At 41.7% G+C, this 120,009-nt stretch overlaps 6 protein-coding genes and 9 long non-coding RNA genes across 18 annotated transcripts; 11 read left to right on the forward strand and 4 right to left on the reverse strand.

Moving 5' to 3' along the window:
- Positions 1–4,770: 4,770 nt before the first annotated feature.
- Positions 4,771–6,562, forward strand: LOC117191131 (guanylate kinase-associated protein mars-like). The gene is made up of 2 exons (XM_033396092.1): positions 4,771–5,432; positions 5,485–6,562. Exons 1-2 carry the CDS (start codon positions 5,075–5,077, stop codon positions 6,129–6,131), a joined length of 1,005 nt encoding a protein of 334 aa, XP_033251983.1. The 5' UTR covers positions 4,771–5,074; the 3' UTR covers positions 6,132–6,562.
- A 3,129-nt stretch (positions 6,563–9,691) lies between these two features.
- Positions 9,692–11,160, forward strand: LOC117191146 (guanylate kinase-associated protein mars-like). The gene is made up of 2 exons (XM_033396111.1): positions 9,692–9,868; positions 9,921–11,160. The coding sequence occupies exons 1-2, from the start codon at positions 9,709–9,711 to the stop codon at positions 10,580–10,582; spliced, it is 822 nt and encodes a 273-aa protein (XP_033252002.1). The 5' UTR covers positions 9,692–9,708; the 3' UTR covers positions 10,583–11,160.
- A 2,731-nt stretch (positions 11,161–13,891) lies between these two features.
- LOC117191135 (guanylate kinase-associated protein mars-like) lies at positions 13,892–36,713 on the forward strand. Its single transcript, XM_033396096.1, has 3 exons — positions 13,892–14,329; positions 14,382–14,587; positions 35,598–36,713. Exons 1-3 carry the CDS (start codon positions 13,972–13,974, stop codon positions 36,603–36,605), a joined length of 1,572 nt encoding a protein of 523 aa, XP_033251987.1. The 5' UTR covers positions 13,892–13,971; the 3' UTR covers positions 36,606–36,713.
- On the forward strand, positions 15,104–15,701 carry LOC117191161 (guanylate kinase-associated protein mars-like). Its single transcript, XM_033396127.1, has 2 exons — positions 15,104–15,471; positions 15,553–15,701. The coding sequence occupies exons 1-2, from the start codon at positions 15,108–15,110 to the stop codon at positions 15,591–15,593; spliced, it is 405 nt and encodes a 134-aa protein (XP_033252018.1). The 5' UTR covers positions 15,104–15,107; the 3' UTR covers positions 15,594–15,701.
- On the reverse strand, positions 18,418–22,820 carry LOC117191175. 2 transcript variants are annotated; one of them, XR_004473958.1, is made up of 2 exons: positions 21,965–22,820; positions 18,418–18,590 (listed from the first exon to the last, which is right to left on the reverse strand). It is a non-coding gene; the product is annotated as an uncharacterized LOC117191175 (long non-coding RNA). The 2 variants fall into 2 exon arrangements; XR_004473959.1 differs by having other exon boundaries at positions 21,871–22,820.
- Positions 36,714–39,713: 3,000 nt separating the features above from the next.
- LOC117191650 (guanylate kinase-associated protein mars-like) lies at positions 39,714–41,697 on the forward strand. Its single transcript, XM_033396456.1, has 3 exons — positions 39,714–39,850; positions 39,908–41,598; positions 41,654–41,697. Exons 2-3 carry the CDS (start codon positions 40,098–40,100, stop codon positions 41,695–41,697), a joined length of 1,545 nt encoding a protein of 514 aa, XP_033252347.1. The 5' UTR covers positions 39,714–39,850; positions 39,908–40,097.
- A 30-nt stretch (positions 41,698–41,727) lies between these two features.
- LOC117191171 lies at positions 41,728–44,213 on the reverse strand. Of its 2 annotated transcripts, none has more exons than XR_004473953.1 (2): positions 43,975–44,213; positions 41,728–41,833 (listed from the first exon to the last, which is right to left on the reverse strand). It is a non-coding gene; the product is annotated as an uncharacterized LOC117191171 (long non-coding RNA). The 2 variants fall into 2 exon arrangements; XR_004473952.1 differs by having other exon boundaries at positions 44,069–44,212.
- A 7,754-nt stretch (positions 44,214–51,967) lies between these two features.
- LOC117191169 lies at positions 51,968–58,710 on the forward strand. Its single transcript, XR_004473950.1, has 3 exons — positions 51,968–52,101; positions 57,623–58,545; positions 58,603–58,710. It is a non-coding gene; the product is annotated as an uncharacterized LOC117191169 (long non-coding RNA).
- Positions 58,711–58,720: 10 nt separating this feature from the next.
- LOC117191117 (guanylate kinase-associated protein mars-like) lies at positions 58,721–61,448 on the forward strand. The gene is made up of 2 exons (XM_033396077.1): positions 58,721–60,074; positions 60,127–61,448. Exons 1-2 carry the CDS (start codon positions 58,733–58,735, stop codon positions 61,338–61,340), a joined length of 2,556 nt encoding a protein of 851 aa, XP_033251968.1. The 5' UTR covers positions 58,721–58,732; the 3' UTR covers positions 61,341–61,448.
- A 2,214-nt stretch (positions 61,449–63,662) lies between these two features.
- LOC117191164 lies at positions 63,663–63,945 on the forward strand. The gene is made up of 2 exons (XR_004473945.1): positions 63,663–63,789; positions 63,844–63,945. It is a non-coding gene; the product is annotated as an uncharacterized LOC117191164 (long non-coding RNA).
- Positions 63,946–65,596: 1,651 nt separating this feature from the next.
- LOC117191174 lies at positions 65,597–68,195 on the reverse strand. Of its 2 annotated transcripts, none has more exons than XR_004473956.1 (2): positions 67,989–68,195; positions 65,597–65,769 (listed from the first exon to the last, which is right to left on the reverse strand). It is a non-coding gene; the product is annotated as an uncharacterized LOC117191174 (long non-coding RNA). The 2 variants fall into 2 exon arrangements; XR_004473957.1 differs by having other exon boundaries at positions 67,895–68,195.
- Positions 68,196–75,860: 7,665 nt separating this feature from the next.
- LOC117191184 lies at positions 75,861–81,787 on the forward strand. Its single transcript, XR_004473969.1, has 2 exons — positions 75,861–75,994; positions 81,497–81,787. It is a non-coding gene; the product is annotated as an uncharacterized LOC117191184 (long non-coding RNA).
- Positions 81,788–83,062: 1,275 nt separating this feature from the next.
- On the reverse strand, positions 83,063–83,924 carry LOC117191185. Its single transcript, XR_004473970.1, has 2 exons — positions 83,756–83,924; positions 83,063–83,250 (listed from the first exon to the last, which is right to left on the reverse strand). It is a non-coding gene; the product is annotated as an uncharacterized LOC117191185 (long non-coding RNA).
- A 4,603-nt stretch (positions 83,925–88,527) lies between these two features.
- LOC117191168 lies at positions 88,528–96,239 on the forward strand. The gene is made up of 3 exons (XR_004473949.1): positions 88,528–88,642; positions 94,144–95,022; positions 95,080–96,239. It is a non-coding gene; the product is annotated as an uncharacterized LOC117191168 (long non-coding RNA).
- Positions 96,240–112,390: 16,151 nt separating this feature from the next.
- Positions 112,391–112,604, forward strand: LOC117191178. The gene is made up of 2 exons (XR_004473963.1): positions 112,391–112,422; positions 112,514–112,604. It is a non-coding gene; the product is annotated as an uncharacterized LOC117191178 (long non-coding RNA).
- The last annotated feature ends 7,405 nt before the right edge of the window (positions 112,605–120,009 follow it).

Raw genomic sequence — 120,009 nt, forward strand, 5'->3', positions numbered from 1 at the left:
GAGGAATCCCACAGGGCTCTTGTCTGTCGCCCCTGCTTTTTAATGTATACACAAAAAGACTACATCAGATCTGTGATAGAAATACTCATATGATGCAATTTGCAGATGACTTCGTTATAATCTCTCACAACAGAGAGTTTACTGTAGCGGTTGAAAACCGTAATAAAAAACTAAATGACTTTAACCTTCTATGTGGTGATCTCGGTTTTACCTTCAATCCAAGCAAATCTGCAGCAATGAATGTAGGAAAAAGACAGGTCAGAGCGGTAAATATTTCTGTTAGAAATGTGCCTATACCAAATCGAAAAGATATCCGTTTCTTAGGCAGACTGATTAGCGCAAACATGTCAAATGTCAGTCATGTAAAAATGGTTAAAGAACAAACAAAACGAGGGGGAACGTTGTGAGTTGCTGCGGACACCGCAACTCTACGGTTATACCCGATACTAAGTCAGTATGGCTCTCCTCCGGCAGACGCCGCTAATATTAAACGACACGACAAAGAGTGCGTGCGAGAGAGACAGAAAATCAGTCTGAGCGTGACGTCGGGCCACTGCAAATTGATTTGTTCCTATTGGCTATAAAAATGATCTGATCTGATCCAGATTCAGCAATCTGATAGATATGGTCATTATCTATGATTCTGCGTTCTTAGTTTTCTCGAATGTGCAATATTGTGGATGCAACAGATTTTCGTCCTTTGTGTGGGCGGAAGGGGGTGGGGCGAAATTTTGAGATACACGTTTTATAGTAAGATCTAACAGGAGTGCGGATACCAAATTTGGTTACTCTAGCCTTAATAGTCTCTGAGATTTTTGAATATCCTCAGATTTTCGTCCTTTGCGGGGGCGGAAGGGGGTGTGGCGAAATTTTGAAACAAACTCGTCTCGGTCCGATATATTAGGAGTGTGGATACCAAATTTGGTTGCTCTAGCTTTTGTAGTCTCTGAGATCTAGGCGCTAATGTTTTACTCTAAGCAAAGCCGCCTATGCTACGTGTGTGTTAGAGAGAGACAGGGCGAGAAAAAATGAAATTGTTTTCTTGATGCTGGCTATAATAATAATACGATCCAATTCAGATTCCGCAGTCTTAAAGATATGGTCATTCTCTACAACTCTACGTTTTTGGTTTTCTCATATCTTTAAGATTGTGGATGCCACAGACTTTCGTCCTTTGTGGGGGCGGAAGTGGGCGGGGCGAAGTTTTGAAATATTTTTGAAGCAATGACATATCACAGAAGTCTGGATCCAAAACATCGTTGCTCTAGCTCTTATAGTCTTTGAGCACTAGGCGCTGAAGGGGACGGACAGACGGACAGAAGGACGGACGGACAGACAGACAGGGCTCAATCGACTCGGCTATTGATGCTGATCAAGAATATATATACTTTATGGGGACGGAAACGATTCCTTCTGGACGTTACACACATCCACTTTTACCACAAATCTAATATACCCCAATACTCATTTTGAGTATCGGGTATAAAAATGCAACAGACTCCTCCAGCTTGCGACTACTATCAAATCAGGTCTAAAACCTAAAACAAGTACCAACATCTTCAAAGCTTTTATTAGAACAAAACAAGAATATGCTATCACAAGTTTTTCAGACATGGGATCTGGAGCAAGTAAAGATATAGAAATAGCGCAAGCTAAATCACTTAGAAGGTGTGTTGGGGTGCCACCTGACACAAGCAAACACGAAATTTTTGTCCTCGCTGGTGTAATGCCACCTGTTTTCAGGGCGAAATGGCTTACAGCCAAAGAACTGCTTAAAATTAAAAGGTTCAATCCAACAATGTTTGACGAGCTAATACGCTCAAAAGCGGATACGAGTACGTGTGTAACTTTAAGAGAATTTAATTCCATCTTTGTAAACACTCAAGAATGTGATAGTGTTAACACATGTAACAAAATCCATGTATTAGATAAATTTTTAACTAAGGGTAAAGAAGAATACTCGAATGAAGAAATAAAAACTATATTTAATGAGATTCTGAACAAGTACAGAAAGAACGACTGGAACATTCTATCAACAGATAGATAACCTCAGTTACAGAAAGTACATGTGGCATAGGAATAGTAGAATGGCCTAGTGGAAATATCCACAAGTACAAAATAGAAAACAGATTATCCTCAGTAGGTGTCGAACTCGTAGGACTTAAAAAGGCCTGCGAACTATTTCTTAAATATAATTACAAAAAGGCTTTGATTTTAAGTGATTGATTAGGAGCTGTTAATTTAATTAAAAATAAGAATACAGACTCGTACCTAGTGAATGATATTCACAACATAATTAACCAATCAGACATTCAGAAACTTGACATTCTATGGGTCCCTGGTCACAAGGGTGTGGCCATCAACGAAAAGACTGACATAGCAGCAAAGGCTTCTACAAGTGAGGGGTTTACAATAAATATAAAATACAGCTACAAGGAGGCTCAAAGAGAAATTAGGAACTTTTTAGTTTACAAATGGAATGAGGACTACAGGACGAAGTGTAGGACGAAGGGATCCAGCCTCATAGACATATTTCCCTGGCATTTTTCTCTTAAATGGAATGCTAAAAGCATCAAGACCATTAACAGACTTATGACGGGACACACATACGACAAAGTCTTCCTACACAGAATCAAAGCAATTGACTCAAATATCTGCGAAACGTGCAATGTAACTGAATATGCCGAACACCTGATCTTCGATTGCCAAAGATTTGCCGGGCTCAGAAGGAAATTCAAAATCTTTAAATATTATAACAATTTACATCAATTATTAATAAAAAAAGAGCCGCTACATCTCAGAGAGCTGGCAATCTTCATCAAAACTGCTGACTTAAACTTTTGACCCCTTTTTTCTTCATCATGTTATAAAGTAATTTCAGTTTGTTTTCTAAAACAGTTAAGTAATTTTCCTCTTTTTTTTATATACCGACCTGTCAAACTCGCCAAACTACATCACCAGTATCTGATCAATGTGGCTACAGTGCTACGATCAAAATTCCGATCATCCTTGAGATGATTTAACACCAAAAAAAAAAAAAAAAAAAAAAAAAAAAAAAAATTTGCTTTCGGTTGAATACTAGCTAGCAACGACTATCAGCACTGAACACATATTTTTAACCGATAATCTAATCAATTTTATATAAAAGTGGCTAATTTTAAGTACCATCTTTATTGGCATTGTTTATAAAATAAGGTTTCAATAAAAAATGTCAACAATTTCCACTAAGTTTATTTCTTTACATGGTAACTACCCATTTGCAACATATTAAAATCATTTTTATAAAGGGGAATATGTGTACTTTTCAAAATTGTTGGCCCTTTCTTTTCCATATAAGCCCCATGGAAGCGCCAGTGTGAAAAACCCCCGTTATGCATATTTTTACATTCCTTTTTTTTATATTTTTGAAAACATTGAGATTTTGATGGCAAGTGATCAAGATTTCGATGATTTCCCGCATTAATAATCGATGTGGCTCTAAATTGCATTTTTACACGACTTCTACATTGGGGCATTGGCTAAGAGGGTGAGCATTGTAGATACCTCCTATCCCTTCTTTTACTCACAAAAAAAAAACCCCACTATATCCACGATTTTCACTATTTTCGGTGCAGTATTAAAATACCCCTTTGGCATACAATGGGCTAATCGTTCTGTGATTTGATATTATTAGCTTGCTAGGACTTTATAGCTGAACATGAAGTTTATCCGATTGATAGATTATTTTTCTAAAATAGTAGCCAACTTTTGCTAGTCATTCTTATTGGATTTGTTTAGAATTTTCACGAGTTTTCAAAGTGAAAATTTTGAAAAATATACCGCTAAAAATTATTGTGTAAAAAAAGCACTACCTTTAAAAAATCTGCATACAAAATACCAGATTAAAGAGTTAAACAAATTCCAAGTCCCCAATCTATCAAAAAAAGTTTCCTTGCCAGGTAAAAAAGAGGTAAATATTATTATTATTAGTATTATTTTCCGCGGTCTAACTCGAGTTGTTATCCAGTTTAAATAAAGGGGCTTATGTGGGCTAAGTTCGTTTTTTCATCGGTATGGCACGCTGAAAAGGCGCCATTCTTAAGAAGCGTCCCTCCATTTTTTTAAACTCCTAAATAATTACTGCTCGACGTCATAATGCAGCGCCACAGGGAATTATATAAACAGCAATCACCTGCTTTCAGCCCACGCAATTTCAATGAGCAGAACCGGGAACTCCAGAATGCGGCGCGTGCAAAACAGCGCGAGGATCGTTTTCAAAGCAACCGCATTATTAGTGTTAGTCCAACTCCCACGCCTTACCTATGTCGCTCCTCCTAAGGAGAATCGAAAACCAGAGCTGCCTCAGCAGCAGAGGAACCCCACCCGGGACCTTTACATAAAGCGCTTCGTGGATTGGAAGGCTGCCAGGAAGGAACAAACAAAGAACGAGCAAATTGCTCGTCGTGGTCAAAAGATGTTCACATATAAAACCGAAACACTTAAACCTGCGACAAACCCCCAGAAAGAGCAGGAGAACGCTCCGGCATTTGTGCCGCCAAAAAGGCACTCCTTATATGTTTTGGCAAAAAAAACTCAGTGTACGCAGACGGCAGCGGAGAGGAAACAGCCTTTGGCAACCCAATTGCGTACCCAGGGTCATCCATCCAGATTGCGCGCTCAGCCTGCGGCAACCATGGCAAAGCTGCAACATGCATCGTCGCGTCCTCAACCGGTCACTGTGCAGACCCAAACATCAAACATGAAACATCAAACATTAGCAAGGAATGTCCAGCCAGCCACAGTGAAGCCTGCACATTCACGTGCATTGCCCTTGAAGCCTACAGCAGGCCCAAAGCCCAAGGCAGCAGATTTGGTCGTTGGACCTTCTGCAAATGGGGTTGTTCATTTGCCAAATGTGAGGACGCAACCATTCGAAAAGCCGGCCGTGAGTAAGCCCACCTTAAAAATACCAGCAGTGAAACCAAAGCCCATTCAAGGAGGCGGCGGAGGGGGAGCTGCGGGAAAATTTAAGTCGACCGCAGTAGCAAAAGGGCCGGCAATAAAAAACAAGCTTGCCAGCCAATTGTCGACCAGAATGAAGGCCAAGAGCAACGTCAGCAAGTACGTAGGTCTTCAAAAGTATGTTCGAAATCGGCCGGATCTGATGAGAGAGTTGGTTGAGGCTGGGACCACTGAACTCCCACTGCCTCCCAATACGCCGCTGGAAGAGAAGATAAGTTTCCCTGCTCTGGCCACATTCACGCAGTGCAAGACGAACAATTGCAGTCAAGAAATGATAGAAGCCTTGGGTGAGATTTCAAATCTGAGTCCAGTGGGTCCAATGAGCAGCCACCGAGATTCGAAAGCGAAGCGGAAATTTGACTTTTCTAGGTACTCTTTTATAAAAACGGCAGCTGAAGAGAGTTTGATCTTGGATCCATATCTGGCTAAGGGTAAGTACAACAGGAATAAAATGGAGTAAAATGTAATATTATTGGTTTCCAGATCCAGATGATAAAGAACAAGAAAATTCTACTCTGAAGGCAGCTGCGGAGCAAACCCCTCCTCGCAGGATTTCCGATGAGAAGCCCAACTACTTAAGTCCATATGTGAGCGTCTCGCGCGGTAAAGTCAACTCTCGCTGTGAGCGTGAGAAGCGAAACAGCATTTATTTGCCCGGTGAGGAGTATCCTGTTGCCAATCGGCGGGCCCTCGAGTCGGTGCTCTACTTTCGCATACAGCTGGAGAATGAGATTCGACGACTGCGAGATATCTGCAGCGAGTGGGAAGCCTATAGCAAGGAGAATGAGGCGCATCTGGTTGAGACGGGCGGCATAGATATGATCAATGTGGCCATTGGACAGACAAATTTGCTCTCTACCAAGAAATTGATGCAGTTCAGCGGTCTGATTGACCGTTGCGAGGCGGGAGCTACGGGCAAGAACCATCGACCCTACGATGGCAGCGAGGAGACGAAACCCGTCCAGGCAGAGGATCTGGAAGGGTGGTGGGACATGCTGCGACTCCAGAGTGAGAATGTTGACAAGCGCTTTGATAACTTGAAGCGATGGAAACAGAACAATTGGCAGGACCCGATGCAGTTGAGGAATCGAAAATACCAGCCAAGCCCGTGGCCAAACTCCAGCGTGTGATCGTAGTACGCGACCGTCGGTCCTTCTCTCCTGCTCGCACCGTCCTGCGCATGTCTGTAGGCGAGAGCCGTTCTTCCAATGGTGGCAACACTCTGCTCAAGTCTGCTATATTGGCCGCAGCCGAACAAAACGCTCTTAATCATACCCCTCCTCCCAATAAGGGACGCCAGTCGATTCTGAAAAAAACAGGGACCAGCAAGCGTGAAAGTCGTGTTATTTTCAGTACAAAGAAAAATGTACGGCACTTCAAATTCACCTACGAAGAAGGCACTATTAGCGATGACCAGGGCCCAGCAGAAAATGAGCCGCAATCCGCGTCTTAGGCCATCCACCGAGTTTATGTAGTTTATCTATCATTTATTATTTAAAGTTACGTTTGTGTTTATATGTATAGTATTATTTAATTCTGAAAATTATGTTTCAATTTCAAAGCCTTGTTTTATATTTTTTTTTTAATTAAGTACATCAATCAATCAAATAAAGGAAAAAAACGAGGGGAACGTTGTGAGTTGCTGCGGACACCGCAACTCTACAGTTATACCCGATACTAAGTCAGTATGGCTCTCCTCCGGCAGACGCCGCTAATATTAAACGACACGACAAAGAGTGCGTGCGAGAGAGACAGAAAATCAGTCTGAGCGTGACGTCGGGCGCTGCGTAGCCACTGCAAATTGATTTGTTCCTATTGGCTATAAAAATGATCTGATCTGATCCAGATTCAGCAATCTGATAGATATGGTCATTATCTATGATTCTGCGTTTTTAGTTTTCTCGAATGTGCAATATTGTGGATGCAACAGATTTTCGTCCGTTGTGTGGGCGGAAGGGGGTGGGGTGAAATTTTGAGATACACGTTTTATAGTAAGATCTAACAGGAGTGCGGATACCAAATTTGGTTACTCTAGCCTTAATAGTCTCTGAGATTTTTGAATATCCCCAGATTTTCGTCCTTTGCGGGGGCGGAAGGGGGTGTGGCGAAATTTTGAAACAAACTCGTCTCGGTCCGATATATTAGGAGTGTGGATACCAAATTTGGTTGCTCTAGCTTTTGTAGTCTCTGAGATCTAGGCGCGAATGTTTTACTCTAAGCAAAGCCGCCTATGCTACGTGTGTGTTAGAGAGAGACAGGGCGGGAAAAAAATGAAATTGTTTTCTTGATGCTGGCTATAATAATAATACGATCCAATTCAGATTCCGCAGTCTTAAAGATATGGCCATTCTCTACAATTCTACGTTTTTGGTTTTCTCATATCTTTAAAATTGTGGATGACACAGATTTTCGTCCTTTGTGGGGGCGGAAGTGAACGGGGCGAAGTTTTGAAATATTTTTGTAGCAGTGACATATCACAGAAGTCTGGGTCCAAAACATCGTTGCTCTAGCTCTTTTAGTCTTTGAGCACTAGGCGCTGAAGGGGACGGACAGACGGACGGACGGACAGACAGACAGAATTTTCAAAATTGTTGGCCCGTTCTTTTCCATATAAGCCCCATGGAAGCGCCAGTGTGAAAAACCCCCGTTATGCATATTTTTACATTCCTTTTTTTTATATTTTTGAAAACATTGAGATTTTGATAGCAAGTGATCAAGATTTCGATGATTTCCCGCATTAATAATCGATGCATTTTTACACGACTTCTACATTGGGGCATTGGCCAAGAGGGTGAGTGCATAACCTTAATATACTGGAAAATACTATGGAAAGTATTTTTATATTTTGCAAGGTGTGTGAGCCAGACATTGTGGCAAGAAAATTAGTGTACTAAGTGACTTGGCGATAAAATATACGGTCTGAAATATGCCACATATACCCACTTAAGACCCCTCTATTTAAACAGTCATTGTAGATACCTCCTATCCCTTCTTTTACTCACAAAAAAAAAACCCACTATATCCACGATTTTCACTATTTTCGGTGCAATATTAAAATACCCCTTTGGCATACAATGGGCTAATCGTTCTGTGATTTGATATTATTAGCTTGCTAGGACTTTATAGCTGAACATGAAGTTTATCCGATTGATAGATTATTTTTCTAAAATAGTAGCCAACTTTTGCTAGTCATTCTTATTGGATTTGTTTAGAATTTTCACGAGTTTTCAAAGTGAAAATTTTGAAAAATATACCGCTAAAAATTATTGTGTAAAAAAAGCACTACCTTTAAAAAAACTGCATACAAAATACCAGATTAAATTGTTAAACAAATTCCAAGTCCCCAATCTATCAAAAAAAGTTTCCTTGCCAGGTAAAAACGAGGTAAATATTATTATTATTAGTATTATTTTCCGCGGTCTAACTCGAGTTGTTATCCAGTTTAAATAAAGGGGCTTAAGTGGGCTAAGTTCGTTTTTTCATCGGTATGGCACGCTGAAAAGGCGCCATTCTTAAGAAGCGTCCCTCCATTTTTTTAAACTCCTAAATAATTACTGCTCGACGTCATAATGCAGCGCCACAGGGAATTATATAAACAGCAATCACCTGCTTTCAGCCCACGCAATTTCAATGAGCAGAACCGGGAACTCCAGAATGCGGCGCGTGCAAAACAGCGCGAGGATCGTTTTCAAAGCAACCGCATTATTAGTGTTAGTCCAACTCCCACGCCTTACCTATGTCGCTCCTCCTAAGGAGAATCGAAAACCAGAGCTGCCTCAGCAGCAGAGGAACCCCACCCGGGACCTTTACATAAAGCGCTTCGTGGATTGGAAGGCTGCCAGGAAGGAACAAACAAAGAACGAGCAAATTGCTCGTCGTGGTCAAAAGATGTTCACATATAAAACCGAAACACTTAAACCTGCGACAAACCCCCAGAAAGAGCAGGAGAACGCTCCGGCATTTGTGCCGCCAAAAAGGCACTCCTTATATGTTTTGGCAAAAAAAACTCAGTGTACGCAGACGGCAGCGGAGAGGAAACAGCCTTTGGCAACCCAATTGCGTACCCAGGGTCATCCATCCAGATTGCGCGCTCAGCCTGCGGCAACCATGGCAAAGCTGCAACATGCATCGTCGCGTCCTCAACCGGTCACTGTGCAGACCCAAACATCAAACATGAAACATCAAACATTAGCAAGGAATGTCCAGCCAGCCACAGTGAAGCCTGCACCTTCACGTGCATTGCCCTTGAAGCCTACAGCAGGCCCAAAGCCCAAGGCAGCAGATTTGGTCGTTGGACCTTCTGCAAATGGGGTTGTTCATTTGCCAAATGTGAGGACGCAACCATTCGAAAAGCCGGCCGTGAGTAAGCCCACCTTAAAAATACCAGCAGTGAAACCAAAGCCCATTCAAGGAGGCGGCGGAGGGGGAGCTGCGGGAAAATTTAAGTCGACCGCAGTAGCAAAAGGGCCGGCAATAAAAAACAAGCTTGCCAGCCAATTGTCGACCAGAATGAAGGCCAAGAGCAACGTCAGCAAGTACGTAGGTCTTCAAAAGAATGTTCGAAATCGGCCGGATCTGATGAGAGAGTTGGTTGAGGCTGGGACCACTGAACTCCCACTGCCTCCCAATACGCCGCTGGAAGAGAAGATAAGTTTCCCTGCTCTGGCCACATTCACGCAGTGCAAGACGAACAATTGAAGTCAAGAAATGATAGAAGCCTTGGGTGAGATTTCAAATCTGAGTCCAGTGGGTCCAATGAGCAGCCACCGAGATTCGAAAGCGAAGCGGAAATTTGACTTTTCTAGGTACTCTTTTATAAAAACGGCAGCTGAAGAGAGTTTGATCTTGGATCCATATCTGGCTAAGGGTAAGTACAACAGGAATAAAATGGAGTAAAATGTAATATTATTGGTTTCCAGATCCAGATGATAAAGAACAAGAAAATTCTACTCTGAAGGCAGCTGCGGAGCAAACCCCTCCTCGCAGGATTTCCGATGAGAAGCCCAACTACTTAAGTCCATATGTGAGCGTCTCGCGCGGTAAAGTCAACTCTCGCTGTGAGCGTGAGAAGCGAAACAGCATGTATTTGCCCGGTGAGGAGTATCCTGTTGCCAATCGGCGGGCCCTCGAGTCGGTGCTCTACTTTCGCATACAGCTGGAGAATGAGATTCGACGACTGCGAGATATCTGCAGCGAGTGGGAAGCCTATAGCAAGGAGAATGAGGCGCATCTGGTTGAGACGGGCGGCATAGATATGATCAATGTGGCCATTGGACAGACAAATTTGCTCTGTACCAAGAAATTGATGCAGTTCAGCGGTCTGATTGACCGTTGCGAGGCGGGAGCTACGGGCAAGAACCATCGACCGTACGATGGCAGCGAGGAGACGAAACCCGTCCAGGCAGAGGATCTGGAAGGGTGGTGGGACATGCTGCGACTCCAGAGTGAGAATGTTGACAAGCGCTTTGATAACTTGAAGCGATGGAAACAGAACAATTGGCAGGACCCGATGCAGTTGAGGAATCGAAAATACCAGCCAAGCCTGTGGCCAAACCAAAGTCTAAGCTGGGCAACAATTTAAACGCTAAGCCCAAGGTCAAGGCCAGCAGTAACTTGATGCAATTACTCCGCAAGGCCCATGCTGAAATGAAAAAGGCTAAGGCGGATGTGGTATCAGCGGACGATGCCCCGCAAACTCCATCTCGCAGCAGCACTCAGCGTGTGATCGTAGTACGCGACCGTCGGTCCTTCTCTCCTGCTCGCACCGTCCTGCGCATGTCTGTAGGCGAGAGCCGTTCTTCCAATGGTGGCAACACTCTGCTCAAGTCTGCTATATTGGCCGCGGCCGAACAAAACGCTCTTAATCATACCCCTCCTCCCAATAAGGGACGCCAGTCGATTCTGAAAAAACCAGGGACCAGCAAGCGTGAAAGTCGTGGAGTTATTTTCTGTACAAAGAAAAATGTACGGCACTTCAAATTCACCTACGAAGAAGGCACTATTAGCGATGACCAGGGCCCAGCAGAAAATGAGCCGCAATCCGCGTCTTAGGCCATCCACCGAGTTTATGTAGTTTATCTATCATTTATTATTTAAAGTTACGTTTGTGTTTATATGTATAGTATTATTTAATTCTGAAAATTATGTTTCAATTTCAAAGCCTTGTTTTATATTTTTTTTTTAATTAAGTACATCAATCAATCAAATAAAAGAAAAAAACGAGGGGGAACGTTGTGAGTTGCTGCGGACACCGCAACTCTACAGTTATACCCGATACTAAGTCAGTATGGATCTCCTCCGGCAGACGCCGCTAATATTAAACGACACGACAAAGAGTGCGTGCGAGAGAGACAGAAAATCAGTCTGAGCGTGACGTCGGGCGCTGCGTAGCCAGTGCAAATTGATTTGTTCCTATTGGCTATAAAAATGATCTGATCTGATCCAGATTCAGCAATCTGATAGACATGGTCATTATCTATGATTCTGCGTTTTTAGTTTTCTCGAATGTGCAATATTGTGGATGCAACAGATTTTCGTCCTTTGTGTGGGCGGAAAGGGGTGGGGTGAAATTTTGAGATACACGTTTTATAGTAAGATCTAACAGGAGTGCGGATACCAAATTTGGTTACTCTAGCCTAAATAGTCTCTGAGATTTTTGAATATCCCCAGATTTTCGTCCTTTGCGGGGGCGGAAGGGGATGTGGCGAAATTTTGAAACAAACTCGTCTCGGTCCGATATATTAGGAGTGTGGATACCAAATTTGGTTGCTCTAGCTTTTGTAGTCTCTGAGATCTAGGCGCGAATGTTTTACTCTAAGCAAAGCCGCCTATGCTACGTGTGTGTTAGAGAGAGACAGGGCGGGAAAAAAATGAAATTGTTTTCTTGATGCTGGCTATAATAATAATACGATCCAATTCAGATTCCGCAGTCTTAAAGATATGGTCATTCTCTACAATTCTACGTTTTTGGTTTTCACATATCTTTAAAATTGTGGATGACACAGATTTTCGTCCTTTGTGGGGGCGGAAGTGAACGGGGCGAAGTTTTGAAATATTTTTGTAGCAGTGACATATCACAGAAGTCTGGGTCCAAAACATCGTTGCTCTAGCTCTTATAGTCTTTGAGCACTAGGCGCTGAAGGGGACGGACAGACGGACGGACGGACAGACAGACAGACTTTTCAAAATTGTTGGCCCGTTCTTTTCCATATAAGCCCCATGGAAGCGCCAGTGTGAAAAACCCCCGTTATGCATATTTTTACATTCCTTTTTTTTATATTTTTGAAAACATTGAGATTTTGATAGCAAGTGATCAAGATTTCGATGATTTCCCGCATTAATAATCGATGTGGCTCTAAATTGCATTTTTACACGACTTCTACATTGGGGCATTGGCCAAGAGGGTGAGTGCATAACCTTAATATACTGGAAAATACTATGGAAAGTATTTTTATATTTTGCAAGGTGTGTGAGCCAGACATTGTGGCAAGAAAATTAGTGTACTAAGTGACTTGGCGATAAAATATACGGTCTGAAATATGCCACATATACCCACTTAAGACCCCTCTATTTAAACAGTCATTGTAGATACCTCCTATCCCTTCTTTTACTCACAAAAAAAAACCCACTATATCCACGATTTTCACTATTTTCGGTGCAATATTAAAATACCCCTTTGGCATACAATGATTTGATATTATTAGCTTGCTAGGACTTTATAGCTGAACATGAAGTTTATCCGATTGATAGATTATTTTTCTAAAATAGTAGCCAACTTTTGCTAGTCATTCTTATTGGATTTGTTTAGAATTTTCACGAGTTTTCAAAGTGAAAATTTTGAAAAATATACCGCTAAAAATTATTGTGTAAAAAAAGCACTACCTTTAAAAAAACTGCATACAAAATACCAGATTAAATTGTTAAACAAATTCCAAGTCCCCAATCTATCAAAAAAAGTTTCCTTGCCAGGTAAAAAAGAGGTAAATATTATTATTATTAGTATTATTTTCCGCGGTCTAACTCGAGTTGTTATCCAGTTTAAATAAAGGGGCTTATGTGGGCTAAGTTCGTTTTTTCATCGGTATGGCACGCTGAAAAGGCGCCATTCTTAAGAAGCGTCCCTCCATTTTTTTAAACTCCTAAATAATTACTGCTCGACGTCATAATGCAGCGCCACAGGGAATTATATAAACAGCAATCACTTGCTTTCAGCCCACGCAATTTCAATGAGCAGAACCGGGAATTACAGAATGCGGCGCTTGCAAAACAGCGCATTATTAGTGTTAGTCCAACTCCCGTCAAGCGTGCGGCACCTATACCGCCCTCAGAGGAGGCGCAGCCACGCCTTACCTATGTCGCTCCTCCTAAGGATAATCTAAAACCAGAGCTGCCTCAGCAGCAGAGGAACCCCACCCGGGACCTTTACATAAAGCGCTTCGTGGATTGGAAGGCTGCCAGGAAGGAACAAACAAAGAACGAGCAAATTGCTCGTCGTGGTCAAAAGATGTTCACATATAAAACCGAAACACTTAAACCTGCGACAAACCCCCAGAAAGAGCAGGAGAACGCTCCGGCATTTGTGCAGTGTACGCAGACGGCAGCGGAGAGGAAACAGCCTTTGGCAACCCAATTGCGTACCCAGGGTCATCCATCCAGATTGCGCACTCAGCCTGCGGCAACCATGGCAAAGCTGCAACATGCAACGTCGCGTCCTCAACCGGTCACTGTGAAGACCCAAACATCAAACATGAAACATCAAACATCAGCAAGGAATGTCCAGCCAGCCACAGTGAAGCCTGCACCTTCATTCGAAAAGCCGGCCGTGAGTAAGCCCACCTTAAAAATACCAGCAGTGAAACCAAAGCCCATTCAAGGAGGCGGCGGAGGGGAGCTGCGGGAAAATCTAAGTCGACCGCAGTAGCAAAAGGGCCGGCAATAAAAAACAAGCTTGCCAGCCAATTGTCGACCAGAATGAAGGCCAAGAGCAACGTCAGCAAGTACGTAGGTCTTCAAAAGAATGTTCGAAATCGGCCGGAGCTGATGAGAGAGTTGGTTGAGGCTGGGACCACTAAACTCCCACTGCCTCCCAATACGCCGCTGGAAGAGAAGATAAGTTTCCCTGCTCTGGCCACATTCACGCAGTGCAAGACGAACAATTGCAGTCAAGAAATGATAGAAGCCTTGGGTGAGATTTCAAATCTGAGTCCAGTGGGTCCAATGAGCAGCCACCGAGATTCGAAAGCGAAGCGGAAATTTGACTTTTCTAGGTACTCTTTGATAAAAACGGCAGCTGAAGAGAGTTTGATCTTGGATCCATATCTGGGTAAGGGTAAGTACAACAGGAATAAAATGGAGTAAAATGTAATATTATTGGTTTCCAGATCCAGATGATAAAGAACAAGAAAATTCTACTCTAAAGGCAGCTGCGGAGCAAACCCCTCCTCGCAGGATTTCCGATGAGAAGCCCAACTACTTAAGTCCATATGTGAGCGTCTCGCGCGGTAAAGTCAACTCTCGCTGTGAGCGTGAGAAGCGAAACAGCATGTATTTGCCCGGTGAGGAGTATCCTGTTGCCAATCGGCGGGCCCTCGAGTCGGTGCTCTACTTTCGCATACAGCTGGAGAATGAGATTCGACGACTGCGAGATATCTGCAGCGAGTGGGAAGCCTATAGCAAGGAGAATGAGGCGCATCTGGTTGAGACGGGCGGCATAGATATGATCAATGTGGCCATTGGACAGACAAATTTGCTCTCTACCAAGAAATTGATGCAGTTCAGCGGTCTGATTGACCGTTGCGAGGCGGGAGCTACGGGCAAGAACCATCGACCCTACGATGGCAGCGAGGAGACGAAACCCGTCCAGGCAGAGGATCTGGAAGGGTGGTGGGACATGCTGCGACTCCAGAGTGAGAATGTTGACAAGCGCTTTGATAACTTGAAGCGATGGAAACAAAACAATTGGCAGGACCCCGAGGCAGTTGAGGAATCGAAAATACCAGCCAAGCCTGTGGCCAAACCAAAGTATAAGCTGGTCAACAATTTAAACGCTAAGCCCAAGGTCAAGGCCAGCAGTAACTATGCAATTACTCCGCAAGGCCCATGCTGAAATGAAAAAGGCTAAGGCGGATGTGGTATCAGCGGACGATGCCCCGCAAACTCCATCTCGCAGCAGCACTCAGCGTGTGATCGTAGTACGCGACCGTCGGTCCTTCTCTCCTGCTCGCACCGTCCTGCGCATGTCTGTAGGCGAGAGCCGTTCTTCCAATGGTGACAACACTCTGCTCAAGTCTGCTATATTGGCCGCAGCCGAACAAAACGCTCTTAATCATACCCCCCCTCCCAATAAGGGACGCCAGTCGATTCTGAAAAGACCAGGGACCAGCAAGCGTGAAAGTCGTGGAGTTATTTTCAGTACAAAGAAAAATGTACGGCACTTCAAATTCACCTACGAAGAAGGCACTATTAGCGATGATGAGCCCTTTGGCGGCGATAAGCTAGAGGATTGCGAGGAGGACATGTCGATCGAAGCTTCAGGGGAAACACGTTCCGTAGACCAGGGCCCAGCAGAAAATGAGCCGCAATCCGCGTCTTAGGCCATCCACCGAGTTTATGTAGTTTATCTATCATTTATTATTTAAAGTTACGTTTTTGTTTATATGTATAGTATTATTTAATTCTGAAAATTATGTTTCAATTTCAAAGCCTTGTTTTATATTTTTTTTTTAATTAAGTACATCAATCAATCAAATAAAGGAAAAAAACGAGGGGAACGTTGTGAGTTGCTGCGGACACCGCAACTCTACAGTTATACCCGATACTAAGTCAGTATGGCTCTCCTCCGGCAGACGCCGCTAATATTAAACGACACGACAAGAGTGCGTGCGAGAGAGACAGAAAATCAGTCTGAGCGTGACGTCGGGCGCTGCGTAGCCAGTGCAAATTGATTTGTTCCTATTGGCTAGAAAATGAGCCGCAATCCGCGTCTTAGGCCATCCACCGAGTTTATGTAGTTTATCTATCATTTATTATTTAAAGTTACGTTTTTGTTTATATGTATAGTATTATTTAATTCTGAAAATTATGTTTCAATTTCAAAGCCTTGTTTTATATATTTTTTTAAATTAAGTACATCAATCAATCAAATAAAGGAAAAAAACGAGGGGGAACGTTGTGAGTTGCTGCGGACACCGCAACTCTACAGTTATACCCGATACTAAGTCAGTATGGCTCTCCTCCGGCAGACGCCGCTAATATTAAACGACACGACAAAGAGTGCGTGCGAGAGAGACAGAAAATCAGTCTGAGCGTGACGTCGGGCGCTGCGTAGCCAGTGCAAATTGATTTGTTCCTATTGGCTATAAAAATGATCTGATCTGATCCAGATTCAGCAATCTGATAGATATGGTCATTATCTATGATTTTTAGTTTTCTCGTATCCTCAATATTGTGGATGCAACAGATTTTCGTCCTTTGTGTGGTCGGAAGGGGGTGGGGCGAAATTTTGAGATACACGTTTTATAGTAAGATCTAACAGGAGTGCGGATACCAAATTTGGTTACTCTAGCCTTAATAGTCTCTGAGATTTTTGAATATCCCCAGATTTTCGTCTTTTGCGGGGGCGGAAGGGGTGTGGCGAAATTTTGAAATATTTTTGTAGCAGTGACATATCACAGAAGTCTGGGTCCAAAACATCGTTGCTCTAGCTCTTATAGTCTTTGAGCACTAGGCGCTGAAGGGGACGGACAGACGGACGGACGGACAGACAGACATGGCTCAATCGACTCGGCTATTGATGCTGATCAAGAATATATATACTTTATGGGGTCGGAAACGATTCCTTCTGGACGTTACACACATCCACTTTTACCACAAATCTAATATACCCCAATACTCATTTTGAGTATCGGGTATTGTTGATGCTCCGTGCGTAATGAATAGCGCGTAGTTTTGTGTTTGTCGCCTTTTAGTTAGTCACTTGCTCTGTTTTTTTGTGTTGTTTTATCAGCCTTGAATGCACCACACTCACACACGCGCACAGCATACATACATATGTATGAGGGTTTCTTTCGTATTTTCCAGCTCTGTTGAGATTAAAATAGTGCTCTTATTACTTTGATTTCCATTTTATTATACAGTCAAGGAAAAAAGTCAACATACAGCACCGATTTTTCAATGTCCGAAGTTTTCGCAATGAAAATTAAAAAAGTTGGTATGCCATTATTTAGGACACTTAAAGTTATTATTATTTCAGAAAAAAAACTTAAACAAAAATTATGTATACTAAAGTTACAACGAAAAAACTTAAAATGTTCACGGAAAAAAGTGTACATACAGCCTCTATGCTTTTGTATTATAGTCTCAAAGTCATCTTAATATTAATACTTTTTATACTTTTAATATTTGGTTGGTCCACCATTGGCATCTATTACAGCCTGTAGTCGTCGGGGCATCGATGCCACCAAATTTTCGGTTGTTGTGGGCGGAACTTTGGCCCAAGCTCGAATGAGGGCGGTTTTGAGGCTTTCCCGACTACTGATGTTATACTTCCGTACCAATCTTTCTAAAATGTCCCAAAGATGTTCGATTGGGTTAAGGTAATTTCATCCAATATTGTGGATGCAACAGATTTTCGTCCTTTGTGTGGGCGGAAGGGGGAGGGGCGAAATTTTGAGATACACGTTTTATAGTGAGATCTAACAGGAGTGCGGATACCAAATTTGCTTACTCTAGCCTTAATAGTCTCTGAGATTTTTGAATATCCCCAGATTTTCGTCCTTTGCGGGGGCGGAAGGGGGTGTGGCGAAATTTTGAAACAAACTCGTCTCGGTCCGATATATTAGGAGTGTGGATACCAAATTTGGTTGCTCTAGCTTTTGTAGTCTCTGAGATCTAGGCGCTAATGTTTTACTCTAAGCAAAGCCGCCTATGCTACGTGTGTGTTAGAGAGAGACAGGGCGAGAAAAAAATGAAATTGTTTTCTTGATGCTGGCTATAATAATAATACGATCCAATTCAGATTCCGCAGTCTTAAAGATATGGTCATTCTCTACAATTCTACGTTTTTGGTTTTCTCATATCTTTAAAATTGTGGATGCCACAGATTTTCGTCCTTTGTGGGGCGGAAGTGGGCGGGGCGAAGTTTTGAAATATTTTTGTAGCAGTGACATATCACAGAAGTCTGGGTCCAAAACATCGTTGCTCTAGCTCTTATAGTCTTTGAGCACTAGGCGCTGAAGGGGACGGACAGACGGACGGACGGACAGACGGACAGACAGTCATGGCTCAATCGACTCGGCTATTGATGCTGATCAAGAATATATATACTTTATGGGGTCAGAAACGATTCCATCTGGACGTTACACACATCCACTTTTACCACAAATCTAATATACCCCAATACTCATTTTGAGTATCGGGTATTGTTGTTGCTCCGTGCGTAATGAATAGCGCGTAGTTTTGTGTTTGTCGCCTTTTAGTTAGTCACTTGCTCTGTTTTTTTGTGTTGTTTTATCAGCCTTGAATGCACCACACTCACACCCGCGCACAGCATACATACATATGTATGAGGGTTTCTTTCGTATTTTCCAGCTCTGTTGAGATTAAAATAGTGCTCTTATTACTTTGATTTCCATTTTATTATACAGTCAAGGAAAAAAGTCAACATACAGCACCGATTTTTCAATATTTCGGGTTTTCGCAATGAAAATTAAAAAAGTTGGTATGCCATTATTTAGGACACTTAAAGTTATTATTATTTCAGAAAAAAAACTTAAACAAAAATTATGTATACTAAAGTTACAACGAAAAAACATAAAATGTTCACGGAAAAAAGTGTACATACAGCCTCTATGCTTTTGTATTATAGTCTCAAAGTCATCTTAATATTAATACTTTTTATACTTTTAATATTTGGTTGGTCCACCATTGGCATCTATTACAGCCTGTAGTCGTCGGGGCATCGATGCCACCAAATTTTCGGTTGTTGTGGGCGGAACTTTGGCCCAAGCTCGAATGAGGGCGGTTTTGAGGCTTTCCCGACTACTGATGTTATACTTCCGTACCAATCTTTCTAAAATGTCCCAAAGATGTTCGATTGGGTTAAGGTCTGGAGATTGGGGTGGTGAACGAAGCTGTCTTGGGGCATAATACAGCAACCAATCACGCACAACATGTGCGGTGTGCTTTGGATCGGTGTCCTGTTGGAAGATCCAACTGCTTCCCAGGCTCAATGTATCCACCGATGTTTCCAAATTTTCTTCCAATATCTTCTTATACTGGAAGCGATCCATTTTCCCTTCCACAAACACCAAATTACCTACTCCAGGCGACGCCATAGCGCCCCAAACCATTACACTACCACCTCCATGTTTGACGGTGGGTATTATGTTTATAGGGTCAAGAGCGGTGTTTGCCTTTCTCCAAACTCTGGAACGGCCATCACTTCCGAAAATGTTGTATTTACTTTCATCTGTAAATAAAACGCTTTTCCAAAAGTTTGGATCCTTATTTAAGTGCGCTTTGGCGAATTCCAGGCGCAAAATCCGATTCTTTTCTGAAATCAATGGTTTCTTTCGTGGAACTCGGCTCTTGAAACCATCCTGTGCAAAAAATTGGCAATTGTTTTTGGGTGCACAATGACTCCTGAACACTTTTCGATGGATACATCGGTGGATACATTGAGCCTGGGAAGCAGTTGGATCTTCCAACAGGACAACGATCCAAAGCACACCGCACATGTTGTGCGTGATTGGTTGCTGTATTATGCCCAGACCTTAACCCAATCGAACATCTTTGGGACATTTTAGAAAGATTGGTACGGAAGTATAACATCAGCAGTCGGGAAAGCCTCAAAACCGCCCTCATTCAAGCTTGGGCCGAAGTTCCGCCCACAACAACCGAAAATTTGGTGGCATCGATGCCCCGACGACTACAGGCTGTAATAGATGCCAATGATGGACCAACCAAATATTAAAAGTATAAAAAGTATTAATATTAAGATGACTTTGAGACTATAATACAAAAGCATGAGGCTGTATGTACACTTTTTTCCGTGAACATTTTATGTTTTTTCGTTGTAACTTTAGTATACATCATTTTTGTTTAAGTTTTTTTTTCTGAAATAATAATAACTTTAAGTGTCCTAATAATGGCATACCAACTTTTTTAATTTTCATTGCGGAAACCCGAAATATTGAAAAATCGGTGCTGTATGTTGACTTTTTTCCTTGACTGTATAAACAACGAGGGGGAACGTTGTGAGTTGCTGCGGACACCGCAACTCTACGGTTATACCCGATACTAAGTCAGTATGGCTCTCCTCCGGCAGACGCCGCTAATATTAAACGACACGACAAAGAGTGCGTGCGAGAGAGACAGAAAATCAGTCTGAGCGTGACGTCGGGCGCTGCGTAGCCACTGAAAATTGATTTCTTGCTTTTGGCTACAAAAATGATCCGATCTGATCCAGATCCAGAAATCTGATAGATATGGTCATTATCTATGATTCTGAGTTTTTAGTTTTCTCGAATCTGCAATATTGTGGATGCAACAGATTTTCGTCCTTTGTGTGGGCGGAAGGGGGAGGGGCGAAATTTTGAGATACACGTTTTATAGTGAGATCTAACAGGAGTGCGGATACCAAATTTGGTTACTCTAGCCTTAATAGTCTCTGAGATTTTTGAATATCCCCAGATTTTCGTCCTTTGCGGGGGCGGAAGGGGGTGTGGCGAAATTTTGAAACAAACTCGTCTCGGTCCGATATATTAGGAGTGTGGATACCAAATTTGGTTGCTCTAGCTTTTGTAGTCTCTGAGATCTAGGCGCTAATGTTTTACTCTAAGCAAAGCCGCCTATGCTACGTGTGTGTTAGAGAGAGACAGGGCGAGAAAAAATGAAATTGTTTTCTTGATGCTGGCTATAATAATACTACGATCCAATTCAGATTCCGCAGTCTTAAAGATATGATCATTCTCTACAATTCTACGTTTTTGGTTTTCTCATATCTTTAAAATTGTGGATGCCACAGATTTTCGTCCTTTGTGGGGGCGGAAGTGGGCGGGGCGAAGTTTTGAAATATTTTTGTAGCAGTGACATATCACAGAAGTCTGGATCCAAAACATCGTTGCTCTAGCTCTTATAGTCTTTGAGCACTAGGCGCTGAAGGGGACGGACAGACGAACAGACGGACAGACGGACGGACGGACAGACGGACAGGGCTCAATCGACTCGGCTATTGATGCTGATCAAGAATATATATACTTTATGGGGTCGGAAACGATTCCTTCTGGACGTTACACACATCCACTTTTACCACAAATCTAATATACCCCAATACTCATTTTGAGTATCGGGTATAATAACTCATATATTTGATTGCGCGTTGTGTGTAGTTCTCCTCTCCTCTCCTTTCTTTAATATTCTTGGGCGAGAAAAGCGATTAAAAATACACCGACAACCGACAAGGCAGGCAGAGCGAGAATTGACAGGCGGCGGCGGCAGCGGCGAACCGACACCGACAGAGAGGGGAGTGTGTGCGTGCGTGAGCGAGCAAGCGCAGCGTTGCCAGCAGCATTTATTTAGCTAACTTAACCGATGACATCGTAAATTCACGGAAAAGCAGGTAGGACAAAACCAATTAAGCATTTGCCTTCCATGGGGCAGAATCGGGGTAAACCTTGGCGTTTCAAACCGATTGAATGTATGTGGTTTTAACAGGAATTTAATTTTACAAAGTAGGGCGTGTGTTCTTGCTGCTGGCAATGCTCTTGCCGTGACGTTGTTTGTTTTAGTTTTTTTAACCCCAATAAACACACGCACACACTTGTATTTATTCGGCGAATTTCGTGGGGTGTCTACTGCATATATTAATACATATTCCAGGCTCTGTCGCAGCTGTCTAAAAACGTATTCTCTTTCTCGACACTTGACACACACTTGATAAAGTTGAATGCTTATTTTTGCTTACTTTTATTATTCACTTTTATTTTCATACGTGCAATGGTAAACAGACACTCAGAAATATACCGAAACTACGTCACAAATTTCAAAATATGCCGAAAATATACTGACGTATTATTTGTATTCAAGCTGAATCAAATTGCTTTCGGTCACTTCCTTTTCATCAGCGAGCGAGACCGGTCGTGTTTTTTCTTAACAGTCTGAAAAGTGACTTTTTCCAAGCAACAAAGGCTTAATTAAAAGTGATTGTACAAATCATTGTTTATTTCATACAAATCTTCATCAATATATAAATTATTCCTCTTTTCATTTCCCAAAGGAGAGGTAAGTCTTTGGCAATCTGGTTAAACCAGCAAGTATGGCGGACGCCGGTCACTCGGTGTCTGCCAAATTGAAACCCCCTGATCAGGTGGCAAAAAGCGGCAAAATTCAAACCCAAAAAACAATAGCAAAAAACTTCAGTGCTTTGTGTTCAGGTGTGAAAGAGGACATATTCGACAGCTTGACTAACGACCCAGCTTGACCCAGCAAAAAAGATGCGCAAGGAACAAAAAAGCGACAACACCAATACAGTCATAAATAACAAAATGCTGATAGACGATGACAGTAACAAAATGGTGGAGGCTTCTGACGGTGTGACCGTTCACAATTCTCACACAAATGCCATAAATGGTTTTACTGGAAATATTGAAATGACTAAAACACTGAATATAAATACTAATCCGATTATAAACCCATCAAATGTAGGTATCGAAAGAGAAACAGTGTTGTATAGTGAGTGCCACATCGGTGATGCGGCTGTACTAGTATCGACTAAGAACAGTACCATCTTCGAAAACAAAAACACCAAAAATGCAAGATTTATTTTAAGGTTTTCAGCGAAGCAAATGATTTAGTTTTAAATGAGGAGTTCAAAAAAATGAATTTAGTGATATTTACACCAAAAGACTATGTGGAATCCTATGGTGTAATTAAAGGGGTGCCCCTCGGTTTTTCTGAGAATGAAATTATGAATAATATTACTTCTAACATAAAAATTAAGTCAATTGAAAGATTAGCAAGAAGGCAGAAAATTACAACCGATGACAACAACGAAACATTCAAGCTCATACCATTAGAAACAGTCAAAATTGGTTTTGAGGGTTCAGACATCCCAGAAAAGGTATCTCTTTTGTTCCCAGAGTAAGGCAATGTTATAATTGTGGCAGACTTGGTCACACTTCGACCAGATGCAAATCAGCTAGGAGGTGCTATAAATGCGGAGTCGAGGAGTGCAATGGGTCTTGCACTGGTCTCAAGTGTATCCTTTGCAATGGGAAAAATCACTCAGCTAGGGACAGACTGATGTGCCCAGTATGGGAAAAGGAGATGGACATTAACAAAATAATGACAATCAAAAAAATCGCGCGTAAGGAAGTGCTTAGCACTTACTCAATCCATCAAAATTTTTCGCTGTTAGATAATTATGAAAAAAACTATCCAAAACTAGACATAAATGAGGAAAATGTTCAAACCAAAAACGTTAAAGCAAATGAAGTTTTAAAAAAACACAGTTATGCGAGCAGGTTAGTGCAGAGACCTTGATTCCTGCACAAATCCCCACTATCACTTAGAATCATATACCAGCGATTCTAGTAATCACGTACCATTTTTTGAAAACAAAGAACTAAAAGAAAACAAATTTACCATTCAACAGATGGTTGACATGTTGTCTCGTTTAGTCGATGTGTCACATCCATCAAAAAAAGTGACCAGTACAAATGATTACAATATGGAACATAATGCAGACAGAAAAATGAACAAACAGAGAGAAACGAACCTTTTTAAAACATCTAAATAAATATGAAATTTTTACAACATAACATTCAATCTATTAAAGCCAATAAAAACGTCCTAGTATTCTACTTAAACAATGAAAACTTCGACTTTGCCATTCTGGCTGAAGTTTTCTCTCACGATCTCCGTTTTAGGAAACTAGCTAACTTCAATATGTTAGAAAAACATAGAGAGGACGGTTATGGAGGAGTGGCGATTGCCTACAAAAAAGAATTAAGAGTTAAAAGACTGATATATGAGACAGAGCAAGATATAATTATAGCAAGAACCATCAACAACAAAGATAAATTTCTTATCACCTCAGTATATTTTGAACCTTTGTTGTCTCTTGCATCCTTCAAGCAAGCGATTAAAAATCTCCTTGAATATTTAGATGCATTCGGAAAAGTCATAATTGCAGGAGATTTTAACGCAAGACATACCTTTTCTGGAGACAGAACCAACAGTGGAAAGGGAACTTTTCTCATGCAAGCTATGTCAAATGCTGGAAACAGTCTAGCAAATGACCACAGTCTCACATTCAGAAGACACATCGACTCAACATCAGGGTCTGTACTCGATTTAACTTTCACAAAGGGTATTCATATAGAGAATTGGAAATGCGAAAAGTTTTACCTAGGAGGCAGCCACCATCACCCAATAAGCTTTGAAACAGCAGGATATCAACACAAACTCAAAACTTTCCTTGCCAAAAACAGGCTACTGAAAAAGCTAAGCCAGTTTGAGGCCGACAAAGATATGGATAATTTAGCGAAGAACATCCAACAGGAAATTAAAGGTGCTACTTATGAAATCAAAAACAAATGTCCAAAATTATGGTGGGACGAGAATTTAGCCAAATTATTCAGGGAGTTTGCAGAGTCGCAGAAGAAGGCAGCTTCAGAACCCTCCTTTCAAAATTATTGTTCTGCTGTTAACCTCAAGGTTGAATGGAAAAAATCTGTTAAAATTGCCAAAAGAACTAGCTATGCCAGGAAGTTAACAGAGTTAAATTTAAAATCGAACTCAAGAGAAGCTTGGAGATTCCTCAGAAATCTAAAAAACTGTCAAGAGGACACCCCAGAAATTTTCGACCCTGATAAAGCTGGGCCATACATGGAATTCCTTAACGAACAAATAACCTCAGAAGCAAAGGATGTAGACGAAGAAATGTACTCAACCAAGAACAATGAAAATCCTTTCTTTTCCTTGGAAGAGTTAGAGGCTGTGTTAGTCAGAAACAGAAAAACGGCAGGAGGAATAGATCACATCACATACGAGATGCTGAGTGCTCTTAACACTAGTATAAAGACAGAACTTGTACATTTTTACAACCGTCGAGTGGCTATGTGCGATTTCCCAGTCGAATGGAGATCTATCAGAATTGTACCAATACCGAAAAAAAAACATGGATCTGACTGACTTAAAACATTTTCGACCCATATCCCTCATTTCGGTTCTAGCCAAGACAGTAAATGGCATGGTGAAAGCCAGGCTGGAAAAGCATATACAAGAAAACAAGATTATACCCTACAGATCTTATGCATACCAAAAAAACAAGTCTGCAGCGATGTGCATAAATGATGTCATCAATGTGGTAGCGGCAAAGAAAAAGAACAAGGAACACGTTACTCTTGTGGTTGTTGACCTCAACAATGCCTACAATTGTGTCAACCTGAAATTCTTAAAAAGACTAATGGAAAATGAGTGTTTTCCTAAAACATACATTGACTGGATCATCAGTTTTATGTCTATGAGACTACTGAAAATAGGGGAAGCTGTTCAGGTAGTTCAGGGAGGAATCCCACAGGGCTCTTGTCTGTCGCCCCTCCTTTTTAATGTATACACAAAAAGACTACATCAGATCTGTGATAGAAATACTCATATGATGCAATTTGCAGATGACTTCGTTATAATCTCTCACAACAAAGAGTTTACTGTAGCGGTTGAAAACCTTAATAAAAAACTAAATGACTTTAACCTTCTATGTGGTGATCTCGGTTTTAGCTTCAATCCAAGCAAATCTGCAGCAATAAATGTAGGAAAAAGACAGGTCAGAGCGGTAAATATTTCTGTTAGAAATGTGCCTATACCAAATCGAAAAGATATCCGTTTCTTAGGCAGACTGATTAGCGCAAACATGTCAAATGTCAGTCATGTAAAAATGGTTAAAGAACAAACAAAACGAGGGGGAACGTTGTGAGTTGCTGCGGACACCGCAACTCTACGGTTATACCCGATACTAAGTCAGTATGGCTCTCCTCCGGCAGACGCCGCTAATATTAAACGACACGACAAAGAGTGCGTGCGAGAGAGACAGAAAATCAGTCTGAGCGTGACGTCGGGCCACTGCAAATTGATTTGTTCCTATTGGCTATAAAAATGATCTGATCTGATCCAGATTCAGCAATCTGATAGATATGGTCATTATCTATGATTCTGCGTTTTTAGTTTTCTCGAATGTGCAATATTGTGGATGCAACACATATTCGTCCTTTGTGTGGGCGGAAGGGGGTGGGGCGAAATTTTGAGATACACGTTTTATAGTAAGATCTAACAGGAGTGCGGATACCAAATTTGGTTACTCTAGCCTTAATAGTCTCTGAGATTTTTGAATATCCCCAGATTTTCGTCCTTTGCGGGGGCGGAAGGGGGTGTGGCGAAATTTTGAAACAAACTCGTCTCGGTCCGATATATTAGGAGTGTGGATACCAAATTTGGTTGCTCTAGCTTTTGTAGTCTCTGAGATCTAGGCGCTAATGTTTTACTCTAAGCAAAGCCGCCTATGCTACGTGTGTGTTAGAGAGAGACAGGGCGAGAAAAAATGAAATTGTTTTCTTGATGCTGGCTATAATAATAATACGATCCAATTCAGATTCCGCAGTCTTAAAGATATGGTCATTCTCTACAACTCTACGTTTTTGGTTTTCTCATATCTTTAAAATTGTGGATGCCACAGACTTTCGTCCTTTGTGGGGGCGGAAGTGGGCGGGGCGAAGTTTTGAAATGTTTTTGTAGCAGTGACATATCACAGAAGTCTGGATCCAAAACATCGTTGCTCTAGCTCTTATAGTCTTTGAGCACTAGGCGCTGAAGGGGACGGACAGACGGACAGACGGACGGACGGACAGACAGACAGGGCTCAATCGACTCGGCTATTGATGCTGATCAAGAATATATATACTTTATGGGGTCGGAAACGATTCCTTCTGGACGTTACACACATCCACTTTTACCACAAATCTAATATACCCCAATACTCATTTTGAGTATCGGGTATAAAAATGCAACAGACTCCTCCAGCTTGCGACTACTATCAAATCAGGTCTAAAACCTAAAACAAGTACCAACATCTTCAAAGCTTTTATTAGAACAAAACAAGAATATGCTATCACAAGTTTTTCAGACATGGGATCTGGAGCAAGTAAAGATATAGAAATAGCGCAAGCTAAATCACTCAGAAGGTGTGTTGGGGTGCCACCTGACACAAGCAAACACGAAATTTTTGTCCTCGCTGGTGTAATGCCACCTGTTTTCAGGGCGAAATGGCTTACAGCCAAAGAACTGCTTAAAATTAAAAGGTTCAATCCAACAATGTTTGACGAGCTAATACGCTCAAAAGCGGATACGAGTTACACACGTACTTTAAGAGAATTTAATTCCATCTTTGTAAACACTCAAGAATGTGATAGTGTTAACACATGTAACAAAATCCATGTATTAGATAAATTTTTAACTAAGGGTAAAGAAGAATACTCGAATGAAGAAATAAAAACTATATTTAATGAGATTCTGAACAAGTACAGAAAGGACGACTGGAACATTCTATCAACAGATGCCTCAGTTACAGAAAGTACATGTGGCATAGGAATAGTAGAATGGCCTAGTGGAAATATCCACAAGTACAAAATAGAAAACAGATTATCCTCAGTAGGTGTCGAACTCGTAGGACTTAAAAAGGCCTGCGAACTATGTCTTAAATATAATTACAAAAAGGCTTTGATTTTAAGTGATGGATTAGGAGCTATTAATTTAATTAAAAATAAGAATACAGACTCGTACCTAGTGAATGATATTCACAACATAATTAACCAATCAGACATTCAGAAACTTGACATTCTATGGGTCCCTGAACACAAGGGTGTGGCCATCAGCGAAAAGACTGACATAGCAGCAAAGGCTGCTACAAGTGAGGGGTTTACAATAAATATAAAATACAGCTACAAGGAGGCTCAAAGAGAAATTAGGAACTTTTTAGTTTACAAATGGAATGAGGACTACAGGACGAAGTGTAGGACGAAGGGATCCAGCCTCATAGACATATTTCCAGACATACCCAGTAAACCCTGGCATTTTTCTCTTAAATGGAATGCTAAAAGCATCAAGACCATTAACAGACTTATGACGGGACACACATACGACAAAGTCTTCCTACACAGAATCAAAGCAATTGACTCAAATATCTGCGAAACGTGCAATGTAACTGAATATGCCGAACACCTGATCTTCGATTGTCAAAGATTTGCCGGGCTCAGAAGGAAATTCAAAATCTTTAAATATTATAACAATTTACATCAATTATTAATAAAACGAGGGGGAACTTTTTGAGTTGCTGCGGACACCGCAACTCTACGGTTATACCCGATACTAAGTCAGTATGGCTCTCCTCCGGCAGACGCCGCTAATATTAAACGACACGACAAAGAGTGCGTGCGAGAGAGACAGAAAATCAGTCTGAGCGTGACGTCGGGCGCTGCGTTGCCACTGAAAATTGATTTCTTGCTTTTGGCTACAAAAATGATCCGATCTGATCCAGATTCAGCAATCTGATAGATATGGTCATTATCTATGATTCTGCGTTTTTAGTTTTCTCGAATGTGCAATATTGTGGATGCAACAGATTTTCGTCCTTTGTGTGGGCGGAAGGGGGTGGGGCGAAATTTTGAGATACACGTTTCATAGTAAGATCTAACAGGAGTGCGGATACCAAATTTGGTTACTCTAGCCTTAATAGTCTCTGAGATTTTTGAATATCCCCAGATTTTCGTCCTTTGCGGGGGCGTAAGGGGGTGTGGCGAAATTTTGAAACAATCTCGTCTCGGTCCGATATATTAGGAGTGTGGATACCAAATTTGGTTGCTCTAGCTTTTGTAGTCTCTGAGATCTAGGCGCTAATGTTTTACTCTAAGCAAAGCCGCCTATGCTACGTGTGTGTTAGAGAGAGACAGGGCGAGAAAAAATGAAATTGTTTTCTTGATGCTGGCTATAATAATAATACGATCCAATTCAAATTCCGCAGCCTTAAATATATGGTCATTCTCTACAACTCTACGTTTTTGGTTTTCTCATATCTTTAAAATTGTGGATGCCACAGACTTTCGTCCTTTGTGGGGGCGGAAGTGGGCGGGGCGAAGTTTTGAAATATTTTTGTAGCAGTGACATATCACAGAAGTCTGGATCCAAAACATCGTTGCTCTAGCTCTTATAGTCTTTGAGCACTAGGCGCTGAAGGGGACGGACAGACGGACAGACGGACGGACGGACAGACAGACAGGGCTCAATCGACTCGGCTATTGATGCTGATCAAGAATATATATACTTTATGGGGTCGGAAACGATTCCTTCTGGACGTTACACACATCCACTTTTACCACAAATCTAATATACCCCAATACTCATTTTGAGTATCGGGTATAAAAATGCAACAGACTCCTCCAGCTTGCGACTACTATCAAATCAGGTCTAAAACCTAAAACAAGTACCAACATCTTCAAAGCTTTTATTAGAACAAAACAAGAATATGCTATCACAAGTTTTTCAGACATGGGATCTGGAGCAAGTAAAGATATAGAAATAGCGCAAGCTAAATCACTCAGAAGGTGTGTTGGGGTGCCACCTGACACAAGCAAACACGAAATTTTTGTCCTCGCTGGTGTAATGCCACCTGTTTTCAGGGCGAAATGGCTTACAGCCAAAGAACTGCTTAAAATTAAAAGGTTCAATCCAACAATGTTTGACGAGCTAATACGCTCAAAAGCGGATACGAGTTACACACGTACTTTAAGAGAATTTAATTCCATCTTTGTAAACACTCAAGAATGTGATAGTGTTAACACATGTAACAAAATCCATGTATTAGATAAATTTTTAACTAAGGGTAAAGAAGAATACTCGAATGAAGAAATAAAAACTATATTTAATGAGATTCTGAACAAGTACAGAAAGGACGACTGGAACATTCTATCAACAGATGCCTCAGTTACAGAAAGTACATGTGGCATAGGAATAGTAGAATGGCCTAGTGGAAATATCCACAAGTACAAAATAGAAAACAGATTATCCTCAGTAGGTGTCGAACTCGTAGGACTTAAAAAGGCCTGCGAACTATGTCTTAAATATAATTACAAAAAGGCTTTGATTTTAAGTGATGGATTAGGAGCTATTAATTTAATTAAAAATAAGAATACAGACTCGTACCTAGTGAATGATATTCACAACATAATTAACCAATCAGACATTCAGAAACTTGACATTCTATGGGCGAAAAGACTGACATAGCAGCAAAGGCTGCTACAAGTGAGGGGTTTACAATAAATATAAAATACAGCTACAAGGAGGCTCAAAGAGAAATTAGGAACTTTTTAGTTTACAAATGGAATGAGGACTACAGGACGAAGTGTAGGACGAAGGGATCCAGCCTCATAGACATATTTCCAGACATACCCAGTAAACCCTGGCATTTTTCTCTTAAATGGAATGCTAAAAGCATCAAGACCATTAACAGACTTATGACGGGACACACATACGACAAAGTCTTCCTACACAGAATCAAAGCAATTGACTCAAATATCTGCGAAACGTGCAATGTAACTGAATATGCCGAACACCTGATCTTCGATTGTCAAAGATTTGCCGGGCTCAGAAGGAAATTCAAAATCTTTAAATATTATAACAATTTACATCAATTATTAATAAACCGAGGGGGAACTTTGTGAGTTGCTGCGGACACCGCAACTCTACGGTTATACCCGATTCTAAGTCAGTATGGCTCTCCTCCGGCAGACGCCGCTAATATTAAACGACACGACAAAGAGTGCGGGCGAGAGAGACAGAAAATCAGTCTGAGCGTGACGTCGGGCGCTGCGTAGCCACTGAAAATTGATTTCTTGCTTTTGGCTACAAAAATGATCCGATCTGATCCAGATTCAGCAATCTGATAGATATGGTCATTATCTATGATTCTGCGTTTTTAGTTTTCTCGAATGTGCAATATTGTGGATGCAACAGATTTTCCTCCTTTGTGTGGGCGGAAGGGGGTGGGGCGAAATTTTGAGATACACGTTTTATAGTGAGATCTAACAGGAGTGCGGATACCAAATTTGGTTACTCTAGCCTTAATAGTCTCTGAGATTTTTGAATATCCCCAGATTTTCGTCCTTTGCGGGGGCGGAAGGGGGTGTGGCGAAATTTTGAAACAAACTCGTCTCGGTCCGATATATTAGGAGTGTGGGTACCAAATTTGGTTGCTCTAGCTTTTATAGTTTTTGAGATCTAGGCGCTAATGTTTTACTCTAAGCAAAGCCGCCTATGCTACGTGTGTGTTAGAGAGAGACAGGGCGAGAAAAAATGAAATTGTTTTCTTGATGCTGGCTATAATAATAATACGATCCAATTCAGATTCCGCTGTCGTAAAGATATGGTCATTCTCTACAATTCTACGTTTTTGGTGTTCTCATATCTTTAAAATTGTGGATGCCACAGATTTTCGTCCTTTGTGGGGGCGGAAGTGGGCAGGGCGAAGTTTTGAAATATTTTTGTAGCAGTGACATATCACAGAAGTCTGGATCCAAAACATCGTTGCTCTAGCTCTTATAGTCTTTGAGCACTAGGCGCTGAAGGGACGGACAGACGGACGGACGGACAGTCGGACAGACAGACAGGGCTCAATCGACTCGGCTATTGATGCTGATCAAGAATATATATACTTTATGGGGTCGGAAACGATTCCTTCTGGACGTTACACACATCCACTTTTACCACAAATCTAATATACCCCAATACTCATTTTGAGTATCGGGTATAAAAACTATATTTTATGAGATTCTGAACAAGTACAGAAAGGACGACTGGAACATTCTATCAACAGATGCCTCAGTTACAGAAAGTACATGTGGCATAGGAATAGTAGAATGGCCTAGTGGAAATATCCACAAGTACAAAATAGAAAACAGATTATCCTCAGTAGGTGCCGAACTCGTAGGCCTTAAAAAGGCCTGCGAACTATGTCTTAAATATAATTACAAAAAGGCTTTGATTTTAAGTGATGGATTAGGAGCTATTAATTTACAATAAATATAAAACACAGCTACAAGGAGGCTCAAAGAGAAATTAGGAACTTTTTAGTATACAAATGGAATGAGGACTACAGGACGAAGTGTAGGACGAAGGGATCCAGCCTCATAGACATATTTCCAGACATACCCAGTAAACCCTGTCATTGTTCTCTTAAATGGAATGCTAAAAGCATCAAGACCATTAACAGACTTATGACGGGACACACATACGACAAAGTCTTCCTACACAGAATCAAAGCAATTGACTCAAATATCTGCGAAACGTGCAATGTAACTGAATATGCCGAACACCTGATCTTCGATTTCCAAAGATTTTCCGGGCTCAGAAGGAAATTCAAAATCTTTAAATATTATAACAATTTACATCAATTATTAATAAAAAAAAAGAGCCGCTACATCTCAGACAGCTGGCAATCTTCATCAAAACTGCTGACTTAAACTTTTGACCCCTTTTTTCTTCATCATGTTATAAAGTAATTTCAGTTTATTTTCTAAAACAGTTAAGTAATTTTCCTCCTTTTTTTTATATACCGACCTGTCAAACTCGCCAAACTACATCACCAGTATCTGATCAATGTGGCTACAGTGCTACGATCAAAATTCCGATCATCCTTGAGATGATTTAAAAAAAAAAAAAAAAAATTGCTTTCGGTTGAATACTAGCTAGCAACGACTATCAGCACTGAACACATATTTTTAACCGATAATCTAATCAATTTTATATAAAAGTGGCTAATTTTAAGTACCATCTTTATTGGCATTGTTTATAAAATAAGGTTTCAATAAAAAATGTCAACAATTTCCACTAAGTTTATTTCTTTACATGGTAACTACCCATTTGCTACATATTAAAATCATTTTTATAAAGGGGAATATGTGTACTTTTCAAAATTGTTGGCCCGTTCTTTTCCATATAAGCCCCATGGAAGCGCCAGTGTGAAAAACCCCCGTTATGCATATTTTTACATTCCTTTTTTTATATTTTTGAAAACATTGAGATTTTGATGGCAAGTGATCAAGATTTCGATGATTTCCCGCATTAATAATCGATGTGGCTCTAAATTGCATTTTTACACGACTTCTACATTGGGGCATTGGCTAAGAGGGTGAGTGCATAACCTTAATATACTGGAAAATACTATGGAAAGTATTTTTATATTTTGCAAGGTGTGTGAACCAGACATTGTGGCAAGAAAATTAGTGTACTAAGTGACTTGGCGATAAAATATACGGTCTGAAATATGCCACATATACCCACTTAAGACCCCTCTATTTAAACAGTCATTGTAGATACCTCCTAACCCTTCTTTTACTCACAAAAAAAAAACCCACTATATCCACGATATTCACTATTTTCGGTGCAATATTAAAATACCCCTTTGGCATACAATGGGCTAATCGTTCTGTGATTTGATATTATTAGCTTGCTAGGACTTTATAGCTGAACATGAAGTTTATCCGATTGATAGATTATTTTTCTAAAATAGTAGCCAACTTTTGCTAGTCATTCTTATTGGATTTGTTAAGAATTTTCACGAGTTTTCAAAGTGAAAATTTTGAAAAATATACCGCTAAAAATTATTGTGTAAAAAAAGCACTACCTTTAAAAAAAACTGCATACAAAATACCAGATTAAATTGTTAAACAAATTCCAAGTCCCCAATCTATCAAAAAAAGTTTCCTTGCCAGGTAAAGAAGAGGTAAATATTATTATTATTAGTATTATTTTCCGCGGTCTAACTCGAGTTGTTATCCAGTTTAAATAAAGGGGCTTAAGTGGGCTAAGTTCGTTTTTTCATCGGTATGGCACGCTGAAAAGGCGCCATTCTTAAGAAGCGTCCCTCCATTTTTTTTAAACTAATAAAAAAATTACTGCTCGACGTCATAATGCAGCGCCACAGGGAATTATATAAACAGCAATCACTTGCTTTCAGCCCACGCAATTTCAATGAGCAGAACCGGGAACTCCAGAATGCGGCGCGTGCAAAACAGCGCGAGGATCGTTTTCAAAGCAACCGCATTATTAGTGTTAGTCCAACTCCCGTCAAGCGTGCGGCACCTATACCGCCCTCAGAGGAGGCGCAGCCACGCCTTACCTATGTCGCTCCTCCTAAGGAGAATCGAAAACCAGAGCTGCCTCAGCAGCAGAGGAACCCCACCCGGGACCTTTACATAAAGCGCTTCGTGGATTGGAAGGCTGCCAGGAAGGAACAAACAAAGAACGAGCAAATTGCTCGTCGTGGTCAAAAGATGTTCACATATAAAACCGAAACACTTAAACCTGCGACAAACCCCCAGAAAGAGCAGGAGAACGCTCCGGCATTTGTGCCGCCAAAAAGGCACTCCTTATATGTTTTGGCAAAAAAAACTCAGTGTACGCAGACGGCAGCGGAGAGGAAACAGCCTTTGGCAACCCAATTGCGTACCCAGGGTCATCCATCCAGATTGCGCGCTCAGCCTGCGGCAACCATGGCAAAGCTGCAACATGCAACGTCGCGTCCTCAACCGGTCACTGTGAAGACCCAAACATCAAACATGAAACATCAAACATCAGCAAGGAATGTCCAGCCAGCCACAGTGAAGCCTGCACCTTCACGTGCATTGCCCTTGAAGCCTACAGCAGGCCCAAAGCCCAAGGCAGCAGATTTGGTCGTTGGACCTTCTGCAAATGGGGTTGTTCATTTGCCAAATGTGAGGACGCAACCATTCCAAAAGCCGGCCGTGAGTAAGCCCACCTTAAAAATACCAGCAGTAAAACCAAAGCCCATTCAAGGAGGCGGCGGAGGGGGAGCTGCGGGAAAATTTAAGTCGACCGCAGTAGCAAAAGGGCCGGCAATAAAAAACAAGCTTGCCAGACAATTGTCGACCAGAATGAAGGCCAAGAGCAACGTCAGCAAGTACGTAGGTCTTCAAAAGAATGTTCGAAATCGGCCGGAGCTGATGAGAGAGTTGGTTGAGGCTGGGACCACTGAACTCCCACTGCCTCCCAATACGCCGCTGGAAGAGAAGATAAGTTTCCCTGCTCTGGCCACATTCACGCAGTGCAAGACGAACAATTGCAGTCAAGAAATGATAGAAGCCTTGGGTGAGATTTCAAATCTGAGTCCAGTGGGTCCAATGAGCAGCTACCGAGATTCGAAAGCGAAGCGGAAATTTGACTTTTCTAGGTACTCTTTGATAAAAACGGCAGCTGAAGAGAGTTTGATCTTGGATCCATATCTGGCTAAGGGTAAGTAAAACAGGAATAAAATGGAGTAAAATGTAATATTATTGGTTTCCAGATCCAGATGATAAAGAACAAGAAAATTCTACTCTGAAGGCAGCTACGGAGCAAACCCCTCCTCGCAGGATTTCCGATGAGAAGCCCAACTACTTAAGTCCATATGTAAGCGTCTCGCGCGGTAAAGTCAACTCTGTGAGCGTGAGAAGCGAAACAGCATGTATTTGCCCGGTGAGGAGTATCCTGTTGCCCTCGAGTCGGTGCTCTACTTTCGCATACAGCTGGAGAATGAGATTCGACGACTGCGAGATATCTGCAGCGAGTGGGAAGCCTATAGCAAGGAGAATGAGGCGCATCTGGTTGAGACGGGCGGCATAGATATGATCAATGTCGCCATTGGACAGACAAATTTGCTCTCTACCAAGAAATTGATGCAGTTCAGCGGTCTGATTGACCGTTGCGAGGCGGGAGCTACGGGCAAGAACCATCGACCCTACGATGGCAGCGAGGAGACGAAACCCGTCCAGGCAGAGGATCTGGAAGGGTGGTGGGACATGCTGCGACTCCAGAGTGAGAATGTTGACAAGCGCTTTGATAACTTGAAGCGATGGAAACAGAACAATTGGCAGGACCCCGATGCAGTTGAGGAATCGAAAATACCAGCCAAGCCCGTGGCCAAACCAAACTCTAAGCTGGGCAACAATTTAAACGCTAAGCCCAAGGTCAAGGCCAGCAGTAACTTGATGCAATTACTCCGCAAGGCCCATGCTGAAATGAAAAAGGCTAAGGCGGATGTGGTATCAGCGGACGATGCCCCGCAAACTCCATCTCGCAGCAGCACTCAGCGTGTGATCGTAGTACGCGACCGTCGGTCCTTCTCTCCTGCTCGCACCGTCCTGCGCATGTCTGTAGGCGAGAGCCGTTCTTCCAATGGTGGCAACACTCTGCTCAAGTCTGCTATATTGGCCGCAGCCGAACAAAACGCTCTTAATCATACCCCCCCTCCCAATAAGGGACGCCAGTCGATTCTGAAAAAACCAGGGACCAGCAAGCGTGAAAGTCGGGGAGTTATTTTCAGTACAAAGAAAAATGTACGGCACTTCAAATTCACCTACGAAGAAGGCACTATTAGCGATGATGAGCCCTTTGGCGGCGATAAGCTAGAGGATTGCGAGGAGGACATGTCGATCGAAGCTTCAGGGGAAACACGTTCCGTAGACCAGGGCCCAGCAGAAAATGAGCCGCAATCCGCGTCTTAGGCCATCCACCGAGTTTATGTAGTTTATCTATCATTTATTATTTAAAGTTACGTTTTTGTTTATATGTATAGTATTATTTAATTCTGAAAATTATGTTTCAATTTCAAAGCCTTGTTTTATATTTTTTTTTTTAATTAAGTACATCAATCAATCAAATAAAGAAAAAAAACGAGGGGGAACGTTGTGAGTTGCTGCGGACACCGCAACTCTACAGTTATACCCGATACTAAGTCAGTATGGCTCTCCTCCGGCAGACGCCGCTAATATTAAACGACACGACAAAGAGTGCGTGCGAGAGAGAAAGAAAATCAGTCTGAGCGTGACGTCGGGCGCTGCGTAGCCACTGCAAATTGATTTGTTCCTATTGGCTATAAAAATGATCTGATCTGATCCAGATTCAGCAATCTGATAGATATGGTCATTATCTATGATTCTGCGTTTTTAGTTTTCTCGAATGTGCAATATTGTGGATGCAACAGATTTTCGTCCTTTGTGTGGGCGGAAGGGGGTGGGGCGAAATTTTGAGATACACGTTTTATAGTAAGATCTAACAGGAGTGCGGATACCAAATTTGGTTACTCTAGCCTTAATAGTCTCTGAGATTTTTGAATATCCCCAGATTTTCGTCTTTTGCGGGGGCGGAAGGGGGTGTGGCGAAATTTTGAAACAAACTCGTCTCGGTCCGATATATTAGGAGTGTGGATACCAAATTTGGTTGCTCTAGCTTTTGTAGTCTCTGAGATCTAGGCGCTAATGTTTTACTCTAAGCAAAGCCGCCTATGCTACGTGTGTGTTAGAGAGAGACAGGAAGAGAAAAAAATGAAATTGTTTTCTTGATGCTGGCTATAATAATAATACGATCCAATTCAGATTCCGCAGTCTTAAAGATATGGTCATTCTCTACAATTCTACGTTTTTGGTTTTCTCATATCTTTAAAATTGTGTATGCCACAGATTTCCGTCCTTTATGGGGGCGGAAGTGGGCGGGGCGAAGTTTTGAAATATTTTTGTAGCAGTGACATATCACAGAAGTCTGGGTCCAAAACATCGTTGCTCTAGCTCTTATAGTCTTTGAGCACTAGGCGCTGAAGGGGACGGACAGACGGACGGACGGACAGACAGACAGGGCTCAATCGACTCGGCTATTGATGCTGATCAAGAATATATATACTTTATGGGGTCGGAAACGATTCCTTCTGGACGTTACACACATCCACTTTTACCACAAATCTAATATACCCCAATACTCATTTTGAGTATCGGGTATAAAAACTATATTTTATGAGATTCTGAACAAGTACAGAAAGGACGACTGGAACATTCTATCAACAGATGCCTCAGTTACAGAAAGTACATGTGGCATAGGAATAGTAGAATGGCCTAGTGGAAATATCCACAAGTACAAAATAGAAAACAGATTATCCTCAGTAGGTGCCGAACTCGTAGGTCTTAAAAAGACCTGCGAACTATGTCTTAAATATAATTACAAAAAGGCTTTGATTTTAAGTGATGGATTAGGAGCTATTAATTTACAATAAATATAAAACACAGCTACAAGGAGGCTCAAAGAGAAATTAGGAACTTTTTAGTATACAAATGGAATGAGGACTACAGGACGAAGTGTAGGACGAAGGGATCCAGCCTCATAGACATATTTCCAGACATACCCAGTAAACCCTGGCATTTTTCTCTTAAATGGAATGCTAAAAGCATCAAGACCATTAACAGACTTATGACGGGACACACATACGACAAAGTCTTCCTACACAGAATCAAAGCAATTGACTCAAATATCTGCGAAACGTGCAATGTAACTGAATATGCCGAACACCTGATCTTCGATTGCCAAAGATTTGCCGGGCTCAGAAGGAAATTCAAAATCTTTAAATATTATAACAATTTACATCAATTATTAATAAAAAAAGAGCCGCTACATCTCAGACAGCTGGCAATCTTCATCAAAACTGCTGACTTAAACTTTTGACCCCTTTTTTCTTCATCATGTTATAAAGTAATTTCAGTTTATTTTCTAAAACAGTTAAGTAATTTTCCTCCTTTTTTTTATATACCGACCTGTCAAACTCGCCAAACTACATCACCAGTATCTGATCAATGTGGCTACAGTGCTACGATCAAAATTCCGATCATCCTTGAGATAATTTAAAACAAAAAAAAAAAAAAAAAAAAAATTGCTTTCGGTTGAATACTAGCTAGCAACAACTATCAGCACTGAACACATATTTTTAACCGATAATCTAATCAATTTTATATAAAAGTGGCTAATTTTAAGTACCATCTTTATTGGCATTGTTTATAAAATAAGGTTTCAATAAAAAATGTCAACAATTTCCACTAAGTTAATTTCTTTACATGGTAACTACCCATTTGCTACATATTAAAATCATTTATATAAAGGGGAATATGTGTACTTTTCAAAATTGTTGGCCCATAGTTCTTTTCCATATAAGCCCCATGGAAGCGCCAGTGTGAAAAACCCCCGTTATGCATATTTTTACATTCCTTTTTTTATATTTTTGAAAACATTGAGATTTTGATGGCAAGTGATCAAGATTTCGATGATTTCCCGCATTAATAATCGATGTGGCTCTAAATTGCATTTTTACACGACTTCTACATTGGGGCATTGGCCAATGTGAGTGCATAACCTTAATATACTGGAAAATACTATGGAAAGAATTTTTATAGTTTGCAAGGTGTGTGAACCAGACATTGTGGAAAGAAAATAAGTGTACTAAGTGACTTGGCGATAAAGAATACGGTCTGAAATATGCCACATATACCCACTTAAGACCCCTCTATTTAAACAGTCATTGTAGATACCTCCTATCCCTTCTTTTACTCACAAAAAAAAACACACTATATCCACGATATTCACTATTTTCGGTGCAATATTAAAATACCCCTTTGGCATACAATGGGCTAATCGTTCTGTGATTTGATATTATTAGCTTGCTAGGACTTTATAGCTGAACATGAAGTTTATCCGATTGATGGATTATTTTTCTAAAATAGTTTCCAACTTTTGCTAGTCATTCTTATTGGATTTGTTTAGAATTTTCGCGAGTTTTCAAAGTGAAAATTTTGAAAAATATACCGCTAAAAATTATTGTGTAAAAAAAGCACTACCTTTAAAAAAACTGCATACAAAATACCAGATTAAATTGTTAAACAAATTCCAAGTCCCCAATCTATCAAAAAAAGTTTCCTTGCCAGGTAAAAAAGAGGTAAATATTATTATTATTAGTATTATTTTCCGCGGTCTAACTCGAGTTGTTATCCAGTTTAAATAAAGGGGCTTAAGTGGGCTAAGTTCGTTTTTTCATCGGTATGGCACGCTGAAAAGGCGCCATTCTTAAGAAGCGTCCCTCCATTTTTTTTAAACTCCTAAATAATTACTGCTCGACGGCATAATGCAGCGCCACAGGGAATTATATAAACAGCAATCACTTGCTTTCAGCCCACGCAATTTCAATGAGCAGAACCGGGAACTCCAGAATGCGGCGCTTTCAAAGCAACCGCATTATTAGTGTTAGTCCAACTCCCGTCAAGCGTGCGGCACCTATACCGCCCGCAGAGGAGGCGCAGCCACGCCTTACCTATGTCGCTCCTCCTAAGGAGAATCGAAAACCAGAGCTGCCTCAGCAGCAGAGGAACCCCACCCGGGACCTTTACATAAAGCGCTTCGTGGATTGGAAGGCTGCCAGGAAGGAACAAACAAAGAACGAGCAAATTGCTCGTCGTGGTCAAAAGATGTTCACATATAAAACCGAAACACTTAAACCTGCGACAAACCCCCAGAAAGAGCAGGAGAACGCTCCGGCATTTGTGCCGCCAAAAAGGCACTCCTTATATGTTTTGGCAAAAAAATCTCAGTGTACGCAGACGGCAGCGGAGAGGAAACAGCCTTTGGCAACCCAATTGCGTACCCAGGGTCATCCATCGCGTCCTCAACCGGTCACTGTGAAGACCCAAACATCAAACATGAAACATCAAACATCAGCAAGGAATGTCCAGCCAGCCACAGTGAAGCCTGCACCTTCACGTGCATTGCCCTTGAAGCCTACAGCAGGCCCAAAGCCCAAGGCAGCAGATTTGGTCGTTGGACCTTCTGCAAATGGCGTTGTTCATTTGCCAAATGTGAGGACGCAACCATTCGAAAAGCCGGCCGTGAGTAAGCCCACCTTAAAAATACCAGCAGTGAAACCAACGCCCATTCAAGGAGGCGGCGGAGGGGGAGCTGCGGGAAAATTTAAGTCGACCGCAGTAGCAAAAGGGCCGGCAATAAAAAACAAGCTTGCCAGCCAATTGTCGACCAGAATGAAGGCCAAGAGCAACGTCAGCAAGTACGTAGGTCTTCAAAAGAATGTTCGAAATCGGCCGGAGCTGATGAGAGAGTTGGTTGAGGCTGGGACCACTGAACTCCCACTGCCTCCCAATACGCCGCTGGAAGAGAAGATAAGTTTCCCTGCTCTGGCCACAAACAGCATGTATTTGCCCGGTGAGGAGTATCCTGTTGCCAATCGGCGGGCCCTCGAGTCGGTGCTCTACTTTCGCCTACAGCTGGAGAATGAGATTCGACGACTGCGAGATATCTGCAGCGAGTGGGAAGCCTATAGCAAGGAGAATGAGGCGCATCTGGTTGAGACGGGCGGCATAGATATGATCAATGTGGCAATTGGACAGACAAATTTGCTCTCTACCAAGAAATTGATGCAGTTCAGCGGTCTGATTGACCGTTGCGAGGCGGGAGCTACGGGCAAGAACCATCGACCCTACGATGGCAGCGAGGAGACGAAACCCGTCCAGGCAGAGGATCTGGAAGGGTGGTGGGACATGCTGCGACTCCAGAGTGAGAATGTTGACAAGCGCTTTGATAACTTGAAGCGATGGAAACAGAACAATTGGCAGGACCCCGATGCAGTTGAGGAATCGAAAATACCAGCCAAGCCTTTGGAAACGATTCCTTCTGGACGTTACACACATCCACTTTTACCACAAATCTAATATACCCCAATACTCATTTTGAGTATCGGGTATTGTTGTTGCTCCGTGCGTAATGAATAACGCGTAGTTTTGTGTTTGTCGCCTTTTAGTTAGTCACTTGCTCTGTTTTTTTGTGTTGTTTTATCAGCCTTGAATGCACCACACTCACACACGCGCACAGCATACATACATATGTATGAGGGTTTCTTTCGTATTTTCCAGCTCTGTTGAGATTAAAATAGTGCTCTTATTACTTTGATTTCCATTTTATTATACAGTCAAGGAAAAAAGTCAACATACAGCACCGATTTTTCAATATTTCGGGTTTTCGCAATGAAAATTAAAAAAGTTGGTATGCCATTATTTAGGACACTTAAAGTTATTATTATTTCAGAAAAAAAACTTAAACAAAAATTATGTATACTAAAGTTACAACGAAAAAACATAAAATGTTCACGGAAAAATGTGTACATACAGCCTCTATGCTTTTGTATTATAGTCTCAAAGTCATCTTAATATTAATACTTTTTATACTTTTAATATTTGGTTGGTCCACCTTTGGCATCTATTACAGCCTGTAGTCGTCGGGGCATCGATGCCACCAAATTTTCGGTTGTTGTGGGCGGAACTTTGGCCCAAGCTCGAATGAGGGCGGTTTTGAGGCTTTCCCGACTACTGATGTTATACTTCCGTACCAATCTTTCTAAAATGTCCCAAAGATGTTCGATTGGGTTAAGGTCTGGAGATTGGGGTGGTGAACGAAGCTGTCTTGGGGCATAATACAGCAACCAATCACGCACAACATGTGCGGTGTGCTTTGGATCGTTGTCCTGTTGGAAGATCCAACTGCTTCCCAGGCTCAATGTATCCACCGATGTTTCCAAATTTTCTTCCAATATCTTCTTATACTGGAAGCGATCCATATTCCCTTCCACAAACACCAAATTACCTACTCCAGGCGACGCCATAGCGCCCCAAGCCATTACAGTACCACCTCCATGTTTGACGGTGGGTATTATGTTTATAGGGTCAAGAGCGGTGTTTGCCTTTCTCCAAACTCTGGAACGGCCATCACTTCCGAAAATGTTGTATTTATTTTCATCTGTAAATAAAACGCTTTTCCAAAAGTTTGGATCCTTATTTAAGTGCGCTTTGGCGAATTCCAGGCGCAAAATCCGATTCTTTTCTGAAATCAATGGTTTCTTTCGTGGAACTCGGCTCTTGAAACCATCCTGTGCAAAAAATTGGCAATTGTTTTTGGGTGCACAATGACTCCTGAACACTTTTCGATGTGTTCCGCCAATTTTGGAGCACATCGGTGGATACATTGAGCCTGGGAAGCAGTTGGATCTTCCAACAGGACAACGATCCAAAGCACACCGCACATGTTGTGCGTGATTGGTTGCTGTATTATGCCCAGACCTTAACCCAATCGAACATCTTTGGGACATTTTAGAAAGATTGGTACGGAAGTATAACATCAGCAGTCGGGAAAGCCTCAAAACCGCCCTCATTCGAGCTTGGGCCGAAGTTCCGCCCACAACAACCGAAAATTTGGTGGCATCGATGCCCCGACGACTACAGGCTGTAAAAGATGCCAATGGTGGACCAACCAAATATTAAAAGTATAAAAAGTATTAATATTAAGATGACTTTGAGACTATAATACAAAAGCATAGAGGCTGTATGTACACTTTTTTCCGTGAACATTTTATGTTTTTTCGTTGTAACTTTAGTATACATAATTTTTGTTTAAGTTTTTTTTCTGAAATAATAATAACTTTAAGTGTCCTAAATAATGGCATACCAACTTTTTTAATTTTCATTGCGAAAACCCGAAATATTGAAAAATCGGTGCTGTATGTTGACTTTTTCCTTGACTGTATAAACAATAACTCATATATTTGATTGCGCGTTGTGTGTAGTTCTCCTCTCCTCTCCTTTCTTTAATATTCTTGGGCGAGAAAAGCGATTAAAAATACACCGACAACCGACAAGGCAGGCAGAGCGAGAATTGACAGGCGGCGGCGGCAGCGGCGAACCGACACCGACAGAGAGGGGAGTGTGTGCGTGCGTAACTTAACCGATGACATCGTAAATTCACGGAAAAGCAGGTAGGACAAAAGCAATTAAGCATTGGCCTTCCATGGGGCAGAATCGGGGTAAACCTTGGCGTTTCAAACCGATTGAATGTATGTGGTTTTAACAGGAATTTAATTTTACAAAGTAGGGCGTGTGTTCTTGCTGCTGGCAATGCTCTTGCCGTGACGTTGTTTGTTTTAGTTTTTTTAACCCCAATAAACACACGCACACACTTGTATTTATTCGGCGAATTTCGTGGGGTGTCTACTGCATATATTAATACATATTCCAGGCTCTGTCGCAGCTGTCTAAAAACGTATTCTCTTTCTCGACACTTGACACACACTTGATAAAGTTGAATGCTTATTTTTGCTTACTTTTATTATTCACTTTTATTTTCATACGTGCAATGGTAAACAGACACTCAGAAATATACCGAAACTACGTCACAAATTTCAAAATATGCCGAAAATATACTGACGTATTATTTGTATTCAAGCTGAATCAAATTGCTTTCGGTCACTTCCGTTTCATCAGCGAGCGAGACCGGTCGTGTTTTTTCTTAACAGTCTGAAAAGTGACTTTTTCCAAGCAACAAAGGCTTAATTAAAAGTGATTGTACAAATTGGATCATTGTTTATTTCATACAAATCTTCATCAATATATAAATTATTCCTCTTTTCATTTCCCAAAGGAGAGGTAAGTCTTTGGCAATCTAGTTAAACCAGCAAGTATGGCGGACGCCGGTCACTCGGTGTCTGCCAAATTGAAACCCCCTGATCAGGTGGCAAAAAGCGGCAAAATTCAAACCCAAAAAACAATAGCAAAAAACTTCAGTGCTTTGTGTTCAGGTGTGAAAGAGGACATATTCGACAGCTTGACTAACGAAAAGTACCCAGCAAAAAAGATGCGCAAGGAACAAAAAAGCGACAACACCAATACAGTCATAAATAACAAAATGCTGATAGACGATGACAGTAACAAAATGGTGGAGGCTTCTGACGGTGTGACCGTTCACAATTCTCACACAAATGCCATAAATGGTTTTACTGGAAATACTGAAATGACTAAAAAACACTGAATAAAAATACTAATCCGATTATAAACCCATCAAATGTAGGTATCGAAAGAGAAACAGTGTTGTATAGTGAGTGCCACATCGGTGATGCGGCTGTACTAGTATCGACTAAGAGCAGTACCATCTTCGAAAACAAAAACACCAAAAATGGCTTATTCTTTTTTGAAAAAATAAGACACCTTAAAATCAAAGGAATTTAAGAAATCGTAGATCTTGCGCCACTCTATACAAGATTTATTTTAAGGTTTTCAGCGAAGCAAATGATTTAGTTTTAAATGAGGAGTTAACAAAAATGAATTTAGTGGTATTTATACCAAAAGACTATGTGGAATCCTATGGAGTAATTAAAGGGGTGCCCCTCGGTTTTTCTGAGAATGAAATTATGGATAATATTACTTCTAACATAAAAATTAAGTCAATTGAAAGATTAGCAAGAAGGCAGAAAATAACAACCGATGACAACAACGAAACATTCAAGCTCATACCATTAGAAACAGTAAAAATTGGTTTTGAGGGTTCAGACATCCCAGAAAAGGTATCTCTTTTTGGGATATGTGGGATGAAAGTAAGCATATATGTTCCCAGAGTAAGGCAATGTTATAATTGTGGCAGACTTGGTCACACTTCGACCAGATGCAAATCAGCTAGGAGGTGCTATAAATGCGGAGTCGAGGAGTGCAATGGGTCGTGCACTGGTCTCAAGTGTATCCTTTGCAATGGGAAAAATCACTCAGCTAGGGACAGACTGATGTGCCCAGTATGGGAAAAGGAGATGGACATTAACAAAATAATGACAATCAAAAAAATCGCGCGTAAGGAAGTGCTTAGCACTTACTCAATCCATCAAAATTTTTCGCTGTTAGATAATTATGAAAAAAACTATCCAAAACTAGACATAAATGAGGAAAATGTTCAAACCAAAAACGTTAAAGCAAATGAAGTTTTAAAAAAATACAGTTATGCGAGCAGGTTAGTGCAGAGACCTTTGGTTCCTGCACAAAAACCCCACTATCACTTAGAATCATATACCAGCGATTCTAATAATCACGTACCATTTTTTGAAAACAAAGAACTAAAAGAAAACAAATTTACCATTCAACAGATGGTTGACATGTTGTCTTGTTTAGTCGACTCAAATGATGTGTCACATCCATCAAAAAAAGTGACCAGTACAAATGATTACAATATGGAACATAATGCAGACAGAAAAATGAACAAACAGAGAGAAACGAACCTTTTTAAAACATCTAAATAAATATGAAATTTTTACAACATAACATTCAATCTATTAAAGCCAATAAAAACGACCTAGTATTCTACTTAAACAATGAAAACTTCGACTTTGCCATTCTGGCTGAAGTTTTCTCTCACGATCTCCGTTTTAGGAAACTAGCTAACTTCAATATGTTAGAAAAACATAGAGAGGACGGTTATGGAGGAGTGGCGATTGCCTACAAAAAAGAATTAAGAGTTAAAAGACTGATATATGAGACAGAGCAAGATTTAATTATAGCAAGAACCATCAACAACAAAGATAAATTTCTTATCACCTCAGTATATTTTGAACCTTTGTTGTCTCTTGCATCCTTCAAGCAAGCGATTAACAATCTCCTTGAATATTTAGATGCATTCGGAAAAGTCATAATTGCAGGAGATTTTAACGCAAGACATACCTTTTCTGGAGACAGAACCAACAGTGGAAAGGGAACTTTTCTCATGCAAGCTATGTCAAATGCTGGCTACAGTCTAGCAAATGACCACAGTCTCACATTCAGAAGACACATCGACTCAACATCAGGGTCTGTACTCGATTTAACTTTCACAAAGGGTATTCATATAGAGAATTGGAAATGCGAAAAGTTTTACCTAGGAGGCAGCCACCATCACCCAATAACCTTTGAAACAGCAGGATATCAACACAAACTCAAAACTTTCCTTGCCAAAAACAGGCTACTGAAAAAGCTAAGCCAGTTTGAGGCCGACAAAGATATGGATAATTTAGCGAAGAACATCCAACAGGAAATAAAAGCAGCTACTTATGAAATCAAAAACAAATGTCCAAAATTATGGTGGGACGAGAATTTAGCCAAATTATTCAGGGAGTTTGCAGAGTCGCAGAAGAAGGCAGCTTCAGAACCCTCCTTTCAAAATTATTGTTCTGTTGTTAACCTCAAGGTTAAATGGAAAAAATCTGTTAAAATTGCCAAAAGAACTAGCTATGCCAGGAAGTTAACAGAGTTAAATGTAAAATCGAACTCAAGAGAAGTCTGGAGATTCCTCAGAAATCTAAAAAACTGTCAAGAGGACACCCCAGAAATTTTCAACCCTGACAAAGCTGGGCCATACCTGGAATTCCTTAACGAACAAATAACCTCAGAAGCAAAGGATGTAGACGAAGAAATGTACTCAACCAAGAACAATGAAAATCCTTTCTTTTCCTTGGAAGAGTTAGAGGCTGTGTTAGTCAGAAACAGAAAAACGGCAGGAGGAATAGATCACATCACATACGAGATGCTGAGTGGTCTTAACACTAGTATAAAGACAGAACTTGTACATTTTTACAACCGTCGAGTGGCTATGTGCGATTTCCCAGTCGAATGGAGATCTATCAGAATTGTACCAATACCGAAAAAAAACATGGATCTGACTGACTTAAAACATTTTCGACCCATATCCCTCATTTCGGTTCTAGCCAAGACAGTAAATGGCATGGTGAAAGCCAGGCTGGAAAAGCATATACAAGAAAACAAGATTATACCCTACAGATCTTATGCATACCAAAAAAACAAGTCTGCAGCGATGTGCATAAATGATGTCATCAATGTGGTAGCGGCAAAGAAAAAGAACAAGGAACACGTTACTCTTGTGGTTGTTGACCTCAACAATGCCTACAATTGTGTCAACCTGAAATTCTTAAAAAGACTAATGGAAAATGAGTGTTTTCCTAAAACATACATTGACTGGATCATCAGTTTTATGTCTATGAGACTACTAAAAATAGGGGAAGCTGTTCAGGTAGTTCAGGGAGGAATCCCACAGGGCTCTTGTCTGTCGCCCCTCCTTTTTAATGTATGCACAAAAAGACTACATCAGATCTGTGATAGAAATACTTATATGATGCAATTTGCAGATGACTTCGTTATAATCTCTCACAACAGAGAGTTTACTGTAGCGGTTGAAAACCTTAATAAAAAAACTAAATGACTTTAACCTTCTATGTGGTGATCTCGGTTTTAGCTTCAATCCAAGCAAATCTGCAGCAATGAATGTAGGAAAAAGACAGGTCAGAGCGGTAAATATTTCTGTTAGAAATGTGCCTATACCAAATCGAAAAGATATCCGTTTCTTAGGCAGAATGATTAGCGCAAACATGTCAAATGTCAGTCATGTAAAAATGGTTAAAGAACAAACAAAACGAGGGGGAACGTTGTGAGTTGCTGCGGACACCGCAACTCTACGGTTATACCCGATACTAAGTCAGTATGGCTCTCCTCCGGCAGACGCCGCTAATATTAAACGACACGACAAAGAGTGCGTGCGAGAGAGACAGAAAATCAGTCTGAGCGTGACGTCGGGCCACTGCAAATTGATTTGTTCCTATTGGCTATAAAAATGATCTGATCTGATCCAGATTCAGCAATCTGATAGATATGGTCATTATCTATGATTCTGCGTTTTTAGTTTTCTCGAATGTGCAATATTGTGGATGCAACAGATTTTCGTCCTTTGTGTGGGCGGAAGGGGGTGGGGCGAAATTTTGAGATTTACGTTTTATAGTAAAATCTAACAGGAGTGCGGATACCAAATTTGGTTACTCTAGCCTTAATAGTCTCTGAGATTTTTGAATATCCCCAGATTTTCGTCCTTTGCGGGGGCGGAAGGGGGTGTGGCGAAATTTTGAAACAAACTCGTCTCGGTCCGATATATTAGGAGTGTGAATACCAAATTTGGTTGCTCTAGCTTTTATAGTCTCTGAGATCTAGGCGCTAATGTTTTACTCTAAGCAAAGCCGCCTAAGCTACGTGTGTGTTAGAGAGAGACAGGGCGAGAAAAAATGAAATTGTTTTCTTGATGCTGGCTATAATAATAATACGATCCAATTCAGATTCCGCAGTCTTAAAGATATGGTCATTCTCTACAACTCTACGTTTTTGGTTTTCTCATATCTTTAAAATTGTGGATGCCACAGACTTTCGTCCTTTGTGGGGGCGGAAGTGGGCGGGGCGAAGTTTTGAAATATTTTTGTAGCAGTGACATATCACAGAAGTCTGGATCCAAAACATCGTTGCTCTAGCTCTTATAGTCTTTGAGCACTAGGCGCTGAAGGGGACGGACAGACGGACGGACGGACAGACGGACAGGGCTCAATCGACTCGGCTATTGATGCTGATCAAGAATATATATACTTTATGGGGTCGGAAACGATTCCTTCTGGACGTTACACACATCCACTTTTACCACAAATCTAATATACCCCAATACTCATTTTGAGTATCGGGTATAAAAATGCAACAGACTCCTCCAGCTTGCGACTACTATCAAATCAGGTCTAAAACCTAAAACAAGTACCAACATCTTCAAAGCTTTTATTAGAACAAAACAAGAATATGCTATCACAAGTTTTTCAGACATGGGATCTGGAGCAAGTAAAGATATAGAAATAGCGCAAGCTAAATCACTCAGAAGGTGTGTTGGGGTGCCACCTGACACAAGCAAACACGAAATTTTTGTCCTCGCTGGTGTAATGCCACCTGTTTTCAGGGCGAAATGGCTTACAGCCAAAGAACTGCTTAAAATTAAAAGGTTCAATCCAACAATGTTTGACGAGCTAATACGCTCAAAAGCGGATACGAGTTACACACGTACTTTAAGAGAATTTAATTCCATCTTTGTAAACACTCAAGAATGTGATAGTGTTAACACATGTAACAAAATCCATGTATTAGATAAATTTTTAACTAAGGGTAAAGAAGAATACTCGAATGAAGAAATAAAAACTATATTTAATGAGATTCTGAACAAGTACAGAAAGGACGACTGGAACATTCTATCAACAGATGCCTCAGTTACAGAAAGTACATGTGGCATAGGAATAGTAGAATGTCCTGGTGGAAATATCCACAAGTACAAAATAGAAAACAGATTATCCTCAGTTGGTGTCGAACTCGTAGGACTTAAAAAGGCCTGCGAACTATGTCTTAAATATAATTACAAAAAGGCTTTGATTTTAAGTGATGGATTAGGAGCTATTAATTTAATTAAAAATAAGAATACAGACTCGTACCTAGTGAATGATATTCACAACATAATTAACCAATCAGACATTCAGAAACTTGACATTCTATGGGTCCCTGGTCACAAGGGTGTGGCCATCAACGAAAAGACTGACATAGCAGCAAAGGCTGCTACAAGTGAGGGGTTTACAATAAATATAAAATACAGCTACAAGGAGGCTCAAAGAGAAATTAGGAACTTTTTAGTTTACAAATGGAATGAGGACTACAGGACGAAGTGTAGGACGAAGGGATCCAGCCTCATAGACATATTTCCAGACATACCCAGTAAACCCTGGCATTTTTCTCTTAAATGGAATGCTAAAAGCATCAAGACCATTAACAGACTTATGACGGGACACACATACGACAAAGTCTTCCTACACAGAATCAAAGCAAGTGACTCAAATATCTGCGAAACGTGCAATGTAACTGAATATGCCGAACACCTGATCTTCGATTGCCAAAGATTTGCCGGGCTCAGAAGGAAATTCAAAATCTTTAAATATTAATTTACATCAATTATTAATAAAAAAAAGAGCCGCTACATCTCAGAGAGCTGGCAATCTTCATCAAAACTGCTGACTTAAACTTTTGACCCCTTTTTTCTTCATCATGTTATAAAGTAATTTCAGTTTATTTTCTAAAACAGTTAAGTAATTTTCCTCTTTTTTATATACCGACCTGTCAAACTCGCCAAACTACATCACCAGTATCTGATCAATGTGGCTACAGTGCTACGATCAAAATTCCGATCATCCTTAAGATGATTTAAAACCAAATAAAAAAAAAAACGAGGGGAACGTTGTGAGTTGCAGCGGACACCGCAACTCTACAGTTATACCCGATACTAAGTCAGTATGGCTCTCCTCCGGCAGACGCCGCTAATATTGAACGACACGACAAAGAGTGCGTGCGAGAGAGACAGAAAATCAGTCTGAGCGTGACGTCGGGCGCTGCGTAGCCAGGGCAAATTGATTTGTTCCTTTTGGCTATAAAAATGATCTGATCTGGTCCAGATTCAGCAATCTGATAGATATGATCATTATCTTTGATTCTACGTTTTTAGTTTTCTCGTATCCTCAATATTGTGAATGCAACAGATTTTCGTCCTTTGTGGGGGCGGAAGGGGGTGGGGCGAAATTTTGAGATATACGTTTTAAAGTGAGATCTAACAGGAGTGCGGATACCAAGTTTGGTTACTCTAGCCTTAATAGTCTCTGAGATTTGTGAATATCCCCAGATTTTCATCCTTTGCGGGGGCGGAAGTGGGTGTGGCGAAATTTTGAAACAAACTCGTCTCGGTCCGATATATAAGGAGTGTGGATACGAAATTTGGTTGCTCTAGCTTTTATAGTCTCTGAGATCTAGGCGCTAATGTTTTACTCTAAGCAAAGCCGGCTATGCTACGTGTGTGTTAGAGAGAGACAGGGCGAGAAAAAATGAAATTGTTTTCTTGATGCTGGCTATAATAATAATACGATCTTATTCAAATTCTGCAGTAGAAAAGATATGGTCATTCTCTACGATTCTGCGTTTTTTGGTTTTCTCGTATCTTTAAAATTGTCGATGCCACAGATTTTCGTCCTTTGTGGGAGCGGAAGTGGGCGGGGCGAAGTTTTGAAATATTTTTGTAGCAGTGACATATCACAGAAGTCTGGATCCAAAACATCGTTGCTCTAGCTCTTATAGTCTTTGAGCACTAGGCGCTAATAGGGACGGACAGACGGACAGACGGACGGACGGACAGACGGACAGACAGACATGGCTCAATCGACTCGGCTATTGATGCTAATCAAGAATATATATACTTTATGGGGTCGGAAACGATTCCTTCTGGACGTTACACACATCCACTTTTACCACAAATCTAATATACCCCAATACTCAATTTGAGTATCGGGTACAAAAAAAAAAAAAAAAAATTGCTTTCGGTTGAATACTAGCTAGCAACGACTATCAGCACTGAACACATATTTTTAACCGATAATCTAATCAATTTTATATAAAAGTGGCTAATTTTAAGTACCATCTTTATTGGCATTGTTTATAAAATAAGGTTTCAATAAGGTTAGGTTAGGTTAGGTTGAGGCGGCTGCCGGGCTCGCTCGGAACCCGTCACACTTAGGCCGGTTTCGGCCCGTTGTGATACCGCATAGGATCATTTCCTTCCTGCGTTGTGAGACTTCCTGTCAGCAATTATCCCAGCCAGATGCTCTCACAAAGTTCGCTATCCTCCTGGGACATAGTTTGGACATCTCTGAGATGTCGTGTAGAAAGGCTGAGCCCAGGTGCTGTAGCCTTCTTCTGCTGAGAGCTGGGCAGGAGCAGAACAGATGTTCCACTGTCTCCTCCTCTTCCTCGTCTCTACAGCTGCGACAAAAATCGTTATGTGGGGCCCCCAGCCTGTTAGCGTGGGTGCCTATTAGCCAGTGTCCCGTGAGGGAACGTGTGACCACGCTGCACCTTTTCCTGCTTAACTTGAGGAGCTCGGAGGTGCGCTTCATGTCCATGGTCGGCCATGTTTGCCGAGTTGTGCGACATCGTGGCACTGTTTGCCACATATCGTTGTTTAGTCGCTTGTATTGCTCCCTTATAATGAGCTTACAGGTGGCCATTGGCATACAGATATCCTCCTTGTCTTGGAGAAGGGGGATTGTAGTGCCAGATCTGGCCAGCTCGTCCGCTATACAGTTGCCCTCGATGTCCCGGTGGCCCGGGACCCAAATCAGGCTAATAGCAAATTGCTGAGCCATCTCGTGCAGAGATTTGCGGCAGTCTGCCACGGTGGCCGAGTTCGAGGAAATCGCGCTCAGCGATTTGATCGCAGCCTGGCTGTCGCTATAAATGTTTAGCTTGGTTGCCGTGACGGCAGCCGCTTGTAGGCAGTCCAGAGCCTCCCTGATTGCTATGACTTCCGCTTGAAAGACACTGCAATGATCTGGGAGTCTGAAGGAATGCCTTATGCTTAGCTGTTCAGAGTAGATTCCCCCTCCGACTCTGTAGTCCAGCTTTGATCCATCTGTGAAGATGTTTATGGCCCCATCTGGGCCTGGGAGTCCCTCGAGCCATTCGTCTCTGTGAGGGATGATTGTGTCGAAGGGAGTGTCTGTGTACTCTCTTGGAACTTGGTAGTCTGTTTTTGAGGGGACGGTACTGCTATTATTTAATATGGCTGAGTGACCTATGCACTGTGTCACCCATTGATCTGAGTCTCTTAGACGTATTGCTGCTGCTTCTGCCCGTTCCTTTCCTGCGAGGTCAAGGCTCTGTAGGCATAGGATGGCATTTAGCGCATCATTTGGGGTGGTGCGAAGAGCTCCGCTGATGCATAGGGCGGCAGTCCGCTGGACTTTGCCCAGTTGCTTGGTGATCACCCTTTTTGATAGGGCCGGCCACCACACCGTAACTCCGTAGAGTAGTATTGGTCTAACTATAGCTTGATATATCCATTGGACTATGCTTGGGATCATACCCCATCTTAGCCCAATAGCTTTTTTGCATGTGTAGAGTGCAGTCATTGCCTTCTTCACTCTGTCTTTGACATTCAGGTTCCAGCTAAGCTTCTTGTCAATTACCAACCCTAAGTAACTGGCACTGTCGCTAAAGGAGAGCCTGCATCCTTGTAGTATTGGAGGGTTGAGGGGCGGGACCTTGTATTTATTTGTGAATAGTACGAGTTCCGTTTTTGAGGGATTTACTCCCAGACCGCGCGATTCTGTCCAATCCGACAGTTGCGCTAGCTTTGTGGACATTAAGTCGCACAGTGTTTGGGGGTATTTCCCCGAGAAGATAATCGCAACGTCGTCCGCATAGGCCACGACATTGCAGCCCCCCCTTCTAGGTCACATAGAATCTTGTTGACTGCTATGTTCCACAGAAGAGGAGACAGGACACCACCTTGCGGGGTGCCTCTGTTGACACACCTTGACTGGGCGGACGATCCCATCGATGATGTCACCGTCCTGCATGTGAGCAATTGATCAATGAGCATCACCAAGTGACGGTCCACCCCCAGGTCAGTCAGGGCTTCTGTAATGGCGCCCGGTACAACGTTGTTGAAAGCTCCCTCAATATCGAGAAAGGCTATGAGTGAGTACTCTTTGTGATGCAGAGATTTCTCTACCGCTGAGATCACTTCATGAAGAGCCGTTTCCGTGGATTTTCCTTTCCGGTAGGCATGCTGTGCGCCTGACAGCAACTGAGGGTGTATAGTTGTCCTCAGTTGCAGCCCGACGAGTCTCTCAAAGGTTTTGAGAAGGAAGGACGATAGGCTGATTGGTCTAAAGTCTTTTGCAGCTGAGTGCGAGGCTTTCCCAGCTTTGGGAATGAAGACTATCTTTGCGAACATGGCGTTCGCGGGATTGTACCCACAGCCAGTATCTTCCTGAAGATACCTTGTAGCCAGTTGATGGCCGTATCCCCGGCCTTCTGAAGTTGGGCCGGGATTACCTGGTCTGGGCCTGGCGATTTGAACGGGTTGAAGCTGTTTATTGCCCAGCTTATGTTACCTTTTGTGAGGATGTGATCCATCGAGGTTACCGGTCCCTCTCCTGGAAGATGTGCCGTCTCGATGGTTGTGCACCCTGGAAAATGTGTGTCTAGTAGAATCTGCAGGGACTCCTCACTGGAGTTAGTCCACGTGCCGTCATTCCTTTTAAGATACCCTACCGAGGGGTTAGTTTTTGAGAGAATCTTGCGAAGCCTTGCGGCCTCTGACGTTTCCTCAATTTCCGAGCAAAATTTTTGCCAAGAGGCCCTTTTTGCTTTCCTTGTTTCCTTTTTATATAGTGACAGACTGATTTTGTAGTCTGCCCAGTGGCTCTCCTCGTTCGCGCTTTTGGCCCTATTGAAGAGGGTCCTGCAGCTTTTACGTAGGATGTCTATTTGTTTTGACCACCAGGGGGTTTCTTTTTCCCCCTAGGTGTGCTAGAGGGGCACGCTGCCGCGAAGGCTTTGTTGCATGCCTCTGTGAACCTGTTCACTAGGCGATCTAGGTCGTCTTTTGTGTCAGGGCATGATGGTGCTTTGGAGGGGAGTAAGTCCTCCAGGGCTGAGCTATATTTTTCCCAGTTGGCTTTCCTGGGATTAATATAGTCCTTAGGTTTCGGACACTCGAGGGATAGTGTGGTCTCGATGTATCTGTGGTCAGAGAAAGAGTGGTCATCAAGGACTTGCCAACTCTTGACTATGTCTAACAGGTTGGAAGACACTAGGGTGATGTCAATAACCTCCTGTCGATTTTTAATTATAAAAGTGGGGTCGTTGCCCCGATTACAAATAAGTAGATTTGAGTTGAGGATGAAGCTGAAAAGTGACTCACCCCTTACATTTGTGTTCGAGCTCCCCCATTGAGTGTGGTGAGCGTTGGCATCGCAACCTATTAATAGGTCTATGTCCGACCTCTCGCTGTCGCTGGCTAGTTTGCGAACCAGGTCGTTGGGAGGATCGTTTCCCTCATGGGCCATGTAGGACGACATCAGCCTTAGATGTGTCCCTTTCAGCTCTAGGCTTGCCGCCGTGTTGTCGCTATCGCTATAGTTATGGAGCAGAAAGATATTAAGGTGCTTTCTGGCGAGAATGCAGATGCGGGTTTTACCTTCATGTTGAGCTACAATTATCTTGTACTCCTTAAACCCTAGTCCACAAACCTTGTCTCCCACTATCCAAGGTTCCTGGATCAGGGCTACGTCTGCTCCGCTCTCTTCGAGGCGGAGTATAAGAGCAGCGGATGCTGCCTTACAGTGGTGGAGATTGATCTGAAGGAGCCTCAAGGACATCCTTAGTGTTCTCCACCACTGTAATGTCGGCATCCGGATCGTCCTCGACTTCCTCGTGGCAACACATCGCCTCGAAGTCGCATCTCAGCGTGCCATCGGTGGAGTAGCCCTCTGGGTCTATCTCCGTGTGATCGTCGGGTGCTTCGATCTCCGAGGCAGCGTCCTGCTCAACTGGCTTGTCGACAGGACGCGCCTCGGCCGCCGCATCGGACTTGTAGACCTTTACGGTCACAGAGCTGAACCCAAAATTGAGCTCGCCTTTGGCAGCCTCAATCGGGGCCAGCGACTCTTTGTTGAGGACGACCACCGCCTGGTTTGTGGGGCCCTGTGTCGTCTCAACTTTGACCACCTTCCAATCTGCTGTTGGGAGGTGTGGGTTGCATCTTTGCAACATTTTTAGGATGCGCTCCGGCTCCTTCATGGAGGCGGGCACCCAGACTCTCGCCCTTGGTCTACTGGGCACTTCGCTCCAGTCTACAGCGACGAGCTTCACCCCTGGGTAGACTTCCCCGACTTGCGCTACCGCTGCTTTGTACAGCTGTACGGAGCGCTCGTCTTCACAGGCTACGATTTTTATGCAGCCCTGGTACCAGCCCATGTCTTTGCAGACGGGGGGGGTCCAGGCTGCTTTTCCAGCAGCTCGAAGCAGCGGTCGGCCAGTGCCGCTTCCACCCACTTCCACTGGTTTCTAGGTATCCGGGAGTCCGCGCTGCCTTTGTCCAGGACGCCAATCAGCGTCCTTTCTCTGGCAATCTGCGCGAATGATGTGTTAGGCAGCACTCTGGAGCGCTTCGGTGTCGGCCCCGGAGTCTCTTGTGAGCGCTGCCTTTTTGGCTGAGGGGCTTCCTTCTTCGGTGCTTCCTTGCCAAAGTTCGGCAGCACCTTCGAGGCCCACTCAACCTTCTTTATCCATTTGTCCGTCGGGCTGGACATCTGGCTTGCGTTCTGCCGACGGAGTATATTGCCAGCACTCCTTCTATCGGCATATGTAAAAGATTTGGCTTGGACACTAGTAGATGGTGACTCATCACCCGCCACTTTACCAGCAGGCAGAGCAGCCGCAGGATTGCATAGCCACTCTGCCAAGGTATCGATTTTGGGAGCCAATTCACCACCCACCCCGACACCGGGATGGGACCCCTTTGGGCTCTCCCTAGCCTCTTCCGCCGCGCCGGTTTTCCCTGCTGATTTGCGGGTCGGGCCAGGCCTTTGGGCCGCTGCCTTCCCCTGTTTGGGATTGCTCCCTGTTGGCATTTGGGGAGTGCCAGACTCATTTTTTTTGTTTTTAAATTCTTCCATTCTTTTCCCACGAGCTGCAGAGAAGGGGTACGGTCCGTCCGGGCAGAGATCCACGTTGCCCGGATAAGGCATACTTAGAACAGGGGGCTGCCAAGTCCCTGAGCTCTCCGTTAACGACTGGGCTAGTTTTATATACCGGGCCCCCAGCCAGGCTGACTCTCGGCACGGGTCGAATAACACTCTTAGTCCGGCCCGGTGTGAGCTGAATGTGGGGGGTTGGGATGTGGGTAGGTAGTGGGTAGGGATAGGGGAGTGTGTGAGCTACTTATACGAGGCGGCACCACAAGCGCATCGTCAGTGTTGCTACTTCGCGAACACCCGCTGGCTGTCCGGGGCTGCTTATTTTCGGTACTCTCCCTAGGGATGTCCGATTATTCGCAGCTGACCTACCTATATGACCTGTATATAGGTAGGTCGTTCGCTATCCGCAACCTGCGACCAGTCCGGTGGCCTCAGCTAGGCCCCCTTTGAGCCACCTCACGAGCTCATCAGACCAGAAAGGTTTCAATAAAAAATGTCAACAATTTCCACTAAGTTTATTTCTTTACATGGTAACTACCCATTTGCTACATATTAAAACATTTTTATAAAGGGGTATATGTGTACTTTTCAAAATTGTTGGCCCGTTCTTTTCCATATAAGCCCCATGGAAGCGCCAGTGTGAAAAACCCCCGTTATGCATATTTTTACATTCCTTTTTTTTATATTTTTGAAAACATTGAGATTTTGATGGCAAGTGATCAAGATTTCGATGATTTCCCGCATTAATAATCGATGTGGCTCTAAATTGCATTTTTACACGACTTCTACATTGGGGCATTGGCTAAGAGGGTGAGTGCATAACCTTAATATACTGGAAAATACTATGGAAAGTATTTTTATATTTTGCAAGGTGTGTGAACCAGACATTGTGGCAAGAAAATTAGTGTACTAAGTGACTTGGCGATCAAATATACGGTCTGAAATATGCCACATATACCCACTTAAGACCCCTCTATTTAAACAGTCATTGTAGATACCTCCTATCCCTTCTTTTACTCACAAAAAAAAACCCACTATATCCACGATTTTCACTATTTTCGGTGCAATATTAAAATACCCCTTTGGCATACAATAGGCTAATCGTTCTGTGATTTGATATTATTAGCTTGCTAGGACTTTATAGCTGAACATGAAGTTTATCCGATTGATAGATTATTTTTATAAAATAGTAGCCAACTTTTGCTAGTCATTCTTATTGGATTTGTTTAGAATTTTCACGAGTTTTCAAAGTGAAAATTTTGAAAAATATACCGCTAAAAATTATTGTGTAAAAAAAGCACTACCTTTAAAAAAAACTGCATACAAAATACCAGATTAAATTGTTAAACAAATTCCAAGTCCCCAATCTATCAAAAAAAGTTTCCTTGCCAGGTAAAAAAGAGGTAAATATTATTATTATTAGTATTATTTTCCGCGGTCTAACTAGAGTTGTTATGCAGTTTAAATAAAGGGGCTTAAGTGGGCTAAGTTCGTTTTTTCATCGGTATGGCACGCTGAAAAGGCGCCATTCTTAAGAAGCGTCCCTCCATTTTTTTTAAACTAATAAAAAAATTACTGCTCGACGTCATAATGCAGCGCCACAGGGAATTATATAAACAGCAATCACTTGCTTTTAGCCCACGCAATTTCAATGAGCAGAACCGGGAACTCCAGAATGCGGCGCGTGCAAAACAGCGCGAGGATCGTTTTCAAAGCAACCGCATTATTAGTGTTAGTCCAACTCCCGTCAAGCGTGCGGCACCTATACCGCCCTCAGAGGAGGCGCAGCCACGCCTTACCTATGTCGCTCCTCCTAAGGAGAATCGAAAACCAGAGCTGCCTCAGCAGCAGAGGAACCCCACCCGGGACCTTTACATAAAGCGCTTCGTGGATTGGAAGGCTGCCAGGAAGGAACAAACAAAGAACGAGCAAATTGCTCGTCGTGGTCAAAAGATGTTCACATATAAAACCGAAACACTTAAACCTGCGACAAACCCCCAGAAAGAGCAGGAGAACGCTCCGGCATTTGTGCCGCCAAAAAGGCACTCCTTATATGTTTTGGCAAAAAAAACTCAGTGTACGCAGACGGCAGCGGAGAGGAAACAGCCTTTGGCAACCCAATTGCGTACCCAGGGTCATCCATCCAGATTGCGCGCTCAGCCTGCGGCAACCATGGCAAAGCTGCAACATGCAACGTCGCGTCCTCAACCGGTCACTGTGAAGACCCAAACATCAAACATGAAACATCAAACATCAGCAAGGAATGTCCAGCCAGCCACAGTGAAGCCTGCACCTTCACGTGCATTGCCCTTGAAGCCTACAGCAGGCCCAAAGCCCAAGGCAGCAGATTTGGTCGTTGGACCTTCTGCAAATGGGGTTGTTCATTTGCCAAATGTGAGGACGCAACCATTCGAAAAGCCGGCCGTGAGTAAGCCCACCTTAAAAATACCAGCAGTGAAACCAAAGCCCATTCAACGAGGCGGCGGAGGGGGAGCTGCGGGAAAATTTAAGTCGACCTCAGTAGCAAAAGGGCCGGCAATAAAAAACAAGCTTGCCAGACAATTGTCGACCAGAATGAAGGCCAAGAGCAACGTCAGCAAGTACGTAGGTCTTCAAAAGAATGTTCGAAATCGGCCGGAGCTGATGAGAGAGTTGGTTGAGGCTGGGACCACTGAACTCCCACTGCCTCCCAATACGCCGCTGGAAGAGAAGATAAGTTTCCCTGCTCTGGTCACATTCACGCAGTGCAAGACGAACAATTGCAGTCAAGAAATGATAGAAGCCTTGGGTGAGATTTCAAATCTGAGTCCAGTGGGTCCAATGAGCAGCTACCGAGATTCGAAAGCGAAGCGGAAATTTGACTTTTCTAGGTACTCTTTGATAAAAACGGCAGCTGAAGAGAGTTTGATCTTGGATCCATATCTGGCTAAGGGTAAGTAAAACAGGAATAAAATGGAGTAAAATGTAATATTATTGGTTTCCAGATCCAGATGATAAAGAACAAGAAAATTCTACTCTGAAGGCAGCTACGGAGCAAACCCCTCCTCGCAGGATTTCCGATGAGAAGCCCAACTACTTAAGTCCATATGTAAGCGTCTCGCGCGGTAAAGTCAACTCTCGCTGTGAGCGTGAGAAGCGAAACAGCATGTATTTGCCCGGTGAGGAGTATCCTGTTGCCAATCGGCGGGCCCTCGAGTCGGTGCTCTACTTTCGCATACAGCTGGAGAATGAGATTCGACGACTGCGAGATATCTGCAGCGAGTGGGAAGCCTATAGCAAGGAGAATGAGGCGCATCTGGTTGAGACGGGCGGCATAGATATGATCAATGTCGCCATTGGACAGACAAATTTGCTCTCTACCAAGAAATTGATGCAGTTCAGCGGTCTGATTGACCGTTGCGAGGCGGGAGCTACGGGCAAGAACCATCGACCCTACGATGGCAGCGAGGAGACGAAACCCGTCCAGGCAGAGGATCTGGAAGGGTGGTGGGACATGCTGCGACTCCAGAGTGAGAATGTTGACAAGCGCTTTGATAACTTGAAGCGATGGAAACAGAACAATTGGCAGGACCCCGATGCAGTTGAGGAATCGAAAATACCAGCCAAGCCCGTGGCCAAACCAAACTCTAAGCTGGGCAACAATTTAAACGCTAAGCCCAAGGTCAAGGCCAGCAGTAACTTGATGCAATTACTCCGCAAGGCCCATGCTGAAATGAAAAAGGCTAAGGCGGATGTGGTATCAGCGGACGATGCCCCGCAAACTCCATCTCGCAGCAGCACTCAGCGTGTGATCGTAGTACGCGACCGTCGGTCCTTCTCTCCTGCTCGCACCGTCCTGCGCATGTCTGTAGGCGAGAGCCGTTCTTCCAATGGTGGCAACACTCTGCTCAAGTCTGCTATATTGGCCGCAGCCGAACAAAACGCTCTTAATCATACCCCCCCTCCCAATAAGGGACGCCAGTCGATTCTGAAAAAACCAGGGACCAGCAAGCGTGAAAGTCGGGGAGTTATTTTCAGTACAAAGAAAAATGTACGGCACTTCAAATTCACCTACGAAGAAGGCACTATTAGCGATGATGAGCCCTTTGGCGGCGATAAGCTAGAGGATTGCGAGGAGGACATGTCGATCGAAGCTTCAGGGGAAACACGTTCCGTAGACCAGGGCCCAGCAGAAAATGAGCCGCAATCCGCGTCTTAGGCCATCCACCGAGTTTATGTAGTTTATCTATCATTTATTATTTAAAGTTACGTTTTTGTTTATATGTATAGTATTATTTAATTCTGAAAATTATGTTTCAATTTCAAAGCCTTGTTTTATATTTTTTTTTTTAATTAAGTACATCAATCAATCAAATAAAGAAAAAAAACGAGGGGGAACGTTGTGAGTTGCTGCGGACACCGCAACTCTACAGTTATACCCGATACTAAGTCAGTATGGCTCTCCTCCGGCAGACGCCGCTAATATTAAACGACACGACAAAGAGTGCGTGCGAGAGAGACAGAAAATCAGTCTGAGCGTGACGTCGGGCGCTGCGTAGCCACTGCAAATTGATTTGTTCCTATTGGCTATAAAAATGATCTGATCTGATCCAGATTCAGCAATCTGATAGATATGGTCATTATCTATGATTCTGCGTTTTTAGTTTTCTCGAATGTGCAATATTGTGGATGCAACAGATTTTCGTCCTTTGTGTGGGCGGAAGGGGGTGGGGCGAAATTTTGAGATACACGTTTTATAGTAAGATCTAACAGGAGTGCGGATACCAAATTTGGTTACTCTAGCCTTAATAGTCTCTGAGATTTTTGAATATCCCCAGATTTTCGTCTTTTGCGGGGGCGGAAGGGGGTGTGGCGAAATTTTGAAACAAACTCGTCTCGGTCCGATATATTAGGAGTGTGGATACCAAATTTGGTTGCTCTAGCTTTTGTAGTCTCTGAGATCTAGGCGCTAATGTTTTACTCTAAGCAAAGCCGCCTATGCTACGTGTGTGTTAGAGAGAGACAGGAAGAGAAAAAAATGAAATTGTTTTCTTGATGCTGGCTATAATAATAATACGATCCAATTCAGATTCCGCAGTCTTAAAGATATGGTCATTCTCTACAATTCTACGTTTTTGGTTTTCTCATATCTTTAAAATTGTGTATGCCACAGATTTTCGTCCTTTATGGGGGCGGAAGTGGGCGGGGCGAAGTTTTGAAATATTTTTGTAGCAGTGACATATCACAGAAGTCTGAGTCCAAAACATCGTTGCTCTAGCTCTTATAGTCTTTGAGCACTAGGCGCTGAAGGGGACGGACAGACGGACGGACGGACAGACGGACAGACAGACAGGGCTCAATCGACTCGGCTATTGATGCTGATCAAGAATATATATACTTTATGGGGTCGGAAACGATTCCTTCTGGACGTTACACACATCCACTTTTACCACAAATCTAATATACCCCAATACTCATTTTGAGTATCGGGTATAAAAACTATATTTTATGAGATTCTGAACAAGTACAGAAAGGACGACTGGAACATTCTATCAACAGATTCCTCAGTTACAGAAAGTACATGTGGCATAGGAATAGTAGAATGGCCTAGTGGAAATATCCACAAGTACAAAATAGAAAACAGATTATCCTCAGTAGGTGCCGAACTCGTAGGCCTTAAAAAGACCTGCGAACTATGTCTTAAATATAATTACAAAAAGGCTTTGATTTTAAGTGATGGATTAGGAGCTATTAATTTACAATAAATATAAAACACAGCTACAAGGAGGCTCAAAGAGAAATTAGGAACTTTTTAGTATACAAATGGAATGAGGACTACAGGACGAAGTGTAGGACGAAGGGATCCAGCCTCATAGACATATTTCCAGACATACCCAGTAAACCCTGGCATTTTTCTCTTAAATGGAATGCTAAAAGCATCAAGACCATTAACAGACTTATGACGGGACACACATACGACAAAGTCTTCCTACACAGAATCAAAGCAATTGACTCAAATATCTGCGAAACGTGCAATGTAACTGAATATGCCGAACACCTGATCTTCGATTGCCAAAGATTTGCCGGGCTCAGAAGGAAATTCAAAATCTTTAAATATTATAACAATTTACATCAATTATTAATAAAAAAAGAGCCGCTACATCTCAGACAGCTGGCAATCTTCATCAAAACTGCTGACTTAAACTTTTGACCCCTTTTTTCTTCATCATGTTATAAAGTAATTTCAGTTTATTTTCTAAAACAGTTAAGTAATTTTCCTCCTTTTTTTTATATACCGACCTGTCAAACTCGCCAAACTACATCACCAGTATCTGATCAATGTGGCTACAGTGCTACGATCAAAATTCCGATCATCCTTGAGATGATTTAGCTTGCTAGGACTTTATAGCTGAACATGAAGTTTATCCGATTGATGGATTATTTTTCTAAAATAGTTTCCAACTTTTGCTAGTCATTCTTATTGGATTTGTTTAGAATTTTCACGAGTTTTCAAAGTGAAAATTTTGAAAAATATACCGCTAAAAATTATTGAGTAAAAAAAGCACTACCTTTAAAAAAAACTGCATACAAAATACCAGATTAAATTGTTAAACAAATTCCAAGTCCCCAATCTATCAAAAAAAGTTTCCTTGCCAGGTAAAAAAGAGGTAAATATTATTATTAGTATTATTTTCCGCGGTCTAACTCGAGTTGTTATCCAGTTTAAATAAAGGGGCTTAAGTGGGCTAAGTTCGTTTTTTCATCGGTATGGCACGCTGAAAAGGCGCCATTCTTAAGAAGCGTCCCTCCATTTTTTTTAAACTCCTAAATAATTACTGCTCGACGTCATAATGCAGCGCCACAGGGAATTATATAAACAGCAATCACTTGCTTTCAGCCCACGCAATTTCAATGAGCAGAACCGGGAACTCCAGAATGCGGCGCTTTCAAAGCAACCGCATTATTAGTGTTAGTCCAACTCCCGTCAAGCGTGCGGCACCTATACCGCCGTCAGAGGAGGCGCAGCCACGCCTTACCTATGTCGCTCCTCCTAAGGAGAATCGAAAACCAGAGCTGCCTCAGCAGCAGAGGAACCCCACCCGGGACCTTTACATAAAGCGCTTCGTGGATTGGAAGGCTGCCAGGAAGGAACAAACAAAGAACGAGCAAATTGCTCGTCGTGGTCAAAAGATGTTCACATATAAAACCGAAACACTTAAACCTGCGACAAACCCCCAGAAAGAGCAGGAGAACGCTCCGGCATTTGTGCCGCCAAAAAGGCACTCCTTATATGTTTTGGCAAAAAAAACTCAGTGTACGCAGACGGCAGCGGAGAGGAAACAGCCTTTGGCAACCCAATTGCGTACCCAGGGTCATCCATCGCGTCCTCAACCGGTCACTGTGAAGACCCAAAAATCAAACATGAAACATCAAACATCAGCAAGGAATGTCCAGCCAGCCACAGTGAAGCCTGCACCTTCACGTGCATTGCCCTTGAAGCCTACAGCAGGCCCAAAGCCCAAGGCAGCAGATTTGGTCGTTGGACCTTCTGCAAATGGCGTTGTTCATTTGCCAAATGTGAGGACGCAACCATTCGAAAAGCCGGCCGTGAGTAAGCCCACCTTAAAAATACCAGCAGTGAAACCAAAGCCCATTCAAGGAGGCGGCGGAGGGGGAGCTGCGGGAAAATTTAAGTCGACCGCAGTAGCAAAAGGGCCGGCAATAAAAAACAAGCTTGCCAGCCAATTGTCGACCAGAATGAAGGCCAAGAGCAACGTCAGCAAGTACGTAGGTCTTCAAAAGAATGTTCGAAATCGGCCGGAGCTGATGAGAGAGTTGGTTGAGGCTGGGACCACTGAACTCCCACTGCCTCCCAATACGCCGCTGGAAGAGAAGATAAGTTTCCCTGCTCTGGCCACAAACAGCATGTATTTGCCTGGTGAGGAGTATCCTGTTGCCAATCGGCGGGCCCTCGAGTCGGTGCTCTACTTTCGCATACAGCTGGAGAATGAGATTCGACGACTGCGAGATATCTGCAGCGAGTGGGAAGCCTATAGCAAGGAGAATGAGGCTCATCTGGTTGAGACGGGCGGCATAGATATGATCAATGTGGCCATTGGACAGACAAATTTGCTCTCTACCAAGAAATTGATGCAGTTCAGCGGTCTGATTGACCGTTGCGAGGCGGGAGCTACGGGCAAGAACCATCGACCCTACGATGGCAGCGAGGAGACGAAACCCGTCCAGGCAGAGGATCTGGAAGGGTGGTGGGACATGCTGCGACTCCAGAGTGAGAATGTTGACAAGCGCTTTGATAACTTGAAGCGATGGAAACAGAACAATTGGCAGGACCCCGATGCAGTTGAGGAATCGAAAATACCAGCCAAGCCTTTGGAAACAATTCCTTCTGGACGTTACACACATCCACTTTTACCACAAATCTAATATACCCCAATACTCATTTTGAGTATCGGGTATTGTTGTTGCTCCGTGCGTAATGAATAGCGCGTAGTTTTGTGTTTGTCGCCTTTTAGTTAGTCACTTGCTCTGTTTTTTTGTGTTGTTTTATCAGCCTTGAATGCACCACACTCACACACGCGCACAGCATACATACATATGTATGAGGGTTTCTTTCGTATTTTCCAGCTCTGTTGAGATTAAAATAGTGCTCTTATTACTTTGATTTCCATTTTATTATACAGTCAAGGAAAAAAGTCAACATACAGCACCGATTTTTCAATATTTCGGGTTTTCGCAATGAAAATTAAAAAAGTTGGTATGTCATTATTTAGGACACTTAAAAGTTATTATTATTTCAGAAAAAAAACTTAAACAAAAATTATGTATACTAAAGTTAAAACGAAAAAACATAAAATGTTCACGGAAAAATGTGTACATACAGCCTCTATGCTTTTGTATTATAGTCTCAAAGTCATCTTAATATTAATACTTTTTATACTTTTAATATTTGGTTGGTCCACCATTGGCATCTATTACAGCCTGTAGTCGTCGGGGCATCGATGCCACCAAATTTTCGGTTGTTGTGGGCGGAACTTTGGCCCAAGCTCGAATGAGGGCGGTTTTGAGGCTTTCCCGACTACTGATGTTATACTTCCGTACCAATCTTTCTAAAATGTCCCAAAGATGTTCGATTGGGTTAAGGTCTGGAGATTGGGGTGGTGAACGAAGCTGTCTTGGGGCATAATACAGCAACCAATCACGCACAACATGTGCGGTGTGCTTTGGATCGTTGTCCTGTTGGAAGATCCAACTGCTTCCCAGGCTCAATGTATCCACCGATGTTTCCAAATTTTCTTCCAATATCTTCTTATACTGGAAGCGATCCATATTCCCTTCCACAAACACCAAATTACCTACTCCAGGCGACGCCATAGCGCCCCAAGCCATTACAGTACCACCTCCATGTTTGACGGTGGGTATTATGTTTATAGGGTCAAGAGCGGTGTTTGCCTTTCTCCAAACTCTGGAACGGCCATCACTTCCGAAAATGTTGTATTTATTTTCATCTGTAAATAAAACGCTTTTCCAAAAGTTTGGATCCTTATTTAAGTGCGCTTTGGCGAATTCCAGGCGCAAAATCCGATTCTTTTCTGAAATCAATGGTTTCTTTCGTGGAACTCGGCTCTTGAAACCATCCTGTGCAAAAAATTGGCAATTGTTTTTGGGTGCACAATGACTCCTGAACACTTTTCGATGGATACATCGGTGGATACATTGAGCCTGGGAAGCAGTTGGATCTTCCAACAGGACAACGATCCAAAGCACACCGCACATGTTGTGCGTGATTGGTTGCTGTATTATGCCCAGACCTTAACCCAATCGAACATCTTTGGGACATTTTAGAAAGATTGGTACGGAAGTATAACATCAGCAGTCGGGAAAGCCTCAAAACCGCCCTCATTCGAGCTTGGGCCGAAGTTCCGCCCACAACAACCGAAAATTTGGTGGCATCGATGCCCCGACGACTACAGGCTGTAAAAGATGCCAATGGTGGACCAACCAAATATTAAAAGTATAAAAAGTATTAATATTAAGATGACTTTGAGACTATAATACAAAAGCATAGAGGCTGTATGTACACTTTTTTCCGTGAACATTTTATGTTTTTTCGTTGTAACTTTAGTATACATAATTTTTGTTTAAGTTTTTTTTCTGAAATAATAATAACTTTAAGTGTCCTAAATAATGGCATACCAACTTTTTTAATTTTCATTGCGAAAACCCGAAATATTGAAAAATCGGTGCTGTATGTTGACTTTTTCCTTGACTGTATAAACAATAACTCATATATTTGATTGCGCGTTGTGTGTAGTTCTCCTCTCCTCTCCTTTCTTTAATATTCTTGGGCGAGAAAAGCGATTAAAAATACACCGACAACCGACAAGGCAGGCAGAGCGAGAATTGACAGGCGGCGGCGGCAGCGGCGAACCGACACCGACAGAGAGGGGAGTGTGTGCGTGCGTAACTTAACCGATGACATCGTAAATTCACGGAAAAGCAGTTAGGACAAAAGCAATTAAGCATTGGCCTTCCATGGGGCAGAATCGGGGTAAACCTTGGCGTTTCAAACCGATTGAATGTATGTGGTTTTAACAGGAATTTAATTTTACAAAGTAGGGCGTGTGTTCTTGCTGCTGGCAATGCTCTTGCCGTGACGTTGTTTGTTTTAGTTTTTTTAACCCCAATAAACACACGCACACACTTGTATTTATTCGGCGAATTTCGTGGGGTGTCTACTGCATATATTAATACATATTCCAGGCTCTGTCGCAGCTGTCTAAAAACGTATTCTCTTTCTCGACACTTGACACACACTTGATAAAGTTGAATGCTTATTTTTGCTTACTTTTATTATTCACTTTTATTTTCATACGTGCAATGGTAAACAGACACTCAGAAATATACCGAAACTACGTCACAAATTTCAAAATATGCCGAAAATATACTGACGTATTATTTGTATTCAAGCTGAATCAAATTGCTTTCGGTCACTTCCTTTTCATCAGCGAGCGAGACCGGTCGTGTTTTTTCTTAACAGTCTGAAAAGTGATTTTTTCCAAGCAACAAAGGCTTAATTAAAAGTGATTGTACAAATTGGATCATTGTTTATTTCATAGAAATCTTCATCAATATATAAATTATTCCTCTTTTCATTTCCCAAAGGAGAGGTAAGTCTTTGGCAATCTAGTTAAACCAGCAAGTATGGCGGACGCCGGTCACTCGGTGTCTGCCAAATTGAAACCCCCTGATCAGGTGGCAAAAAGCGGCAAAATTCAAACCCAAAAAACAATAGCAAAAAACTTCAGTGCTTTGTGTTCAGGTGTGAAAGAGGACATATTCGACAGCTTGACTAACGAAAAGTACCCAGCAAAAAAGATGCGCAAGGAACAAAAAAGCGACAACACCAATACAGTCATAAATAACAAAATGCTGATAGACGATGACAGTAACAAAATGGTGGAGGCTTCTGACGGTGTGACCGTTCACAATTCTCACACAAATGCCATAAATGGTTTTACTGGAAATACTGAAATGACTAAAAAACACTGAATAAAAATACTAATCCGATTATAAACCCATCAAATGTAGGTATCGAAAGAGAAACAGTGTTGTATAGTGAGTGCCACATCGGTGATGCGGCTGTACTAGTATCGACTAAGAGCAGTACCATCTTCGAAAACAAAAACACCAAAAATGGCTTATTCTTTTTTGAAAAAATAAGACACCTTAAAATCAAAGGAATTTAAGAAATCGTAGATCTTGCGCCACTCTATACAAGATTTATTTTAAGGTTTTCAGCGAAGCAAATGATTTAGTTTTAAATGAGGAGTTAACAAAAATGAATTTAGTGGTATTTATACCAAAAGACTATGTGGAATCCTATGGAGTAATTAAAGGGGTGCCCCTCGGTTTTTCTGAGAATGAAATTATGGATAATATTACTTCTAACATAAAAATTAAGTCAATTGAAAGATTAGCAAGAAGGCAGAAAATAACAACCGATGACAACAACGAAACATTCAAGCTCATACCATTAGAAACAGTAAAAATTGGTTTTGAGGGTTCAGACATCCCAGAAAAGGTATCTCTTTTTGGGATATGTGGGATGAAAGTAAGCATATATGTTCCCAGAGTAAGGCAATGTTATAATTGTGGCAGACTTGGTCACACTTCGACCAGATGCAAATCAGCTAGGAGGTGCTATAAATGCGGAGTCGAGGAGTGCAATGGGTCGTGCACTGGTCTCAAGTGTATCCTTTGCAATGGGAAAAATCACTCAGCTAGGGACAGACTGATGTGCCCAGTATGGGAAAAGGAGATGGACATTAACAAAATAATGACAATCAAAAAAATCGCGCGTAAGGAAGTGCTTAGCACTTACTCAATCCATCAAAATTTTTCGCTGTTAGATAATTATGAAAAAAACTATCCAAAACTAGACATAAATGAGGAAAATGTTCAAACCAAAAACGTTAAAGCAAATGAAGTTTTAAAAAAATACAGTTATGCGAGCAGGTTAGTGCAGAGACCTTTGGTTCCTGCACAAAAACCCCACTATCACTTAGAATCATATACCAGCGATTCTAATAATCACGTACCATTTTTTGAAAACAAAGAACTAAAAGAAAACAAATTTACCATTCAACAGATGGTTGACATGTTGTCTTGTTTAGTCGACTCAAATGATGTGTCACATCCATCAAAAAAAGTGACCAGTACAAATGATTACAATATGGAACATAATGCAGACAGAAAAATGAACAAACAGAGAGAAACGAACCTTTTTAAAACATCTAAATAAATATGAAATTTTTACAACATAACATTCAATCTATTAAAGCCAATAAAAACGACCTAGTATTCTACTTAAACAATGAAAACTTCGACTTTGCCATTCTGGCTGAAGTTTTCTCTCACGATCTCCGTTTTAGGAAACTAACTAACTTCAATATGTTAGAAAAACATAGAGAGGACGGTTATGGAGGAGTGGCGATTGCCTACAAAAAAGAATTAAGAGTTAAAAGACTGATATATGAGACAGAGCAAGATTTAATTATAGCAAGAACCATCAACAACAAAGATAAATTTCTTATCACCTCAGTATATTTTGAACCTTTGTTGTCTCTTGCATCCTTCAAGCAAGCGATTAACAATCTCCTTGAATATTTAGATGCATTCGGAAAAGTCATAATTGCAGGAGATTTTAACGCAAGACATACCTTTTCTGGAGACAGAACCAACAGTGGAAAGGGAACTTTTCTCATGCAAGCTATGTCAAATGCTGGCTACAGTCTAGCAAATGACCACAGTCTCACATTCAGAAGACACATCGACTCAACATCAGGGTCTGTACTCGATTTAACTTTCACAAAGGGTATTCATATAGAGAATTGGAAATGCGAAAAGTTTTACCTAGGAGGCAGCCACCATCACCCAATAACCTTTGAAACAGCAGGATATCAACACAAACTCAAAACTTTCCTTGCCAAAAACAGGCTACTGAAAAAGCTAAGCCAGTTTGAGGCCGACAAAGATATGGATAATTTAGCGAAGAACATCCAACAGGAAATAAAAGCAGCTACTTATGAAATCAAAAACAAATGTCCAAAATTATGGTGGGACGAGAATTTAGCCAAATTATTCAGGGAGTTTGCAGAGTCGCAGAAGAAGGCAGCTTCAGAACCCTCCTTTCAAAATTATTGTTCTGTTGTTAACCTCAAGGTTAAATGGAAAAAATCTGTTAAAATTGCCAAAAGAACTAGCTATGCCAGGAAGTTAACAGAGTTAAATGTAAAATCGAACTCAAGAGAAGCCTGGAGATTCCTCAGAAATCTAAAAAACTGTCAAGAGGACACCCCAGAAATTTTCACCCTGACAAAGCTGGGCCATACCTGGAATTCCTTAACGAACAAATAACCTCAGAAGCAAAGGATGTAGACGAAGAAATGTACTCAACCAAGAACAATGAAAATATTTTCTTTTCCTTGGAAGAGTTAGAGGCTGTGTTAGTCAGAAACAGAAAAACGGCAGGAGGAATTGATCACATCACATACGAGATGCTGAGTGCTCTTAACACTAGTATAAAGACAGAACTTGTACATTTTTACAACCGTCGAGTGGCTATGTGCGATTTCCCAGTCGAATGGAGATCTATCAGAATTGTACCAATACCGAAAAAAAACATGGATCTGACTGACTTAAAACATTTTCGACCCATATCCCTCATTTCGGTTCTAGCCAAGACAGTAAATGGCATGGTGAAAGCCAGGCTGGAAAAGCATATACAAGAAAACAAGATTATACCCTACAGATCTTATGCATACCAAAAGAACAAGTCTGCAGCGATGTGCATAAATGATGTCATCAATGTGGTAGCGGCAAAGAAAAAGAACAAGGAACACGTTACTCTTGTGGTTGTTGACCTCAACAATGCCTACAATTGTGTCAACCTGAAATTCTTAAAAAGACTAATGGAAAATGAGTGTTTTCCTAAAACATACATTGACTGGATCATCAGTTTTATGTCTATGAGACTACTAAAAATAGGGGAAGCTGTTCAGGTAGTTCAGGGAGGAATCCCACAGGGCTCTTGTCTGTCGCCCCTCCTTTTTAATGTATGCACAAAAAGACTACATCAGATCTGTGATAGAAATACTTATATGATGCAATTTGCAGATGACTTCGTTATAATCTCTCACAACAGAGAGTTTACTGTAGCGGTTGAAAACCTTAATAAAAAAACTAAATGACTTTAACCTTCTATGTGGTGATCTCGGTTTTAGCTTCAATCCAAGCAAATCTGCAGCAATGAATGTAGGAAAAAGACAGGTCAGAGCGGTAAATATTTCTGTTAGAAATGTGCCTATACCAAATCGAAAAGATATCCGTTTCTTAGGCAGAATGATTAGCGCAAACATGTCAAATGTCAGTCATGTAAAAATGGTTAAAGAACAAACAAAACGAGGGGGAACGTTGTGAGTTGCTGCGGACACCGCAACTCTACGGTTATACCCGATACTAAGTCAGTATGGCTCTCCTCCGGCAGACGCCGCTAATATTAAACGACACGACAAAGAGTGCGTGCGAGAGAGACAGAAAATCAGTCTGAGCGTGACGTCGGGCCACTGCAAATTGATTTGTTCCTATTGGCTATAAAAATGATCTGATCTGATACAGATTCAGCAATCTGATAGATATGGTCATTATCTATGATTTTTAGTTTTCTCGAATGTGCAATATTGTGGATGCAACAGATTTTCGTCCTTTGTGTGGGCGGAAGGGGGTGGGGCGAAATTTTGAGATTTACGTTTTATAGTAAAATCTAACAGGAGTGCGGATACCAAATTTGGTTACTCTAGCCTTAATAGTCTCTGAGATTTTTGAATATCCCCAGATTTTCGTCCTTTGCGGGGGCGGAAGGGGGTGTGGCGAAACTTTGAAACAAACTCGTCTCGGTCCGATATATTAGGAGTGTGAATACCAAATTTGGTTGCTCTAGCTTTTATAGTCTCTGAGATCTAGGCGCTAATGTTTTACTCTAAGCAAAGCCGCCTAAGCTACGTGTGTGTTAGAGAGAGACAGGGCGAGAAAAAATGAAATTGTTTTCTTGATGCTGGCTATAATAATAATACGATCCAATTCAGATTCCGCAGTCTTAAAGATATGGTCATTCTCTACAACTCTACGTTTTTGGTTTTCTCATATCTTTAAAATTGTGGATGCCACAGACTTTCGTCCTTTGTGGGGGCGGAAGTGGGCGGGGCGAAGTTTTGAAATATTTTTGTAGCAGTGACATATCACAGAAGTCTGGATCCAAAACATCGTTGCTCTAGCTCTTATAGTCTTTGAGCACTAGGCGCTGAAGGGGACGGACAGACGGACAGGGCTCAATCGACTCGGCTATTGATGCTGATCAAGAATATATATACTTTATGGGGTCGGAAACGATTCCTTCTGGACGTTACACACATCCACTTTTACCACAAATCTAATATACCCCAATACTCATTTTGAGTATCGGGTATAAAAATGCAACAGACTCCTCCAGCTTGCGACTACTATCAAATCAGGTCTAAAACCTAAAACAAGTACCAACATCTTCAAAGCTTTTATTAGAACAAAACAAGAATATGCTATCACAAGTTTTTCAGACATGGGATCTGGAGCAAGTAAAGATATAGAAATAGCGCAAGCTAAATCACTCAGAAGGTGTGTTGGGGTGCCACCTGACACAAGCAAACACGAAATTTTTGTCCTCGCTGGTGTAATGCCACCTGTTTTCAGGGCGAAATGGCTTACAGCCAAAGAACTGCTTAAAATTAAAAGGTTCAATCCAACAATGTTTGACGAGCTAATACGCTCAAAAGCGGATACGAGTTACACACGTACTTTAAGAGAATTTAATTCCATCTTTGTAAACACTCAAGAATGTGATAGTGTTAACACATGTAACAAAATCCATGTATTAGATAAATTTTTAACTAAGGGTAAAGAAGAATACTCGAATGAAGAAATAAAAACTATATTTAATGAGATTCTGAACAAGTACAGAAAGGACGACTGGAACATTCTATCAACAGATGCCTCAGTTACAGAAAGTACATGTGGCATAGGAATAGTAGAATGGCCTAGTGGAAATATCCACAAGTACAAAATAGAAAACAGATTATCCTCAGTTGGTGTCGAACTCGTAGGACTTAAAAAGGCCTGCGAACTATGTCTTAAATATAATTACAAAAAGGCTTTGATTTTAAGTGATGGATTAGGAGCTATTAATTTAATTAAAAATAAGAATACAGACTCGTACCTAGTGAATGATATTCACAACATAATTAACCAATCAGACATTCAGAAACTTGACATTCTATGGGTCCCTGGTCACAAGGGTGTGGCCATCAACGAAAAGACTGACATAGCAGCAAAGGCTGCTACAAGTGAGGGGTTTACAATAAATATAAAATACAGCTACAAGGAGGCTCAAAGAGAAATTAGGAACTTTTTAGTTTACAAATGGAATGAGGACTACAGGACGAAGTGTAGGACGAAGGGATCCAGCCTCATAGACATATTTCCAGACATACCCAGTAAACCCTGGCATTTTTCTCTTAAATGGAATGCTAAAAGCATCAAGACCATTAACAGACTTATGACGGGACACACATACGACAAAGTCTTCCTACACAGAATCAAAGCAATTGACTCAAATATCTGCGAAACGTGCAATGTAACTGAATATGCCGAACACCTGATCTTCGATTGCCAAAGATTTGCCGGGCTCAGAAGGAAATTCAAAATCTTTAAATATTAATTTACATCAATTATTAATAAAAAAAAGAGCCGCTACATCTCAGAGAGCTGGCAATCTTCATCAAAACTGCTGACTTAAACTTTTGACCCCTTTTTTCTTCATCATGTTATAAAGTAATTTCAGTTTATTTTCTAAAACAGTTAAGTAATTTTCCTCTTTTTTATATACCGACCTGTCAAACTCGCCAAACTACATCACCAGTATCTGATCAATGTGGCTACAGTGCTACGATCAAAATTCCGATCATCCATAAGATGATTTAAAACCAAAAAAAAAAAAAACGAGGGGAACGTTGTGAGTTGCAGCGGACACCGCAACTCTACAGTTATACCCGATACTAAGTCAGTATGGCTCTCCTCCGGCAGACGCCGCTAATATTGAACGACACGACAAAGAGTGCGTGCGAGAGAGACAGAAAATCAGTCTGAGCGTGACGTCGGGCGCTGCGTAGCCAGGGCAAATTGATTTGTTCCTTTTGGCTATAAAAATGATCTGATCTGGTCCAGATTCAGCAATCTGATAGATATGATCATTATCTTTGATTCTACGTTTTTAGTTTTCTCGTATCCTCAATATTGTGGATGCAACAGATTTTCGTCCTTTGTGGGGGCGGAAGGGGGTGGGGCGAAATTTTGAGATATACGTTTTAAAGTGAGATCTAACAGGAGTGCGGATACCAAGTTTGGTTACTCTAGCCTTAATAGTCTCTGAGATTTGTGAATATCCCCAGATTTTCATCCTTTGCGGGGGCGGAAGGGGGTGTGGCGAAATTTTGAAACAAACTCGTCTCGGTCCGATATATAAGGAGTGTGGATACGAAATTTGGTTGCTCTAGCTTTTATAGTCTCTGAGATCTAGGCGCTAATGTTTTACTCTAAGCAAAGCCGGCTATGCTACGTGTGTGTTAGAGAGAGCCAGGGCGAGAAAAAATGAAATTGTTTTCTTGATGCTGGCTATAATAATAATACGATCTTATTCAAATTCTGCAGTCTAAAAGATATGGTCATTTTCTACGATTCTGCGTTTTTTGGTTTTCTCGTATCTTTAAAATTGTCGATGCCACAGATTTTCGTCCTTTGTGGGGCGGAAGTGGGCGGGGCGAAGTTTTGAAATATTTTTGTAGCAGTGACATATCACAGAAGTCTGGATCCAAAACATCGTTGCTCTAGCTCTTATAGTCTTTGAGCACTAGGCGCTAATAGGGACGGACAGACGGACAGACGGACGGACGGACAGACGGACAGACAGACATGGCTCAATCGACTCGGCTATTGATGCTAATCAAGAATATATATACTTTATGGGGTCGGAAACGATTCCTTCTGGACGTTACACACATCCACTTTTACCACAAATCTAATATACCCCAATACTCAATTTGAGTATCGGGTACAAAAAAAAAAAAAAAAATTGCTTTCGGTTGAATACTAGCTAGCAACGACTATCAGCACTGAACACATATTTTTAACCGATAATCTAATCAATTTTATATAAAAGTGGCTAATTTTAAGTACCATCTTTATTGGCATTGTTTATAAAATAAGGTTTCAATAAGGTTAGGTTAGGTTAGGTTGAGGCGGCTGCCGGGCTCGCTCGGAACCCGTCACACTTAGGCCGGTTTCGGCCCGTTGTGATACCGCATAGGATCATTTCCTTCCTGCGTTGTGAGACTTCCTGTCAGAAATTACCCCAGCCAGCTGCACTCCCAAAGTTCGCTATCCTCCTGGGACATAGTTTGGACAACTCTGAGATGTCGTGTAGAAAGGCTGAGCCCAGGTGCTGTAGCCTTCTTCTGCTGAGAGCTGGGCAGGAGCAGAACAGATGTTCCACTGTCTCCTCCTCTTCCTCGTCTCTACAGCTGCGACAAAAATCGTTATGTGGGGCCCCCAGCCTGTTAGCGTGGGTGCCTATTAGCCAGTGTCCCGTGAGGGAACGTGTGACCACGCTGCACCTTTTCCTGCTTAACTTGAGGAGCTCGGAGGTGCGCTTCATGTCCATGGTCGGCCATGTTTGCCGAGTTGTGCGACATCGTGGCACTGTTTGCCACATATCGTTGTTTAGTCGCTTGTATTGCTCCCTTATAATGAGCTTACAGGTGGCCATTGGCATACAGATATCCTCCTTGTCTTGGAGAAGGGGGATTGTAGTGCCAGATCTGGCCAGCTCGTCCGCTATACAGTTGCCCTCGATGTCCCGGTGGCCCGGGACCCAAATCAGGCTAATAGCAAATTGCTGAGCCATCTCGTGCAGAGATTTGCGGCAGTCTGCCACGGTGGCCGAGTTCGAGGAAATCGCGCTCAGCGATTTGATCGCAGCCTGGCTGTCGCTATAAATGTTTAGCTTGGTTGCCGTGACGGCAGCCGCTTGTAGGCAGTCCAGAGCCTCCCTGATTGCTATGACTTCCGCTTGAAAGACACTGCAATGATCTGGGAGTCTGAAGGAATGCCTTATGCTTAGCTGTTCAGAGTAGATTCCCCCTCCGACTCTGTAGTCCAGCTTTGATCCATCTGTGAAGATGTTTATGGCCCCATCTGGGCCTGGGAGTCCCTCGAGCCATTCGTCTCTGTGAGGGATGATTGTGTCGAAGGGAGTGTCTGTGTACTCTCTTGGAACTTGGTAGTCTGTTTTTGAGGGGACGGTACTGCTATTATTTAATATGGCTGAGTGACCTATGCACTGTGTCACCCATTGATCTGAGTCTCTTAGACGTATTGCTGCTGCTTCTGCCCGTTCCTTTCCTGCGAGGTCAAGGCTCTGTAGGCATAGGATGGCATTTAGCGCATCATTTGGGGTGGTGCGAAGAGCTCCGCTGATGCATAGGGCGGCAGTCCGCTGGACTTTGCCCAGTTGCTTGGTGATCGCCCTTTTTGATAGGGCCGGCCACCACACCGTAACTCCGTAGAGTAGTATTGGTCTAACTATAGCTTGATATATCCATTGGACTATGCTTGGGATCATACCCCATCTTAGCCCAATAGCTTTTTTGCATGTGTAGAGTGCAGTCATTGCCTTCTTCACTCTGTCTTTGACATTCAGGTTCCAGCTAAGCTTCTTGTCAATTACCAACCCTAAGTAACTGGCACTGTCGCTAAAGGAGAGCCTGCATCCTTGTAGTATTGGAGGGTTGAGGGGCGGGACCTTGTATTTATTTGTGAATAGTACGAGTTCCGTTTTTGAGGGATTTACTCCCAGACCGCGCGATTCTGTCCAATCCGACAGTTGCGCTAGCTTTGTGGACATTAAGTCGCACAGTGTTTGGGGGTATTTCCCCGAAAAGATAATCGCAACGTCGTCCGCATAGGCCACGACATTGCAGCCCCCCCTTCTAGGTCACATAGAATCTTGTTGACTGCTATGTTCCACAGAAGAGGAGACAGGACACCACCTTGCGGGGTGCCTCTGTTGACACACCTTGACTGGGCGGACGATCCCATCGATGATGTCACCGTCCTGCATGTGAGCAATTGATCAATGAGCATCACCAAGTGACGGTCCACCCCCAGGTCAGTCAGGGCTTCTGTAATGGCGCCCGGTACAACGTTGTTGAAAGCTCCCTCAATATCGAGAAAGGCTATGAGTGAGTACTCTTTGTGATGCAGAGATTTCTCTACCGCTGAGATCACTTCATGAAGAGCCGTTTCCGTGGATTTTCCTTTCCGGTAGGCATGCTGTGCGCCTGACAGCAACTGAGGGTGTATAGTTGTCCTCAGTTGCAGCCCGACGAGTCTCTCAAAGGTTTTGAGAAGGAAGGACGATAGGCTGATTGGTCTAAAGTCTTTTGCAGCTGAGTGCGAGGCTTTCCCAGCTTTGGGAATGAAGACTATCTTTGCCTTAAGCCATGTTCGCGGGATTGTACCCACAGCCAGTATCTTCCTGAAGATACCTTGTAGCCAGTTGATGGCCGTATCCCCGGCCTTCTGAAGTTGGGCCGGGATTACCTGGTCTGGGCCTGGCGATTTGAACGGGTTGAAGCTGTTTATTGCCCAGCTTATGTTACCTTTTGTGAGGATGTGATCCATCGAGGTTACCGGTCCCTCTCCTGGAAGATGTGCCGTCTCGATGGTTGTGCACCCTGGAAAATGTGTGTCTAGTAGAATCTGCAGGGACTCCTCACTGGAGTTAGTCCACGTGCCGTCATTCCTTTTAAGATACCCTACCGAGGGGTTAGTTTTTGAGAGAATCTTGCGAAGCCTTGCGGCCTCTGACGTTTCCTCAATTTCCGAGCAAAATTTTTTCCTTGTTTCCTTTTTATATAGTGACAGACTGATTTTGTAGTCTGCCCAGTGGCTCTCCTCGTTCGCGCTTTTGGCCCTATTGAAGAGGGTCCTGCAGCTTTTACGTAGGATGTCTATTTGTTTTGACCACCAGGGGGGTTTCTTTTTCCCCCTAGGTTTGCTAGAGGGGCACGCTGCCGCGAAGGCTTTGTTGCATGCCTCTGTGAACCTGTTCACTAGGCGATCTAGGTCGTCTTTTGTGTCAGGGCATGATGGTGCTTTGGAGGGGAGTAAGTCCTCCAGGGCTGAGCTATATTTTTCCCAGTTGGCTTTCCTGGGATTAATATAGTCCTTAGGTTTCGGACACTCGAGGGATAGTGTGGTCTCGATGTATCTGTGGTCAGAGAAAGAGTGGTCATCAAGGACTTGCCAACTCTTGACTATGTCTAACAGGTTGGAAGACACTAGGGTGATGTCAATAACCTCCTGTCGATTTTTAATTATAAAAGTGGGGTCGTTGCCCCGATTACAAATAAGTAGATTTGAGTTGAGGATGAAGCTGAAAAGTGACTCACCCCTTACATTTGTGTTCGAGCTCCCCCATTGAGTGTGGTGAGCGTTGGCATCGCAACCTATTAATAGGTCTATGTCCGACCTCTCGCTGTCGCTGGCTAGTTTGCGAACCAGGTCGTTGGGAGGATCGTTTCCCTCATGGGCCATGTAGGACGACATCAGCCTTAGATGTGTCCCTTTCAGCTCTAGGCTTGCCGCCGTGTTGTCGCTATCGCTATAGTTATGGAGCAGAAAGATATTAAGGTGCTTTCTGGCGAGAATGCAGGTGCGGGTTTTACCTTCATGTTGAGCTACAATTATCTTGTACTCCTTCGACCCTAGTCCACAAACCTTGTCTCCCACTATCCAAGGTTCCTGGATCAGGGCTACGTCTGCTCCGCTCTCTTCGAGGCGGAGTATAAGAGCAGCGGATGCTGCCTTACAGTGGTGGAGATTGATCTGAAGGAGCCTCAAGGACATCCTTAGTGTTCTCCACCACTGTAATGTCGGCATCCGGATCGTCCTCGACTTCCTCGTGGCAACACATCGCCTCGAAGTCGCATCTCAGCGTGCCATCGGTGGAGTAGCCCTCTGGGTCTATCTCCGTGTGATCGTCGGGTGCTTCGATCTCCGAGGCAGCGTCCTGCTCAACTGGCTTGTCGACAGGACGCGCCTCGGCCGCCGCATCGGACTTGTAGACCTTTACGGTCACAGAGCTGAACCCAAAATTGAGCTCGCCTTTGGCAGCCTCAATCGGGGCCAGCGACTCTTTGTTGAGGACGACCACCGCCTGGTTTGTGGGGCCCTGTGTCGTCTCAACTTTGACCACCTTCCAATCTGCTGTTGGGAGGTGTGGGTTGCATCTTTGCAACATTTTTAGGATGCGCTCCGGCTCCTTCATGGAGGCGGGCACCCAGACTCTCGCCCTTGGTCTACTGGGCACTTCGCTCCAGTCTACAGCGACGAGCTTCGCCCCTGGGTAGACTTCCCCGACTTGCGCTACCGCTGCTTTGTACAGCTGTACGGAGCGCTCGTCTTCACAGGCTACGATTTTTATGCAGCCCTGGTACCAGCCCATGTCTTTGCAGACGGGGGGGGGTCCAGGCTGCTTTTCCAGCAGCTCGAAGCAGCGGTCGACCAGTGCCGCTTCCACCCACTTCCACTGGTTTCTAGGTATCCGGGAGTCCGCGCTGCCTTTGTCCAGGACGCCAATCAGCGTCCTTTCTCTGGCAATCTGCGCGAATGATGTGTTAGGCAGCACTCTGGAGCGCTTCGGTGTCGGCCCCGGAGTCTCTTGTGAGCGCTGCCTTTTTGGCTGAGGGGCTTCCTTCTTCGGTGCTTCCTTGCCAAAGTTCGGCAGCACCTTCGAGGCCCACTCAACCTTCTTTATCCATTTGTCCGTCGGGCTGGACATCTGGCTTGCGTTCTGCCGACGGAGTATATTGCCAGCACTCCTTCTATCGGCATATGTAAAAGATTTGGCTTGGACACTAGTAGATGGTGACTCATCACCCGCCACTTTACCAGCAGGCAGAGCAGCCGCAGGATTGCATAGCCACTCTGCCAAGGTATCGATTTTGGGAGCCAATTCACCACCCACCCCGACACCGGGATGGGACCCCTTTGGGCTCTCCCTAGCATCTTCCGCCGCGCAGGTTTTCCCTGCTGATTTGCGGGTCGGGCCAGGCCTTTGGGCCGCTGCCTTCCCCTGTTTGGGATTGCTCCCTGTTGGCATTTGGGGAGTGCCAGACTCATTTTTTTTGTTTTTAAATTCTTCCATTCTTTTCCCACGAGCTGCAGAGAAGGGGTACGGTCCGTCCGGGCAGAGATCCACGTTGCCCGGATAAGGCATACTTAGAACAGGGGGCTGCCAAGTCCCTGAGCTCTCCGTTAACGACTGGGCTAGTTTTATATACCGGGCCCCCAGCCAGGCTGACTCTCGGCACGGGTCGAATAACACTCTTAGTCCGGCCCGGTGTGAGCTGAATGTGGGGGGTTGGGATGTGGGTAGGTAGTGTGTAGGGATAGGGAGTGTGTGAGCTACTTATACGAGGCGGCACCACAAGCGCATCGTCAGTGTTGCTACTTCGCGAACACCCGCTGGCTGTCCGGGGCTGCTTATTTTCGGTACTCTCCCTAGGGATGTCCGATTATTCGCAGCTGACCTACCTATATGACCTGTATATAGGTAGGTCGTTCGCTATCCGCAACCTGCGACCCGTCCGGTGGCCTCAGCTAGGCCCCCTTTGAGCCACCTCACGAGCTCATCAGACCAGAAAGGTTTCAATAAAAAATGTCAACAATTTCCACTAAGTTTATTTCTTTACATGGTAACTACCCATTTGCTACATATTAAAACATTTTTATAAAGGGGTATATGTGTACTTTTCAAAATTGTTGGCCCGTTCTTTTCCATATAAGCCCCATGGAAGCGCCAGTGTGAAAAACCCCCGTTATGCATATTTTTACATTCCTTTTTTTTATATTTTTGAAAACATTGAGATTTTGATGGCAAGTGATCAAGATTTCGATGATTTCCCGCATTAATAATCGATGTGGCTCTAAATTGCATTTTTACACGACTTCTACATTGGGGCATTGGCTAAGAGGGTGAGTGCATAACCTTAATATACTGGAAAATACTATGGAAAGTATTTTTATATTTTGCAAGGTGTGTGAACCAGACATTGTGGCAAGAAAATTAGTGTACTAAGTGACTTGGCGATCAAATATACGGTCTGAAATATGCCACATATACCCACTTAAGACCCCTCTATTTAAACAGTCATTGTAGATACCTCCTATCCCTTCTTTTACTCACAAAAAAAAACCCACTATATCCACGATTTTCACTATTTTCGGTGCAATATTAAAATACCCCTTTGGCATACAATAGGCTAATCGTTCTGTGATTTGATATTATTAGCTTGCTAGGACTTTATAGCTGAACATGAAGTTTATCCGATTGATAGATTATTTTTATAAAATAGTAGCCAACTTTTGCTAGCCATTCTTATTGGATTTGTTTAGAATTTTCACGAGTTTTCAAAGTGAAAATTTTGAAAAATATACCGCTAAAAATTATTGTGTAAAAAAAGCACTACCTTTAAAAAAAACTGCATACAAAATACCAGATTAAATTGTTAAACAAATTCCAAGTCCCCAATCTATCAAAAAAAGTTTCCTTGCCAGGTAAAAAAGAGGTAAATATTATTATTATTAGTATTATTTTCCGCGGTCTAACTAGAGTTGTTATGCAGTTTAAATAAAGGGGCTTAAGTGGGCTAAGTTCGTTTTTTCATCGGTATGGCACGCTGAAAAGGCGCCATTCTTAAGAAGCGTCCCTCCATTTTTTTTTAACTCCTAAATAATTACATTGAGCCTGGGAAGCAGTTGGATCTTCCAACAGGACAACGATCCAAAGCACACCGCACATGTTGTGCGTGATTGGTTGCTGTATTATGCCCCAAGACAGTTTCGTTCACCACCCCAATCTCCAGAACTTAACCCAATCGAACATCTTTGGGACATTTTAGAAAGATTGGTACGGAAGTATAACATCAGTAGTCGGGAAAGCCTCAAAACCGCCCTCATTCGAGCTTGGGCCAAAGTTCCGCCCACAACAACCGAAAATTTGGTGGCATCGATGCCCCGACGACTACAGGCTGTAATAGATGCCAATGGTGGACCAACCTAATATTAAAAGTATAAAAAGTATTAATATTAAGATGACTTTGAGACTATAATACAAAAGCATAGAGGCTGTATGTACACTTTTTTCCGTGAACATTTTATGTTTTTTCGTTGTAACTTTAGTATACATCATTTTTGTTTAAGTTTTTTAAGTTTCTGAAATAATAATAACTTTAAGTGTCCTAAATAATGGCATACCAACTTTTTTAATTTTCATTGCGAAAACCCGAAATATTGAAAAATCGGTGCTGTATGTTGACTTTTTTCCTTGACTGTATAAACAATAACTCATATATTTGATTGCGCGTTGTGTGTAGTTCTCCTCTCCTTTCTTTAATATTCTTGGGCGAGAAAAGCGATTAAAAATACACCGACAACCGACAAGGCAGGCAGAGCGAGAATTGACAGGCGGCGGCGGCAGCGGCGAACCGACACCGACAGAGAGGGGAGTGTGTGCGTGCGTAACTTAACCGATGACATCGTAAATTCACGGAAAAGCAGGTAGGACAAAAGCAATTAAGCATTGGCCTTCCATGGGGCAGAATCGGGGTAAACCTTGGCGTTTCAAACCGATTGAATGTATGTGGTTTTAACAGGAATTTAATTTTACAAAGTAGGGCGTGTGTTCTTGCTGCTGGCAATGCTCTTGCCGTGACGTTGTTTGTTTTAGTTTTTTTAACCCCAATAAACACACGCACACACTTGTATTTATTCGGCGAATTTCGTGGGGTGTCTACTGCATTTATTAATACATATTCCAGGCTCTGTCGCAGCTGTCTAAAGACGTATTCTCTTTCTCGACACTTGACAAACACTTAATAAAGTTGAATGCTTATTTTTGCTTACTTTTATTATTCACTTTTATTTTCATACGTGCAATGGTAAACAGACACTCAGAAATATACCGAAACTACGTCACAAATTTCAAAATATGCCGAAAATATACTGACGTATTATTTGTATTCAAGCTGAATCAAATTGCTTTCGGTCACTTCCTTTTCATCAGCGAGCGAGACCGGTCGTGTTTTTTCTTAACAGTCTGAAAAGTGATTTTTTCCAAGCAACAAAGGCTTAATTAAAAGTGATTGTACAAATTGGATCATTGTTTATTTCATAGAAATCTTCATCAATATATAAATTATTCCTCTTTTCATTTCCCAAAGGAGAGGTAAGTCTTTGGCAATCTGGTTAAACCAGCAAGTATGGCGGACGCCGGGCACTCGGTGTCTGCCAAATTGAAACCCCCTGATCAGGTGGCAAAAAGCGGCAAAATTCAAACCCAAAAAACAATAGCAAAAAACTTCAGTGCTTTGTGTTCAGGTGTGAAAGAGGACATATTCGACAGCTTGACTAACGAAAAGTACCCAGCAAAAAAGATGCGCAAGGAACAAAAAAGCGACAACACCAATACAGTCATAAATAACAAAATTCTGATAGACGATGACAGTAACAAAATGGTGGAGGCTTCTGACGGTGTGACCGTTCACAATTCTCACACAAATGTCATAAATGGTTTTACTGGAAATACTGAAATGACTAAAACACTGAATAAAAATAATAACCCGATTATAAACCCATCAAATGTAGGCATCGAAAGAGAAACAGTGTTGTATAGTGAGTGCCACATCGGTGATGCGGCTGTACTAGTATCGACTAAGAGCAGTACCATCTTCGAAAACAAAAACACCAAAAATGGCTTATTCTTTTTTGAAAAAATAAGACACCTTAAAATCAAAGGAATTAAAGAAATCGTAGATCTTGCGCCACTCTATACAAGATTTATTTTAAGGTTTTCAGCGAAGCAAATGATTTAGTTTTAAATGAGGAGTTAAAAAAAATGAATTTAGTGGTATTTATACCAAAAGACTATGTGGAATCCTATGGAGTAATTAAAGGGGTGCCCCTCGGTTTTTCTGAGAATGAAATTATGGATAATATTACTTCTAACACTTACTCAATCCATCAAAATTTTTCGCTGTTAGATAATTATGAAAAAAACTATCCAAAACTAGACATAAATGAGGAAAATGTTCAAACCAAAAACGTTAAAGCAAATGAAGTTTTAAAAAAAACACAGTTATGGGAGCAGGTTAGTGCAGAGACCTTTGGTTCCTACACAAAAACCCCCCTATCACTTAGAATCATATACCAGCGATTCTAGTAATCACGTACCATTTTTTGAAAACAAAGAACTAAAAGAAAACAAATTTACTATTCAACAGATGGTTGACATGTTGTCTCGTTTAGTCGACTCAAATGATGTGTCACATCCATCAAAAAAAGTGACCAGTACAAATGATTACAATATGGAACATAATGCAGACAGAAAAATGAACAAACAGAGAGAAACGAACCTTTTTAAAACATCTAAATAAATATGAAATTTTTACAACATAACATTCAATCTATTAAAGCCAATAAAAACGACCTAGTATTCTACTTAAACAATGAAAACTTCGACTTTGCCATTCTGGCTGAAGTTTTCTCTCACGATCTCCGTTTTAGGAAACTAGCTAACTTCAATATGTTAGAAAAACATAGAGAGGACGGTTATGGAGGAGTGGCGATTGCCTACAAAAAAGAATTAAGAGTTAAAAGACTGATATATGAGACAGAGCAAGATTTAATTATAGCAAGAACCATCAACAACAAAGATAAATTTCTTATCACCTCAGTATATTTTGAACCTTTGTTGTCTCTTGCATCCTTCAAGCAAGCGATTAACAATCTCCTTGAATATTTAGATGCATTCGGAAAAGTCATAATTGCAGGAGATTTTAACGCAAGACATACCTTTTCTGGAGACAGAACCAACAGTGGAAAGGGAACTTTTCTCATGCAAGCTATGTCAAATGCTGGCTACAGTCTAGCAAATGACCACAGTCTCACATTCAGAAGACACATCGACTCAACATCAGGGTCTGTACTCGATTTAACTTTCACAAAGGGTATTCATATAGAGAATTGGAAATGCGAAAAGTTTTACCTAGGAGGCAGCCACCATCACCCAATAACCTTTGAAACAGCAGGATATCAACACAAACTCAAAACTTTCCTTGCCAAAAACAGGCTACTGAAAAAGCTAAGCCAGTTTGAGGCCGACAAAGATATGGATAATTTAGCGAAGAACATCCAACAGGAAATAAAAGCAGCTACTTATGAAATCAAAAACAAATGTCCAAAATTATGGTGGGACGAGAATTTAGCCAAATTATTCAGGGAGTTTGCAGAGTCGCAGAAGAAGGCAGCTTCAGAACCCTCCTTTCAAAATTATTGTTCTGTTGTTAACCTCAAGGTTAAATGGAAAAAATCTGTTAAAATTGCCAAAAGAACTAGCTATGCCAGGAAGTTAACAGAGTTAAATGTAAAATCGAACTCAAGAGAAGCCTGGAGATTCCTCAGAAATCTAAAAAACTGTCAAGAGGACACCCCAGAAATTTTCAACCCTGACAAAGCTGGGCCATACCTGGAATTCCTTAACGAACAAATAACCTCAGAAGCAAAGGATGTAGACGAAGAAATGTACTCAACCAAGAACAATGAAAATCCTTTCTTTTCCTTGGAAGAGTTAGAGGCTGTGTTAGTCAGAAACAGAAAAACGGCAGGAGGAATAGATCACATCACATACGAGATGCTGAGTGCTCTTAACACTAGTATAAAGACAGAACTTGTACATTTTTACAACCGTCGAGTGGCTATGTGCGATTTCCCAGTCGAATGGAGATCTATCAGAATTGTACCAATACCGAAAAAAAACATGGATCTGACTGACTTAAAACATTTTCGACCCATATCCCTCATTTCGGTTCTAGCCAAGACAGTAAATGGCATGGTGAAAGCCAGGCTGGAAAAGCATATACAAGAAAACAAGATTATACCCTACAGATCTTATGCATACCAAAAAAACAAGTCTGCAGCGATGTGCATAAATGATGTCATCAATGTGGTAGCGGCAAAGAAAAAGAACAAGGAACACGTTACTCTTGTGGTTGTTGACCTCAACAATGCCTACAATTGTGTCAACCTGAAATTCTTAAAAAGACTAATGGAAAATGAGTGTTTTCCTAAAACATACATTGACTGGATCATCAGTTTTATGTCTATGAGACTACTAAAAATAGGGGAAGCTGTTCAGGTAGTTCAGGGAGGAATCCCACAGGGCTCTTGTCTGTCGCCCCTCCTTTTTAATGTATACACAAAAAGACTACATCAGATCTGTGATAGAAATACTCATATGATGCAATTTGCAGATGACTTCGTTATAATCTCTCACAACAGAGAGTTTACTGTAGCGGTTGAAAACCTTAATAAAAAACTAAATGACTTTAACCTTCTATGTGGTGATCTCGGTTTTAGCTTCAATCCAAGCAAATCTGCAGCAATGAATGTAGGAAAAAGACAGGTCAGAGCGGTAAATATTTCTGTTAGAAATGTGCCTATACCAAATCGAAAAGATATCCGTTTCTTAGGCAGACTGATTAGCGCAAACATGTCAAATGTCAGTCATGTAAAAATGGTTAAAGAACAAACAAAACGAGGGGGAACGTTGTGAGTTGCTGCGGACACCGCAACTCTACGGTTATACCCGATACTAAGTCAGTATGGCTCTCCTCCGGCAGACGCCGCTAATATTAAACGACACGACAAAGAGTGCGTGCGAGAGAGACAGAAAATCAGTCTGAGCGTGACGTCGGGCGCTGCGTAGCCAGGGCAAATTGATTTGTTCCTTTTGGCTATAAAAATGATCTGATCTGGTCCAGATTCAGCAATCTGATAGATATGATCATTATCTTTGATTCTACGTTTTTAGTTTTCTCGTATCCTCAATATTGTGGATGCAACAGATTTTCGTCCTTTGTGGGGGCGGAAGGGGGTGGGGCGAAATTTTGAGATATACGTTTTAAAGTGAGATCTAACAGGAGTGCGGATACCAAGTTTGGTTACTCTAGCCTTAATAGTCTCTGAGATTTGTGAATATCCCCAGATTTTCATCCTTTGCGGGGCGGAAGGGGGTGTGGCGAAATTTTGAAACAAACTCGTCTCGGTCCGATATATAAGGAGTGTGGATACGAAATTTGGTTGCTCTAGCTTTTATAGTCTCTGAGATCTAGGCGCTAATGTTTTACTCTAAGCAAAGGCGGCTATGCTACGTGTGTGTTAGAGAGAGACAGGGCGAGAAAAAATGAAATTGTTTTCTTGATGCTGGCTATAATAATAATACGATCTTATTCAAATTCTGCAGTCTAAAAGATATGGTCATTCTCTACGATTCTGCGTTTTTTGGTTTTCTCGTATCTTTAAAATTGTCGATGCCACAGATTTTCGTCCTTTGTGGGGGCGGAAGTGGGGGGGGGGGAGTTTTGAAATATTTTTGTAGCAGTGACATATCACAGAAGTCTGGATCCAAAACATCGTTGCTCTAGCTCTTATAGTCTTTGAGCACTAGGCGCTAATAGGGACGGACAGACGGACAGACGGACGGACGGACAGACGGACAGACAGACATGGCTCAATCGACTCGGCTATTGATGCTAATCAAGAATATATATACTTTATGGGGTCGGAAACGATTCCTTCTGGACGTTACACACATCCACTTTTACCACAAATCTAATACTAGCTAGCAACGACTATCAGCACTGAACACATATTTTTAACCGATAATCTAATCAATTTTATATAAAAGTGGCTAATTTTAAGTACCATCTTTATTGGCATTGTTTATAAAATAAGGTTTCAATAAGGTTAGGTTAGGTTAGGTTGAGGCGGCTGCCGGGCTCGCTCGGAACCCGTCACACTTAGGCCGGTTTCGGCCCGTTGTGATACCGCATAGGATCATTTCCTTCCTGCGTTGTGAGACTTCCTGTCAGCAATTATCCCAGCCAGATGCTCTCACAAAGTTCGCTATCCTCCTGGGACATAGTTTGGACAACTCTGAGATGTCGTGTAGAAAGGCTGAGCCCAGGTGCTGTAGCGTTCTACTGCTGAGAGCTGGGCAGGAGCAGAACAGATGTTCCACTGTCTCCTCCTCTTCCTCGTCTCTACAGCTGCGACAAAAATCGTTATGTGGGGCCCCCAGCCTGTTAGCGTGGGTGCCTATTAGCCAGTGTCCCGTGAGGGAACGTGTGACCACGCTGCACCTTTTCCTGCTTAACTTGAGGAGCTCGGAGGTGCGCTTCATGTCCATGGTCGGCCATGTTTGCCGAGTTGTGCGACATCGTGGCACTGTTTGCCACATATCGTTGTTTAGTCGCTTGTATTGCTCCCTTATAATGAGCTTACAGGTGGCCATTGGCATACAGATATCCTCCTTGTCTTGGAGAAGGGGGATTGTAGTGCCAGATCTGGCCAGCTCGTCCGCTATACAGTTGCCCTCGATGTCCCGGTGGCCCGGGACCCAAATCAGGCTAATAGCAAATTGCTGAGCCATCTCGTGCAGAGATTTGCGGCAGTCTGCCACGGTGGCCGAGTTCGAGGAAATCGCGCTCAGCGATTTGATCGCAGCCTGGCTGTCGCTATAAATGTTTAGCTTGGTTGCCGTGACGGCAGCCGCTTGTAGGCAGTCCAGAGCCTCCCTGATTGCTATGACTTCCGCTTGAAAGACACTGCAATGATCTGGGAGTCTGAAGGAATGCCTTATGCTTAGCTGTTCAGAGTAGATTCCCCCTCCGACTCTGTAGTCCAGCTTTGATCCATCTGTGAAGATGTTTATGGCCCCATCTGGGCCTGGGAGTCCCTCGAGCCATTCGTCTCTGTGAGGGATGATTGTGTCGAAGGGAGTGTCTGTGTACTCTCTTGGAACTTGGTAGTCTGTTTTTGAGGGGACGGTACTGCTATTATTTAATATGGCTGAGTGACCTATGCACTGTGTCACCCATTGATCTGAGTCTCTTAGACGTATTGCTGCTGCTTCTGCCCGTTCCTTTCCTGCGAGGTCAAGGCTCTGTAGGCATAGGATGGCATTTAGCGCATCATTTGGGGTGGTGCGAAGAGCTCCGCTGATGCATAGGGCGGCAGTCCGCTGGACTTTGCCCAGTTGCTTGGTGATCGCCCTTTTTGATAGGGCCGGCCACCACACCGTAACTCCGTAGAGTAGTATTGGTCTAACTATAGCTTGATATATCCATTGGACTATGCTTGGGATCATACCCCATCTTAGCCCAATAGCTTTTTTGCATGTGTAGAGTGCAGTCATTGCCTTCTTCACTCTGTCTTTGACATTCAGGTTCCAGCTAAGCTTCTTGTCAATTACCAACCCTAAGTAACTGGCACTGTCGCTAAAGGAGAGCCTGCATCCTTGTAGTATTGGAGGGTTGAGGGGCGGGACCTTGTATTTATTTGTGAATAGTACGAGTTCCGTTTTTGAGGGATTTACTCCCAGACCGCGCGATTCTGTCCAATCCGACAGTTGCGCTAGCTTTGTGGACATTAAGTCGCACAGTGTTTGGGGGTATTTCCCCGAGAAGATAATCGCAACGTCGTCCGCATAGGCCACGACATTGCAGCCCCCCCTTCTAGGTCACATAGAATCTTGTTGACTGCTATGTTCCACAGAAGAGGAGACAGGACACCACCTTGCGGGGTGCCTCTGTTGACACACCTTGACTGGGCGGACGATCCCATCGATGATGTCACCGTCCTGCATGTGAGCAATTGATCAATGAGCATCACCAAGTGACGGTCCACCCCCAGGTCAGTCAGGGCTTCTGTAATGGCGCCCGGTACAACGTTGTTGAAAGCTCCCTCAATATCGAGAAAGGCTATGAGTGAGTACTCTTTGTGATGCAGAGATTTCTCTACCGCTGAGATCACTTCATGAAGAGCCGTTTCCGTGGATTTTCCTTTCCGGTAGGCATGCTGTGCGCCTGACAGCAACTGAGGGTGTATAGTTGTCCTCAGTTGCAGCCCGACGAGTCTCTCAAAGGTTTTGAGAAGGAAGGACGATAGGCTGATTGGTCTAAAGTCTTTTGCAGCTGAGTGCGAGGCTTTCCCAGCTTTGGGAATGAAGACTATCTTTGCCTTAAGCCATGTTCGCGGGATTGTACCCACAGCCAGTATCTTCCTGAAGATACCTTGTAGCCAGTTGATGGCCGTATCCCCGGCCTTCTGAAGTTGGGCCGGGATTACCTGGTCTGGGCCTGGCGATTTGAACGGGTTGAAGCTGTTTATTGCCCAGCTTATGTTACCTTTTGTGAGGATGTGATCCATCGAGGTTACCGGTCCCTCTCCTGGAAGATGTGCCGTCTCGATGGTTGTGCACCCTGGAAAATGTGTGTCTAGTAGAATCTGCAGGGACTCCTCACTGGAGTTAGTCCACGTGCCGTCATTCCTTTTAAGATACCCTACCGAGGGGTTAGTTTTTGAGAGAATCTTGCGAAGCCTTGCGGCCTCTGACGTTTCCTCAATTTCCGAGCAAAATTTTTTCCTTGTTTCCTTTTTATATAGTGACAGACTGATTTTGTAGTCTGCCCAGTGGCTCTCCTCGTTCGCGCTTTTGGCCCTATTGAAGAGGGTCCTGCAGCTTTTACGTAGGATGTCTATTTGTTTTGACCACCAGGGGGGTTTCTTTTTCCCCCTAGGTTTGCTAGAGGGGCACGCTGCCGCGAAGGCTTTGTTGCATGCCTCTGTGAACCTGTTCACTAGGCGATCTAGGTCGTCTTTTGTGTCAGGGCATGATGGTGCTTTGGAGGGGAGTAAGTCCTCCAGGGCTGAGCTATATTTTTCCCAGTTGGCTTTCCTGGGATTAATATAGTCCTTAGGTTTCGGACACTCGAGGGATAGTGTGGTCTCGATGTATCTGTGGTCAGAGAAAGAGTGGTCATCAAGGACTTGCCAACTCTTGACTATGTCTAACAGGTTGGAAGACACTAGGGTGATGTCAATAACCTCCTGTCGATTTTTAATTATAAAAGTGGGGTCGTTGCCCCGATTACAAATAAGTAGATTTGAGTTGAGGATGAAGCTGAAAAGTGACTCACCCCTTACATTTGTGTTCGAGCTCCCCCATTGAGTGTGGTGAGCGTTGGCATCGCAACCTATTAATAGGTCTATGTCCGACCTCTCGCTGTCGCTGGCTAGTTTGCGAACCAGGTCGTTGGGAGGATCGTTTCCCTCATGGGCCATGTAGGACGACATCAGCCTTAGATGTGTCCCTTTCAGCTCTAGGCTTGCCGCCGTGTTGTCGCTATCGCTATAGTTATGGAGCAGAAAGATATTAAGGTGCTTTCTGGCGAGAATGCAGGTGCGGGTTTTACCTTCATGTTGAGCTACAATTATCTTGTACTCCTTCGACCCTAGTCCACAAACCTTGTCTCCCACTATCCAAGGTTCCTGGATCAGGGCTACGTCTGCTCCGCTCTCTTCGAGGCGGAGTATAAGAGCAGCGGATGCTGCCTTACAGTGGTGGAGATTGATCTGAAGGAGCCTCAAGGACATCCTTAGTGTTCTCCACCACTGTAATGTCGGCATCCGGATCGTCCTCGACTTCCTCGTGGCAACACATCGCCTCGAAGTCGCATCTCAGCGTGCCATCGGTGGAGTAGCCCTCTGGGTCTATCTCCGTGTGATCGTCGGGTGCTTCGATCTCCGAGGCAGCGTCCTGCTCAACTGGCTTGTCGACAGGACGCGCCTCGGCCGCCGCATCGGACTTGTAGACCTTTACGGTCACAGAGCTGAACCCAAAATTGAGCTCGCCTTTGGCAGCCTCAATCGGGGCCAGCGACTCTTTGTTGAGGACGACCACCGCCTGGTTTGTGGGGCCCTGTGTCGTCTCAACTTTGACCACCTTCCAATCTGCTGTTGGGAGGTGTGGGTTGCATCTTTGCAACATTTTTAGGATGCGCTCCGGCTCCTTCATGGAGGCGGGCACCCAGACTCTCGCCCTTGGTCTACTGGGCACTTCGCTCCAGTCTACAGCGACGAGCTTCGCCCCTGGGTAGACTTCCCCGACTTGCGCTACCGCTGCTTTGTACAGCTGTACGGAGCGCTCGTCTTCACAGGCTACGATTTTTATGCAGCCCTGGTACCAGCTCATGTCTTTGCAGACGGGGGGGTCCAGGCTGCTTTTCCAGCAGCTCGAAGCAGCGGTCGGCCAGTGCCGCTTCCACCCACTTCCACTGGTTTCTAGGTATCCGGGAGTCCGCGCTGCCTTTGTCCAGGACGCCAATCAGCGTCCTTTCTCTGGCAATCTGCGCGAATGATGTGTTAGGCAGCACTCTGGAGCGCTTCGGTGTCGGCCCCGGAGTCTCTTGTGAGCGCTGCCTTTTTGGCTGAGGGGCTTCCTTCTTCGATGCTTCCTTGCCAAAGTTCGGCAGCACCTTCGAGGCCCACTCAACCTTCTTTATCCATTTGTCCGTCGGGCTGGACATCTGGCTTGCGTTCTGCCGACGGAGTATATTGCCAGCACTCCTTCTATCGGCATATGTAAAAGATTTGGCTTGGACACTAGTAGATGGTGACTCATCACCCGCCACTTTACCAGCAGGCAGAGCAGCCGCAGGATTGCATAGCCACTCTGCCAAGGTATCGATTTTGGGAGCCAATTCACCACCCACCCCGACACCGGGATGGGACCCCTTTGGGCTCTCCCTAGCATCTTCCGCCGCGCAGGTTTTCCCTGCTGATTTGCGGGTCGGGCCAGGCCTTTGGGCCGCTGCCTTCCCCTGTTTGGGATTGCTCCCTGTTGGCATTTGGGGAGTGCCAGACTCATTTTTTTTGTTTTTAAATTCTTCCATTCTTTTCCCACGAGCTGCAGAGAAGGGGTACGGTCCGTCCGGGCAGAGATCCACGTTGCCCGGATAAGGCATACTTAGAACAGGGGGCTGCCAAGTCCCTGAGCTCTCCGTTAACGACTGGGCTAGTTTTATATACCGGGCCCCCAGCCAGGCTGACTCTCGGCACGGGTCGAATAACACTCTTAGTCCGGCCCGGTGTGAGCTGAATGTGGGGGGTTGGGATGTGGGTAGGTAGTGTGTGGGGATAGGGGAGTGTGTGAGCTACTTATACGAGGCGGCACCACAAGCGCATCGTCAGTGTTGCTACTTCGCGAACACCCGCTGGCTGTCCGGGGCTGCTTATTTTCGGTACTCTCCCTAGGGATGTCCGATTATTCGCAGCTGACCTACCTATATGACCTGTATATAGGTAGGTCGTTCGCTATCCGCAACCTGCGACCCGTCCGGTGGCCTCAGCTAGGCCCCCTTTGAGCCACCTCACGAGCTCATCAGACCAGAAAGGTTTCAATAAAAAATGTCAACAATTTCCACTAAGTTTATTTCTTTACATGGTAACTACCCATTTGCTACATATTAAAACATTTTTATAAAGGGGTATATGTGTACTTTTCAAAATTGTTGGCCCGTTCTTTTCCATATAAGCCCCATGGAAGCGCCAGTGTGAAAAACCCCCGTTATGCATATTTTTACATTCCTTTTTTTTATATTTTTGAAAACATTGAGATTTTGATGGCAAGTGATCAAGATTTCGATGATTTCCCGCATTAATAATCGATTGGCTAAGAGGGTGAGTGCATAACCTTAATATACTGGAAAATACTATGGAAAGTATTTTTATATTTTGCAAGGTGTGTGAACCAGACATTGTGGCAAGAAAATTAGTGTACTAAGTGACTTGGCGATCAAATATACGGTCTGAAATATGCCACATATACCCACTTAAGACCCCTCTATTTAAACAGTCATTGTAGATACCTCCTATCCCTTCTTTTACTCACAAAAAAAAACCCACTATATCCACGATTTTCACTATTTTCGGTGCAATATTAAAATACCCCTTTGGCATACAATAGGCTAATCGTTCTGTGATTTGATATTATTAGCTTGCTAGGACTTTATAGCTGAACATGAAGTTTATCCGATTGATAGATTATTTTTATAAAATAGTAGCCAACTTTTGCTAGTCATTCTTATTGGATTTGTTTAGAATTTTCACGAGTTTTCAAAGTGAAAATTTTGAAAAATATACCGCTAAAAATTATTGTGTAAAAAAAGCACTACCTTTAAAAAAAACTGCATACAAAATACCAGATTAAATTGTTAAACAAATTCCAAGTCCCCAATCTATCAAAAAAAGTTTCCTTGCCAGGTAAAAAAGAGGTAAATATTATTATTATTAGTATTATTTTCCGCGGTCTAACTAGAGTTGTTATGCAGTTTAAATAAAGGGGCTTAAGTGGGCTAAGTTCGTTTTTTCATCGGTATGGCACGCTGAAAAGGCGCCATTCTTAAGAAGCGTCCCTCCATTTTTTTTTAACTCCTAAATAATTACATTGAGCCTGGGAAGCAGTTGGATCTTCCAACAGGACAACGATCCAAAGCACACCGCACATGTTGTGCGTGATTGGTTGCTGTATTATGCCCCAAGACAGCTTCGTTCACCACCCCAATCTCCAGAACTTAACCCAATCGAACATCTTTGGGACATTTTAGAAAGATTGGTACGGAAGTATAACATCAGTAGTCGGGAAAGCCTCAAAACCGCCCTCATTCGAGCTTGGGCCAAAGTTCCGCCCACAACAACCGAAAATTTGGTGGCATCGATGCCCCGACGACTACAGGCTGTAATAGATGCCAATGGTGGACCAACCAAATATTAAAAGTATAAAAAGTATTAATATTAAGATGACTTTGAGACTATAATACAAAAGCATAGAGGCTGTATGTACACTTTTTTCCGTGAACATTTTATGTTTTTTCGTTGTAACTTTAGTATACATAATTTTTGTTTAAGTTTTTTTTCTGAAATAATAATAACTTTAAGTGTCCTAAATAATGGCATACCAACTTTTTTAATTTTCATTGCGAAAACCCGAAATATTGAAAAATCGGTGCTGTATGTTGACTTTTTTCCTTGACTGTATAAACAATAACTCATATATTTGATTGCGCGTTGTGTGTAGTTCTCCTCTCCTTTCTTTAATATTCTTGGGCGAGAAAAGCGATTAAAAATACACCGACAACCGACAAGGCAGGCAGAGCGAGAATTGACAGGCGGTGGCGGCAGCGGCGAACCGACACCGACAGAGAGGGGAGTGTGTGCGTGCGTAACTTAACCGATGACATCGTAAATTCACGGAAAAGCAGGTAGGACAAAAGCAATTAAGCATTGGCCTTCCATGGGGCAGAATCGGGGTAAACCTTGGCGTTTCAAACCGATTGAATGTATGTGGTTTTAACAGGAATTTAATTTTACAAAGTAGGGCGTGTGTTCTTGCTGCTGGCAATGCTCTTGCCGTGACGTTGTTTGTTTTAGTTTTTTTAACCCCAATAAACACACGCACACACTTGTATTTATTCGGCGAATTTCGTGGGGTGTCTACTGCATTTATTAATACATATTCCAGGCTCTGTCGCAGCTGTCTAAAGACGTATTCTCTTTCTCGACACTTGACACACACTTAATAAAGTTGAATGCTTATTTTTGCTTACTTTTATTATTCACTTTTATTTTCATACGTGCAATGGTAAACAGACACTCAGAAATATACCGAAACTACGTCACAAATTTCAAAATATGCCGAAAATATACTGACGTATTATTTGTATTCAAGCTGAATCAAATTGCTTTCGGTCACTTCCTTTTCATCAGCGAGCGAGACCGGTCGTGTTTTTTCTTAACAGTCTGAAAAGTGATTTTTTCCAAGCAACAAAGGCTTAATTAAAAGTGATTGTACAAATTGGATCATTGTTAATTTCATAGAAATCTTCATCAATATATAAATTATTCCTCTTTTCATTTCCCAAAGGAGAGGTAAGTCTTTGGCAATCTAGTTAAACCAGCAAGTATGGCGGACGCCGGTCACTCGGTGTCTGCCAAATTGAAACCCCCTGATCAGGTGGCAAAAAGCGGCAAAATTCAAACCCAAAAAACAATAGCAAAAAACTTCAGTGCTTTGTGTTCAGGTGTGAAATAGGACATATTCGACAGCTTGACTAACGAAAAGTACCCAGCAAAAAAGATGCGCAAGGAACAAAAAAGCGACAACACCAATACAGTCATAAATAACAAAATTCTGATAGACGATGACAGTAACAAAATGGTGGAGGCTTCTGACGGTGTGACCGTTCACAATTCTCACACAAATGTCATAAATGGTTTTACTGGAAATACTGAAATGACTAAAACACTGAATAAAAATAATAACCCGATTATAAACCCATCAAATGTAGGCATCGAAAGAGAAACAGTGTTGTATAGTGAGTGCCACATCGGTGATGCGGCTGTACTAGTATCGACTAAGAGCAGTACCATCTTCGAAAACAAAAACACCAAAAATGGCTTATTCTTTTTTGAAAAAATAAGACACCTTAAAATCAAAGGAATTAAAGAAATCGTAGATCTTGCGCCACTCTATACAAGATTTATTTTAAGGTTTTCAGCGAAGCAAATGATTTAGTTTTAAATGAGGAGTTAAAAAAAATGAATTTAGTGGTATTTATACCAAAAGACTATGTGGAATCCTATGGAGTAATTAAAGGGGTGCCCCTCGGTTTTTCTGAGAATGAAATTATGGATAATATTACTTCAAACACTTACTCAATCCATCAAAATTTTTCGCTGTTAGATAATTATGAAAAAAACTATCCAAAACTAGACATAAATGAGGAAAATGTTCAAACCAAAAACGTTAAAGCAAATGAAGTTTTAAAAAAACACAGTTATGGGAGCAGGTTAGTGCAGAGACCTTTGGTTCCTACACAAAAACCCCCCTATCACTTAGAATCATATACCAGCGATTCTAGTAATCACGTACCATTTTTTGAAAACAAAGAACTAAAAGAAAACAAATTTACTATTCAACAGATGGTTGACATGTTGTCTCCTTTAGTCGACTCAAATGATGTGTCACATCCATCAAAAAAAGTGACCAGTACAAATGATTACAATATGGAACATAATGCAGACAGAAAAATGAACAAACAGAGAGAAACGAACCTTTTTAAAACATCTAAATAAATATGAAATTTTTACAACATAACATTCAATCTATTAAAGCCAATAAAAACGACCTAGTATTCTACTTAAACAATGAAAACTTCGACTTTGCCATTCTGGCTGAAGTTTTCTCTCACGATCTCCGTTTTAGGAAACTAGCTAACTTCAATATGTTAGAAAAACATAGAGAGGACGGTTATGGAGGAGTGGCGATTGCCTACAAAAAAGAATTAAGAGTTAAAAGACTGATATATGAGACAGAGCAAGATATAATTATAGCAAGAACCATCAACAACAAAGATAAATTTCTTATCACCTCAGTATATTTTGAACCTTTGTTGTCTCTTGCATCCTTCAAGCAAGCGATTAACAATCTCCTTGAATATTTAGATGCATTCGGAAAAGTCATAATTGCAGGAGATTTTAACGCAAGACATACCTTTTCTGGAGACAAAACCAACAGTGGAAAGGGAACTTTTCTCATGCAAGCTATGTCAAATGCTGGCTACAGTCTAGCAAATGACCACAGTCTCACATTCAGAAGACACATCGACTCAACATCAGGGTCTGTACTCGATTTAACTTTCACAAAGGGGATTCATATAGAGAATTGGAGATGCGAAAAGTTTTACCTAGGAGGCAGCCACCATCACCCAATAACCTTTGAAACAGCAGGATATCAACACAAACTCAAAACTTTCCTTGCCAAAAACAGGCTACTGAAAAAGCTAAGCCAGTTTGAGGCCGACAAAGATATGGATAATTTAGCGAAGAACATCCAACAGGAAATAAAAGCAGCTACTTATGAAATCAAAAACAAATGTCCAAAATTATGGTGGGACGAGAATTTAGCCAAATTATTCAAGGAGTTTGCAGAGTCGCAGAAGAAGGCAGCTTCAGAGCCCTCCTTTCAAAATTATTGTTCTGCTGTTAACTTCAAGGTTAAATGGAAAAAATCTGTTAAAATTGCCAAAAGAACTAGCTATGCCAGGAAGTTAACAGAGTTAAATGTAAAATCGAACTCAAGAGAAGCCTGGAGATTCCTCAGAAATCTAAAAAACTGTCAAGAGGACACCCCAGAAATTTTCGACCCTGACAAAGCTGGGCCATACCTGGAATTCCTTAACGAACAAATAACCTCAGAAGCAAAGGATGTAGACAAAGAAATGTACTCAACCAAGAACAATGAAAATCCTTTCTTTTCCTTGGAAGAGTTAGAGGCTGTGTTAGTCAGAAACAGAAAAACGGCAGGAGGAATAGATCACATCACATACGAAATGCTGAGTGCTCTTAACACTAGTATAAAGACAGAACTTGTACATTTTTACAACCGTCGAGTGGCTATGTGCGATTTCCCAGTCGAATGGAGATCTATCAGAATTGTACCAATACCGAAAAAAAAAATGGATCTGACTGACTTAAAACATTTTCGACCCATATCCCTCATTTCGGTTCTAGCCAAGACAGTAAATGGCATGGTGAAAGCCAGGCTGGAAAAGCATATACAAGATAACAAGATTATACTCTACAGATCTTATGCATACCAAAAAAACAAGTCTGCAGCGATGTGCATAAATGATGTCATCAATGTGGTAGCGGCAAAGAAAAAGAACAAGGAACACGTTACTCTTGTGGTTGTTGACCTCAACAATGCCTACAATTGTGTCAACCTGAAATTCTTAAAAAGACTAATGGAAAATGAGTGTTTTCCTAAAACATACATTGACTGGATCATCAGTTTTATGTCTATGAGACTACTGAAAATAGGGGAAGCTGTTCAGGTAGTTCAGGGAGGAATCCCACAGGGCTCTTGTCTGTCGCCCCTCCTTTTTAATGTATACACAAAAAGACTACATCAGATCTGTGATAGAAATACTCATATGATGCAATTTGCAGATGACTTCGTTATAATCTCTCACAACAGAGAGTTTACTGTAGCGGTTGAAAACCTTAATAAAAAACTAAATGACTTTAACCTTCTATGTGGTGATCTCGGTTTTAGCTTCAATCCAAGCAAATCTGCAGCAATGAATGTAGGAAAAAGACAGGTCAGAGCGGTAAATATTTCTGTTAGAAATGTGCCTATACCAAATCGAAAAGATATCCGTTTCTTAGGCAGACTGATTAGCGCAAACATGTCAAATGTCAGTCATGTAAAAATGGTTAAAGAACAAACAAAACGAGGGGGAACGTTGTGAGTTGCTGCGGACACCGCAACTCTACGGTTATACCCGATACTAAGTCAGTATGGCTCTCCTCCGGCAGACGCCGCTAATATTAAACGACACGACAAAGAGTGCGTGCGAGAGAGACAGAAAATCAGTCTGAGCGTGACGTCGGGCCACTGCAAATTGATTTGTTCCTATTGGCTATAAAAATGATCTGATCTGATCCAGATTCAGCAATCTGATAGATATGGTCATTATCTATGATTCTGCGTTTTTAGTTTTCTCGAATGTGCAATATTGTGGATGCAACAGATTTTCGTCCTTTGTGTGGGCGGAAGGGGGTGGGGTGAAATTTTGAGATACACGTTTTATAGTAAGATCTAACAGGAGTGCGGATACCAAATTTGGTTACTCTAGCCTTAATAGTCTCTGAGATTTTTGAATATCCCCAGATTTTCGTCCTTTGCGGGGGCGGAAGGGGGTGTGGCGAAATTTTGAAACAAACTCGTCTCGGTCAGATATATTAGGAGTGTGAATACCAAATTTGGTTGCTCTAGCTTTTATAGTCTCTGAGATCTAGGCGCTAATGTTTTACTCTAAGCAAAGCCGCCTATGCTACGTGTGTGTTAGAGAGAGACAGGGCGAGAAAAAATGAAATTGTTTTCTTGATGCTGGCTATAATAATAATACGATCCAATTCAGATTCCGCAGTCTTAAAGATATGGTCATTCTCTACAACTCTACGTTTTTGGTTTTCTCATATCTTTAAAATTGTGGATGCCACAGACTATCGTCCTTTGTGGGGGCGGAAGTGGGCGGGGCGAAGTTTTGAAATATTTTTGTAGCAGTGACATATCACAGAAGTCTGGATCCAAAACATCGTTGCTCTAGCTCTTATAGTCTTTGAGCACTAGGCGCTGAAGGGGACGGACAGACGGACGGACGGACAGACAGACAGGGCTCAATCGACTCGGCTATTGATGCTGATCAAGAATATATATACTTTATGGGGTCGGAAACGATTCCTTCTGGACGTTACACACATCCACTTTTACCACAAATCTAATATACCCCAATACTCATTTTGAGTATCGGGTATAAAAATGCAACAGACTCCTCCAGCTTGCGACTACTATCAAATCAGGTCTAAAACCTAAAACAAGTACCAACATCTTCAAAGCTTTTATTAGAACAAAACAAGAATATGCTATCACAAGTTTTTCAGACATGGGATCTGGAACAAGTAAAGATATAGAAATAGCGCAAGCTAAATCACTCAGAAGGTGTGTTGGGGTGCCACCTGACACAAGCAAACACGAAATTTTTGTCCTCGCTGGTGTAATGCCACCTGTTTTCAGGGCGAAATGGCTTACAGCCAAAGAACTGCTTAAAATTAAAAGGTTCAATCCAACAATGTTTGACGAGCTAATACGCTCAAAAGCGGATACGAGTTACACACGTACTTTAAGAGAATTTAATTCCATCTTTGTAAACACTCAAGAATGTGATACATGTAACAAAATCCATGTATTAGATAAATTTTTAACTAAGGGTAAAGAAGAATACTCGAATGAAGAAATAAAAACTATATTTAATGAGATTCTGAACAAGTACAGAAAGGACGACTGGAACATTCTATCAACAGATGCCTCAGTTACAGAAAGTACATGTGGCATAGGAATAGTAGAATGGCCTAGTGGAAATATCCACAAGTACAAAATAGAAAACAGATTATCCTCAGTAGGTGTCGAACTCGTAGGACTTAAAAAGGCCTGCGAACTATGTCTTAAATATAATTACAAAAAGGCTTTGATTTTAAGTGATGGATTAGGAGCTATTAATTTAATTAAAAATAAGAATACAGACTCGTACCTAGTGAATGATATTCACAACATAATTAACCAATCAGACATTCAGAAACTTGACATTCTATGGGTCCCTGGTCACAAGGGTGTGGCCATCAACGAAAAGACTGACATAGCAGCAAAGGCTGCTACAAGTGAGGGGTTTACAATAAATATAAAATACAGCTACAAGGAGGCTCAAAGAGAAATTAGGAACTTTTTAGTTTACAAATGGAATGAGGACTACAGGACGAAGTGTAGGACGAAGGGATCCAGCCTCATAGACATATTTCCAGACATACCCAGTAAACCCTGGCATTTTTCTCTTAAATGGAATGCTAAAAGCATCAAGACCATTAACAGACTTATGACGGCACACACATACGACAAAGTCTTCCTACACAGAATCAAAGCAATTGACTCAAATATCTGCGAAACGTGCAATGTAACTGAATATGCCGAACACCTGATCTTCGATTGCCAAAGATTTGCCGGGCTCAGAAGGAAATTCAAAATCTTTAAATATTAATTTACATCAATTATTAATAAAAAAAGAGCCGCTACATCTCAGAGAGCTGGCAATCTTCATCAAAACTGCTGACTTAAACTTTTGACCCCTTTTTTCTTCATCATGTTATAAAGTAATTTCAGTTTATTTTCTAAAACAGTTAAGTAATTTTCCTCTTTTTTTTTATATACCGACCTGTCAAACTCGCCAAACTACATCACCAGTATCTGATCAATGTGGCTACAGTGCTACGCTAAAAATTCCGATCATCCTTAAGATGATTTAAAAGCAAAAAAAAAAAAAAAAAAGAGGGGGAACGTTGTGAGTTGCAGCGGACACCGCAACTCTACAGTTATACCCGATACTAAGTCAGTATGGCTCTCCTCCGGCAGAAGCCGCTAATATTGAACGACACGACAAAGAGTGCGTGCGAGAGAGACAGAAAATCAGTCTGAGCGTGACGTCGGGCGCTGCGTAGCCAGGGCAAATTGATTTGTTCCTTTTGGCTATAAAAATGATCTGATCTGATCCAGATTCAGCAATCTGATAGATATGATCATTATCTATGATTCTGCGTTTTTAGTTTTCTCGTATCCTCAATATTGTGGATGCAACAGATTTTCGTCCTTTGTGTGGGCGGAAGGGGGTGGGGCGAAATTTTGAGATATACGTTTTAAAGTGAGATCTAACAGGAGTGCGGATACCAAGTTTGGTTACTCTAGCCTTAATAGTCTCTGAGATTTTTGAATATCCCCAGATTTTCATCCTTTGCGGGGGCGGAAGGGGGTGTGGCGAAATTTTGAAATAAACTCGTCTCGGTCCGATATGTAAGGAGTGTGGATACGAAATTTGGTTGCTCTAGCTTTTATAGTCGATCTAGGCGCTAATGTTTTACTCTAAGCAAAGCCGGCTATGCTACGTGTGTGTTAGAGAGAGACAGGGCGAGAAAAAATGAAATTGTTTTCTTGATGCTGGCTATAATAATAATACGATCTTATTCAAATTCTGCAGTCTAAAAGATATGGTCATTCTCTACGATTCTGCGTTTTTTGGTTTTCTCGTATCTTTAAAATTGTCGATGCCACAGATTTTCGTCCTTTGTGGGGGCGGAAGTGGGCGGGGCGAAGTTTTGAAATATTTTTGTAGCAGTGACATATCACAGAAGTCTGGATCCAAAACATCGTTGCTCTAGCTCTTATAGTCTTTGAGCACTAGGCGCTAATAGGGACGGACAGACGGACAGACGGACGGACGGACAGACGGACAGACAGACATCGCTCAATCGACTCGGCTATTGATGCTAATCAAGAATATATATACTTTATGGGGTCGGAAACGATTCCTTCTGGACGTTACACACATCCACTTTTACCACAAATCTAATATACCCCAATACTCAATTTAAGTATCGGGTACAAAAAAAAAAAAAAAAAATTGCTTTCGGTTGAATACTAGCTAGCAACGACTATCAGCACTGAACACATATTTTTAACCGATAATCTAATCAATTTTATATAAAAGTGGCTAATTTTAAGTACCATCTTTATTGGCATTGTTTATAAAATAAGGTTTCAATAAAAAATGTCAACAATTTCCACTAAGTTTATTTCTTTACATGGTAACTACCCATTTGCTACATATTAAAATCATTTTTATAAAGGGGTATATGTGTACTTTTCAAAATTGTTGGCCCGTTCTTTTCCATATAAGCCCCATGGAAGCGCCAGTGTGAAAAACCCCCGTTATGCATATTTTTAAATTCCTTTTTTTTATATTTTTGAAAACATTGAGATTTTGATGGCAAGTGATCAAGATTTCGATGATTTCCCGCATTAATAATCGATGTGGCTCTAAATTGCATTTTTACACGACTTCTACATTGGGGCATTGGCTAAGAGGGTGAGTGCATAACCTTAATATACTGGAAAATACTATGGAAAGTATTTTTATATTTTGCAAGGTGTGTGAACCAGACATTGTGGCAAGAAAATTAGTGTACTAAGTGACTTGGCGATCAAATATACGTTCTGAAATATGCCACATATACCCACTTAAGACCCCTCTATTTAAACAGTCATTGTAGATACCTCCTATCCCTTCTTTTACTCACAAAAAAAAACCCACTATATCCACGATTTTCACTATTTTCGGTGCAATATTAAAATACCCCTTTGGCATACAATAGGCTAATCGTTCTGTGATTTGATATTATTAGCTTGCTAGGACTTTATAGCTGAACATGAAGTTTATCCGATTGATAGATTATTTTTATAAAATAGTAGCCAACTTTTGCTAGTCATTCTTATTGGATTTGTTTAGAATTTTCACGAGTTTTCAAAGTGAAAATTTTGAAAAATATACCGCTAAAAATTATTGTGTAAAAAAAGCACTACTTTTAAAAAAAACTGCATACAAAATACCAGATTAAATTGTTAAACAAATTCCAAGTCCCCAATCTATCAAAAAAAGTTTCCTTGCCAGGTAAAAAAGAGGTAAATATTATTATTATTAGTATTATTTTCCGCGGTCTAACTAGAGTTGTTATGCAGTTTAAATAAAGGGGCTTAAGTGGGCTAAGTTCGTTTTTTCATCGGTATGGCACGCTGAAAAGGCGCCATTCTTAAGAAGCGTCCCTCCATTTTTTTTTAACTCCTAAATAATTACATTGAGCATGGGAAGCAGTTGGATCTTCCAACAGGACAACGATCCAAAGCACACCGCACATGTTGTGCGTGATTGGTTGCTGTATTATGCCCCAAGACAGCTTAGTTCACCACCCCAATCTCCAGAACTTAACCCAATCGAACATCTTTGGGACATTTTAGAAAGATTGGTACGGAAGTATAACATCAGTAGTCGGGAAAGCCTCAAAACCGCCCTCATTCGAGCTTGGGCCAAAGTTCCGCCCACAACAACCGAAAATTTGGTGGCATCGATGCCCCGACGACTACAGGCTGTAATAGATGCCAATGGTGGACCAACCAAATATTAAAAGTATAAAAAGTATTAATATTAAGATGACTTTGAGACTATAATACAAAAGCATAGAGGCTGTATGTACACTTTTTTCCGTGAACATTTTATGTTTTTTCGTTGTAACTTTAATATACATAATTTTTGTTTAAGTTTTTTTTCTGAAATAATAATAACTTTAAGTGTCCTAAATAATGGCATACCAACTTTTTTAATTTTCATTGCGAAAACCCGAAATATTGAAAAATCGGTGCTGTATGTTGACTTTTTTCCTTGACTGTATAAACAATAACTCATATATTTGATTGCGCGTTGTGTGTAGTTCTCCTCTCCTTTCTTTAATATTCTTGGGCGAGAAAAGCGATTAAAAATACACCGACAACCGACAAGGCAGGCAGAGCGAGAATTGACAGGCGGTGGCGGCAGCGGCGAACCGACACCGACAGAGAGGGGAGTGTGTGCGTGCGTGAGCGAGCAAGCGCAGCGTTGCCAGCAGCATTTATTTAGCTAACTTAACCGATGACATCGTAAATTCACGGAAAAGCAGGTAGGACAAAAGCAATTAAGCATTGGCCTTCCATGGGGCAGAATCGGGGTAAACCTTGGCGTTTCAAACCGATTGAATGTATGTGGTTTTAACAGGAATTTAATTTTACAAAGTAGGGCGTGTGTTCTTGCTGCTGGCAATGCTCTTGCCGTGACGTTGTTTGTTTTAGTTTTTTTAACCCCAATAAACACACGCACACACTTGTATTTATTCGGCGAATTTCGTGGGGTGTCTACTGCATTTATTAATACATATTCCAGGCTCTGTCGCAGCTGTCTAAAGACGTATTCTCTTTCTCGACACTTGACACACACTTGATAAAGTTGAATGCTTATTTTTGCTTACTTTTATTATTCACTTTTATTTTCATACGTGCAATGGTAAACAGACACTCAGAAATATACCGAAACTACGTCACAAATTTCAAAATATGCCGAAAATATACTGACGTATTATTTGCATTCAAGCTGAATCAAATTGCTTTCGGTCACTTCCTTTTCATCAGCGAGCGAGACCGGTCGTGTTTTTTCTTAACAGTCTGAAAAGTGACTTTTTCCAAGCAACAAAGGCTTAATTAAAAGTGATTGTACAAATTGGATCATTGTTTATTTCATACAAATCTTCATCAATATATAAATTATTCCTCTTTTCATTTCCCAAAGGAGAGGTAAGTCTTTGGCAATCTAGTTAAACCAGCAAGTATGGCGGACGCCGGTCACTCGGTGTCTGCCAAATTGAAACCCCCTGATCAGGTGGCAAAAAGCGGCAAAATTCAAACCCAAAAAACAATAGCAAAAAACTTCAGTGCTTTGTGTTCAGGTGTGAAAGAGGACATATTCGACAGCTTGACTAACGAAAAGTACCCAGCAAAAAAGATGCGCAAGGAACAAAAAAGCGACAACACCAATACAGTCATAAATAACAAAATGCTGATAGACGATGACAGTAACAAAATGGTGGAGGCTTCTGACGGTGTGACCGTTCACAATTCTCACACAAATGCCATAAATGGTTTTACTGGAAATATTGAAATGACTAAAACACTGAATATAAATACTAATCCGATTATAAACCCATCAAATGTAGGTATCGAAAGAGAAACAGTGTTGTATAGTGAGTGCCACATCGGTGATGCGGCTGTACTAGTATCGACTAAGAGCAGTACCATCTTCGAAAACAAAAACACCAAAAATGGCTTATTCTTTTTTGAAAAAATAAGACACCTTAAAATCAAAGGAATTAAAGAAATCGTAGATCTTGCGCCACTCTATACAAGATTTATTTTAAGGTTTTCAGCGAAGCAAATGATTTAGTTTTAAATGAGGAGTTAAAAAAAATGAATTTAGTGGTATTTATACCAAAAGACTATGTGGAATCCTATGGAGTAATTAAAGGGGTGCCCCTCGGTTTTTCTGAGAATGAAATTATGGATAATATTACTTCTAACACTTACTCAATTCATCAAAATTTTTCGCTGTTAGATAATTATGAAAAAAACTATCCAAAACTAGACATAAATGAGGAAAATGTTCAAACCAAGAACGTTAAAGCAAATGAAGTTTTAAAAAAACACAGTTATGGGAGCAGGTTAGTGCAGAGACCTTTGGTTCCTACACAAAAACCCCCCTATCACTTAGAATCATATACCAGCGATTCTAGTAATCACGTACCATTTTTTGAAAACAAAGAACTAAAAGAAAACAAATTTACTATTCAACAGATGGTTGACATGTTGTCTCGTTTAGTCGACTCAAATGATGTGTCACATCCATCAAAAAAAGTGACCAGTACAAATGATTACAATATGGAACATAATGCAGACAGAAAAATGAACAAACAGAGAGAAACGAACCTTTTTAAAACATCTAAATAAATATGAAATTTTTACAACATAACATTCAATCTATTAAAGCCAATAAAAACGACCTAGTATTCTACTTAAACAATGAAAACTTCGACTTTGCCATTCTGGCTGAAGTTTTCTCTCACGATCTCCGTTTTAGGAAACTAGCTAACTTCAATATGTTAGAAAAACATAGAGAGGACGGTTATGGAGGAGTGGCGATTGCCTACAAAAAAGAATTAAGAGTTAAAAGACTGATATATGAGACAGAGCAAGATATAATTATAGCAAGAACCATCAACAACAAAGATAAATTTCTTATCACCTCAGTATATTTTGAACCTTTGTTGTCTCTTGCATCCTTCAAGCAAGCGATTAACAATCTCCTTGAATATTTAGATGCATTCGGAAAAGTCATAATTGCAGGAGATTTTAACGCAAGACATACCTTTTCTGGAGACAGAACCAACAGTGGAAAGGGAACTTTTCTCATGCAAGCTATGTCAAATGCTGGCTACAGTCTAGCAAATGACCACAGTCTCACATTCAGAAGACACATCGACTCAACATCAGGGTCTGTACTCGATTTAACTTTCACAAAGGGTATTCATATAGAGAATTGGAAATGCGAAAAGTTTTACCTAGGAGGCAGCCACCATCACCCAATAACCTTTGAAACAGCAGGATATCAACACAAACTCAAAACTTTCCTTGCCAAAAACAGGCTACTGAAAAAGCTAAGCCAGTTTGAGGCCGACAAAGATATGGATAATTTAGCGAAGAACATCCAACAGGAAATAAAAGCAGCTACTTATGAAATCAAAAACAAATGTCCAAAATTATGGTGGGACGAGAATTTAGCCAAATTATTCAAGGAGTTTGCAGAGTCGCAGAAGAAGGCAGCTTCAGAGCCCTCCTTTCAAAATTATTGTTCTGCTGTTAACTTCAAGGTTAAATGGAAAAAATCTGTTAAAATTGCCAAAAGAACTAGCTATGCCAGGAAGTTAACAGAGTTAAATGTAAAATCGAACTCAAGAGAAGCCTGGAGATTCCTCAGAAATCTAAAAAACTGTCAAGAGGACACCCCAGAAATTTTCGACCCTGACAAAGCTGGGCCATACCTGGAATTCCTTAACGAACAAATAACCTCAGAAGCAAAGGATGTAGACAAAGAAATGTACTCAACCAAGAACAATGAAAATCCTTTCTTTTCCTTGGAAGAGTTAGAGGCTGTGTTAGTCAGAAACAGAAAAACGGCAGGAGGAATAGATCACATCACATACGAAATGCTGAGTGCTCTTAACACTAGTATAAAGACAGAACTTGTACATTTTTACAACCGTCGAGTGGCTATGTGCGATTTCCCAGTCGAATGGAGATCTATCAGAATTGTACCAATACCGAAAAAAAAAATGGATCTGACTGACTTAAAACATTTTCGACCCATATCCCTCATTTCGGTTCTAGCCAAGACAGTAAATGGCATGGTGAAAGCCAGGCTGGAAAAGCATATACAAGATAACAAGATTATACTCTACAGATCTTATGCATACCAAAAAAACAAGTCTGCAGCGATGTGCATAAATGATGTCATCAATGTGGTAGCGGCAAAGAAAAAGAACAAGGAACACGTTACTCTTGTGGTTGTTGACCTCAACAATGCCTACAATTGTGTCAACCTGAAATTCTTAAAAAGACTAATGGAAAATGAGTGTTTTCCTAAAACATACATTGACTGGATCATCAGTTTTATGTCTATGAGACTACTGAAAATAGGGGAAGCTGTTCAGGTAGTTGAGGGAGGAATCCCACAGGGCTCTTGTCTGTCGCCCCTCCTTTTTAATGTATACACAAAAAGACTACATCAGATCTGTGATAGAAATACTCATATGATGCAATTTGCAGATGACTTCGTTATAATCTCTCACAACAGAGAGTTTACTGTAGCGGTTGAAAACCTTAATAAAAAACTAAATGACTTTAACCTTCTATGTGGGGATCTCGGTTTTAGCTTCAATCCAAGCAAATCTGCAGCAATGAATGTAGGAAAAAGACAGGTCAGAGCGGTAAATATTTCTGTTAGAAATGTGCCTATACCAAATCGAAAAGATATCCGTTTCTTAGGCAGACTGATTAGCGCAAACATGTCAAATGTCAGTCATGTAAAAATGGTTAAAGAACAAACAAAACGAGGGGGAACGTTGTGAGTTGCTGCGGACACCGCAACTCTACGGTTATACCCGATACTAAGTCAGTATGGCTCTCCTCCGGCAGACGCCGCTAATATTAAACGACACGACAAAGAGTGCGTGCGAGAGAGACAGAAAATCAGTCTGAGCGTGACGTCGGGCCACTGCAAATTGATTTGTTCCTATTGGCTATAAAAATGATCTGATCTGATCCAGATTCAGCAATCTGATAGATATGGTCATTATCTATGATTCTGCGTTTTTAGTTTTCTCGAATGTGCAATATTGTGGATGCAACAGATTTTCGTCCTTTGTGTGGGCGGAAGGGGGTGGGGTGAAATTTTGAGATACACGTTTTATAGTAAGATCTAACAGGAGTGCGGATACCAAATTTGGTTACTCTAGCCTTAATAGTCTCTGAGATTTTTGAATATCCCCACATTTTCGTCCTTTGCGGGGGCGTAAGGGGTGTGGCGAAATTTTGAAACAAACTCGTCTCGGTCAGATATATTAGGAGTGTGAATACCAAATTTGGTTGCTCTAGCTTTTATAGTCTCTGAGATCTAGGCGCTAATGTTTTACTCTAAGCAAAGCCGCCTATGCTACGTGTGTGTTAGAGAGAGACAGGGCGAGAAAAAATGAAATTGTTTTCTTGATGCTGGCTATAATAATAATACGATCCAATTCAGATTCCGCAGTCTTAAAGATATGGTCATTCTCTACAACTCTACGTTTTTGGTTTTCTCATATCTTTAAAATTGTGGATGCCACAGACTATCGTCCTTTGTGGGGGCGGAAGTGGGCGGGGCGAAGTTTTGAAATATTTTTGTAGCAGTGACATATCACAGAAGTCTGGATCCAAAACATCGTTGCTCTAGCTCTTATAGTCTTTGAGCACTAGGCGCTGAAGGGGACGGACAGACGGACAGACGGACGGACGGACAGACAGACAGGGCTCAATCGACTCGGCTATTGATGCTGATCAAGAATATATATACTTTATGGGGTCGGAAACGATTCCTTCTGGACGTTACACACATCCACTTTTACCACAAATCTAATATACCCCAATACTCATTTTGAGTATCGGGTATAAAAATGCAACAGACTCCTCCAGCTTGCGACTACTATCAAATCAGGTCTAAAACCTAAAACAAGTACCAACATCTTCAAAGCTTTTATTAGAACAAAACAAGAATATGCTATCACAAGTTTTTCAGACATGGGATCTGGAACAAGTAAAGATATAGAAATAGCGCAAGCTAAATCACTCAGAAGGTGTGTTGGGGTGCCACCTGACACAAGCAAACACGAAATTTTTGTCCTCGCTGGTGTAATGCCACCTGTTTTCAGGGCGAAATGGCTTACAGCCAAAGAACTGCTTAAAATTAAAAGGTTCAATCCAACAATGTTTGACGAGCTAATACGCTCAAAAGCGGATACGAGTACGTGTGTAACTTTAAGAGAATTTAATTCCATCTTTGTAAACACTCAAGAATGTGATAGTGTTAACACATGTAACAAAATCCATGTATTAGATAAATTTTTAACTAAGGGTAAAGAAGAATACTCGAATGAAGAAATAAAAACTATATTTAATGAGATTCTGAACAAGTACAGAAAGGACGACTGGAACATTCTATCAACAGATGCCTCAGTTACAGAAAGTACATGTGGCATAGGAATAGTAGAATGGCCTAGTGGAAATATCCACAAGTACAAAATAGAAAACAGATTATCCTCAGTAGGTGTCGAACTCGTAGGACTTAAAAAGGCCTGCGAACTATGTCTTAAATATAATTACAAAAAGGCTTTGATTTTAAGTGATGGATTAGGAGCTATTAATTTAATTAAAAATAAGAATACAGACTCGTACCTAGTGAATGATATTCACAACATAATTAACCAATCAGACATTCAGAAACTTGACATTCTATGGGTCCCTGGTCACAAGGGTGTGGCCATCAACGAAAAGACTGACATAGCAGCAAAGGCTGCTACAAGTGAGGGGTTTACAATAAATATAAAATACAGCTACAAGGAGGCTCAAAGAGAAATTAGGAACTTTTTAGTTTACAAATGGAATGAGGACTACAGGACGAAGTGTAGGACGAAGGGATCCAGCCTCATAGACATATTTCCAGACATACCCAGTAAACCCTGGCATTTTTCTCTTAAATGGAATGCTAAAAGCATCAAGACCATTAACAGACTTATGACGGCACACACATACGACAAAGTCTTCCTACACAGAATCAAAGCAATTGACTCAAATATCTGCGAAACGTGCAATGTAACTGAATATGCCGAACACCTGATCTTCGATTGCCAAAGATTTGCCGGGCTCAGAAGGAAATTCAAAATCTTTAAATATTAATTTACATGAATTATTTATAAAAAAAGAGCCGCTACATCTCAGAGAGCTGGCAATCTTCATCAAAACTGCTGACTTAAACTTTTGACCCCTTTTTTCTTCATCATGTTATAAAGTAATTTCAGTTTATTTTCTAAAACAGTTAAGTAATTTTCCTCTTTTTTTTTATATACCGACCTGTCAAACTCGCCAAACTACATCACCAGTATCTGATCAATGTGGCTACAGTGCTACGATCAAAATTCCGATCATCCTTAAGATGATTTAAAAGCAAAAAAAAAAAAAAAAAACGAGGGGGAACGTTGTGAGTTGCAGCGGACACCGCAACTCTACAGTTATACCCGATACTAAGTCAGTATGGCTCTCCTCCGGCAGAAGCCGCTAATATTGAACGACACGACAAAGAGTGCGTGCGAGAGAGACAGAAAATCAGTCTGAGCGTGACGTCGGGCGCTGCGTAGCCAGGGCAAATTGATTTGTTCCTTTTGGCTATAAAAATGATCTGATCTGATCCAGATTCAGCAATCTGATAGATATGATCATTATCTATGATTCTGCGTTTTTAGTTTTCTCGTATCCTCAATATTGTGGATGCAACAGATTTTCGTCCTTTGTGTGGGCGGAAGGGGGTGTGGCGAAATTTTGAAACAAACTCGTCTCGGTCAGATATATTAGGAGTGTGAATACCAAATTTGGTTGCTCTAGCTTTTATAGTCTCTGAGATCTAGGCGCTAATGTTTTACTCTAAGCAAAGCCGCCTATGCTACGTGTGTGTTAGAGAGAGACAGGGCGGGAAAAAAATGAAATTGTTTTCTTGATGCTGGCTATAATAATAATACGATCCAATTCAGATTCCGCAGTCTTAAAGATATGGTCATTCTCTACAATTCTACGTTTTTGGTTTTCTCATATCTTTAAAATTGTGGATGCCACAGATTTTCGTCCTTTGTGGGGGCGGAAGTGGGCGGGGCGAAGTTTGGAAATATTTTTGTAGCAGTGACATATCACAGAAGTCTGGGTCCTGGAGTAGGTAATTTGGTGGTTGTGGAAGGGAATATGGATCGCTTCCAGTATAAGAAGATATTGGAAGAAAATTTGGAAACATCGGTGGATACATTGAGCCTGGGAAGCAGTTGGATCTTCCAACAGGACAACGATCCAAAGCATACCGCACATGTTGTGCGTGATTGGTTGCTGTATTATGCCCCAAGACAGCTTCGTTCACCACCCCAATCTCCAGACCTTAACCCAATCGAACATCTTTGGGACATTTTAGAAAGATTGGTACGGAAGTATAACATCAGCAGTGGGGAAAGCCTCAAAACCGCCCTCATTCGAGCTTGGGACGAAGTTCCGCCCACAACAACCGAAAATTTGGTGGCATCGATGCCCCGACGACTACAGGCTGTAATAGATGCCAATGGTGGACCAACCAAATATTAAAAGTATAAAAAGTATTAATATTAAGATGACTTTGAGACTATAATACAAAAGCATAGAGGCTGTATGTACACTTTTTTCCGTGAACATTTTATGTTTTTTCGTTGTAACTTTAGTATACATAATTTTTGTTTAAGTTTTTTTTCTGAAATAATAATAACTTTAAGTGTCCTAAATAATGGCATACCAACTTTTTTAATTTTCATTGCGAAAACCCGAAATATTGAAAAATCGGTGCTGTATGTTGACTTTTTTCCTTGACTGTATAAACAATAACTCATATATTTGATTGCGCGTTGTGTGTAGTTCTCCTCTCCTTTCTTTAATATTCTTGGGCGAGAAAAGCGATTAAAAATACACCGACAACCGACAAGGCAGGCAGAGCGAGAATTGACAGGCGGTGGCGGCAGCGGCGAACCGACACCGACAGAGAGGGGAGTGTGTGCGTGCGTGAGCGAGCAAGCGCAGCGTTGCCAGCAGCATTTATTTAGCTAACTTAACCGATGACATCGTAAATTCACGGAAAAGCAGGTAGGACAAAAGCAATTAAGCATTGGCCTTCCATGGGGCAGAATCGGGGTAAACCTTGGCGTTTCAAACCGATTGAATGTATGTGGTTTTAACAGGAATTTAATTTTACAAAGTAGGGCGTGTGTTCTTGCTGCTGGCAATGCTCTTGCCGTGACGTTGTTTGTTTTAGTTTTTTTAACCCCAATAAACACACGCACACACTTGTATTTATTCGGCGAATTTCGTGGGGTGTCTACTGCATTTATTAATACATATTCCAGGCTCTGTCGCAGCTGTCTAAAGACGTATTCTCTTTCTCGACACTTGACACACACTTGATAAAGTTGAATGCTTATTTTTGCTTAATTTTATTATTCACTTTTATTTTCATACGTGCAATGGTAAACAGACACTCAGAAATATACCGAAACTACGTCACAAATTTCAAAATATGCCGAAAATATACTGACGTATTATTTGCATTCAAGCTGAATCAAATTGCTTTCGGTCACTTCCTTTTCATCAGCGAGCGAGACCGGTCGTGTTTTTTCTTAACAGTCTGAAAAGTGACTTTTTCCAAGCAACAAAGGCTTAATTAAAAGTGATTGTACAAATTGGATCATTGTTTATTTCATACAAATCTTCATCAATATATAAATTATTCCTCTTTTCATTTCCCAAAGGAGAGGTAAGTCTTTGGCAATCTAGTTAAACCAGCAAGTATGGCGGACGCCGGTCACTCGGTGTCTGCCAAATTGAAACCCCCTGATCAGGTGGCAAAAAGCGGCAAAATTCAAACCCAAAAAACAATAGCAAAAAACTTCAGTGCTTTGTGTTCAGGTGTGAAAGAGGACATATTCGACAGCTTGACTAACGAAAAGTACCCAGCAAAAAAGATGCGCAAGGAACAAAAAAGCGACAACACCAATACAGTCATAAATAACAAAATGCTGATAGACGATGACAGTAACAAAATGGTGGAGGCTTCTGACGGTGTGACCGTTCACAATTCTCACACAAATGCCATAAATGGTTTTACTGGAAATATTGAAATGACTAAAACACTGAATATAAATACTAATCCGATTATAAACCCATCAAATGTAGGTATCGAAAGAGAAACAGTGTTGTATAGTGAGTGCCACATCGGTGATGCGGCTGTACTAGTATCGACTAAGAGCAGTACCATCTTCGAAAACAAAAACACCAAAAATGGCTTATTCTTTTTTGAAAAAATAAGACACCTTAAAATCAAAGGAATTAAAGAAATCGTAGATCTTGCGCCACTCTATACAAGATTTATTTTAAGGTTTTCAGCGAAGCAAATGATTTAGTTTTAAATGAGGAGTTAAAAAAAATGAATTTAGTGGTATTTATACCAAAAGACTATGTGGAATCCTATGGAGTAATTAAAGGGGTGCCCCTCGGTTTTTCTGAGAATGAAATTATGGATAATATTACTTCTAACACTTACTCAATTCATCAAAATTTTTCGCTGTTAGATAATTATGAAAAAAACTATCCAAAACTAGACATAAATGAGGAAAATGTTCAAACCAAGAACGTTAAAGCAAATGAAGTTTTAAAAAAACACAGTTATGGGAGCAGGTTAGTGCAGAGACCTTTGGTTCCTACACAAAAACCCCCCTATCACTTAGAATCATATACCAGCGATTCTAGTAATCACGTACCATTTTTTGAAAACAAAGAACTAAAAGAAAACAAATTTACTATTCAACAGATGGTTGACATGTTGTCTCGTTTAGTCGACTCAAATGATGTGTCACATCCATCAAAAAAAGTGACCAGTACAAATGATTACAATATGGAACATAATGCAGACAGAAAAATGAACAAACAGAGAGAAACGAACCTTTTTAAAACATCTAAATAAATATGAAATTTTTACAACATAACATTCAATCTATTAAAGCCAATAAAAACGACCTAGTATTCTACTTAAACAATGAAAACTTCGACTTTGCCATTCTGGCTGAAGTTTTCTCTCACGATCTCCGTTTTAGGAAACTAGCTAACTTCAATATGTTAGAAAAACATAGAGAGGACGGTTATGGAGGAGTGGCGATTGCCTACAAAAAAGAATTAAGAGTTAAAAGACTGATATATGAGACAGAGCAAGATATAATTATAGCAAGAACCATCAACAACAAAGATAAATTTCTTATCACCTCAGTATATTTTGAACCTTTGTTGTCTCTTGCATCCTTCAAGCAAGCGATTAACAATCTCCTTGAATATTTAGATGCATTCGGAAAAGTCATAATTGCAGGAGATTTTAACGCAAGACATACCTTTTCTGGAGACAGAACCAACAGTGGAAAGGGAACTTTTCTCATGCAAGCTATGTCAAATGCTGGCTACAGTCTAGCAAATGACCACAGTCTCACATTCAGAAGACACATCGACTCAACATCAGGGTCTGTACTCGATTTAACTTTCACAAAGGGTATTCATATAGAGAATTGGAAATGCGAAAAGTTTTACCTAGGAGGCAGCCACCATCACCCAATAACCTTTGAAACAGCAGGATATCAACACAAACTCAAAACTTTCCTTGCCAAAAACAGGCTACTGAAAAAGCTAAGCCAGTTTGAGGCCGACAAAGATATGGATAATTTAGCGAAGAACATCCAACAGGAAATAAAAGCAGCTACTTATGAAATCAAAAACAAATGTCCAAAATTATGGTGGGACGAGAATTTAGCCAAATTATTCAAGGAGTTTGCAGAGTCGCAGAAGAAGGCAGCTTCAGAGCCCTCCTTTCAAAATTATTGTTCTGCTGTTAACTTCAAGGTTAAATGGAAAAAATCTGTTAAAATTGCCAAAAGAACTAGCTATGCCAGGAAGTTAACAGAGTTAAATGTAAAATCGAACTCAAGAGAAGCCTGGAGATTCCTCAGAAATCTAAAAAACTGTCAAGAGGACACCCCAGAAATTTTCGACCCTGACAAAGCTGGGCCATACCTGGAATTCCTTAACGAACAAATAACCTCAGAAGCAAAGGATGTAGACAAAGAAATGTACTCAACCAAGAACAATGAAAATCCTTTCTTTTCCTTGGAAGAGTTAGAGGCTGTGTTAGTCAGAAACAGAAAAACGGCAGGAGGAATAGATCACATCACATACGAAATGCTGAGTGCTCTTAACACTAGTATAAAGACAGAACTTGTACATTTTTACAACCGTCGAGTGGCTATGTGCGATTTCCCAGTCGAATGGAGATCTATCAGAATTGTACCAATACCGAAAAAAAAAATGGATCTGACTGACTTAAAACATTTTCGACCCATATCCCTCATTTCGGTTCTAGCCAAGACAGTAAATGGCATGGTGAAAGCCAGGCTGGAAAAGCATATACAAGATAACAAGATTATACTCTACAGATCTTATGCATACCAAAAAAACAAGTCTGCAGCGATGTGCATAAATGATGTCATCAATGTGGTAGCGGCAAAGAAAAAGAACAAGGAACACGTTACTCTTGTGGTTGTTGACCTCAACAATGCCTACAATTGTGTCAACCTGAAATTCTTAAAAAGACTAATGGAAAATGAGTGTTTTCCTAAAACATACATTGACTGGATCATCAGTTTTATGTCTATGAGACTACTGAAAATAGGGGAAGCTGTTCAGGTAGTTGAGGGAGGAATCCCACAGGGCTCTTGTCTGTCGCCCCTCCTTTTTAATGTATACACAAAAAGACTACATCAGATCTGTGATAGAAATACTCATATGATGCAATTTGCAGATGACTTCGTTATAATCTCTCACAACAGAGAGTTTACTGTAGCGGTTGAAAACCTTAATAAAAAACTAAATGACTTTAACCTTCTATGTGGGGATCTCGGTTTTAGCTTCAATCCAAGCAAATCTGCAGCAATGAATGTAGGAAAAAGACAGGTCAGAGCGGTAAATATTTCTGTTAGAAATGTGCCTATACCAAATCGAAAAGATATCCGTTTCTTAGGCAGACTGATTAGCGCAAACATGTCAAATGTCAGTCATGTAAAAATGGTTAAAGAACAAACAAAACGAGGGGGAACGTTGTGAGTTGCTGCGGACACCGCAACTCTACGGTTATACCCGATACTAAGTCAGTATGGCTCTCCTCCGGCAGACGCCGCTAATATTAAACGACACGACAAAGAGTGCGTGCGAGAGAGACAGAAAATCAGTCTGAGCGTGACGTCGGGCCACTGCAAATTGATTTGTTCCTATTGGCTATAAAAATGATCTGATCTGATCCAGATTCAGCAATCTGATAGATATGGTCATTATCTATGATTCTGCGTTTTTAGTTTTCTCGAATGTGCAATATTGTGGATGCAACAGATTTTCGTCCTTTGTGTGGGCGGAAGGGGGTGGGGTGAAATTTTGAGATACACGTTTTATAGTAAGATCTAACAGGAGTGCGGATACCAAATTTGGTTACTCTAGCCTTAATAGTCTCTGAGATTTTTGAATATCCCCACATTTTCGTCCTTTGCGGGGGCGTAAGGGGTGTGGCGAAATTTTGAAACAAACTCGTCTCGGTCAGATATATTAGGAGTGTGAATACCAAATTTGGTTGCTCTAGCTTTTATAGTCTCTGAGATCTAGGCGCTAATGTTTTACTCTAAGCAAAGCCGCCTATGCTACGTGTGTGTTAGAGAGAGACAGGGCGAGAAAAAATGAAATTGTTTTCTTGATGCTGGCTATAATAATAATACGATCCAATTCAGATTCCGCAGTCTTAAAGATATGGTCATTCTCTACAACTCTACGTTTTTGGTTTTCTCATATCTTTAAAATTGTGGATGCCACAGACTATCGTCCTTTGTGGGGGCGGAAGTGGGCGGGGCGAAGTTTTGAAATATTTTTGTAGCAGTGACATATCACAGAAGTCTGGATCCAAAACATCGTTGCTCTAGCTCTTATAGTCTTTGAGCACTAGGCGCTGAAGGGGACGGACAGACGGACAGACGGACGGACGGACAGACAGACAGGGCTCAATCGACTCGGCTATTGATGCTGATCAAGAATATATATACTTTATGGGGTCGGAAACGATTCCTTCTGGACGTTACACACATCCACTTTTACCACAAATCTAATATACCCCAATACTCATTTTGAGTATCGGGTATAAAAATGCAACAGACTCCTCCAGCTTGCGACTACTATCAAATCAGGTCTAAAACCTAAAACAAGTACCAACATCTTCAAAGCTTTTATTAGAACAAAACAAGAATATGCTATCACAAGTTTTTCAGACATGGGATCTGGAACAAGTAAAGATATAGAAATAGCGCAAGCTAAATCACTCAGAAGGTGTGTTGGGGTGCCACCTGACACAAGCAAACACGAAATTTTTGTCCTCGCTGGTGTAATGCCACCTGTTTTCAGGGCGAAATGGCTTACAGCCAAAGAACTGCTTAAAATTAAAAGGTTCAATCCAACAATGTTTGACGAGCTAATACGCTCAAAAGCGGATACGAGTACGTGTGTAACTTTAAGAGAATTTAATTCCATCTTTGTAAACACTCAAGAATGTGATAGTGTTAACACATGTAACAAAATCCATGTATTAGATAAATTTTTAACTAAGGGTAAAGAAGAATACTCGAATGAAGAAATAAAAACTATATTTAATGAGATTCTGAACAAGTACAGAAAGGACGACTGGAACATTCTATCAACAGATGCCTCAGTTACAGAAAGTACATGTGGCATAGGAATAGTAGAATGGCCT

This window comes from Drosophila miranda (assembly GCF_003369915.1).
Source record: "Drosophila miranda strain MSH22 chromosome Y unlocalized genomic scaffold, D.miranda_PacBio2.1 Contig_Y1_pilon, whole genome shotgun sequence".
Classification (NCBI taxonomy): Eukaryota; Metazoa; Arthropoda; class Insecta; order Diptera; family Drosophilidae; genus Drosophila; species Drosophila miranda.

Coding starts and splice junctions, on each gene's coding strand:
- LOC117191131 (XM_033396092.1), top strand. CDS start 5,075: ATGAAGGCCAAGAGCAACGTCAGCAAGTACGTAGGTCTTCAAAAGTAT. Junction 5,433..5,484: donor GGATCCATATCTGGCTAAGG/GTAAGTACAACA, acceptor ATTGGTTTCCAG/ATCCAGATGATAAAGAACAA.
- LOC117191146 (XM_033396111.1), top strand. CDS start 9,709: ATGATAGAAGCCTTGGGTGAGATTTCAAATCTGAGTCCAGTGGGTCCA. Junction 9,869..9,920: donor GGATCCATATCTGGCTAAGG/GTAAGTACAACA, acceptor ATTGGTTTCCAG/ATCCAGATGATAAAGAACAA.
- LOC117191135 (XM_033396096.1), top strand. CDS start 13,972: ATGAAGGCCAAGAGCAACGTCAGCAAGTACGTAGGTCTTCAAAAGAAT. Junction 14,330..14,381: donor GGATCCATATCTGGGTAAGG/GTAAGTACAACA, acceptor ATTGGTTTCCAG/ATCCAGATGATAAAGAACAA. Junction 14,588..35,597: donor CTGTTGCCAATCGGCGGGCC/CTCGAGTCGGTG, acceptor TATCCTGTTGCC/CTCGAGTCGGTGCTCTACTT.
- LOC117191161 (XM_033396127.1), top strand. CDS start 15,108: ATGAAAAAGGCTAAGGCGGATGTGGTATCAGCGGACGATGCCCCGCAA. Junction 15,472..15,552: donor AGAAGGCACTATTAGCGATG/ATGAGCCCTTTG, acceptor CACGTTCCGTAG/ACCAGGGCCCAGCAGAAAAT.
- LOC117191650 (XM_033396456.1), top strand. CDS start 40,098: ATGAGCAGAACCGGGAACTCCAGAATGCGGCGCTTTCAAAGCAACCGC. Junction 41,599..41,653: donor GGAAACGATTCCTTCTGGAC/GTTACACACATC, acceptor ACTCATTTTGAG/TATCGGGTATTGTTGTTGCT.
- LOC117191117 (XM_033396077.1), top strand. CDS start 58,733: ATGCAGCGCCACAGGGAATTATATAAACAGCAATCACTTGCTTTTAGC. Junction 60,075..60,126: donor GGATCCATATCTGGCTAAGG/GTAAGTAAAACA, acceptor ATTGGTTTCCAG/ATCCAGATGATAAAGAACAA.